We start from the raw sequence: 143,281 nt of genomic DNA on the forward strand, positions 1-143,281 counted from the left end.
AAATCTCCAGGGTTTTTTCAATAGTAACCAGGAAATTGATGCCAATCCCAGGAGACTCTGCAATCCTGGTTTTCCCCCGATTTGAAACGGTAGTATGCTGACTTTCATACTGGTTGGAATTACTTCATAGTTAGTGTGAGTAGGAATTATTTAGAACATTTTCAATATAGCTGCTTGTTACGCTCTGACATTTCATCTGCAGAGTAGCTTACACTTTAGAGGGTGTTGCACACTGCTATTTTCTGGCCTTCAATTTACTGGGACATGTGATTGAGACAATTCTAACTTATCTAGAATAGTGATAGAAATGTAGCCATGTTAGTCTGGTGTAGCTGAAACAAAAAACAGGACAATGTAGCACCTTAAAGACTAACAAGATGGTTTATTAGGTGATGAGCTTTAGTGGGCCAGACCCACTTCCTCAGATCAAACCTCAGATTTGATCTGAGGAAGTGGGTCTGGCCCACGAAAGCTCATCACCTAATAAACCATCTTGTTAGTCTTTAAAGTGCTGTTTTTTGTTCTAACTTATCTAGATTCTTCTTTGTGCAATCAGACATTTACTTGTCTTACTTTGTTGTTACTTTATTAGACATCACATTTTCAAATGAAGGGTGTCTGATTTGCCTTGTGGTATGATTCAGTTTTTATCTTTCCCAGGATTAAAGTTCACTCTAGTCTGTGAACTTGTTTTGGATCTCCTCTCTCATTCATATTTTCTTCATTGCTTCTGCTTACAGTTGCAGTAGACACATTGTTTAGTTACTGCAGTTATATTATATGAAAAATAAGAGCAACACTATGGACTAGATACCTTCTTCTAACTTCCCTGTTGCTAATGTCCCCCGCCCCCTTTGCTTCAATACTAAAAAGAAAATTATGCTCTACTAGAAGATGTACGTAGTGCTGCTCAGGGTTCTTAATGCAAGTACGTTTTTTGTTTTTCTTCATTTAGAGCATTGTTCTGGCTTGTAGCTGGGGATGAGGAGTTCAGTATGCAGGCTGCCCTGAGGAGAGCAGATAACCCCAGCCCTCCCTCATCACAGCAGCTTGGGGCCAAGTGAGAAGTTCCAGTTGCAGTGGCCACAGCTAGGGGTAGTGGTGCATGACCCCTAGCTGGGAGCCAGCCAGAGACACACAAATAGACAAACTCTCTGAAATATACAGTACATAGCTCTCCTTTCTCTACCCCTGCCCCTAGCAGGCCAATGGGGTTATAACTGTCCTGGTCCCTATCTCTGGCCTGTGGTCATTCTACAGTATAACTCCCTCCTGCCAGACCCCTCCCTTTCCATTTTATGAGACAATATCTAATTCCAGGTGCATTCAATTGCTTATCTTGCTTTAAACTATGATAAGTGGAAGCTGCATATGAAAATTGGTGGTCCTAGCTCCTATCATTTAGGAGTTCTTGAATGGATAGACAGGAACACACATTTCAAAAATATATAGTAAGATTTACATTTAAGCTGATTGGCAAGATCCTGATTGGGCCTCAAACCTGATTTAAATAACTTTTTTTACAAAATGGATAAAAACTTTCAATCCCTCCCATAATTTGTTTGTATTACATAGGGACAAGATAGATCACTCCCCAACTACTGGGCTTTACAGTTCATTGTCAAATTTCTGCTTTGAGTGTTCTAAAAACCAAATAATTTCTAATAGATCCTCTACTCTTAGCTCTGTGCTTCTGTGAATTACTGGCTTTTGAGTGCACCAAATAGCAGCTAATGTTACCCTATACAGATTGTCACGCAAGCAGAATAACAAATGTTTTGCAAGTATGTAACTTTATTTTTCAGAAAGTTTTATATCTACTTTCACATTTCCATAATATTTCCAATTTTGAACAGAAAACAATTCAGTTTTATCACGCACCTTCCCAACTCCTTAAGTGTACTATATTTCTCTTCATGCTCCTGTTTAATTATCTCTACAATTATTGGTAAAAACATGGCATGTATGTACAAGAAGCACTTTATAGGAAATGTTTATATCTACCTACCTTTTAGTAAAGTATTTGTCTAGTGCATGTGAAATAAAACTATTCTGTAGTATCTTAATTTCTTCATGTGGGCTGTTTTACTCCCCTGATGGGATTGTGTGTATATAATTAGGTCTGACATTTTGTTCCATTTTCTAACACTACTTGTTCCCCTCAAACTTGGCATAATAGTGGGTACATCATATATCAACAAATTGCATATTAGTACAAATTCAAGAGCTACAATTTCCAAAAGGCTATACAATAGAGTGGTTTCAGGGTTGTGATCTTGCTTCCAGAAGAATTGTACTGAAAAGCATGTTTGATGTAGCAATGGACCTGAGTGTTGGAAGTAGGTTATGTGGTCCAAATTCTTCAGCCTTCCATGAACCCTCTAAACATTCCCATGGAAATGCTGTGGATTCCAGTTTCCATTGGAAAGGTCTATATTGTACGTTCTTTCAAACAAACACTTATTTGAATTTTTATACACTACCTGCACTTTCTCCAATTTTTTGTGAGGGATATCTGGCACTAGTCTGGAGAAATTACCTTCAGACTAGTTGCTATGACATCTTAAAACCAGTTAAAGCTTTGCAGATATATAATTAAGCTTTGACTGGTGAAGCTTATGGGTCTAGAGACATCATTTATTCTACTAATAAAAGAATATACAGAAGCAGCTAATGTAACAAAAACAAAAAGTTTGGTCTGCAAACAAATTTATTTTACAACAGAGTATAATGAAATCCTATATTTCATCTCGAGTCATTAATGGTTGTAAGAACAATCCAGCTGTTCCTAGAATACATACCAGAATAAAAACCCACAGAAAAATGCGATCAATTACCATAGCGACATACTTCCAGTCATCTTGAATCTGAAAAATATAAACACAGACAAATAAGACTGACAGTAGGCATGATCTGATAAAGGTAAAGTATACTGATGTTTAAATTGTTAAGATCAGAACTTTACTTCCATGTACATTTTGGCTGAACACAGAAGACTTTCATGCACAGAATGTTCCCTCTTTCACATGAACACAACCACCATTCAAACCACCATCAGAATTCATTATTATCTTTGTCCCCCCCAAATGACTGAAACTTGATTTGCATAAGTTACAGGTGCTATCTTTCTAAATGAATGCCACCTTTGTAACACTATTTTAACACTTAGTTCCTTTCACTGTTTTTCTAGATGAACACAGCATGTGTACATACAGGCAGTCCCAGAGTTACGCGGATCCGACTTATGTCGGATCCGCAATTACGAATGGGGCTTTTCTCACCCCGGAGGATTGGAGCGGCGGGACGCCCAGATACGCTGCAGTCCCGCCGCCCCCGTCCTCCGGGGCGAGAAAAGCTGCTCCACGTCTCCCTGGTCTGCTGGGGGGGGGGGGGGGAGCCCCCCCCCAGCAGACCAGGGAGATGTGGAGCAAAGCCTTGGAGCACACCCGCAGCGGGACAGCCCAGGCGCGCCTGGGCTGTCCCGCTGCGGGCGTGCTCCAAGGCTTTGCTCCCCGTCTCCCTGGTTAGCAGACCAGGGAGACAGAGCAAAGCCGTGGAGGACGTGGGCGGTCCCGCCACCCGCGTCTCCCTGGTCTGCTGGGGGTGGGTGCAGCTAGTGTCCCCCTCTTCTCCCCCAGCAGACCAGGCTTTTCTTGCCTACGCCTGGGGTAGAGCAGCTGGGGCACTGCTGGGTTGGTCCCGCAGCGCCGCTCCCCGGCGTCCTGATTCAGCCGCTGCTGAAACTGACCAGGGGCTGACTACAGGAAGCCCGAGGCAGAGTTGCTCTGCCCCGGGCTTCCTGGAATCAGCCGCTGATCAGTTTCAGCAGCAGCTGACTTGGGGACGCCTGGGTTTCTTAAGTTGAATCCGTATGTAAGTCAGAACTGGCGTCCAGATTCAGCCGCTGTTGAAACTGATCAGTTTCAGCAGTGGCTGACGTCAGTTCCGACTTACATACAGATTCAACTTAAGAACAAACCTACCATCCCTATCTTGTACGTAACCCGGGGACTGCCTGTATTTCATTCTTTAATGGTATTACGAAAATGAGAACAATGAGGACTTTGATGCAGAAAATAGATTTTTTTCCCTGTAAAGAACCAGAGCTCTTCAAGCTGAGAATGATCAAAAGTGCATACTGAAAACATGTCCTGAAACAGAAAAACTATAGCACTTAACAAAAATGTCAGTTTTAGATCCCTGAACTTCATCATTTTGTATTTATCCACAGGAGTTAAGCATGAACATTATTAGCAAGGTTAGCCTTACTTCTTCTGAGAGCCAGGTTAGTAAATATTTGTTTTATGGCCATAGTGACTTGCCCAAGAGTACACAGAGAGCCACTTGCAGTGCTAAGATTTCCCAAGCTCTCATTCTGACGGTAAATCTAGAGTTTGCTCCCCCCCACACCTTATTATATCAAAGGGCTAATGTAATAAACTTCACTGTAGCAGATGGAGCTCAGTTCAACACTGTGATGGTTATAGTTCTGGGCACGAGCCCGTACCCCCCCTCCTCGGGGTCACGGCCCAGCAAGCCCTCCGTCTATCCTCTTGGTTTACAGGGTCTTGATGGGTGCGAGCTCCCGCCGGCCCCTTCCCACCCCCCTGGGGGAGGGCGAGGCGGGGCCCTCCCGGGGGACTCAATCCGACAGCCCCACCGCGCGGCTTGGGAGATCTCCCGTCTCCCTCACGCATCTTTCGCCCCCGTTGGGGTTGCACTACGGGGTGAGCTGGGGGGGCTAGGGGGACCCGGGCCCTCCCTCTCCACCGGGTCCCAGCCCAGGACCCTAAGGGTTTGGGTACTGATCCCTTACCTGGCTGACGGGGTTACAACCCGCAGTGCGTCAGCCCATGTGCGCCAAAAGGGCCCTGTCCCGGGATGCTTCCTAGACGGCCCCGAGGCCATGGCCCCCCACGTCTGAGCCGCTGGTCCTCACCTCCTCGTCCGCTGTGCCGGGGTCTCTGGTCCTCCGGAGTCCCGCTCGTCCGGTTCCACCGGGAGGGGAGGGGTCGTCACTTGGACGTCCCTCCTCTGGCCTTGGCTTGCGGCCTCATTTTAAGCCTCCCGCCAGAGGTCACGTCGTGTCTCCCGCCCCCGCCGTCACTGACGTCCCCATGTTGGGACGCAGGGGATGGAGTCGTGCCCCGGCATATTCTGCCAGGGCCGCGCACTTCCCGCCCAGCCCACCGGGCGGCCCTATTCCCCGCAGCAGCGGGACTCCGCTCCCTGCCGCGTTCGGCAGGCACATCTTCCCAGCGGCGTGCCGGCGAGATAGCCCCTCCCGGGCGTTCCGCTGGGGCCGTGGCTGCTGCCCGCCCCTTTCTAGTGGGGGCCTCCGCCGGTCTGTCACACACCTCCCCCCTCGGAGGCCTTAGGTACCTCTCCTCGTCACCGTCCCATATTCTTGAGAAAGTCAGTGTTCTGGTGTCTCTTACCCGGAGGTGACTTCTCAAAACTATACGGCTGCAAAGCCAGGTATCATTGCATTAGACGTGCGTTCGTGTTCTTCATCAAATTAAGCCATATGAGCGGGGCATGATCTGTTATCAAATAGAATTTATTTCCCCACAGGTAGAACCTTAAATACTCTACTGCCCACTTGACCACTAGCGCTTCCTTCTCGACTGTCACATAGTTCAATTCCCTGGGCAGGAGTTTTTGGCTGGCATACAGGATTGGGTGCTCCGCCCCTTGGCATTCTTGCACCAAGACCGCCCCGAGTCCTACTTGTGAGGCATCTGTGTAGAGAGAAAAAAAAAAAAAAAAAAAAGGGTTTTCAAAATTGGGCTGCACCAACTCTGGTGAACTAGACAGGCATGCCTTCAACCTTTCGAAGGCCTGCTGCGCTTGTGGGGTCCACTGCACCCGTGTGGGTTTGCAGTTTTTTGTGAGCTCCGTCAGTGGTGTGGCTATTGTGGCAAAGATTGGGATAACTAGCCAGTCCAAAGAACTGCCGCACCTGTTTCTTAGACCTCGGGGCGGTATAGTCCCGGAGGGCTTGTACCTTGCTGACCAGGGGTCTTAGTTTCCCCTCTCCCACGGTGTACCCTAAGTACGACACCTCCGTTTTGGCCAGGTGGCACTTCTTCAGGTTTGCCGTGAAGCCTGCCCTCTCCAGGGTCCTCAATATGGAGTCGATATGGCTCAGGTGGTCCTCCCAGCTGTCGCTGTAGATGATAATGTCATCGATGTAGGCTGCAGCAAATGTCTGGGAGGGGGCTAACAGGCGGTCCATCACTATTTGAAATGTGGCTGCGGCTCCGTGGAGGCCGAAGGGCATGGTCCTGAATTGGAAGAATCCAAAGGGGATAGAAAAAGCCGTCTTCGCTCACGCATCTGGTGCCAGGGGGATCTGCCAGTACCCTTTTGTTAAGTCCAATGTGGACAGATACTTGGCCCGCCCCAATTGCTCCAGGAGCTCATCAACTCAGGGCATTGGGTAGGTGTCGAATTGTGATATAGCATTGACCCGGCGAAAGTTGATGCAGAATCTTGTCGTTCCATCCGACTTCAGGACCAGGATGATGGGACTTCGCCATTCGCTTTGCAACTCCTTGATCACACCCCACTGTCGCATCAGTTGTATCTCATCCCGCACCGTCTTCCATATCTTACGGGGTAAGAGTCGGAGGGGTTCTCGCACCACTTTACCTGCCTCAGTGGCGATTCGGTGGCAGCCCAGCGAGGTGCGTCCTGGCTTGGCCGTGAGCACGGTCCCGTACCGGTTTAGTAGATTCACCAGCTGCTACCGTTGCGAGGCCACTAGGTCTGGGCCTACCTCAACGTTTGAATCCTCCTGGTCATTTAACCCCTTGGGTCCGAGATCGTCCTCCAGGGGTGCTGGGGTGATTAGCAGGGTCTCTGCTGCGTTCCACTTCTTCAGGAGGTTCACGTGGAAGATTTGCTTGCTCCTCCACCGTCTGGACAGGAGGAGCTCATAATCTACGGCCCCGACTCGGCGAAGTACCTCAAACGGGCCTTGCCATGGGGCTGTCAGCTTGGAGCTGGGGGTTGGGAGGAGGAGTAATACCCGGTCACCTGGTTGGAATTCCCTCGTCCGCGCTGTCTGGTCGTAATATCGCGCTTGTCTCTCCTGGCTCCGCATTAGGTTCGCATGAGCGAATTCGCCGGTCCGTTTCAATTTCTCTCTCAGCTGCAGTATATACTGGGCAGTACCACGGCAGTTTGTTCCTCCCAATCTTCCTTGAGAAGATCCAGGATCCCTCAGGGCTGTCGGCCGTACAGCAGCTCAAAGGGCGAGAATCCCGTGGTTGATTGTGGGACCTCACGAACGGCGAATAGTAGAGCGGGGAGGAGGTCGTCCCATCCCCTGGGGTCCTCTCTCACGAACCTCTGGAGCATCTCTTTCAGGGTCTTGTTGAAGCGCTCAACCAGGCTGTCGGTCTGGGGGTGGTACACGAATGTGCGGATCCGCTTGATCCCCAGCATCCGACATAGTTCTTTCATCAGTCGGGATGTAACGTTTGTCCTCTGGTCCATCAAGATCTCCTTCGGTAGTCCTACCCGTGAGAAAATTTTCACTAGCTCCTAGTGAGGGTGGGGGCCTTCGTGTTCCGCAGGGCCACAGCCTTTGGGTAACGGGTCGCATAATCTATTATCACCATGATGTATTGGTATCCCGCGTGCATGGCGTCCAGGGGACCAACCAAATCGAGGGCTATACGCTCAAACGGGACGTCTATAACTGGGAGCAGGATGAGGGGCGCTTGTGCCACGCCTGCTGGCGCCGCCCTCTGGCATTCCGGACAGGAGGCGCAAAAGTCACATACTTCCCTATAAATCCCTGGCCAGAAGAACCTCTGGGTTATCCTTGACAGGGTCTTCTCATGCCCCAAATGCCCGGCCCAAGGGTTAGCGTGGGCGAGGGATAGCACCCCCCGCTGGAGTCGTGAGGTGGCTACAAGCTGCTGTTTCTCCTCTTCCCCCGCCCCCCCCCCCCCCAGTCTCCCGGGTCACCCAGTACAGGCGATCGTTTTGTACCTGAAAGTACGACCCTTGTGATTGCCCATGGGGCTTTGCTCCATCTCCGTCCTCCATCGCGGCTTGGTCCCAGGCGTTCCACAATGTGAGATCCTCCCTTTGTTCCCGCACGAAGTCCACACCCCGCCCGATCTCCGTCAGGCCGCCCGCCTCCAGTCCCTCATTCTGCGGGGTTCCAGTGCCATCTCCCCCTTCTGGGAACAGGAACCCCTCGGCGGTAAGACCGCCCCACTGTTCCTTCGCCCTCGGGGCGTCCCCGCGCTGGTGGAGCAGCTGCCGGAAGCCTGGCCAATCCCACCCTATCACTGCCGGGTAGGGCAAGGTGGGGACCTTCCCCACTCTCCAGAGTTGCTCTCTTTGCCCGTCCGCCAGTAGAACTCGGGCGGAGGGGTAATCTCGGACTTCCCCGTGGACACAGCGCATCATACGGGGTCTCCTTCTCTCCGTCCGGGATGAAATCTTCTCGCACCAATGTGACGGCGGAGCCTGAGTCTACTAGGGCTTGCACCCCTTTTCCTTCAACCTCTATTGTGGCCAACACGGGGGCCCCAGGGTGCAGCTGTCCCAGGGTGCAGTCCGTCAAGGGGCAGTCCCTCTTATAGTGTCCCTCCTGGCCGCACTGAAAGCAGGCCTCTCGGGTCGGTGCCCTCCTCTCCTCGGCCCCCTCTTCCTGGGCGACCTCTGCCTCGGCCCCTTCGGCTGGCCTTGAGGGCCACACTGGGGCCAACTTGCATGTGGGGCCTGGGCTGCTCCCGGGGCCTCCAAACTGCCCTCTTCCTCCGGGGCCTCCCCCCAGGCGAGGCCCCCCTACCTTCGATTCTGGGCGGGTCACCCGTGGGCGGCTGCTCTCTCCGTCCTCTGCGGCCATGTATGCCTCCATCAGGGTTACAGCTTCATTGACGGTCGTGGGCTAGTTCTTCTTTACCCATTTCTGGTCCTCCCGGGGCAGGATATTGATGAACTGCTCCGACATGATGATCTCCATCACCTGTCCGGCCATCTTTTGGTTGGGCTCTATCCATTTTCTCGCCCATTCCCGCAGTCTCTGGGCTACCGCCCTCGGTAGTTCCTGGGGCCCGAACCGCTCCTGGCAGAATCGCTGCCAGCAGGTGTCCGGAGTGACTCCTAGCTGGTCCAGCACAGCCTCCTTCACTTAAAATAGTGCAGGGTGTCTTTAGCCGCCAGACTCCGGTAAGCGAGCTGGGCCGAGCCGGTAAGGTAGGGGGCTAGTAGGGTGGCCCACTGATCCTCCGGCCACCGGGCTGCGGTGGCCACCCTCTCAAACATGGTGAGGAAGGCCTCTGGGTCGTCCTGGGGCCCCCATCTTAGTCAGGCGGATGGGGAGGGTTCCCATCCCCGGTCCCTCGAGGCCCCCGGAGGCTACCGGCTGTCCGGCCTGCCGTGTGGTTGTGACCCATCGCTCTTGCTGGGCGCTCAGCTCCTGCACCAGCTGCCGTTGCTGGTTCTGAAGTTGAGTTGCCAGATGTTGCAGGAGCTCAGCCTGCTGCTGCTGTCTTTGGGTCTCTCCTATCCAGTCCAACAGCTGTCAGGGCTCCATCACCCCACTCGTCCTTTCGTTGTCTCCTTTCCTTCCGCCTGTGGACAGTACCCCTATTTCTGAGTTCCCGGGGTTCCTTAGTGCGCATTCAGCCTGCCACATTCTCCACCACGTGTGACGGTTCTAGTTCTGGACACGAGCCCGTGCCCCCCCTCCTCGGGGTCACGGCCCAGCGAGCCCTCCGTCTATCCTCTTGGTTTACAGTGTCTTGATGAGCACGAGCTCCTGCCGGCCCCTTCCCCCCCAGGGGAGGGCGAGGCGGGGCCCTGCGAGCCCGGTGTTCACCGCCCCCCTCCCGGGGGACTCAATCTGACCTCCCAAGCCGCACAGTGGGGCTATCTCCCGTCTCCCTCACGCGCCTCTCACCCCCGTTGGGGTTGCACTACGGGGTGAGCTGGGGGAGCTAGGGGGACCCGGGCCCTCCCTCTCCACCGGGTCCCAGCCCGGGACCCTAAGGGTTTGGGTACTGATCCCTTACCTGGCTGACGGGGTTCCAACCCGCAGTGCATCAGCCCATGGGCGCCAAAAGGGCCCTGTCCCGGGATGCTTCCTAGCTGGCCCCGAGGCCGTGGCCCCTACATCTGAGCCGCTGGTCCTCACCTCCTCGTCCGCCGTGCCGGGGTCTCTGGTCCTCTCGGGGGGGGGGGGGGGGGGGGGGGGAGGGAGGGGGCTCGTCGCTTGGACGTCCCTCCTCTGGCCTTGGCTTGCGGTCTCCTTTTAAACCTCCCGCCAGAGGTCACGTGGGGTCTCCCGCCCCCGCCGTCACTGACGTCCCCACATTGGGACGCAGGGGGCGGAGTCGCGGGGCCGCGCACGTCCCGCCCAGTCCACCGGGCGGCCCTATTCCCCGCAGCTGCGGGACTCCGCTCCCTGCCGCGTTCAGCGGGCGCATCTTCCCGGCGGCGCGCCAGTGAGATAGCCCCTCCCGGGCGTTCCGCCGGACCGTGGCCGCTGCCCGCCCCTTTCTAATGCGAGCCACCGCCGGCCCGTCACAAACACCATGTTTCCCCAATATGAATTTAAATCAATTGATCCATGACCCATAAACCTGTAATGTAAACAATGTGGGTTATTTGTATCAAGAAATTGTGGATTGCTTTCCAGTGGTTTTATGAAAGGCAGCTGGCATGTTTACATCTACAAACAAAAAACACACTCCAACACTCATGGTAAATAATTTCTGTAGCATCAGAAACTAATGCTGAAAGTTGTTCTTACCTCTTTGGCTTCATTCTGCATTTTCATATTCTCTGCAATATACTTGACACTTTCAATGGCATCTCTTATTTCTGGTGACAAAACTGAAAGTGAAAGTAGAGCATCTACTGATTCATAGCTTGAACTCCTTGTAAGATTGCCACTGAAGTCAGAAAACTTTATTCGTTGATACCGACAACAACTGCATGCTGTATCTTGACATATGAAGCCTTCTTTGCAGCATTTGGTTTCAGAGCTGCTGAAGCAATTTAAGTCTGAGAGCTCAACACTGTAAAGTGGCTTTAGCTTCTGAGTAGTCTCTTCATCACTGGCAGGTCTGGTCATAAACATGATCTTGGGAAGTAAGTTCAAGAAAATGGTCTTCACCCACTCAGGCATTGTGTGTGTTTTGGGTGTTCTATAGTGCACATTGAGTACAAACACAGTAATGACAATGGAAAGAGTTACAAATATCATAGTGAAGAGGAGATATTCTCCAATTAGTGGGATCACCAAAGAGGTAGAAGGGATGGTCTCTGTGATCACTAAGAGAAACACAGTTAAGGACAAAAGGACTGATATGCAGAGTGTAACTTTCTCACCACAGTCTGAAGGCAAGTAGAACACCAAAACTGTTAAGAAAGAAATCAGTAGACAAGGGATAATCATATTGATGGTATAAAATAAAGGCAGGCGCCTAATATAAAGCGAATAGGTGATATCTGGATATATCTCTTCACAACAGTTGTACTTGATGTCATGTTTATATCCAGGCGCTTTAATAATAGCCCATTCTCCACTCTCCCAATAGTCTTTGAGGTTCATTGTAGAGCCAATTAAAACTAAGTCAATTTTAGCTTTATCGTAAGACCAGGAACCAAACTTCATGGTGCAGTTTTGGTAGTCAAAGGGAAAGTAGGTTACATCTATTTTACATGAACTTTTAAAAATAGCTGGAGGTATCCAGGTCACTTCTCCTGTGTATTTCAATAAGGCCTTTGTCTTGTCATCAACTTGGAAATCCCCAACTGCACTGCAAAAATAAACCCAGGGGAAAATAAAAAGTCAGGCAGTTCAACTAATCTGATTACTTTCATATAAGAAGTTAAGAACATAGATATACATATATACAGTGACTCTGGATTCAAGCAGCATAAGTCAGCAAATGCACACTTCAGTGTTCCTGCAGTAATGTTAACTGCTGAATTATATGTGTGGGACTAGATCCATGGTTGGTGTCAATAAGCATAGTTCCATTGACATTTGTGGACATGAGCTGCTGAAGATCGAGATGGTAATTACTCCTATAACATGGCTGAATGGAATCCATGCCCACAAGGCCAGATTAGGAAGGGCTTTTTAGGAGCTGCATCCCAGAGCCCCAGAATAAGGGGGGGGGGCCTGTGAAAAGATCTCTGGGCTTGCAAAAATGCAGATTTTTGCACAGGCCCTCTTAGCCCAGGACTCCTGGCTGCCATTAAAATCCCTGCATTCCAGCCCTAACTGGGGGGGCAGGGAGCAGCTGCTCCATATGCTGCCATCCTGTCCCTGCTGGTCTGGAGCTGTCAGTGCCAGAAAGCTCTATCTGTGCACTTCCCTTGCCTGCAGACTCTGTCCCTGCAGCTCCCATGGGCAGGGAATTGTGGCCAATGGGAGCTGAAGGGAGTGGTGTCTGCTGATGAGTGCAGGGCAGCATGCAGAGCTCCCTATCCCCTCCCTGAGCTTATGCCATCAAAGGGGAACTGCCCCCTTGCCCCAGCCCTGAGCCTCCTCCCTCTCCCTAACTCCTGCCCAAACCTTGTATTTCTTGTCCTGAACCACCTCCAGCATATTAACTCCTGCCCAGAGCCTCCATCCCTACCTCCTGCCATGAGTCCTTTCCCACACCTAACTCTCCCACACCCTCCTGTCCTGAGCTCCCTCCTACACACTTACTCCCTCCCAGACCCTGCACTTCAACCCCCTGCCCAAGCCCTGAGCCCCTTCCCACACATTATCGCCCTGAGACCTCTCCTACACCCACCCCCTCCCTTAACCCACAGCCCTCTCCTCCACTCTGAGAACCTCATTTTTGGCCTCATCTCAGAAGCCAGGAGGCTCACAAAATCTAATATCCCGAGGCCCCCAAAAGATTTCGTATGACCCTGCCTATCTGAAGCAGCAAACAAGAACTCTTGTGTCAAAACAAAGTGATGAACAAATTGATCTTCCTCACTGTGGTCCCCTCTCTTTCCTCTCCAGCCCCACAGTAGCCTGAAGCATTACTTCTTTGTGCAAGCAGCAATTCAATGCTTCTGCTGCACCTTGTCATTGCAGATACATGGAACAGAGCAGGACCATTGCCCAACCTGGTCACAATCACATAACGTCCTTGGGGCAATTGCAGCTGTTGCTTACATGGAAAAGTAAGATGGGATTTCATTTGTAGCTATTTATGTAATTAGCAAAATGCAGAAGTGAAAGAGCCAGCACCACATGACCAGCCAGCTCTTCATGGGGTGGGGAACCTTAAGTGTGAGGGCTGGATGCAGCCCTTGACTTGCCAGGATCTGGTCCCCAAGGCTCAGCAGCTGCCTACCAGCATTGGGAAGCCTGTGCTGGTGCTTCAGCCCCCCTGCTATGTCCCTGGGGGGGTGGAACTCACAACATCTACTAAGAAGGGCTTTGTTGTGTGAGGGGAATGTGGGGAGGGGTTTTCTCTTCAATTGGGAGCATAGTGAGGTTTTTTTTTTTCTATTTCTCATTTGTGTGTGGCCCCCGACTGATTTTTCTGTGGGTCAGTGGCCCCCAACCCAAAAAAGGTTCCCATCCTGATCTACCAGCATGTGCTCTGCAAACCACAGCTTGGGACCTCCTGTATTGGAGAGTATTCCAAGCAAGTTTCACAGTTTCCTTAAATAGTGTATATCATCTCAGTAGCATTTTTGGTTTCCTATTAACTTGTTGGAAGCAAAAGTTCTAGGAAATTACCGTGCCTGGGGCTTTTAAAGAGTTATATTTAATGCTGTGTTTATGTCAAACAAGTAGCAATTTTTACTGCAAGAATATTTGGATCTAGTGGTCCTGTCAATTAAAGGTCTGAATAACTGAAGAATTTCTCATCTGTAAATGAGAGGAAAGTTATGTAGCAGAATTATGTGCTTCTTCTTACTGCCATCCTTGTACAGAGTGCAGAAAACATTTATAGAAAGAGTGGGGAGAGGAAGGAGCTTAGGGATGCAGAGTCTGATATTTCCTATTTGTCTTCTCTTATTAAAGATAATTGTTAATACTGATTAGCTCAATAGACCACAGAAGTGTTGCTCTTCAAAAGAAGCAGTGATTGGGAAGAGTTCTGCTACCAGAGAAGTAACAGTTTGCAAGACATACCTGTAATAATTGTGTGTTAGGACCTGGGTTTGCTTAAAATCTTAGGTCTTTTGTAGTAGTCATGTGAATGCTCAATCTTTTAAAAACAGAGTAAGAGTAAACAAACTTGATGTAGCATATTCTTACTTGTTATATAAGACAATGTCTGGCTTCCAGATACTGTCGGATGGAACACGAATAAACTCTGCACCTCCATATTCCTCTGGATTCCACTTAAGTTTGTAATCATTCCAGATCTAAACACAGAAGAAACCAAACTACATTAGGATTACAAAAATCAGAAATTGTGGACTATTTAACCCATCCTTTCCATTAAAACAAAGTGCTGTAATGTCACTTTTATAACATTGGTGTTTGTTTTTTCAGAAGCTCTGACTAGATGTATTACCTTTTAAGAACATGTTATTTGTCTTAGGCTAATTTGGGAACCTGTTGTGCCAGGTGCCTTACATGCACAGGAGAGAGCTCCTACCCCAAAGACCATGCATTTTAAATAGACAAGCTGCAGAAAGGGTGACATGGCAAACAGACTCAATTAGGTGAAGTGAATTGTTGCAGAGCTAAGAATACATCTCAGGTCTCCTGATGCCCAGCCCAGAGCCTTTTACACTAGACCAGGCTGCCTCCTCTTCCTCTTAGTTCCCAATTACATTAGAATGTGATCTATTTTCATGCTACGATTTACACTTATATAGGGAAGCAATCTTACAATATCTCTCAAGCAACCAGAGAAATTTCTGAGTTTTCTAATCTAGCTCCCTGCCAGATCCCTCCAGCTCAGGTAGCACAAGAGGGTAGGGCTTGGTTAATGCTTGAATAAGAGATCTCAAAAGAATGTCCAAAATAATATAAGAAACAGTGATGATAATTCAGTAGATAACACTGATCCCCCTGAGATACAATTTGGGTGAAGTATCTTTTATTGGAGCAACTACCATTGATGAGAAAAAAGCTTGAAAGATTATTTACAAAAGCCTCTTCTTCAGGTCTGGAAAACTAAGGCTATGAATACACTGAACTTTTGTCAGTAAAACATTTGTCAATCAGGGTATGTCTACACTGCAGCGTTTTTCTGAAATAACAGGCGTTATTCCATAAAAACAATACTTGCATCCACACTGCAATTGCATTCTTTTGACAAAATGTCGAAAGAATGGAGGGGTTTTTCCAATGATAGTAAACCTTTTTCTACAAGGAAGAACGCCTTTTCCGAAAAAGATTTTTCAGAAAAAGGCGTGTGTGGATGCTGAAGAGGGAATTCTGTTGAAAAAAAGAGGCCTCCAGGAAATAACACAGGTGCTGTGCTGGCCACTCCATCCAAACTCATCACAACTCTATAGTTCCTATCTCCTGCCAGCTCTTAAAGCCACAGGCACCTAGGACAAGGCTTGTGGCACGATGCCCGCCCTGGGAGCTGCACTTTACCACGCAGCTCACACTGCCAAGCTTCTTCTGAGACAAGGCTCAGCCTCAAGGCCCCCGAGAGCCCATTGGCCCTCAAAGGGCACATGCCCAGGGCTCCCAAAGACCCTGGCAGGGGCACCAAAAGGCGTGCACCGTCATGGTCTGGGATGAAGATCCTGGCCCTGGAAGTGTGAGGTGAGGAGGAGACCCTCCAGGATCTCCACTCCAGAAGGTGCAACACCGATATCTATGGCTGGATGGCCAAGGCCCTGGCTGTGAAGGGCCACAATCCCAGGCACCTCAAGCAGATGCAGAGCAAAGTAAAAGAGCTGCAGCAGGGCTACACCAGGACCAGGAAACACAGCACTCATTCTGGGGCAGAACCCCTCTCCTGCCCCTATTTCAATAAGCTTCACTGCATCCTGGGGGGTGGTTCAGCCCCTTCCTCACCCCATTTTTTCGACTCGGGGTTGGAGATGCCCATCATCACCCAGGCAGGGGTCCCAGAGGAGGAGAAGGAGGAGGCCGAGCCGGAGGAGAAGGAAGAAACTGCCAGCATCGTCACCCTAACCATGGGGCCGGTATCCTAGGGCCTGGATGTCTCCCAGGCATCATTTGAGGCTGGGGAGGGATCTTCAGGTGAGTGCTCTTAGTTTTTCCTACGCACAGGGAGGGGCAGGCAGGCGCTGAGGGGCTGGGGTGCAATCATCACTCGGCCTTCCCAGCTTGGCCCTCAAGTTGCAGTCTGTGTACGTGGATGCATGTGGAGTGCCAGTCTGCACCACACAGCCCCACAAGGCATCCCCGGAGCCCCCCGGACTCCTGCTCACAGGCTCTTGAAAGGCCATACACACATCTAACCCCCGGGGGGTTGCCCTGCCACCACCAGCCACTGTTGAGGACAAGGGTGCATGCCTGCTCACACACAGAGGAGTGCCGCACATGGCACACAGGCATGTTTGCCAACTCAAGGTACCACCTGCTCCCCGGGACAGTGCTGTGAGGCACAGATGTGTGTGCAGCCCCTCGGCCACACTAGAATCCCAGTGTGGCCAGACACTTCCCTTGCCTGCTTGTCCATGGGACAAGGGGGAGCGGGAAGTATGGTCCCCTAGGCATCTCTGGGCCCCTGTAAGGCAGGGCCCACAGTCCAGGCCACACACGGCTTTGCTCCTGGGATCTCCCCATCCTCTGGCCCGAGGACTGTAGCTCGCAGCTCAGGGATAGTATCTCCATGGATGATTGACCACCTCTCCCTCTTTATTCTCCACAGCCAGCCCAGCTGTGACTGAGGGGCAATCACCAGCAGATAAGCCAGCTGACTGACCCCGAGGAAGCCACAGGATCCAGAGGGTCCAGGTGGACCTTATGAGGGAGCATGTGGCCATCCTCTGGGACATGCAGCAAACCCTAGCTGATGATGATGCACAATGGTGGACTGAGCTGGTGCAACAGGACCTCAACATGTGTGCCACCACTTGGGAGCAGAATTTGACCTGTTGACCTACTCCTTTCCCCAACACCGTGCCATACCTGTGTGCAGCTGCTCAAAGGCCCTTCCCTCCTGGCCAGCCTCTGCCCCTCACCCTGGTAGGAGGGCCTCCCTCTTTCTCTCCACAATGTCGTGGACAACACAACAGGCTGAGATCACCTCGGGGATGTTGTGCTCCCCATCATCTAGGTGGGTCAAGAGGCACCCGAACCTTGCCTTCAAAAATCTAAAGGCATGTTTGACCTGGATGTAGGCCCTGCCCAGGTGGGCATTGAAATAATCCCTGCTCAGGTCCAGGTGGCCAGTGCAGGGCTTCATGAGGCACAACATGAGGGGGTAGGCCACATCCCCCATGACACGGTGGCATCTGAATGCCACGATGTTGTGCTGGGAGAAGAATGTGCCTCCCTCCAGATGGTGGTAGAGGCTGGAATTCCTGAAAATGTGGGCGTTGTGCGCCCTGCCCGACCACCTGACTAAAGTGTCAGTAAACTGTCTACGGTGGTCAACCAGGGCCTGCAGCACCATCGAAAAATAGCCTTTGCAGTTAATGTTCTGGGCAGCTCCATGTTCTGGTGCTCGGATGGGGATATGGGTTCCATCTATGGCTCCCCCACAGTTGGGAAAGCCCAGGGCAGAAAATCCAGCCACGACAGGGTCCAGGTCTCACAGGCAGATGACTCTGAGCAGCAAGACGGAATTCATGGCCCTCACTAACTGCAGAAGGAGACAAAGAAACACATAAAACAGAGAATCAGAGGGGGTGCCTGAGCCCTTGGGAGGTCCCTGCCCCTCCCCGCCAACCACACCAGGGCCCACCCTCTGCAGTTCTGAGTGAGGGCGGGACTGCAGAACACCCCCGGGATGGGGCTTCCGCCCATTCCCAGCCCACTCCCACCCCCAATTCCCACTTTCCCTAAGGTGCCCCTTTCCAGTACTTCCCCCCCTCACCTGCCCTCCAGGGACTTCAGCCCAAGTGCACCTTACCTCCATGAGGGGGGCCCCGACAGTGGACTTTCCCACACCAAACTGGTTGCCCACAGACTGGTAACTGTCTGGGGTAGTGAGCTGCCACATGGCAATGGCAACCCGCTTTTCCAGGTGGGTGGCAGGTCTCATCTGGGTGTCCCATCGATGGATGGCAGGGGCAAGCCAGGCAAACGGCTTTATGAAAGTAGCCTTCCTCTTGCAGAAGTTTTGCAGCCACTGCTGGTCATCCCACCGCTCCATAATCAGTAGGTCCCACAAGTTGGAACTGGTGTTCAGCCTCCAGAAGCATCTCTCCACTGTTGGGTGCAGTTGCAAGGGCCTTGCTCCTGCACACCGGCAGAGGTTCTCGCTGATGTGCTCAGTGTGGAGTTCCTGCAGGGCCAGGAAGGCAGCCTGCACAAAGTGCTGCAGAAACTGCAGCATGGCTCCATGGCAAGGAGCGTGCTGTGGCATCCAAAAGCTGGGCAACCAGAGCATACACTGCAAATGCTTTGCTGTCCTTCAGAGAGGTAGGCAAGCAAGCAGCAGAAATTGAGAAACAGGGCTGTCAGGGGGGTTCTCTTTAAGCATGAGTTTCAGGTAGCCTTAGGCAACAGCACCCAGAAGCAACTGTTGACCTGATGCCCTGCCTGAACTGGTTCTGGGTGGCCTTAAATGTGAGATAGTGTCCAATCAGTGTGGACGCTATCTTTCGAAATAGCAAATCACTATTTTGTCGTGCTTTTTGCATCTGGAGACTTCTTTGAAATAAGCTTATTCTGGAAAAGCTTATTCTGAAAGAAGCTTGCAGTGTAGACATAGCCTTAACCAGTACAGTTTCTACAGTTGCCCAAGGAGTAGCAGTACTGCATTCTTTAATTCAGAGCACTTAAAAACACAAAGGACGGGCAGAGATTATTTTTAGTAGTCTCCTATATTAGGTGGTTGTAGGTGTTAACCTTGCATAATAATATTGTGCTGGGAATTCTGTTCCTAGGACTACCTCCGATCTGCTATGTGATCTTGTGCAGGTCATGCATATGCTCAGGCAGAATCTGAATCTAACTTTCATTGAAGTAAATATCTTCAAAGCCCAGGGGACTGAAAGTGTGCCTATTCCTTCATGGGAGAGGTCTTTGGCTTTGGGTCCATATTGACCTCTAACAGGCATGTGTCCACAACCCAAAACAATAACTTGCGGCTCAGTTCAACAAAAGCTCTATTGAGAATAATTCCAAGCTAGACGTGCAGAGGCATCACAGAACTGAAAAACACTATGCAGGGGGAAACTTTCACAGTGTCTGCAGCATCACTGACTCTAGTGTCAGCCGTACACAGTTTCATAGGCCTCCTGTGTTCTAAAACCAGGTCTGGGCAAAATACAACCCATAGGCTGGATCCAGCCCACCAAACCACTAGATCCGGCACGCGGACACTGCTGGCTTCCCACTTGCCTCGCCCCACCTGCATGACGCTCAGAAATGTGGCGGTGGGGTAGTTTTTCTTTAAACTGTTATTCCGGAGGAGAGGGGGGAAAGCTTTAGGAGCTGCTCCTGCCCCCAGCACAATCCCATTGGCTAGTTTCTGGCCAGAAACTGGCCAATGGGAGCTGCCTGTTTTAATAACAGGCAGCCATGAAGCACAAGGGGCTCCAGAGCACATGTTTGCAGCCTGTGAGGGGGTGGGACAGGCAGGGATGCTGATTCAGGAACAGCTGCTGGCTGGTAAGTCTCCGGGTAGAGCCTACCTCTGGCACTCTAGTTCCACCTTTCCCCAACCCTCTCTTCCCATTCCCACCCCTTATTCCACATACCCAAATGTGTACCCATATCCTCTCCCATATCTGCACCCCAATCCCCTGCCCCAGATCATGGTCTCCTCCTGCTCCTAACTCACAACACAAATCCCTGCACCCCCTCCTTTACCCCAATTTCCTGCCCTAGGTCACAATCCAACCCCCTCCACCCCAGTCCAGTACCCCAGGTCACAGCAGCCTCCTCCACTCAAACTCCCTTTGGGTATGTCTACACTACAATGTTAGTTCGAACTAACGGACGTTAGTTCGAACTAACATTCATAGCCGCTACACTAGCGCTTCTCTAGTTCGAATTTGAATCGAACTAGCGGAGCGTTTAGTTCGAACTAGGAAAACCTCATTTTACGAGGATTAAGCCTAGTTCGAACTAGCTAGTTCGAATTAAGGGGTGTGTAGCCCCTTAATTCGAACTAGTGGGAGGCTAGCCCTCCCCAGGTTTCCCTGGTGGCCACTCTGGCCAACACCAGGGAAACTCTATGCCCCCCTCCCGGCCCCGGACCCCTTAAAGGGGCACGGGCTGGCTACGGTGCCCGTGCCAGGTGCAAGCCTGCCAGCACCCAGCCAGCAGACCCTGCACCTGGCATGGCACAGAGACACCCACCCTATGTCTCCCAGCCCACCCCCTCTTCCCGGGACCAGGCTGGCGGCTCTCAGGAGCTTGCCCTGGACCGCAAGAGGCGGGCACCTTCCTGGGCTAGTGCGGACATCGTGGACCTCGTCCACGATCTCCGCACTAGGCACAGGAAAGTGGCCGTCTAGGGCAGGAGAGCTGCCAGCCTGGCCACCCAGGAGCAGGTGTGCATGAAAATCAAGGGGGTCCACTGAGACCCCCGACCCTGAGCCCTGAGCTTACAATGGCCGTCCTGGGTCAGACCAAAGGTCCATCTAGCCCAGTAGCCTGTCTGCCGACAGCGGCCAACCCTAGGGACCCTGGAGGGGATGGACCGAAGACAGTGACCAAGCCATTTGTCTCGTGCCATCCCTCTCCAGCCTTCCACAAACTTTGGGCAGGGACACCACTCCTACCCCCTGGCTAAGACTACTCCATGGACCCAACCTCCATGACTTGATCTCACTTCCCTTTAAACTCTGTTCTAGTTGTAGCCTTCACAGCCTCCTGCAGCAAGGAGTTCCACAGGTTAACTATTTGCTTTGGGAAGAAGAACAACTTTCTCTTACTAGTTTCAAGCCTGCTACCCATTCCTTTCCTTTGGTGTCCTCTAGTCCTTCTTTATGGGAACTCAGGAAGAACTTTTCTGAATGCACCCTCTCCACCCAACCCCTGCTTTTAGAGACCTCTATCCTGTCCCCCCTCCGTCTCCTCTTTTCTAAGCTGAGAAGTCCCAGTCTCTGTAGCCTCTCTTCATCTGGGACCTGTTCCCAACCCCTGATCATGTTAGTTGCCCTCCCCTCTCCCAGCCTTTCTCTTCCCCTCTCCCACCTCCTTTTCCCAGTCTCCCCCAGTTTTGTTCAATAAAGACAGAGTCAATGTTGGAAGAAACGTTATCTTTATTTTGTACATCAATAAGAAGGGGGGCTAGGGAAGGGTAAGTGGAAGGAGGTGAGGGAGGAATGGGGTACGAGCCCCCGATGGGGAGGACTGGGCTGGCTCTGCGGGCTTCTGGGGGTGGAAGCTCTCCTGCAGCCCCCCGATTGCCCCCTCTCCCCAGATGGCAGCCTGCGGCAAGTGCAGCCGGGCTGATGGCCGAGTGCTGTGATGTGCCCAGTGTGGGCACTCCGGGCAATCCAAGCCAGGACCGCTTAGAACTGTCTGTCCGGGGTGGGGGTCGGGACCCTTTAAGCGCAGCCCTCGGCTAGCCTGAGACAGCATCTCCACGCTCTAAGTCCTCCTCTGATGCCCTGCCGGCACTGCTTCCGGCCATCCTTAAGCCCTGTTCAGGGGCCACTCAATGTGGACTTGCTAGTTCGAATTAGCAAAACGCTAATTCGAACTAGTGTTTAGTTCTAGACGCGTTAGTTCGAATTAGCTTAGTTTGAATTAGCGCTGTAGTGTAGACATACCCTTCCTTACCTCAAACTCCCTTTTGCACTCAACCTCCATCCCAGATCCTGCACCTCCTCCATTAATCTCATGGAAGAATATGGACCTCAATCACTTTACAAATTCTTAGAGTGGCCCCCCATCAAAAATCATTGCCCACTACTGTCTAAAATCCACTGGAGGCTTCTTAATTATTCAATGCAAATAAATAGCTGACCAGTAGATGTCAGCAGTGCATTAAGGTAAGTGTAGTCAAAGCACCAGAGTATCCTACCAGCAACCTCAGATGCTGTGGTCTTTCCTTTCCTTAAACACAACATAAATCAATACAAATGCTAGCCAGGAAAAGTATCCCAGTATCTTTGAGCATGATGAGGCATTTCCTGACTGGAATGTTTTATTTATGTTACATAATAGTTACCCTTCCATAGAAGAAGCAGTTTGTATTTAGTAAACTGTTTATCATTTTCCTTCCCTGTTCCTCCTAAAATATGTCCATGTCAGCTTATTTAACTGGTATTCCTTGCATTTGCCTTAAATATTCCTATTTACAAATCATTCCTGTTTGCAGTTTAGATTTTTAATCAAACATATTGAATGGCAATATGGGGATTCAGGATGGCCTAGTGGTTAGAGAATGGAACTCTAGCATGGGATGTAATGGTTGCGGGGAACAACCCAATGTGTTTGAAGGGTGGAGCAAGGGTCTTAACTCTATTTACCTTAGCACCAGTGCCAGTCCTCAATCTCTGGCAGAGGTTAGGTGGGGCTGTGTCTCTGTGCATCCTCCCCCCACCCCACGTGTCGCCCAGTGTCTCCTGCTGGCTTGTGCATTCTCTCCATCACCACACACGCCCTGGGCCCGCCTGCTTTCCCTGGGTGAGCCCTGCCACCACCAACCCCAGAGTAGCTTCCAGGTGCTAGCTCCATGCTCCATGCATGTACAGAGCCATCTCCTCCCTAGAGTAAACTGTGAAATGATACATTCATGTTGTGAAACTGACTAGCATCAGTGATGCCAACTCTCCTGAGTTGATCACAAGCCTCCTGAAAGTTGTTTTTTTTTCTTTTTTTTTTCCTGAAAAGCCCTATGCAACATCCCAGAGGAGCAAAAGCCAGGAGAGTTATTACTGGGCACTTTAGCCTGAAATAACAAATGGCTAAAGCAGGTTTCCTCCACAAAGTGCCTGGCTCATAAGCATATTGCTTTCGGTAAGAAGTGTAACTCAGGGTTGTTTCAGAAGGGAGAAAGGTCTCCCTATGGCTGGACAGAGCCACTTCATCTCAGAAATAATGACACAAAAGCAAAATGTGTGTGTGTGTGTGTGTGTGTGTGTGTGTGTGTGTGAGAGAGAGAGAGAGAGATATTTGTGTGTGTGTGTGTCAGCAGAACAGGCAGGGAAGATGAAATAATACAAAACACAACTTGAATCAGCTCATACACATTTTGCTATTTAAATAGCTCCCCTTAATTAATTATAACCCATGGTTTGGGTTTCAGCAGCTCAGAGCAAACAGTCAAGGAGTCACTGAAACCTAAGTCCTCCCCTCAATAGTTATGCCCTCACACAGGAATCCCCACTCCCTCCCACATTAACCAAAACAAAACCCCAGCAGGTGATTATGTGGAATTGAAATTCACCTGACCAAAATATACAAAAGCAGTGGAGAAGTACATCAGCTGGGGTGGTCCACTGGCCAACACGCTTTGCGTTCCAGTGGAGGCATCTTCAGGCTGGATTGGGGAGGTTCATGGGCCACAGATGGCCTGTGGGCTGGGACTTTGAGACCCCTTCCCTTCCTGAATTAGAGCATGGAGTCTGCAGATTCTGTTTATTGACTTGCTGTGGAATCTTAGCCAACTCATTTAACCTTTCTGTTAAGTTCACCCAATTATGATATTGCAATTATAATGCTTTTCCACCTGCCCATTTTGCAGTGAGATATCTGGATAAAAAGTGGCATATAAATGTAACATGCAATGTCACTTTTTTACTAATTAGTTGAAAGCTGATACTAATGAACATTACACAAAGCATGGTCAGTGAGATATATTGCTTCTCAGATTGCTTTGGAGGACTCAGCAAGAAACCTCACATATTGACATTAAAAGAAAAATTAACTGAGCTGATGTTATCAATGTTGGGATTATATTTACTTACATGTTTCAGCCACAAGTTGGTCTCCATTATCTGGTTTACTTCATCCTGAAAAACACAGCCATGTTGACAAAGGGGTGGGCCTTACTTTGGCCCAATAATGTAACACTGATGTTGTTTCTTTGGCCCAATAATATGACAATAATATTCAGAAAAAAGCCAGGACTCACCACCTTCACCAGCTGTGACATGGATACCTCAAACTGAATGATGGCAGGATCTGATACATTTTCCACTGGTCTGATAAACTGACTGTAGTTGGCAAACAAGGATGCAAATAGCCTGTGTTCTGCTTCTGAACAACTGCAATCTGAAAAGAGACCATATAGGCTTCTGATTTTGAAACAACTCACGAAGAATCACATGGCCAAATGCTATTTTCTTTGAAAAATCAAATAATCAGCCATTCAACATGCACAACTAATTTGCACAGGTTTGTTACAAACATAAGGGCCAGATGTTTGGACTAAAAGATAAAGCTGCTGGTGTTATTTGTGTTGCCAGTTGGAGAAATGCAAAAACTCGTGTAAGTGTGAAGTAAGAGACTGCTTTTGGTCTTTATGTAAGGTGAAAATAGAAGAATAAAATGAATTGATAGATGGAAATTTTATTTTTCTCCACAAAAGGAGCTTAAAAGATAATATATTAAAATAATTGACACTGGAGCGGAAATAATTGACACTGGAGTCCTTTTCTCTGGCTCACCTAGTCCCTCAGTGCTACAAAAACGGATTGGAGTTGTGTGTTGTCAGAGGGAAAAAATTCTTATAAATGTAGGCCCATAAGGAGCTAAAACTGCATTTTTTAATATCACCAGCTCCAGGTGAAACAAAAAACCAGGACTGTATAGCACTTTAAAGACTAACAAGATGGTTTAATAGGTGATGAGCTTTTGTGGGCCAGACCCACTTCCTCAGATCAAATAGTGGAAGAAAATTGTCACAACCATATACAAAAGGATACAAATTAAAAAAAGTGAACACATATGAAACACATATTTTTTTTATTTTTTTTCAAAATTTGTATCCTTTGGTATATATGGTTGTGACAATTTTCCTCCACTATTTGGTCTGAGGAAGTGGGTCTGGCCCACGAAAGCTCATCACCTATTAAACCATCTTGTTAGTCTTTAAAGTGCTACACAGTCCTGTTTTTTGTTTCAGCTGCACCAGACTAACACGGCTACATTTCTACCACCAGTTCCAGGGAAATGTTACTCCCTCAGGAGGCTGAAGCTCTTTACTGAATGATTACAATGATGCTAATAGCTTGTTCATTATAAACAAGGAAACAAGTATTTTAAATGATTCACATTTCAAAGGAAGTACACTCTATTTGTAGTTGTCCCTTTTGATGCTGGTTTTGCTGTCAGTGGTACTTTATGCTGTAAACTGAAGAGCTCAAAGCACAACTGGGAATCTTCTATCCCTTAAACTATGCTTCCATTCTTAGTTAAAAACTGTGTAAGAGACAAATCCTGCATGGAATTTAGTGGCTTTGTCCTAAGGAGATATTCTTTTGGTACTTGGATGTGATATGCCAATATCCTTTCATTTAAAAAAAATCAGATCTCATCTTCCTTTATGGATAATTTTATATTTCACCATTGCTGGTGAGACTAACTAACAAGTCAAATTCTGCTTTCAGCAACACTTGTGTAAATCTGGAATAGCTACATAGGCTCTGTCAATCTTTAAAATATGACAGCATGACTGAATATAGATTTACATTCAGTTGCTAGGATATATTTGGGTTAGTGTTTTCCAGCAAACAGAAGAGAAGCAGAAATACTCATCTGCACAATAGCTGATCTATAATGTTTTGAAACAAAATATCTACCCTTTGACCTCTTCTAGAAGTTCTGCTGACATTTAGTCTGAGAGGGGGAAAATGTCAGACCACATACAGTTAAACACCTCCACGTACTACTCATTTTGAAGGCTATTTTTTTCAGGGTTAGTAAGGTTATTTAAACCAACATGCCAGGTTAAAATAGCTTTATACTTTCCTATTTCTGGAAAATTAACTTTTTAGTCAGTAGACTTGCTCTAATCGTTTAGTGATATCTCACCTATAATTATCAGTATGCCAAGATTCCCCTGGATTAAATGTACCTGGATCTTTTTTGTAGATGTGTTTTAAGACTCATATTCAGCCTTTTGCCAGCTCCTTCCCAAATGCTGTTGACCAGCTTATGTTTCCACAGTATGTGAATTAAATGCATTTACTACACATCCAGTATCCATTGTAGACAATAACAGCATCTATATATAAAAATCAGTGTTTCAACATTCCGATTAGAGTTGCAGTCATCCCAGAACATCAGTAATAGCAAAAAGGAGATCTTTGCTCTGCATAGGTAAGGTGCACTGTTCAGAGCCACCTTTAAGGCTAGCTCAAGCAGCTATTTAGCAACACCTATTTCTGCAGATTCCTCAGCTCTTTAGAGCACATATTCATTTTGAGATAAACCTTCAAACCATATTGAGGTTTTGTCAACTTTTTGATTAATGTTTAAATGGCTTTGTGGAATCATGAGACCCATTTGGCATGCCAAATCAGGGCTTCTATTTGTTACAACTCTATAAGAAGAAATGTTAAAACTGTTTAACAAAAGAAGCTGGGATTCATACAATTCCTGCAGCATGCCAATTATTAGTGCTGAACCCAAGTCCAAACTTATTAAAAACAACTGTAAAAAACAGATCTCATCTTTCCTCTGCCCTCTCTTTTTTTTTAAAAAAAAGTCAAAGACCACTCACCTTTAAGAAAAAAGGAAACGACAGCAGCAAGAAACAGAGTGCATGTGTTCCACATGATGTTATGAATTACCTCTCATCAGAAGATTGCTAGGGTTGCACAAGCATGGGAAATACACACAGCTCCAATCATCTGATGTTTAAAATGCTTGTATAAGGCAGACTGCAGGACCCTGAAGAACAGTTCTTCGCCACAAACATCCTATTGGAAACGTGTTGCCACCATTTTCAGCATGACTTCATATTGTCATAATATGACTGGAAAGCACTGGTAACATAAAATAAATCACAGGCAAAACAGATGTAGTTACTGTAGGCAAGAAGCAATCATCAATTTGTTGGACAACAAGAGTAGGCAAGAGGCCATTAGTGGATGCATAAATGAGTTCAGTAATTAGATAATCCTAAGAATTTCTCTGTTCCGATCAGCTGCTGTACAGGATATGAATCTTTATAGAAACTTTGTGCCAAGCCATTAGAGCAGGTTTAATTAATGCAAATCTTATAACTGATCTGTGCTGTAATAGTTTTTGACATTGATTTAGTTGGGATTGGTCCTGCCTAGAGCAGGGGGCTGGACTTGATGACCTTCTGAGGTCTCTTCCAGCTCTATGGGTTCTATGATTCTATGATTAGAGACACTCAAAGTAGCAGGTAAAATGAGCCCAAAAGGTAGGTGGGGTAACATATTTCATTGAACCAACTTCTGTTGATCAGGGACAAGCTTTCAAGCTTACACAAAACTCTTCTTAGTGTGCACAGTTAATTAACTGGTACACATAATATTTGTACCTGTTCAAGGCTTTGTAATGAGGAGCGCCTCAATTCTGCAGGCATGTAAAAAAGTATTTCTCTGATTTTACATTTCATCTACTTTAGCATCACTTTTAGCTACTGACAGGAGGTGCTCTATAAAGGCAGTAATATACTTGCTCCCCATCCTTGACATCAGCCGACGGTATGAAATGTATGCACATGTGTAGTGGGGTGGCTGCTCCATTCTGGCCAAAAGGGGCTAAAGAAGACTAGTCAGAGCCCTAGCCAATCAGGGAGAGGCTGTTAAGAAGCAAATCAGAGGGCAGCTTGTTGGAACAGCTCTGTATATAAGGAGCTGCTTCACAGACAGAGAGCAGTTGGTCCTGACTAGGGAGGGTGCAGGATTAGTTTATAGGGAAACCTCTTTAGAGAAAGTAGTGCTGGGCAGGCTCAGAGGAGCAGAAGTTTGAGAGACTCTGGCCTGACACCTGCCAGGCTATAGGCCTCAGAGGAAGTTATCTAGGGAAAAGTAGGCAGTAGAGGGGGAGAAAGAGGGCAGGACAAGGCTGCCTCCAAGGCCCCTGGGCTGGGATTCAGGGTAGTGGACAGACCTGTCCCCCACCCCCTTATGCCACACCTTATCACCAGAGATAGCCTATATAGACTGTGGCTTGCCCCTGAGATGAGGGCCTAAACAAGGGCTGCAGTTGGCCACAGTGGCAGGTGAGAATGAGGACTGCTAATAATCACTGGAAGGGGGAGCAGGAAACCAGTGTGGTGGGCAATGCTTGGGGGGCAGTGCCCTGACCAGGACACAATGGTGATGGGAGTGATGTGACTGCAGAGAATGGAGAAAGCATGGAGTGATGATGGGAGAGATGCTGGCCAGAAAAGGGTGGGTGCCCTGCTGAGGACAGAGCTAATTCTCAGTGTGACCAGCAGGTGGTGCCATGATGGTGAGTCACACCAGTGTTACAATGTGCATAAGTGTTTGCAAGATTGGGGCCCAGAGATGGCTGTAAGGTACAGTGAGCACATTGGGGCAGGAGCTCAGATTTGAGGTGAAACTAGTTTGGGTTCAACAGCACTAGCATCTCTGAAAACAGCTATGGTTGCAAGAATCTTGCCATCTTGGGTCAGGGAAAAACAAATGTTGGTACCAATTCAAGAGACTGGAAGGATCCAGAGATTCCAGACTAATTCCTCTGAAACCTGACATTGAGATAGAGGGGTTGGGTTTGCAGTTTTGGCCAAGGCCCATCTCTAGCAATGATAATGGCTTAAAAGCTCACTGGTGCCTCTCCTTAGAATTTAAAAGAAGACTGTTGCAGATTCCTATAGGGTATCAAATATACAGATTCTTTTTAAGTGCCAGGATTTTACTTTGTATATAGTGTTGTTGCAGCCATGTTGGTCCCAGGCTATTAGAGAGACAAGATGAGTGAAGTAATATCTCTTATTTAATCACCTTTTGCATTGATGAGCAAAATAAGCTTACAGAGCTCTTCAGGTCTGGGATCTTGCTCCAGCACAGGATTCTCTCCAGGAAATGAGGGGAGTGCAACACCAGTTGAGTGCCTTCCTAGCGACTGTCGACTCTACTCAGTATTGGTGGAGGGTTCTAACCATCACAGCTTTTTTTCCCTGCTTGCCCTTCTCAGGATGGTCCTTTATATTTGGCTGACCCAAGCTGCCACCACCTTAATGGCAGTAGTTAATAGTTGTCTGTATTTCCTTCTCTTCCATACCTCTTCTGTTTCTTTTCTCACGTCCCCCTCGCCCAATTTCCATCAACAGTCATGCTTTTCTCTTTACTTTGTTGTTCAAAGAAGCTAATCTATAGAGCCAAAGCAATTATTCATTGCAGATTTTGCTTTGCAAAGGCAAACGTAACGTTGAGTGATACTAAGATGAATTTATGGATGATGTGCTGCCCACATAACTGACAGCAGCAGGGACAAAGAGGATAGGGAAAGAGGCAGAATTCACTCCCATACTGCCTCCTACGGCTTGTCTTAACTTCCAGGAAGATCAGCACTCTGAAAGTTGATATTCTGGCATTTGATTTAGTGACTCTGTAAAGAACCCACTAAATTGAATGCTGGGGGAAGAGTGGGACCATCAACCTTGAAACTTCTTGCAGTCATGAGGAGTAAAGGAAGTCAACAGGAGAGTTTTTCCTATTGACCTCCTGCTGTGGGGCTGCCCCAGAAAATTTATAGGGTTGGAAGAGATCTCAGGAGGTCATCAAGTCCAACCCCCTGCTAAAAGTAGGACCAACCCTAACTAAATCATCCCAGCCAGGGCTTTTTCAAGCCAGGACTTAAACATCTAGGCTGTGTCTACATCGGCAAGATTTTGCGCAAAAGCAATTGCTTTTGCGCAAAAACTTGCTGCCTGTCTACACTGGCGGGGAGTTCTTGCGCAAGAACACTGACGCTCTAATGTAAGAGATCAGTGCTTCTTGTGCAAGAACTATGATGCTCCCACTCAGGAAAAAGCCCTCTTGCACAAGTGTTCTTGCGCAAGAGCCCAGTGTAGACAGGCAACATGAATTTCTTGTGCCAGTGTAGACGCTCTCTTGCACAAACACTCTAACGCAAAAACTCTTGCGTTAAAGAGTATTTGCGCAAAATCTTGCCAATGTAGACATAGCCCTAGGGGTGGAGATTCCACCACCTCCCATTCAGTGCTTCACCATTCCTGTAATGAAATATCCTTCCTAGACTTCACCCACTGCAACAGAACAAGGAGCAATGGCCTCACTGCTGAGAACGGCACTTCTCTAGCCTCTTTAGATTCATGTTGCTGGAGCTGCATATCTTGCATTGACTTTTCTTTACCAGTGTAGACCTAGCCCTAGTCCAATGGGAAGTAAGTGAGGCCTAATCCGGCAGGTGGTAACCTCATTCCTATTTAGGGAACCCCCAAACTATATTAATAGTGAGTATCTGGAGAATGGTAGAGAAGAGCAGGATGATTTTATTGCAGTTCAGTGGAATGACACAAGATTGCTGGGTCAATTCCCACCTCTGTCAGACTCCATGTGTCCTAGCAAAAGTGGCTCAATTTTTAGGGTGACCAGATGGATTGTCCCTTTAAAGATGGGACAGTCCCATATTTAAACCCTGTTGCAGGTGGCCCTGACTTTAAAAAAATGAGCAAACTCCCATTTTCTGCTTCTCCTTTCCCCTCTGTACTGGTGGGTCCTATTGCTATCTGAATCCTTGCTCACCAGCAGTCCTCCCGCACCAGTTGTTGGGGTAGGAGTGCCAGTGTTTTTATGTCCTCCACTTCGTTTTCCTCTTCAAGATATGGGTTACATAAGCCTAATCTGCCGGGTAACCAGGAGGTTCATAGTCACATGACCCTAATCTGCCGGGTAACCAGGAGGTTCATAGTCACATGACCCTAATCTGCCGGGTAACCAGAGGGCTCATAAGGGGAGTTCACCCTCCCCTTAGGGCTTTCTGTATGCATGTCATCAGCACAACACAGTGGTGCCAGGGCAACAGCTAGCAAGCTGTTTGGCCTTGTAGGCTCTCTGGGGCAGAAGGCAGCCTGGTTGCTGACAGCCCTTTGTGGTGCAGCAATCCAGTTTCACAATTGTAATGATTGCAAGCTCAGGGTTTAATTAGGAACCCTTAGCAGGGCCAGTCATGCATACACGCATATGCACCATCTTGTTCTCCAGTCTGCATACCACACGCAGGATGGCATGTCAAGTATAGAAGAAAGAAGACCAGAAGCAAGAAGACTGTCCACTTACCTGGGCCTCTGCAACTCCGTCCCATCTCTGCTTTTTCCTTTCCCTCAGCCTGGAGACAGTCATGTACCTATTTTCTCTGGATATTGAGACATTGGTCAGACTGTTTAAATCATTCCTGTTTGGGGTTCTGGCCTCACACCAGGCTTCATTTGTGACAACCAGATCTCATGTTTGCTTCCTAAGTTTAGTATTTTGTTAGCTTTAGCTATTTTTGTTTGACTTGGTTAATGCACAGTGATACAGATATGGTGCAGATGTAGAATCTGTGTCCCAATAAGCAGGATTCGGTCTAACACAGGGGTGAGTAGTCTGATAGCTGATGATGGGGATGGGGATGGATATGCAAGGCTGGTGATCAGGCAAAGCTCTTACCACTGGTCCATCAGTGCAATCTCTGCTGCATGCCTCCTTTTGGTCAGAAGGTCCTCTTCCCACATCCTGTTTCCAGCCAACGCTGTCGTCTTGCTGGGGTGGCTGGTTATGTGTCACCTTTGCTGCCCACTCATCAGCCCATTACATGCTTCCCCTGTCACTGCTGTGCTTGTTCATCTCCCTCCAGCCCCACTTCTCCTCCAGCTCCTCCCAATGCAGTCTAAGGCTGTGTCTACACTGGCATGAATTTCCGGAAATGCTTCAAATGGAATACTATTCCGTTTTCAGTTTTTCCGGAAAAGGAGCGTCTACATTGGCAGGCTGCTTTTCCAGAAAAGCCCTTTTTCCGGAAAAGCGTCTGTGGCCAATGTAGACGCGCTTTTCCGGAAAAGAGCCCCGATCGCCATTTTTGCGATCGGGGCTTTTTTCCGGAAAAGACTACTGGGCTGTCTTCACTGGCCCTTTTCCGGAACAGTGTTCTGGAATAAGGACTTATGCCCAAGTGGGAGCAGAATAGTTTTTCCGGAATAGCGGCTGATTTTGTACAGTAGAGCGTCGTTGCTTTTCCGGAAATTCAAGGGCCAGTGTAGACAGCTCGCAGCTTATTCCGGAAAAGCGGCTGATTTTCCGGAATAAGTGGCCCAGTGTAGACACAGCCTTAGGGTTTAACCTCTTCTAACCTGCACTGTAGCCTGGGGTCAGAAGTGGCTGAGTTATGCTGGTGACCAGCAGCAACTTGCAGATGTTAGGTGCCTTTTTACTGGCAGGAAGGGACAAAGTGCTTCCAGGTTATCCCTAACCCACCCCCATTCAGCTGGAAGCAGTTCCCATCCGTTCCCTCCTGCACAGTGCAGAAAGGCCGCTGATTGCCATGGTCTGGTGTGAACCCTGACAGAAATCAGGAAACTAGGGTTGCCAGGTGTCTGGTATTTTCACCTCCTGTCCTGTAAAAAAAAGTTCAGAAAATACTGGACACCTAAAATATCCGGTATTTTCTGATTTTTTTTTTCCTGTCCAGGAGGCAAAAATACCAGACACCTGGCAACCCTACAACACACTCAGCAACTGGGCCCAGCCCCCGTTCTCTCTCTGGGTCCCTGACACCCCCACCCCCGGACCCACTGCTTACCAAATTCTTCAGGGAAGCTGCGTTCTGGCTTGATCAAGAAAACAAAATGGCCACCGGCAAAAAGCAATGCCTTCCCTGGGACTTAGTGCTCAACATCTCCCCTGTTTCCAACCCTATTCTGACTCTGCACACACCCTGAAAGGGGTAATGCTGTTTATTATTTAATTATGTTTTTATTTTTTTATTTAATTTGTTTTTGCTTAATAACGCATGGTCTCCCTTTTTTTCCCCTTCAACAGAATTTTTTCCCGCAGTGGTTTTTTTTGGGGGGTGGCCTAGGGGATAGAGTGTTCACCTGGGGAGGGCAGGGTTGCAGGTTCTAGTCCAGGGCTCCCCTTCTCCTCCCCCCCAGCAAGAGGTGAGATAAAGAGCTCCCTGAGAGTAAGGTGGTGGGCCTAGGGGATAGGGCATTTACCCGGGGATAGCGAGGTGGCGGCTTTTTTCCCCCAGTGTTTTTTTTTGGGGGGGTTCGGTATTTTTGGTTAAACCATCTGGCATCCCTACTGGAAACTGACCCTTTGTGCTTGGGGGGGAGGGGGCCCAGCCAGGCATGGAGAATGGAGAGCACTGAGTAGAGAAAATTGGGTCAGGTCTTCAAGTCACTCCCACCCCAGTGTGAGGGGATGGGAATGCGTGCATGTCAGCTGTCTCTGTGAAAGCTGTAAAGATAAGAAGGTAAAAAGAAAGAGTTGCAGTCTTTATATTTAACAGGGGCTCAGTTAACTTGATGTTAATCTGTACTGCATAGACTGCCATTGAACTCACTTGAATATGAATAATTTTACCAGATATCCAGTGTTCAGCATAGGGTGATTCTACTCAGTTTTTCCCATCTGTAAACTGGGACAATGTTTCCCTCACAAAGGTGATGGACCTTCTCTGTGTTTGAGGTGCTTGGATACAAGAGAAGGGGCCATGTTAATACCTATACAGACAAGATAGCACTGAACCACAAAGTGTAACTTCCGTTTCTGCTGAGACGGACATTAAAAGCAACAGATTTGCCAGTGGGGCCCATAGACAGTAATCATTTTTGCCAGCTCTTGTGATCTCGTTATGACAGTTTGCCTGGTGCTGAAGCCAGTTGGACCATAAAGAGAACCTCTGGCCCTCTACCAAATTTGAGCCTTGCCTGAGAGAAAACTCCTTCTGACTGGCTAGTGGCCCCATTTGCCAGTGACACAGGGATTAGTAACTAATCAGAGCTGCTTCAGGGATAGGTTTCTCTCCTCAGTAACCTAAAGTCCTTCACATAGGAGGGAAAGAGAGCAAAAGCTCAAGATAGGATTTTTTACAATCTTTTGAGTTTGGCAATTCTGAGTAGTCAGTGGCTTTATTCCTATTTATGCACATATCTGAGAACAAAATTTGGCTTAGTATTATACCAGGCATGTATTTGATATTTCCAGGATATTGATTGGAGATAATTCTTAAAATGACCCAGAAATACAAGACCAGTGTCTGAGATGCCTTATGCTCCCAAATAAGTAAAACACATGTTAGGGACTGTAGATTTGTGGGACAGTAGACTCTTCTTACCTGGGTGGCCAGTAAAATGCGCAAGCCCCTAGGGTAGTGGAAGTGGACTTAGGCGGAAGGAGCCAGGCTGGGGCTAGCCTCCCACCGCCAGCTCATTGGCACCGCCTGGGGACATCTCAGTTGGCCCTGGTCTGCATGCAGCATTTCAAAATGGCAGCGCCCATGGAGCTTGGTGTCTGGCCCCAGGCTTCAAGTATGCTGCCACTTTGAAGTACCCCTTCCTCTTCCCCCCCTTGCTGCCTCTTTCTTATACCTAACATGTCGACTATCCAATAAGCATTTACTTATCAGTCAACTAACAGACTAGTCCTTCACATTCCTATTACATTGCAATTTTTGTCCCTGCAGCCAAACCTTTTGAGCCTAAATCTCACCAGACCAACTTCAGATATGCTACAGGTCTTTTATTGCAGTGTAGACATACCTAAATTGCCATCTTACTGGTTCTGGCAAATGTCACAGAATCCTTTTTCTATGCTCTCACCATGGAGTTTATTCTACATATCTGTGTTGGAGCATCATTCAGTCCATCCCAGACATACACTCTTCTGATAATTTATATAATTTTATTAGGCTGAAGGAAATGGGCTATATGTTCCTTTGATTATTTTTTTTCAGTAAGAGCTCAGTCTTTCTAGGATTTTCTGACTGAGTGTTTCTCCCCACCCTCCTTACTCTCCATTTTCATTAATGAGCAGCTTTTGCCCTAGGAATAAATAAATTATTGAAGATAGAGATGTGTTTAAAGCTTTATAGCTCAGATCTGAATACAGATTTCTCCAAAGTTTAAGGGGTATTTGTCTAATAGCATCTGCAAACCATTCAAATAGTTAAGTATTTTGCCTTAATTTGGCTTGTTCTTGCAAATTCCCAATGATATTTGCATTCTAAGGCAAAAGCTTCTTTCTGACCCAGGTGCTGGAGTTCATGATTAAATTAGCTATATCAATAATAAGGTTATTTTCACAAATGATGATGTGATATAAGCTTGTGATTAATGACAACTGCAGGACTATGTAGATTGTAGAAGGGGTTGTGCAAGCCAGAGTAAAAGCTCATCTTACCACAGATATCTGCAGCAATAACTCTGCAATAACATAGAATTGTATGGTTTTTGCTCTTCATAACAAAGTGTTTTATAAAAATACTACTTGAAAGTAAATCCTACCAACCTCAGATTATGAGGTCAGGGACAAGGGATTCTTCTCCTGCCCCACACCATGATATTAGTGGTACCCTGCAACAAACCACTACTCAGCTCTTGTTCATTGCTCTTGCTCCTCTTTCTACCATGGTCCCAACAAACTGATTGGAAGCTGTGCCACGTGCATAGAATCATAGAACTGGAAGAGACCTCAGAAGGTCATCAAATCCAGCCCCCTGCCCTAGGCAGGACCAATCCCAACTAAATCAACCCGGCCAGGGCTTTGTCAAGCCGAGACTTAAACATCTCTAGGCATGGAGACTCCACTACTTCCCTAGGTAACCCATTCCAGTGCTGCACCACCCTCCTAGGGAAATAGTTTTTCCTAATATCCAACCTGAACTTCTCCCACCACAACTTGAGCCCATTGCTCCTTGTCCTGCCATCTGTCACTACTGAGAACAGCCTCTCTCCATCCTCTTTGGAACCTCCCTTCAGGAAGTTGAAGGCTGTTATCAAATCCCCCCTCACTCTTCTCTTCTGCAGACTAAACAGACCCAAGTCCCTCAGCCTCTCCTCATAGGTCATATGCTCCAGCCCCTCATCATTTTGGTTGCCCTCCGCTGGACCCTCTCCAATGCGTCCACATCCTTTTTGTAGTGGGGGGCCCAGAACTGGACACAACACTCCAGATGTGGCCTCACCAAAACCAAATAAAGGGGAATAATGACATCTCTGGATCTGCTGGCAATGCGCCTCTTAATGCAACCTAATATGCCATTAGCCTTCTTGGCTACAAGGGCACACTGTTGACTCATATCCAGCTTCTCGTCCAGTAAAACAGAATGGTCAGACAGGGTTGAGTCTGCTCTGCTATTACTTCTTATTTTAGCACTGCATTCTTATCCATAGCCTGAGCTTTCAGTACAACCTCTTAATTCACCATTTATCTGCTTCTTAAACACTCTCCTGATGAGCTTCGGATTCACGGTGCTGCATACCATTTCTCCTTTTCTGAACTAGAAAGGAATATTTTGGAAGTAAGGCTATTTAAAGAAGAGTTTTTCACATTATTTTATTTTTCACCAATGAATACAGTGTGTAAATATTCATTTATTTATTTGGGATCCTTTAGTGAAAGTGCCAAGGTTAGAAACTTTCTCATGGTTACCCCAGAATCATGGCACTGTTTACTATTCTGTTCTATCTAGAATAGCCTATTCAAAGCAGATAAAATATTTAATAACTCCATTCATAAAGTTTTCTATAAACCAAGCACAGAGTTTTGATGTATTTTAAGGAAATACTGTAGCAATTGCTTCTTTGAAACAGCAAAATTGTGCGATGTGAACTGCAGGATCTTCTGGAAGCACAGTGTCTTCCCCAAGATGGCATAAGTAAATAGCATTTTAATGATGATACTGGTGTACTCTGAGGAAAACTGGAAAGTTGTAGAAATAAATATCTCTGTAAAACCTTTATTAAACAAATTGGGTGATATATTGGCTCTTTTTTCAAAGTAATTTAAATTTAGAGAGAAAAGATTGTCTCCTGGAAAATTCCAAACATCATGATAACACCACAGGTCAAAGTCTGCACTCAGTTCACCAATATAAATCCAGACAAACTCAGCTGACCTCAATGGTATTACATTGGATTTACACCAGAGGAACTTGGAGCAAAATAAGGGGCAGCAGCAGCTGGGTAAGCATTTTACAGTTGAGTGTTAAGGGCTTGCAGCAGCAGAGTGGTTTTGAAAAAGTGGCTGGAGAAATAATCCAACAGTCCCAAGGACACAAACAAAGATGAATATCCAAAGAAACAGTCTGTCCACTACCATGGCAACATACTTCCAATCTTCAATGACCTGGAGGAAAAAGCCAGATGAAGATACATAGCAATTTATCATCTCAATCTCTTTTGTTGCTGTTCAGTGTTCCTAGTTTATGTATGAAAATAAGAGGAAACAAATATTAAGGTTCAGGTTACTGATCACCACATGGGTCAAGAAGGAATTTTCTTTCATATACAGTCCCGGGCAATTGGTAAAGAGCACTATAAATGGTTTTCTCAGTGCTTGGTGCTAGAATGGATAGACCTTCAACATAATCCAGTGAATTTCCTGGGTGCCAATTTTAATTTGCTAATACTATTCATCCAAATTAATAGGGATGAACAATACTTTCTGCTTTTTTACAAATAATTCTGTAGTTGATCTTGATTCTCAGCATGCAAGGGTTTTAATATGTTAGCACTGCTGGTTGTATTCAAATCCCTGTCCAGTGTGCATAAGATCCTGGTCCAATTGAAGTTGAGCAATGGACTCAAGTTGCAATGGGGTTGGATATTAGAAAAAACTATTTCACTAGGAGGGTGGTGAAGCACTGGAATGGGTTACTTAGGGAAGTCGTGGAATCTCCATCCCTTGAGGTTTTTAAGTCCCAACTTGACAAAGCCCTGGCTGGGATGATTTAGTTGGGTTTGGTCCTGCTTTTGGGGGCGTGGTGGAGGAAGGGGTGTGAACGTAATGACCTCCTGAGGTCTCTTCCAATCCTGTGATTCTAAGTTATAATGGCAGTTGTGCCATTGATTTTAATGGGGCCAGGATTTTACCCCTATGACTGCAGGGATAGTTGTAAAAAAAGAGAATTGTCAATCTTTTTTTAACCACTGTTTTTTTTTCTTTTCCTGACTCTAGTTACACATGGGAACTCTTCCTCTTAATGATTTTACAGTACATCCCAGTTATCTCTTGACTTGTACTAAACTATTATTTTCCCCCTCAATGCACCCATGTAACTTCCATTCCTGTTAATAGATGTTATATTCTTCAGAGAAAAGAATATGCTGGACTTAAAAGCTGTTATCAGACTGTGATACTAATGAAAAGGCAGAGATTAGAATTATGAATCTGGAAAACCATAGGGTTGCCAGGAGTCCGGCATTGAACTGGACTGTCTGGTATTTTCGCCTCCTGTCCAGTAAAAAAATTCAGAAAATATCAGACACCTAAAATGTCTGGTATTTTCTGATTTTTTTCTTGGCCAGGAGGTGAAAATCCCGGGTGCTTACTGGGTTCCGCAGGAAGGCTTCCTGGCCCAGCGCAGGAAGGCAAGATGACGGGCAGCTGCGGGTAGCCTGTTAAGGCCAAAAAGCCTCAAAAGCGTTTCTTAAAGGGGGGACACTGTGGGTTTTTTTAATTTAATTTTTTTTTTCCCCAACAACTCTTGGGGTCCTTTTTTCAGAAACCATCTGGCAACCCTAGAAAGTCATGGTTGGTAACTAAGCAATTTAGTTAACATCAGAGAACCTGTGTGCGGAAAGCATTAAATTAATGTCTTATGTACAATATTTTGGATAATTGCTCTTTTGTCTAGGGTGAGGGAAGGAATTTTTTAAAATCTTTTTATATCCAGTACAAGTTCTTTCAAGACTATCTGTGCTGTAATAAGCACATTTTCACCACTGTTAGGCTTGTGCTCTTATTAAATTCATTTTAGTTTGTTTAAGCTTATGCCTATTATTACAGATTTAACATCTGTTCCTCCTTTTATCTGTTGACCAGCAATTGGTTCCTTGAAAATTCAGGTAAGTCCTTCATAAGGAATTCCTGCAAGACCTAAGTAAACAAGGAACCAGACTTGCAGACTACTTAATCTGTATATTAAAAGGAGAGGGGGAGAATAGAGCAGTAATGGAGAACCTAGCACTAGACTGGGTGTTGGGGCAGAGAAGGGTCACACAGGAAATTTTCATGGCAATGGGGGAATGAGGGGTAGTGTTGGGGACATTGACAAGTATTTACCTGCGCATTCTGAGTTTTGCTGAGTATTATTCAATGGCTATGAACTTTAATGTACTAGCTAGTGAAATATGGATCTATGTACCTCTCCAGGATGACAGTGGAACTCAGATTTTTAGTTGATGGAAAATCTCATTTTGCTCATACATGCCTCAGCTTTTGTAGTATAAATATTATGGTTCTATGAACGCTCTTGCCAGAAAGTTCTGAATAACCTTGAGAGCACTGCATAGTGACCACCATTGATAGGGAGCACTTTGAATCCAAAATAATAGCATTTCTAGTGTGTGTACCAATCTAACTAAATCCATTTCTAAACCCATTTAGTTAAATTACTTTCTGTAGCCCAGCAGAAAGAGTCTATGAGCACTCTAGCAGAATTCAGCCATGCTCATGGCTGACTAACCCACTGTCCCTTTATTATGGGCCCAACTATATGGTGTTTTCTCAAACCAGGTATTGAATATTTAACCCTCTCTCTGCCACACACTAGCTGGGGTCTCTACATCCCATTACTTTGCTGATGTGAAAACACAATTTGTTTAAAGTTAATTCATCTTTATATCTACCTGTGCCCCAAAGCAATACATGTGGTATTGTAAGGGCTGAGATTCTTGTCAGCTTTATCAAATGGTCATTCATAGGAAAAGAAACTTGCTACTTATAAAATTGCCTATGAAATTACAGAAAGAATCTCTATAAAAATTAATACTAAGAAAGATGGTTGGGTTCTGATTTCCATTCTGAGGAAGGATACACTTATTTGAGACATGAAGGGAAAGGAATCTGGGATTTGGAAAGATGGGAATGATTTCTTCTGTTACTTACACTCTGATCATTGTCATCACTTTTCATGTGGTCTGCTATAAAACTGACTCCTTCAATGGCTTCTTGGACTTCTGGAGAAAACCTCATTGAAGATCTTAACTTAAAATCTTGATGGCCACTGATGTTATCTGAATTCTCAGTAACTTTCAGGTTATATTTTTTGGCAGAAGCTGTGTTCACAAAGTAGGTAGAGTTTTTGTACAGGTCAGCTGGATTAGTGCATAGATTTTCAGATTTAGTCTTTCTGCGGTTGCTTAATCTTTGCCTTGCAGAGGTAGTCTCTGGGCGTTTCATGAACAGAATAGTTGGAAGTTTCTCAAGAAAAACCACCTTTACCCATGGGGGCATAGTGTGGGTGCTGGGAGATCTGTGATGGACATTCAATACGCAGACACTGGTAACTATTGAGAATGTTACTAATACCATTGTAAACATCAGATACTTCCCAATCAGTGGAACGTCCAGTGATGTTGGAGGGACAATTTTAGAGATCAGCAATAAGAACACAGTCAAGGCAAGCAGTACAGATATGCATAAGGTCATCTTTTCCCCACAGTCTGAAGGCAAGTAGAACACCAGGATAGCCAATGATGTAATAAGCACACAGGGAATTATAAGATTGATGGTATAGAAAAGAGGTTTCCTTTTAATAATAAAGTCATATGTTACATCAACATACTTTGGGTCTAAGGGGTTTACAGTCCTTCTTCCTGGAAGTGCTACAATATCCCATTCTCCACTTGGTGTAAAATCATCCATGCTTGCCATGGAAGTTTTAAGTACCATATCAATTTCTGTGTGATCATATGTCCATGAGCGGAACTTCAGTGTGCAGTTTTGTTGATCAAATGGGAAGTGCTTCACCTCAATCTTGCAAGCACTCTTGTAGATGGCCGGAGGCAACCAGAAAATGCTTCCATTATTCTTTACAATCACATTTGTATACAGGGAAACTTCATATGTACCATCCGCACTGAGGAAACGAGGAAAAAAATGAAACTATCAAGAGACAGAATATAGGTTCAAAATACAAAAAACAACAAACTAGTGCATCCTTAGCTTCACTATCTATGCTAGACTTCAATTCCAATGCCTTTGCAGTGATAAAACCCTTCTTCAGGTATTTTTAACAAGCTCTAGACATAAAGTATTTTATAAACAAGATTATCACACCCTATGGAGTGTGAAAAGGGATGTTAAAAATGAGATCATGCATTACAAAAATGCACCTTTGTTTTGGAACACTGCCATTAATAGCACATGCTAACACTTCTAACCATTTGAGAACAGAATATGAAAAATGCTGCTATAATCAGTTGGGACTATAGGGCTGTGTCTATGCTGGCCGCTTGAATTTCCGCAAGAACACTGACGATCTCATGTAAGATTGTCAGTGTTCTTGTGACATGAGGGCAAAAGCCCTCTTGCGCAAATGGTGATCGGGGCTTTCTTGCGCAAAACCGCGTCTAAATTGGCACGGACGCTTTTCCACAAAAAGTGCTTTTGCGGAAAAGCGTCCGTGCCAATCTAGATGCTCTTTACCGCAAATGCTTTTAAAGGAAAAAATTTTCCCTCTGCCGACAGAGGGATGTAGATTAGGCACATCGCTATTGCAAATGAAGCGGGGATTTAAATATCCTGCGCTTCATTTGAATAGAAATGGCCACCGCTTTTTGCCGACGCAGCACTTTGCCAACAAAAAGCAGCAGTTTAGACAGGGATTGATCGACAAGGAAAGCCTTTTCTGACCGATCCCTTATGCCCCGTGCAACAAGGTTTACAGAATTGGATGGAAAAGGCTTTCCTTGTCAACTGATCCCCGTCTAGACTGCCGCTTTTTGCCAGCAAAGTGCTGCATTGGTAAAAAGCGGCGGCCATTTCTATTCAAATGAAGCGCAGGATATTTAAATCCCCGCTTCATTTGCAATAGTGATGTGCCTAATCTACATCCCTCTGTCGGCAGAAGGGTGTAGTTTAGACACACCCTCTGATAGAGGCAGCCAGGAGGGCGGGGAGGGGCAGGGAAGAAGTAGTTGAGTGACTACTCTACTAACCATAAGCATATGCTTATCAGGTACTCGACTAGTTGCTTACATACCTATAGTGGACCACAGAGCCCAGAAACAGGAAGGTCTGGTGGCAGGGCAGGAGCAAGGTAGGGGCACCGGTAACTTAGCCGGGAGACCTGTGGATGGGGAGAGGGTGGCACAGTAGGGAGTTCTGGCTCCAGCCTGGCAGTGGCCGTGGAACTCCAGATATGTCCAGGGAGCTTCAACCCCAGCAGTAGCCAAGGAGCTCTGGCCTCAATCCTGGCCACAGAGCTCCAGCTCTGGCTCTGTCCCCAGCTGCAGAGTTCCATCTGTGGGGCTCAGGCTCTGGCAGCAGCAGGGCTGGTGGCAGGACCAGATGGAGACATGGGCGAGCCGGGCAGCTGCCCAGGGTGCCAACCGATGAGGGGTGCCTGATAGCAGCTGTAAGGGGCGCGCGGCGTCCCTTACAGCTGCCATCAGGAGCCACGCGCCCAGCTCCTGCAGTGCCGACCCCACGGCGCCAGCCAGCAGCGCCCTTCCCCCTACGGCTGTGGGGCCCTGCATGGCCCAGCGCGCATGCCAGCAGCACTGGCCAAGCGAGGCTGGGCAGCGCATGTGCCATGTGCCCCGGAGGTGGGCCCCGGGCTGTGTGCCAGCAGCTGTGGCCAGCGCGCGCATGCGTCGAGCGCCCCAGGAGGCGGGCCCGCGCCCCATGGGTGGGCCCGCACATGTGCCCTGTGCCCTGCACACGTGTCCGGGCCCAGGGCACCAAAAGGGCTCAGGCCGGCCCTGGCTGGAGAACCACAGGGGTCTGGCCAGAAGGAGGTCCATGCTGGAGCCATACCGAGGGGCAGCAGAGCAGCATGGGCCACAAGGAGAGGAACCTCTCCTGATCTGACAAATCCCCTCATTTGAGACGGGTCAGGTCCCAAAGGTGCCGGACCATGGAGGTCCAATTTCTAATAGTGAACACTGCTTCGTGATATATCTGAATGCTCTTTGCAGGATCCTTGAACTAACAGCTTGTTATGCCACTTCGCATTGCTGCCCTAACAAATATCATAAGCTAAGTGGCACCTAATTCAATAGGTTTACAGGAGATGGCTTTTAAAATTATCTTTAGTTTATTTTGTTTAAATATGTCATACATTCAGGTAGCACTTTTCCAAAATACGTAATTATTGATAAACTTATTGAAAGACGCCATGAGACTAGGAAAGACTAACTATTCATTATCTTATTTCTCTATAAATTAACAAATACATGAATTAACTCTTAAGTAGGTTAGTCATTTTTAATAAAACCAGATTAATTAGTTTTTAAAATGAGATGACAGTAAATATAGTAAGAAAAATTGTCTGAATTGCAGTACTTTATATATATTTTTCCTTTTCATTTGAAAAGTAAAGGGAAAATATATAACTTAGAAGCAATATGTCTTTAGCAAAAACAACAGATCAAATTAATCATAGATATATATAGTTCCATTGACTTCAATTGAGTTTCAACTACTTACTGAAGTATAAATTATGTCATAATATTTAGAAACAGGCATAACATTTTCTGTTATTTTTAATGGAAAAACTTTTCCGTTAAAAGCATTTGCGGAAAATCATGCCCGTCTAGACGCAGCCTTACAGTTTAAAGATCCCAGTCTGGCAACTCCAGAGAATAAAAGTAAATAGAGACCATCAAAGCCTTTACAAGCAGGTAATTAACAGCCACCAAAGGCAAGCATGCCTTGCCTTCAGAGATAGGCAGTTTCCTGCAGTCCAGATTTAAGAACCTATCTGTGCTAGTGATGCATGAACTGAGGGGTAGACATGATTTGCTACCTAAATCAAGTGCTGGAACAATCCAGTATGTAGGTTCAGAGACAATCTAATTCCACATGAAACAGCTGAGAGGAGGGAAGAAGAGGGCTATCCTTAACTTTTAGCCCCGTGATTATGGCAGGGATGGGCAAGATGCAGCCCAGGGGCCAGATCCAGCCTGCAGATTGCATCTGGCTGCTTTCTATTTATATCCTGCTGCCTGTGCCACTGAATTTCCAGGCAGTGGTTCAGGCAGCAGGATCCTATTTAAATGGCTCATGGATCACGGTTGCAGTGCTATCCCCGTAGGTGCTGCCAGGCAACTTGGTAGCAGCAGGGTCAGGAGCCGCAAGCCCTTTATGGTATTTTTAATTCAAAGCCTCCGACTCCAGACAACTCTGGGAGGAGACTAGTCTCCAGCCCTGCCCCTTCCAGAGATGGAGCTTGCCTGTGATCACGTACCAAAATTCATTAAGTGACCCCCTGCAAAAATTATTACCCACCTCTGGGTGATGGTAATCAGTTGGAATGTGGGCAGCAACTGGTTCTCATACCCCCTCTTCCTAATACGAGATCTGAACAGAGATCTACCATCTCTCCTTAGAGAGAGGGTTTTTTTTTTATTGTGTAGTGTGCAATATCATTAACTGAAAATATTCAAAGTTTTAAGCTTATTTTCTCTGCATGGAAAAGATTTGGGGATTTTTTTTCTTGTCATTTAATAGGATTTTGGTTTCTGTTTAAAATCTTTGCATGATGTTTTGTATCAAGACTTACTTATTGTAAAGCACAATGTCTGGCAGCCAGATGTGTTTAGAAGGGATCCTTAGCTTATTTATGCCTTGATAGTCAGAGGGCTGCCAAGCCAAACGATAGTCAGTCCATTCCTAGAGAAAAATTATACAGTGGTGATTAAGTTATTTTGTGTCAATTAAATCTAACAAGAAAACAATGTATTGGTAAATTGCAATAGCATACCCATGGGATGGTTACCTGGTTTAGCCAGACATTTGTGGTCATGATCTGCTCACGTTCATTCTAAAGGAGGAAAAATCATTTATAAATCTATGCTGTGCAAAGTTAGTCCTACTAATAGGATATATTCATTAGTCTTTCTGGAATACCTCACATTTCTGGCTGACTAAAACCTTTGCATATAATGTAGAATCTGCCTTTTATAACATTAGGAATCTTTCTGTTTCTATTTGTCTATCACAAAAATGCATGATTCTGACACTATATTAAAAATATGATATCGTACAGTGTTTCATCCAATTAAGTAATTTGTTACAACTATTAACTAAAATGGCCTTGGGTTTGTACAACTTTAAGAAGGTGTTTTAAACATCTAAAACAAGTAATGAGTAAAATTATAGTCTTCTGACAATCTTTTTCTATTCATCAGGCCATTGGAATTCCAATTTTGGATTAGACCACTGGATGACTTACAGTTAGGAGTTCTGCATCTGACGAAGTGGGTCTTTGCCCACAAAAGCTTATGCTCCTACACTTCAATTAGTCTATAAGGTGCCACAGGACTCCTCGCCGCTTTTGCAGATTCAGACTAACACGGCTACCCTTCTGATAGTTAGGAGTTAAAAACTGTTGGTTTTCAACAAATCTTGGAATACTGAGAAAGTTCCAGAAGACTGGAGAAAAGCTAATGCTGTGCCAGTATTTGAAAAGGATGGATGACCTGGACAAGTGCAGGTCAGCTAATCTGAAAATTATCACAGGCAAAATCATAGAAAGGCTGATCTAGAACTCAGTAAAGAATTAATGGATGGTAGCCAAATTAATATCAATGAACATGATTTTATGGGTACTAGGTCTTGTTAAGTGAATTTGATAGATTTTTTTTATGAGATTGCATGTTTGGTTGATAAAAGTAACTGACAAAATATACCTACAATTCTTCAAGGTATTTGACTTAGTCCCATATGTCATTCTGATAAAAATAAACAGCAGTCTTAGCAGTACACAGAATCAATTAGGCCCTATAGCCCTGTGAGAAGCACTCTGGGGATGAGGGGTGTCCTCCTCAGGGTCAGTGGGTGCCCACACCACCCATTACTCTATGTCCCAGGCTGGTTCAACGGGAGCTATTCTCCTAGCAGTCTAGAACCTCCAGTCCTTCTACAGGGCAAAGGCTGCAGTCGTCAGCCAGTTAACAAAGGAGCCCAGACACAAGGCAGGCTGCCTCCATTAAACAGTCAATAGCCCACCCTTAACACAGGGCGAGGGCTGCACTCATTAAACAGTTGGAAGCCCAGCCCTAGGGCAGGGCAAGGGCTTCACCCAGGGCAAGCCAACCAGTTCACAGCCAGTAAGCACAGGTAAGTGGTCTGTCTCCTTGCTCAGGAGGGGTTCAGGCACCTTGCCTGTGGCTGCCAAGCGCAGGAGGGGAAGCTGCCACCCAATCAAGAGGTGGCAGGGGAGACGCGGGCCCTCCCTACGCCACACTCCCCAGCCCAGGGCCTAATAGCGTCTGGTATTCAGCTGCTAGGTCAGCAGAGATCCAGTTCCAAAACCCACTGACCTGTTATGCCGGAGTCAGCAGGGGTCCACACCAAGGTCGGCTATCCCTGGGCTGGCTCCAGTTCTCCCCTCCACACCCTGTACCTGGTTCCGTGGCAGGTCCTCCAGGCCGCACGGGTTGGGATCCTCCGGCCACATAAGCAGTCCCGCTTGGGAGTCCTCCAGCAGAGGGCCCGGTGGCCCAGGCCAGTTGTCCACTTCCTCCGGCTCTGGTTCCAGCTTCAGTGCTGGCTCCTCAGTGGGTGGAGTTGGGGAGGCTTCTGGCTCCCTGGCTTCCTTGGGTCTTCAGGCAGCCCTGGGCCTGCCCCCTGTCTCCTTCCCAGGTGCCTCATTTATGTCAGGTGCTGCCCACCATGGCTCAGGAAGGGCCATTTCCCCTTTGAGCTCAGTGGGTGGCCACACCAACCCACTACATCCCCACCCCCTTAACTCTAGCTCCCATTGCTTGGAACTGGATTTTTGACACTCACCTGCATGAGACAAACCGTCTGCATTAGCATTTTCCTTCCCCAGGCAGTGTTGGATCGTAAATGAATATGGTTGTAGGGTAAGGTACCACCTCATTATTCTGGTGTTTGTGTCCTTCGTCTTGTGCAACCATTGAAGTGGTTCATGATCTGTTATAACTACAAACGTATTGCCCAGGAGGTAATATCTCAAAGCGTCAATGACCCATTTGAGAGCCATGGCCTCCTTTTCGATGACCGCATAATGCCACTCCCTAGAGAAACGTTTCCTGCTAATGTATACAACCGGTGTTCCTCCCCATCTATGTTTTGGGAGAGGACAGCCCCCTAGACACTGCCTGAGGCATTGGCTTGAACTATAAATGGATGGTCAAAATCCAGGGTAAACAGCACCAGCTCTCGACACAGGCAATCTTTAAGGGTTTGGAATGCTGTCTCACACTCTGTGGACCAGCATACTCATTGTGGGCTGCCCTTAGTTAAAAGGGCGGTGCAGTGGTTGCAAAATGTGGAGGAAAGTGGCGATAATACCCTAACAGCCCCAGGAATTAGCATACCTTTTGCTTGGTCGTGGGCGTGGGATATTTGGTCTGTGAGTAGTTCCCGGGGAAGGCCTACCCTCGCAAAGACCTTCACTAACTTGGAGGCAATAGTACGGGCACTGGTGATCCATAAAGGAAATGCCTTGGGAAAGAGGGTGGCGTAGTCCACTAGAACTCAAATATACCAGACCCCTGCTTTGCTCCTTAGGAGTGGTCCGACCAGATCGAGGGCCACCCGTTCAAAGGGGGTCCCAATGACAGGCATGGGTACCAGCGGGGCCTTTGGGACTCTGGAGACGACAGCCAGATGACACTCAGGGCACGAGTGGCAGTAGTCCTTGACCTCTGGTTACACTCCCAGCCAGAAAAAGCCAGACAGGACTCGTGCTAGAGTTTTTTCTTGGCCCAGGTGGCCAGCGGCAAGCATGTTGTGTGCCAACCAGAGCACCGCCCTTCGATGGCAGCGCGGTGCCACCAACTGTGACTAGATCTCTTGAATCTGGGGGTCCCATTCCACACAATATAGGTGATCAGCCCTCAACTCAAAGTGGGGCCACTGTTCTGCCTGCTGGGGGTCCGTCATCACCCCATCAACACAGGCCACCTGGTCGAAGGCAAATTTCTGGGTTGGGTCCTCTCGCTGATCTCAAGGGAAGTCCACCAGGTGGGGGTTTCGTAGCTTCAGTTCAGTGGGTTCCCCGGTGTGAGTTGGCTTCTCGGAATTGCTCCTTCCTCCCCACTCTCCTCTCTGGTCCTTTGTGGGTTCCCCATGGAGTGTCCTCAGGGGGCCAACACTAACCAGATCCACTTCACATGTCACTTCGGCCAGCGGTGTCCCAAAACAAACCCCCCGGAGAAGGTCTGTAAACCCAGTCCAGTCCTACCCCAGAATAATTGGGAATGCCAAAGTGGTGGCCAACCCACCACCATTTCCTCAGTCATCCCATTTATGGTAAGGGGTACATTGGTACATTTTTACATTTCTGTGGAGACACTGGAGGCACAGTTCCCTCTCAGTCTCCACCGGAGGAATAATGAGGTCCCAGCCTCACTGGGGCTGTCAGCTTGGGTGATCCCGGGCAGTGAGCTTGTAATACGCCTGGCCAAAACTGCAGTCCATATAGGGACAATCTCTCTGCAGATGTTTCTCATGTGGCCACATGGGACAATTCCCCAGTTCAAGTTGGGCTGGCCTCCAATGTCCAGGTCTGTGGTCCTCCCACGCCTTCCAGCTTGGGATTGTCAGTTCTCCCCCACTCACGATTGCATGGGGGACAATAAGCCCCTGGGGATGGAGCTTTTGGGCCCGAAACCTGTGGTGAAGGGCATGACTTCTTGGTGGGACTTGGTGGTTGTCCTGAGCTCGACAGGCTACTCGTGGTGGCCCTCGGTGGAGGACCCGAAGTCACTGGTCTAGACATTACAAGTGGGGCCTGAGCATGAGAGTGATTGCCGCATAGACTCCTAATTTCATGCGCCACTGCTCGGGGCTGAGCCCTGGGTGGGAAACTCAGATTTCGAAACTGGCGCCGAAAGGTTTCTGGAGTAATGTCCAGAGCATCTAGAATTGCAGCTTTTACTTGCCCATAATCTTTAGCTTCCTTGATGGGGAGCCCCCGGTATGCCGTCTGAGCCAGTCTGGATAGGTAAGGGCTAAAAGTTCTCTGGGCCAGCCTGTCACTGTCGCCACACACTCGAAAGTTTCTAGAAACACCTCAGGGTCATCACCAGTGTCCATTTCAGAGAGGCGAAATGGGACCCCCAGCAGCTCCTGAAGTTTGCCCGCCAGGCCGGGACCAGAGGGATGCAAACTGCTGAAATCCTTGCATTTGCAGTTCCCAGTATTGAGTGGCTATTTGCTGCAGCAACTACTGCTGCTGAACGCCCATCTGCTGCACCAGCTCCTGTTGCTGCTTGTGCTGGAGACTCATCTGACAGACTCATTGTTCATGTTGTTTTTGCTGGTTCTCAGCTAGACACTGAAATTTTTTTTCCCGATCCATGGCTTCTCTCTCACTTTTCTTTGTTTTTTTTTCCCCCCACAGGGCAATCACAAGGCCACTTTCGTCAGGGGTTGGGGACTTGAGAGCCCATATTCTCCACCAAATGTAGCCTGCTGGGAAGCACCCTGGGGATGAGAGGTGTCCCCCTCAGGGCCAGGGGGTGGCCACACCAACCTACTACTCTATGTCCCAGGCTGGTTCAACAGGGAGCTATTCCCTTAGCAGTCTAGAACCCCCAGCCCTCATGCAGAGCAAAGGCTGCAGTCATCAGCCAGTTAACAAGTGAGCCCAGATGCAAGGCAGACTGCCTCCATTAAACAGTCAATAGCCCACCCTTAATATAGGGTGAGAGCTGCAATCATTAAACAGTTAGGAAGCCAGCCCAAATGCAGGGGAGTCCTCCAGCAGTGGGCCCATTGTCCAGGCCAGTTGTCCATTTCCTCCAGCTCCGGTTCCAGCTTCAGCGCTGACTCCTCAGTGGATGGGACTGGGGAGGCCTCTGTCTCCCTGGCTTCCTTGGGTCTCTCTGGCCCTTCAGGCAGCCCTTTTATATCCCTGGGCCTGCCCCCTGTCTCCTTCCCAGGTGCCTCATTTATGTCAGGTGCTGCCCACCACAGCTCAGGGAGGGCTGTTTCCCCCTTGGGCTCAGTGCTGAGGAGGAGGAGGAAGGTGTGGCTGTTGCTGTTGCTCTCCTGGCTCTTCCCCACCCTGCTCCTGCACCAGCTGAAACTCTTCCCACCCTGCTCAGCCACCTCCCACCTGCTGAGGCCCTGCTCAACCTTCTCCCCCTGGACACCACCGCTGCTGCTGCCTTCCACCAACTGCTGCCGCCTGAGGGGGGAGGGGGCTGCCGGCCCACCCCACCCCCACTCCAGAGGGAGAGGAGGAGGACCCCACCACCAGCAGCACCCACCATCTGGGCTCCCCCGCCTCGGTTGGCCGCCACCTGCCTGTTTCTGCAGCCGCAACACTTGTGCCCCATCGAGGAGGCGAAGAGGAGAAGACACTTGCACCACCTGGACTTGTGGAGGGGGCTTCCAGAGACAGCTTTTTACCCTGTGCTCCTGGGGTGGTGGCATGTAGAGTCACTGAGAGAGGGGCCAGGGGAGAGGGGCAGAGCCCTCCCCCCCCTTCCTGCTGCCACCACCACCAATGCCCCCTCCACTATCCCTTAACACCTGGACTTTTTCTTTGTCCCTCGATGGGGCTGCTGCTCCACTGCTCCACCTGAGATTGTGCTGCTGCAGCAGTGGGCGAGGCTGAGCCCCACAAATGCTCCTGGGCATGCTCCCTCCCCATCCCCTCACACTTGGCCCCCCTTCATCTGCATTTGGTTGGGAGGGCCTCCCTTACCCCTGCTTAACCTTCTTTAGCCCCCAGCACAGCAGCTTGCCTCCTTTCCTACTGCCTGCCCCACCCTACTAGTTCTGTTTGTGTTCTCCTTCCCTCTCTGGTTTTGCTTACCCTCCCTGCCCAACCCAGGGTTCGTTTGTTGCCTGCTAGGCCCCTACCTCAGCTAGCCTGTTATAGTGTGTGCCCCCCCCCCCCAGTAGCTACCTTGCCTCATCTCGCCCTTTACTCAACCAGTATTTCCCTCTTCCCCCAACCCCACTAGAATCATAGAATCATAGAATACTAGAACTGGAAGGGACCTCAAGAGTCATCGAGTCCAGTCCCCTGCCCTCATGGCAGGACCCAGTACTGGCTAGACCATTCCTGATAGACATTTATCTAACCTACTCTTAAATATCTCCAGAGATGGGGATTCCACAACCTCCCTGGGCAATTTATTCCAGTGTTTGACCACCCTGACAGTTAGGAACTTTTTCCTAATGTCCAACCTAAACCTCCCCTGCTTCAGTTTAAGCCCATTGCTTCTTGTTCTATCCCCAGGGGCCAAGATGAACAAGTTTTCTCCCTCTTCCTTAAGGCCCCCCTTTTAGATATCTGAAAACTGCTATCATGTCCCCCCTCAATCTTCTCTTTTCTAAACTAAACAAACCCAATTCTTTCAGCCCCCTTCATAGGTCATGTTCTCTAGACCATTAATTGTTCTTGTTGCTCTTCTCCAATTTCTCCACATCTTTCTTGAAATGCGGAGCCCAGAACTGGACACAAAACTCCAACTGAGGCCTAACCAGCGCTGAGTAGAGTGGAAGAATGACTTCTCATGTCTTGCTCACAACACACCAGTTAATCATGTTTGCTTTTTTCGGAACAGCATCACACTGCTGACTCATATTCAGCTTGTGGTCCACTATAACCCCTAGATCTCTTTCTGCCGTACTCCTTCCCAGACAGTCGCTTCCTATTCTGTATGTGTGAAACTGATTGTTCCTTCCTCAGTGGAGCACTTTACATTTGTCTTTATTAAACATCATCCTGTTTACCTCAGACCATTTCTCCAATTTGTCCAGATCATTTTGAATTCCAACCCTATCCTCCAGAGCAGTTGCAATCCCTCCCAGCTTGGTATCATCTGCAAACTGAATAAGTGTACTTTCTATGCCAATATCTAAATCGTTGATGAAGATATTGAACAGAGCCGGTCCCAAAACAGATCCCTGAGGAACCCCACTTGTTATGCCTTTCCAGCAGTATTGTGAACCATTAATAACTACTCTCTGAGTATGGTTATCCAGCCAGTTATGCATCCACCTTATAGTAGCCCCATCTAAGTTGCATTTGCCTTATTGATAAGAATATCATGCGAGACCGTATCAAACGCCTTACTAAAGTCTAGGTAAACCACATCCACCGCTAGCCCTTTGCTACTGCCCTGGGTGCCCTACCCCCCCCCCCCCCAAGCACTTGTGTCCCTTCCTTCCCCTTTTAGTTAGCCCCCCCGTACACTACACTCCCTTTAATGGCCCCATAGTTTCCCCCCGGTACCCGAGTGCAGCTGGAGGAAACGGCCCCTACCCTGCACCCTCTACTGCATTCCCTGCCCCATCCTGCCAGCACCCTCCTCCTCTGTTTCCAGCCCTACAGGGAGGGGCGGTTGCTGGCTCCTCGGTTCCCCCTTTGGTTCCCCATTCGTATCCTCCTCCACTAGTGCCTTCCCTCCCTGCAATCAGTCCAGCAGGAGGGAGTGGTTGTTTTTCCCATTCACCTCCCTCCCAAATGCAAATCCCCTTCCCTCGCGTCCCTACCCCTCCCTCTAGCACTCTCCTCCTCTGCCGCATATTTATAGGGAGGAGTGGCTGCTAGCTCCCACCTTCTCAGTTTCCCTACCAGCACCCTTCCTCCACTAGCACCCTCCCTCCCTTCCAACAATTTAGCGGGAGCGAGTGGTTGCTTCCCCTTTTCCCTCTAGCTCCCCATCCCACCCTAACCCCCCTCCCCTCCCCCTTGCTTTCGCACCTCTTCCTCCACCTTTAGCCAGCGGGGCGGAGTGGCTGCCACTCCCTTCACTCAGTTGCTCCCTTTTCCCCAAGTCTGGTCCTTCCTCCCTAGCCTATACCCTAGTGGGGAGGAGTGGCTGGCATCCATCCCTGGGCCCCTTCCCAGTTGAACACCCTCCTCCTCTGCCTCTGCCTCAGCGAGGAGTGGTTGGTTTGCCCTCCCTACTCCACTCCCACTAGTTCCCCCCTCCCCTGCCAGCTGATTGACGGGGAGGAGAAGCTAATCCCCTAGTCCTTTCCTCACAATCTCTACTTCCTCCAACCGCCCCCCCCCCACTATGATGGAGAAGGTCCCTGCCCCCTCTCCTGTCCCTGATGCCACCGACCCCGCAGAATGCTGCAGCTGACCTCCTGACCCCTGGTCCCAGTTCCGCTGCTGCCACCGCCGATGCTCCCCCTGACATGGGAGAGCCTTCCACCTTGGCCAGCAAGAAGGGCCAGGGGAAGAAAAAGGACAAAGGCCCGGCCCAGAAGGTCTGGTCCTGGGCGGGGACTTTAACACCACCCTCGAGGACCGGGACCACTCAGGACTTGAGAACTGCCAGGCCATGGCAGGCATCCTCTGGGAGATCATAGATCACCATTCCCTAGTAGACATCTGGCATGACCACCACCCGGATGACACCACCACCTTCACCTGCATCTGGGTAGGGGACGATCAGTAGCGCATCTACCTATCTTGATTTCATCTGGCATGGGCCCACTCCTCCAGTGTCCAGCCGGCTTCATTCACAGACCACCATTTGGTGTCCATGAGGGTACGTCTACACTACAGCGCTAATTCGAACTAACTTAGTTCGAATTAGTTAATTCGAACTAAGCTAATTCGAACTAACGCGTCTAGAACTAAAAACTAGTTCGAATTAGCGTTTTGCTAATTCGAACTAGCAAGTTCACATTGAGTGGACCCTGAACAGGGCTTAAGGATGGCCGGAAGCAGTGCCGGCAGGGCATCAGAGGAGGACTTAGAACGTGGAGATGCTGTCTCAGGCTAGCCGAGGGCTGCGCTTAAAGGGACCCGACCCCCACCCCGGACAGACAGTTCTAAGGGGTGCCCTGCTTGTAAAGCAGTCCTGGCTTGGAGTGCCCACACTGGGCACATCACAGCACTCGGCCATCAGCCCGGCTGCACTTGCCGCAGGCTGCCATCTGGGGAGAGGGGGCAATCGGGGGGCTGCAGGAGAGCTTCCACCCCCAGAAGCCCGCAGAGCCAGCCCAGTCCTCCCCATCGGGGGCTCGTACCCCATTCCTCCCTCACCTCCTTCCACTTACCCTTCCCTAGCCCCCCTTCTTATTGATGTACAAAATAAAGATAACGTTTCTTCCAACATTGACTCTGTCTTTATTGAACAAAACTGGGGGAGACTGGGAAAAGGAGGTGGGAGAGGGGAAGAGAAAGGCTGGGAGAGGGGAGGGCAACTAACATGATCAGGGGTTGGGAACAGGTCCCAGATGAAGAGAGGCTACAGAGACTGGGACTTCTCAGCTTAGAAAAGAGGAGACGGAGGGGGGACAGGATAGAGGTCTCTAAAAGCAGGGGTTGGGTGGAGAGGGTGCATTCAGAAAAGTTCTTCCTGAGTTCCCATAAAGAAGGACTAGAGGACACCAAAGGAAAGGAATGGGTAGCAGGCTTGAAACTAGTAAGAGAAAGTTGTTCTTCTTCCCAAAGCAAATAGTTAACCTGTGGAACTCCTTGCTGCAGGAGGCTGTGAAGGCTACAACTAGAACAGAGTTTAAAGGGAAGTGAGATCAAGTCATGGAGGTTGGGTCCATGGAGTAGTCTTAGCCAGGGGGTAGGAGTGGTGTCCCTGCCCAAAGTTTGTGGAAGGCTGGAGAGGGATGGCACGAGACAAATGGCTTGGTCACTGTCTTCGGTCCATCCCCTCCAGGGTCCCTAGGGTTGGCCGCTGTCGGCAGACAGGCTACTGGGCTAGATGGACCTTTGGTCTGACCCAGGACGGCCATTGTAAGCTCAGGGCTCAGGGTCGGGGGTCTCAGTGGACCCCCTTGATTTTCATGCACACCTGCTCCTGGGTGGCCAGGCTGGCAGCTCTCCTGCCCTAGACGGCCACTTTCCTGTGCCTAGTGCGGAGATCGTGGATGAGGTCCACGATGTCCGCACTAGCCCAGGAAGGTGCCCGCCTCTTGCGGTCCAGGGCAAGCTCCCGGGAGCCGCCAGCCTGGTCCCAGGAAGAGGGGGAGGGCTGGGGCACATCGGGTGGGTGGCTCTGTGCCGTGCCAGGTGCAGGGTCTGCTGGCTGGGTGCTGGCAGGCTTGCACCTGGCACGGGCACCGTAGCCAGCCCGTGCCCCTTTAAGGGGTCCGGGGCCGGGAGGGGGGCATAGAGTTTCCCTGGTGTTGGCCAGAGTGGCCACCAGGGAAACCTGGGGAGGGCTAGCCTCCCACTAATTCGAATTAAGGGGCTGCACACCCCTTAATTCGAACTAGTAAGTTCGAACTAGGCTTAATCCTCGTAAAATGAGGTTTTCCTAGTTCGAACTAAGCGCTCCGCTAGTTCGATTCAAATTCGAACTAGCGGAGCGCTAGTGTAGCGGCTATGAATGTTAGTTCGAACTAACGTCCGTTAGTTCGAACTAACATTGTAGTGTAGACATACCCTGAGAGCCTACCTTAGTCAGGAGAGGCTGGGGCCGGCCTATTGGCACTTCAATAATAGCCTGCCGGAGGATGTGGGCTTCATGGCATACTTCCGGGAGTTGTGGTTGACCTGGTGGGGGCAGCGACCCACCTTTCCCTCAGCGCGGCGATGGTGGGACATAGGGAAGGTGCATGCCCGGCTTTTCTGCCATGACTACTCCCAGGGCGCCAGCCGGCAGAGGGATGTGGTGATAGAGTGGTTGGAACAGGAGGTCTTGAAACTTGAGAGGCGCCTGGTATCTGACCCCGAGAATCTGCTCCTCCATGAGGTGTACCAGGAGAAGTGGGAGGAACTCTGGGCCCTCGAGGACTGCTGGGCCCGGGATGCCTTTGTTCAATCCTGCAGCCGTCTCCTTCAGGAGATGGATTTCGGCTCCTGCTTCTTCTACACCCTGGAGAAAAAGAGGGGGGCTAAAAAGCACGTCACTTGCCTTTTGGCAGAGGATGGCACCCCCTCACGGATCTGGAGTAGATGCATGGAAGGGCCAGGGCCTTCTACGCCAGTTTGTTCTCTCACTCTGGCCAGGTTCTCGGAAGCCCTCCATCTCATGCCCACCAATAAAACCCTAGGCATGGACAGGCTGACCATGGAGTACTACCGCATGTTCTGGGACGTCATCCGCCCAGACCTCGTCACTGTCTGGGCCGAGTCCTTGGAGAATGGGGTCCTCCTTCTGTCACTCAGGGGGGACCTCTGTGATCTTCAGAACTAGCATCCTGTCTTGCTCCTCAGCACGGATTATAAGGTCATAGCAAAGGTACCAGGCCATAGGCATCTTAGATAATCTGTACTTGGTCCGGGATCTCTTGGATCTTGGGTGCAGCGACGGTCTGTCGTTCACCCTCCTGTCCCTCAACCAGGAGGGGGCGTTCAACAAGGTGGACCACAGATATCGCCTGGGCACTCTGCAGGCGTTTGACTTTGGGCCCCATTTTGTGGGTCTTTTCCAGGTGCTGTACGCCCTCGCCGAGTGTTTGGTCAGGCTCAACTGGACCCTGACCGAGCTGGTCAGCTTCAGGTGGGGGGTACATCAAGGGTGTCCACTGTTGGGCCAGCTGTACATTCTGGCGATCGAGCCCTTCCTCTGTCTCCTCCACTGGAGGTTGATGAGGTTGGTGCTCCGAGAGCCGGAGCTGCGGCTGGTTCTGTTGGTGTACACCGATGATGTGCTCCTTGTGGTCCAGGATCTAGGTGACCTGGCGTGGGTGGAGGCCTGCCAAGCTGTCTACTCAGCAGCCTCTTCCACCCGGGTCAACTGGGTCAAGAGCTCTGGCCTGGTGGTCAGGGATGGGTGGCAGGCAGGTTCCTTACCACCTGTACTTCAGGTCATCAGGTCCGCTGCTCTGTCTGGACGTTTTTCTACCTACCACGCATCCCTCCCCACCGGAGATGAGCAGCTGCAGAGATGGACAGGACTGCTCCAGTGTCTTTCCCTTTGGGGGAGGGTGCCGGTGCTGAATCAGCTGGTCCTGTCCATGCTCCAGAGGTCCTGGCCAGGCTCCAGAGGACAGCCCTGGAGTTCTTTTGGCCAGAATTGCACTGGGTCTCTGCATGGGTTCTGTCTCTTCCCCTAGGGGAGGGGGCCAGGGCCTGATCTGTGCACAGTCAGGTCCGAGCCTTCTGCCTTTATAGTGCAGGTAGTCCGGCGTGGAGCATTTTGGTGCATGCCTTCCTCCGCTGTCTCTGGGGGCTCTGATATGACTGGCAGCTCTTTTTTATCCACCCAAGGAGTCTTCCACGAAACCTCTCAGCTGCCGGTATTCTACCAGGAACTCCTCCAGACCTTGAAGCTGTTCTTAGCGACCAGGTCCGTTGTGGCCACCGAGGGAGCAGACCTCCTCACGGAGACCCTGGTCCACAATCCAGGCTTGTGCGTACAGGTGGTGGAGTCTCCCTCGGTGCCGGAGGCTGATCCTGGCAGAAACCACCAAGGTTGGAGACCTCCTGGACTATGACGGGGGGACTGGGTGAATCCCTGAGTGCTCGCTCAGCGCATGGGGCTCTCCACCCCCCCGAACCCTTCTGCGCCTACTCCAAGAGGGGAAGGCAGCTTTGCCGCAGCCCGTTCTCGATTTCCTGCGGTAAGCCCTGCGAGAGGGTATGCCCTACCCCCCATCCCTTATTATCGGGCCCCTTTTCCATGGGCCCTTCTGGCCTCCCCATCCCTGGACCCTGGTCTGCTTTTGAACCACACCTAGGGAATATCTGTACATGCTCATGCTCCATACAATTCACTTCCTCACCCTTGTGTCCTGCCCTGATACCAAGTGGCAGGACTATCTAAGACCTGAGGAGGGTGGGGAACCCCGACAGGCCAGCATATATTACACCCTAATTCCACAGCCCAACGGGGACATTAGTTGGTGTCTCCTTCACAGAGCCGTGAGCACGGGTGTGTACCTGGCGTAGTTCACCCCCATCCTGGATGCCTGCCTTTTGTGGCATGAGGAAAAACCTGGTGCTCGCCTATCTAGAATGTGCCAGGTTGCAGCCCCTATTCCGGCTCCTCCAGAACCTTTTATTGAGGTTCTGGCTGCACTTCTCCCCATACCTCTTTATTTATGCACATCCTATCTGTGGCCCCACAAAGTTGTGAGACTTCCTTGTCAACCTCCTCCTGGCCCAAGCAAAAGCTGCTATATATAACAACAGGAGGAAGATGCTGGACAAGGGAGTTCTCTGCGTCTGTGGGGCCTACTTCCATTCCTGCCTAGCGTCATGTATCCAGGCAGAGTTCCTCTGGGCAGCGTCCACTGGCTCCATCGACAGCTTTGAGGAGCAGTGGGCGCTGTCCGGGGTTCTCTGCTCGGTGTCTCTGTCTGGTTCCCTCGTTTTGAACCTGTGACCCGCACCCCCTGCCCCTTTAGTCATTATTTGTCCCCCGTGACCAGTTGAGCCTGGATCAAGTCATCCCTCTCACGAGGCTGGGGGAGGGCCTTTGAGAAGTGGGAGGGCTGTACCCACCCACCTCTCCTATGGTCTCAAATAGTAACCCACTACAGGCCCATATTAAAGAGATCAAAAACTGGTTAACTGATTGCCATAATTAACTGTAAACAGTGAATTATGGTTCTGTGGGGATGTTTCTAGTGGGATTCATGGGGATCTGTTCTTGGTCCTATATTCAATATTTTTGTTGATGAAAACTTAAAGTCATTACAGATAAATTTTACAGATGACATACAAATTAGAAGAGTGGGGAATAAATAAATTATAAAGAGATATCTCTATAAAGTGAGATTCTTGACACCATATCAGCTTTGGAATTACTGCCAGACTGAGAAAGAGCCCAGCAAAAGAACCAAAGCTTAGTCTCATTGAAGTATTGTGTTGGTTCACCAATGTAAATAATTTCTCCATTGAGCTAAGAGCAACAGCAGCCTTAATGAAATGGACAATGAAAAACAATAAGAAGGCTGAGAGAAAAACAAGAGAGGAAAAAGAGTTATCAGAAAGGCGAAAGCGCAATTGGAATTGCAGGTAGCAAGGGATGTGAAAGGTAACAAAAAAGGTTTCTACAGGCATGTTAGCAATAAAAGGGTGATCAGAGAGGGTGTGGGGCCCTTACTGGATGAGGGAGGTAACCTAGTGACAGATGATGTGGGAAAAGCTGAAGTACTCAATGCTTCCTTTGCCTCTGTCTTCATGGACAAGGACAGCTCCCAGAAGAATGCACTAGGCAACGCAGTATGGGAAGGAGTGGACAGCCCTTAGGGGGGAAAGAACTAGTTAGGAACTATTTAGAAAAGCTAAACATATAAAAATCCATGGGCCCTGATTTAATGCATCCGAGGGTACTGAGGGAGTTGGAAAATGTCATTGCGGAGCCTTTGGCCATTGTCTTTGAAAACTCGTGGAGATCAGGAGAGATCCTAGATGATTAGAAAAAGGCAAATGTAGTGCCCATCTTTTAAAAAGAGAAGGACAATCTAGGGAACTACAGACCGGTCAGCCTTACCTCAGTCCCCGGAAAAAATCATGGAGGGGATCCTCAAGGAATCCATTTTGTAGCACTTGGGAGAGGGGAAAGTGATCAGAGAACACCATCTACTGGAAGGCATAGGATGCATAGTCCTAGGGATGGAGGTTCCACAACCACCACCCCCAAAATAGGACAACGGGTAGTGGTAGTCGGGGACTCCCTCCTAAAAGGGACTGAGCCATCCATCTGCTGTCCAGACCTGGAATCTCGAGAGGTGTGCTGCTTACTGGGAGCTCGAATTCAGGATGTGACAGAGAGGCTTACCAAACTGATCAAACCTTCGGATCACTACCCCTTCCTGCTTCTCCACGTGGGAACTAACGATACGGCCAAGAATGACCTTGAGCAGGTTACTGCAGATTATGTGGCACTGAGAAGAAGGATCAAAGAATTCGGAGCACAAGTGGTGTTCTCGTCCATCCTCCCTGTTGAAGGGAAAGGACTGAGCAGGGATCGTCGAACTGAGGAAGTAAATGCGTGGTTGTGCAGGTGGTATCGGAAAGAGGGCTTTGGTTTTTTTGACCATGGGACTCTGTCAGGGCACAAGGATTCTTAGGAAGAGATGGGATCCACCTAATGAAGAGAGGAAGGAGCATCTTCAGGGCAGGCTTGCAAACGTAATGAGGAGGGCTTTTAAACTAGGTTTGTTGGGGGACGGTGACCAAAACTCTGAGGGGAGTGGGAAAGTCGGATACCGGGAAGAAGTGCAGAGGAACGAGTAACAAAGGAGGCCCCCTGATTCAAATGGAGAAGGTAGGGCGATCAACTGGTTATCTGAGGTGTTTGTACACTAATGCGAGAAGCCTGGGCAACAAACAGGAAGAATTGGAGGCCCTGGCCCAGTCCAAGAATATGATTTAATTGGGATAACAGAGACTTGGTGGGATGACTCACATGACTGGAGCACTGTCATGGAAGGGTATAAACTGTGCAGGAAGAACAGGCAGGGGAAAAAAGGAGGAGTTGCACTATATGTATGAAAGCACTATGATTGCTCAGAACTCCAGTATATAGAGGGAGACAAGCCTGTTGAGAGTCTAAGGGTTAAGTTTAGAGGTGCAAAAAACAGAAGTGATGTTCTGGGTGATGTCTACTACAGGCCACCGAATCAGGTGGATGAGGTAGATGAGGCTTTCTTCGGACAACTGAGATTTAAATTTAAATGGCTGCCCCACTCTGCCCATCAGCTGTTTGTCAGCAGATTGGGGTAGTCTGGACGCTCCCTTGTCGACATGAAAGCCCTTTATCGACCTCCCCAGTAAACCTCATCCTACGAGGCATAACGGGGAGGTCGATAAAGGGCTTTCAGGTCGGCATGGGAGCATCCAGACTAGCACGCTGAGCCAACAAACAGCTGATCAGCTGTTCGTCAGCTCAGAGCGGCAGCCATTTAAATTTAAATGAAGCCGCAATTATTTAAATTGTGGCTTCATTTCTGTCTGCCGATCAGCCTAATCTACATGGATCCATCGATGGAGCCATGTAGTTTAGACACACCCTCAGAGTTATATAATTAGCAATACGCTATGTATAAGCTTTATGGATCTGGAGCTCTCCTGCCTTCACGTGAGCAAATGTGGACATGTATCTGGTACAGTTTGTATTACAGGGAGGGAGCAGTGGCTTTATACATCTGCCTTCAGTTGGAACCTGTGGAATACTCTCAAGCTTGGCTGGGCCTCTAAAGATGGAAGGGCAAAGATCCTGGAGGATTTCTTCTAGGAAATTCCTAAAATGGAGATAATGTGCCTAAAAAGCAGCATTAACTCTCTTAGGTGACATCTCTTACTGCAGAAGAAGTGGTTGGAGTTAAGCAAATGGCAATGGTGTTCCTAACAAGTTCTTGCTGCCATGTGGGAGGGAAGGAAGGAGGAAGGAAGGCCTTGCGGGGGAGGAGCTAGCTGGGATCTATGTACTTACTATTCACCCTATTGCTCCCAAGTTGGGTGGGGTTTATAGACCACACTTCACCTTACTCTTTATTCCTTATAGGAAGACTTAACACAGATGATGATTTGGGACAATTGCAGGGAGAAAATGGGAAGTGGCAAAGGGAGAATAACCTTTAGCAGCCTCAGTTGTCAAGTAATTGATAGCCCTCAAAGGGGCTTGGGTTGGAGCCTAGTGGAGTGAAAGGACCCAAGTTCTCATATCAACACCCACTAGATGATACTACCTGACCAACCAACCCCTGGTGAAGACTATCATACATACATTTAACTTTAGAATGTGCTTGAACTCTATTGAAGCTCTTACAAAAAAGTTAAGAATATATCTGACAACTGTCCTAAATAGGGTTTTGTTAAGTAAGTGCTTTAAGTGATTTGGCCTAGATCTCACAGAGATTCAGAGATCTTGGACAAGAGTTCAAGTTCCTCACTTCTGTGCTCAAATCACACCTCTATTTTTCACTATGTACAGCAAGATATTTATCATTATACACACTTTGGAGACGATCCTCATCTTATATAAATTAACGTAGCTCTATTGAAGTTGATGGAACTATGCAAGACTGTATTAGCTAAGGATCTGGCTCTGTATTTTTCAGTATGTTATAGTTTAGCAATATACAGATTTCCTTTTACTTGAATAAAAGTTATACTTACACATTCTGAATCATGCCTGTTTGACAAATAGATATGTAAGCAGGGCACATGCATATGTTTTATTATGATTGTATAAGCCATGAACTAACAATGCTGTCTATCACCTAACGAGTGCTTTATCTCTTCAAAGTTCTGTACAAATAGTAATGAATGAAAGGCACATCCTATTCAAACTTACCACACTGATCAGCTGTGCCAGGGAAACCTGCAATTCTATAGATACCAACTGTGAGGAGTTGACAGCAGGGCGAATTAACTTATTATATCTGGTAGGACTCAGTAGGTGGTTCATTAGCTTCTCCTCAGCATCTGCTGCATTGCTCCCTGTAAAACAGCGGAAAACAGGGCCCAGTAATGAAGCAAGGAGCAACACAGCAAATGAAATAAGAAAGACCCAAACTTATCATAAAAACCCTTTAGGGCAAATTTTGCTCTACTGAAGTCAGCTTTGTTGGATAAGACATATATCAAGGCAGAATTTACTCCTTTGCTTTTACAGTTCAAACTGGAAACTATTCAGTAGTGCAGCACCATAGTAATAGACACTCAACAGCGTGGAGTGAAATATAAAGTGGAAGCCCCTTTTCGTGTTTTGGAAAAGATTTTTTGAAGCCACAAAAGACAGGTGTTAAAGGGGAGACTTGGAAATCTCCCCTTTAACTGTCATAGCAATGAAGGTGTAATCAGGCAAATTAATGGCAGGAAAAGTGTGATAGTATAGGGAAGAGCCTACACATAAAAGCTACGTCTACACTGGCATGAATTTCCGGAAATGCTTAAAACTGAATACTATTCCGTTTTCAGCTTTTCCGGAAAAGGAGTGTCTACATTGGCCGCGGAGTTTCCGTGATAACGATGTGCTTTTCCGGAAAAGCGTGTCTACATTGGCGGCGCGCTTTTCCGGAAAAGCAAAAGCCCGGAACCATTTTGAAAAGGGCAAAGGCCACCAGACCTTTCCGGGGGCGGGGCCGGAGCTCCGTCCAGACTCGTGGTTAAAGGGGTCTCGCCGGGCAGCCGTTGGTCTCGTGCCTTGTGACCTCTACCAGGGACTGGCACCCTTCACAGGGTCGGTGGTTGCCCTGTGAGTTTTGGGGACACCACCCTTTGGCCCCCAACTGCTTTTCCCAGCGTCTTCTTTTTTCTGCCCTGCTCTGTCTGCCATGGAGCCGTGGGTGGCCATGTACCTCCTCGGGCCCCTGTTGGACCTGTACAGGTGCCTGGAGCTCATGCTGCAGGCTGGTGCCCTGGCGTTCATATACCAGGAGGCAGAGATCGCCTTGGACTCCCTCACCAGGGAGGTCCTGGCAATCGCGTGGCATCAGCACCCTACCATAGACCGGCCCATCTGGACTTTGGAGACGAGCACTGACTGGTGGGACCGTGTGGTCCTCGGACAATGGGACGACCACCAGTGGATCTGGAATTTTCGGATGAGAAAGCGGACCTTCTTGACGCTGTGCACCTGGCTCACCCTCGCGCTGCAGAGAACCGCCACCCGGCTGCGGGCACCCATCCCCGTCAACAAGAGGGTTGCCATCGTGCTGTGGAAGCTGGCCACACCGGACAGCTACCGCTCGGTGGCACACCAGTTCGGGGTGGGAAGATCCACCGTTGGAGTGATCGTCATCCAGGTAAGTCCCAGGGGGAGTGGGATGGGGGGAGGGTGCTCCACTCCAGGCCCAGGGACACCAAGACTCCAGGCTGGGTCACCCAGGGGTTTCGGCCGTCCCTCCCTTGCACAGGCCCGCTGGTGGGGGGGGCGTGGGGCGAGGGGGGCCGTGGTGTGTGTGTGTGTGTGTGTGTGTGAGGACAGAGGGAATCAAGGGGGTGGACCCAAGGGAGCGCACACTCACCCCTGTCTGTATGTAATGTGTTCCCTTGTGTTTCTCTGCACCCTTCTGCAGGTTGTCCACGCCATCAATGACATCCTGCTCCCGAGAATCATCCGCCTGCGCGACGTCGATGAGACCACGGCCGGCTTCGCTGCCCTCAGGTTCCCCAACTGCGGGGGAGCCCTGGACGCCACCCACATCGCCATCCGGGCCCCGGAGCATCGAGCAGCCCACTTTATGAACAGAAAGGGGTACTGCTCCATCGTCCTGCAGGCCCTCGTGGATCACCGGGGCCACTTCCTGGACATCTACGGCGGCTGGTCCGGCCGGGCACACGATGCCCGCATCCTCCGGAACTCAGGACTGTTTCAGAGGTTGGAGGCGGGCACCTACTTCCCCCGGCGGGACTTGACTGTTGGGGATGTGCCAATGCCCATCTGCATCGTCGGGGACGCGGCCTACACCCTGATGCCCTGGCTCATGCGGCCCTACACAGGGCAGCCGGACTAGAACCGGGCCCGGTTCAACAACCGCCTCAACTGGGCCCGAAACCCAGTGGAGCTGGCGTTTGGACGCTTAAAATCCCGCTTCCGTTGTTTGCTCACCCGTCTCGACATGGGTGAGCAGAATGCAACGGAGGTGCTGGCCGCGTGCTGCGTGCTCCACAATATTGTGGAGTGCAGTGGGGAGGCCTTCCTCCCTGCATGGGTGGCAGCTGAGGCACAGACCTTGGACCAGCCCGCCACAGCTGCCATCCGCCAGGCACGCCAGGAGGCGGTGCGCATTAGAGAGGTCCTGGTGGACATGTTTGCCCAAGCCCCGTAGCAGGGTCGCTTGGGTCACCCCAGAGTACTCCATCCCAGCTCCTACCCTTCCCCACCTCCTCCCCTTACCTCACCCCCCCCCCCCATAGTATAGTAAAGCGTCGGGTCACAGCACATTGGCCGTCATCGAGTCTGTTCGTCGGGTGCGTCGGGCGTAGTTAGGGTTTTTCTTTTAAGTTAGGCTAGGGTTTAGGCCACCATCGCCGTCCTGAAGAACAGCCAACAGGATTTGGGACTTGTGCGGAAGGCTCACATCAGTGCCATCTTCGATGGATCTCCTGGCTCTTCCTCTCCTGAGGCCCAGAAGGCCCAAAGGATTGACGTGGCCAGCAACACCACAGTCATCCGTCGAGGGATCTCCTGGCTCTTCCTCTCCTGAGGCCCAGAAGGCCCAAAGGATTGACGTGGCCAGCTTCGCTGTCATCGTCCATCGAGGGATCTCCTGGCTCTTCCTCTCCTGAGGCCCGGAAGGACCAAAGGATTGAGGTGGCCAGCAACACCACAATCGTCCTCCCTGCGCCTAGACTATGTTTTAGAATCTGTACTGTACTGCATCTTTTAACCATTTCTGCTTGTTTGTTGCTATGTAAATATAGTTTGTGGTTTACATCTTTACTGAAAAGTCTCAGTATTTCTTTATGCGCTGCAAACCAATGACCACTGAAAAAGGGTCGTTCCCCCCCCGGTGATAGAGTCATGAATTTGTTATCCACAGTTTGTAACCCTGTTAAATTGAAGTGGCTAATTGGCATCTCACATAATTTCTGTACAGTTACTAGAGGAACACAATAACCACACAAGATTCAAATGAAAACAGAACTTTTTATTTACAAAGGGGGGGGGGGACCTTTAACTGGGAGAAGGAGGGGAGGCAGTTACTGGGACGGGTGGCCCCTGCGAGCGCCCCTCTGGGGCAGACCTGCCCACGCTGGGCAGACCGCGTCGGGGCAGCCTGCACGCTGAGGTGCCCACGAGTAGGGGCACGAGAAGGAGCACGAGCAGGAGCACGGTCAGGGTCAGGGTCAGGGTCAGGAGCAGGAGCACGGTCAGGGTCAGGGTCAGGGTCAGGGTCAGGGTCAGGAGCAGGAGCAGGAGCACGGTCAGGGTCAGGGTCAGGGTCAGGAGCAGGAGCAGGGGCAGGGGCAGGGGCAGGGGCAGGAGCAGGGGCAGGAGCAGGAGCAGGGAGAGGAGCAGGAGCAGGGAGAGGAGCAGGGATAGGAGGGGGCATGGGCTGTGCTCCGGGAGGGATGGCGGGGGCATGCAGTCCGGCCATGCCGTAGTGGATGGCATGTATTAAATGTGCCGTCAGGGTGCCCATTGTGGCGTGCATCTCGCCGCATTCCTCCAGGAACGCAGCCCATCCCTCCTGCCGCCACTCCTGGTCCCCCTGCACACGCTCCGCAATGGAGGTCTGGATCCCCTCCACCGCGGTGACATGACGCCGAAGCAGCTGGTCCCGGTGTCGGAGCCTGGGCGTCTGGGCTTGGGCAGCTGGGGGTGTCGCTGCTGCTGGAGTCGCGGGTCTGGTGCTGGGTCCCGCTGCAGGGAAGAGAAGAAAGGACGGGTCAGTCAGGCAGGCCGTCCACTGTCCCCACACCTCCATGCCCTCCACCCCGGAGCCCAGGTGACCGCACAGTTGTGGCTTGGGCCCACTCGGTTCCCCTCCTGCTCCCGTGTTGTATGTTGGCAAAGAAGGACCGCCCCTGGGAGTAGGGTCCTCCCTCCAGTATTGTATTCTGGCCCCGTGCAGGGCGGGAGGGTGCTTGTGCTGCGTTCACCTGTGGAACTCCCTGCCGGTGGACACTGTGAAAAGCTTAGGGCTAATCAGTGGTGTTTGACAGGGAGCGAGATGCATCCCCACGGCAGTGCCTGGGAGCACACCTGTCAGTGGCGGTCTGGGCTCTCAGATCCCCTCGCGTGGGTTATCTCCTGGACAGAACCAGAAGGGTGACTGGGTGGGGGGATGTCCCATCCTTGCAGCAAAACTCAGGGGCCCTTCTCCCTCCCACTATCCCTCCCGCAAGCCTGGTAGCCCAGGGACAGGTGTGGCCACAGTGGGGACTTCCCTCGGGGAACCTGCCAAGGCACTGGGAGCAGGTGAGGGGCTCGGTGGGGGTCCACGGTCACAGGACTGTGATGCTGCACTTATCCCAGGAGCAGCTGGCTGTGCCTCACAACCAGGCATGGGACAGTGTGCTGTTCCCTGGGCTGCACCCCTTGGTGGAGCTGCGGGCTCTGGGCTGAGTCCCTGGGGCCCTGGCCAGTTCCAGCCGGCATCCACCCTTCCCCCTGGTCCCGCCGAACGTGTGCGAGGAGCACGGTCCCATGCGTGCCCTACAGCTGCCTGCCACAGCTACCTGCCGCTCGGTCACCAGGCTGCACGTGGTTGCACGTACTGCTAACTGCCTCATGCTACGCAGCGTGCAGCTCACGTGGCCTGAGTGACATGCTCTCCCCATCCCCCGCTGGGCACCTGGCTCTCCCTCCCCCCCGTCCTCCCCCCACCCTTTGGGAGTGTAACCTGCAAAGACTCACCAGTGGGTTCCTCCCCGGCCACAGAGGAGCTGCTGGAGGGGGCCTGCTGGGTGGCAACGCGCCTCCTCTCCCGACGCGCCGCCACTGTCGTCTCCCTCCTCCGGCTCGGTGGGACGGTTGATGGGGGGTGCTGGCAGGTGTCCACAGGGACAGCTGGGGCTTGCGGGGCTGGCTCGCCCAGAAAAGAGTGCATCCTCTCAAAATAGGGGCAGGCATCGGGTCCTGCTCCCCTCCGTGGCCCGCACGTACCCCAGCCGCAGCTCCTTCACCTTGGAGCGCACCTGCTCGCAGTTGCGGCTAGGGTGGCCTTGCTGGGCCAGGTTCCGTGCCAGACGGGTGTACAAGTCGGCGTTCCGGCGGCGGGACTGCAGGTCATGGAGACCCTCCTCCTCCTCCCACAAGTCCAGGAGGGTCTCCAGCTCCCTGGGGGTCCAGGATGGGGCCCTATGTTTCCGGCCCCTGGGGGCTTCCTCCCCTGCCCCGGGTGACGGTGGCTGACGACCACCTGCAGCTGCCATGCCTGCACTGAGGTGGCTGGGCAGCACAGTTGCCACGTGGCAGAGCTGGGAAGGGTGGTCTCCGGGGGGCTCCTGCCACGTGCGGCCAGTAGCGTGCAGGCTCTTTAAGCCCTCGGGTAACGCGGAAGTCCACGGCTTCTACGGGGTCTCCCACCGTCCAAACCGCTTTTTTCCGTTTCTTCTGCTTTTCCGGAAAAGCTGTGTACACTGGCCCTTTTCCGGAAAAGCTTTTCCGGAAAAAGGACTTATGCCCAAGCAGGAGCAGCGTACGGTTTCCGGAATAGCGGCTGATTTTGTACAGTACAGCGTCGATGCTTTTCCGGAAATTCAAGCGGCCAGTGTAGACAGCTCGCAGCTTATTCCGGAAAAGCGGCTGATTTTCCGGAATAAGTGGCCCAGTGTAGACACACCTAAACTGTTTAATTGTTTTCAAATGATTAAAGAGCAATATATATTGCAGATTCTACACTGTTTTGCTGAAGTTTTGCTAACAGAAGCAGCTAACAGGGAGTTTTGAGAGGGAGTTATCCAGGTGAAGGAGGAGCAAATATGCGGCCCTTGAGGTAAGTGGCTGTCTGTAGTGTGTGTTTGTTTGGGGGTTACTTATGGTGACCATATTTTCTGAACCAAAATTAGGGACACATTAGCCACACCCCCTGACCTCTGTTAACCACGCCCCTGACCCCCGGTTAGCCATGTACCTGGAGGTAAGACTTTTGGGCTCAAGATGGACACATGACCAGAAATAAAAGATGTCATGTGACCTGCCCCCCAAAGAACTTTTCCCATCATCCTCCTACCAATAGGGATGCGTTTGGCCCCCACCGAACCCCCCTCATGCAACTATCCTGCAATTGCATTAACCCAATTTGTGTCACATTAGCTTGAGGGGTGGGGGAGAAGGCTGGGGGAAGTGTTCCCTCTATGAGTTTCCTCCCATGACCGGAATGAATTTTGTGTTGTGTACCGAGTACCGAGTTCATATGGCTTGTTTGGATATGCCACTGTGGCACCTAAGGGTATGTCTACACTACCCCGCTAGTTCGAACTAGGAGGGTAATGTAGGTATACCGCACTTGCAAATGAAGCCCGGGATTTGAATTTCCCGGGCTTCATTTGCATAAGCGGGGAGCCGCCATTTTTAAAACCCCGCTGGTTCGAACCCTGTGCCGCGCGGCTACACGGGGCACGAACTAGATAGTTCGAACTAGGCTTCCTAGTTCGAACTAGGAAGCCTAGTTCGAACTATCTAGTTCGTGCCCCGTGTAGCCGCGCGGCACAGGGTTTGAACCAGCGGGGTTTTAAAAATGGCGGCTCCCCGCTTATGCAAATGAAGCCCGGGAAATTCAAATCCCGGGCTTCATTTGCAAGTGCGGTATGCCTACATTACCCTCCTAGTTCGAACTAGCGGGGTAGTGTAGACATACCCTGAGTTATTAATAACTATCTTATAACCCTCGATTTTTCCCTTCTGCTGCCCTGTCTCCTCCCCTTGCTCCATCAGCTCCCCTGGTGCCTGCTTCCCCCCAACCCCTCACCCTCCTCTGCTGTCCTGACTCCTGCCCTTCTCACTGCCCTCAGCCCTCGAAGGACCTGCCCCCCTCCACCAGCCCTTCTCTCCCCCCTGTGCCCACTCCTCCAGTAGCCCCACTCTGATCATGAGCTACCCCTCCTCATCCCCTCACCTAACACTTTCCTCTACAACCTCCCTCTCCACACCTGCCCTGCCTGTTTCTGATCCCTCTCCTCTGTGTCTGCCCTTCTGCTCCACCCCCCAAGTCCCCTGGTACCTGCCCCTTCTCTTACCCCTGCACCCTTTTGGTGCCTCCCCCTTTCCTCACTGCCCCTGCTCCCCTTGCTCTCTTTTTTCCCTGATGTCCATCTCTTCACCACCTTCTGCCCCAGTTCTCCTCATGCTCTTCTGTGCCCTCACACATGCCTTGCTCCATCCCCACCTTTCTTATGCCCACCCCTCCTTTCAACCCTTCTCCCAGCAACTCCCCTTCCCTCCTCTTGCCCCCAGTGCCCTTGCCCTCTCCTCTCCCAGCATCACCTTGTCCCCTCCACTCTCCCACCCCCACTGACACCTCCCCTCCCTCCTCTTGCCCTTTTCCTCATTGTCTCCAACTTGGCCCCCTGGCAATTGTCTCTTCTCCACTGTATCCCTTGGTGCCTTCCCCTTTCTTCTCCTGCCCTGCTCCCCTCCCCTCAGCACAAGCCCCTTCCTTTCCCACCTCCTTCTCCCCTAGTTTTCCCTCTGCCCCTCCTCCACCTTCTGCCTTCCAATTTGTGGGACTGGAGTCTGTAGTCAGGCCCCAGAAGTCCCCGCAGTCCCGGCCCCAGCTGCTTCTGGGGCAGGACCACTTGCTGGGCCTGGAGCTGGGCCACCCGTGGTGCTAATTTTACTGCAGTCCCTGCACCAGCTTTGGCTCACACAGCAGGAGCACGGGGGTGGGGGAAGTCCCCACCCCCTCAGACCCAGTGGGGTGAGAAGGGGTGAGAGGAGAAAAGGCCGTGCAAAGAGCACACCGCCAGAGCCTGAACATACCCTGCTCTGCAGCGCTCCAGCCGGGCTCTGAGTCGTCTCTGCCGGGACTCTGGCAGCAGCTCCCAGGAGCAGCTTGTCAGCTCCAACCAGCACTCCTGCTCCAACAGCAGCGGCTGCCGCCTGTGGATGGAGGAGGCTGGGCTGGAGGCTGTGCACAGCGGAGGCAGTCCCACAGCAGAAAGGAAGGGCCACAGGGTGTGGGAGAGTGTGTGCCGGACAGTGGTGCAGAGGAGCGTGGTGCTCTAGACACTGCGAGCCATCGGCAGCGGCCCTGGGTGCCCGCATAAAGCACTAAGGGAGCTGCTTACGTGCTGGGTGGAGGCAGGGTGTTGCTGCTGTGCTGTGCTAGTGCTGGGTGTCTGCAAAGGTGTCCTGGAGTGGGGGGGAGGGGAGAAATGGTGATGCTGTTTGTAGCTGGATCCCAACAGGTTTTCCAGGACATTTGCTGCCTTTATCGGGACACCGGGATACAACCCTTAAATCTGGGACTGTCCCAGAAAAAAAGGGACGTATGGTCACCATAGGGTTACTTGCTGTGTGCTGAACTTATGTTTGTCTGTCTGTCTGTTTGTTTGTTTGAAGGACCGTGTGCTGAGGACGGCAGTCAGAAGCTGTGAGCTTCTAAACAAGGTTTCAAAACTAGAAGCCTGTAGTTGAGCCTTAGTCAGGGCTGTCAGGAAGGCCAGGGCTTTATAAAGCAGAGAGACAGTGACCAGGGAGCTTCGCGAACAGGAGCAGCTAACAAGGAGTTTTAAGAGGGAGTTTGGAAGGAGAGTGGGAAGGGGGTGAGGGAGTGAGGTACACTTGCCATTCTTTAAAACTTAAACTTTTAAACTAAACTATAATCAAAATGTCCTGATCTAAATAAAAACCCTATCAATAACCTAGGTAGCTGTAGGAGAGAATGCAGGCAGAAGCCCAGCAGCAGAGTGGGGGCTATCCTGTTTATTGCACTCAGTGTAGCATGTGTGGTTACCTGCACTGTGGGCGGGTGGTGTGTGTGTGCATTCCGTGCAAGGAGCTTCTGGCCCTCAGAGACCATGTAAGGGCTTTGGAGGCCAGGGTGGCTGAACTGGAGGAGCTAAGGGTTCAAACTAGGGAGGCTAATGTAGGCATTCAAAATTGCAAGTGAAGCCCAGGATTTAAGTAGCCCAGGCTTTATTTGCATGTTTCCGTCCAGTCGCCATTTTGAAATTACACTAGCCCAAAGTAACCGCTACACGCGGCAGTGAAACAGTAATTCGAACTAAGTCCTTAGTTTGAATTAACTGTTACTCCTCATGGATTGATAACTGGTTAAAAGACTGGAATAAATGGTAAGTTTCTGAGTGGAGAGAGGTAACTAGTGGGGTCCCCCAAGGGTCTGTCCTGGGACCAATCCTATTCAATGTATTTATAAATGATCTGGAGAAAGCAGTAAACAGTGAGGTGACAAAATTTGCAGATTATACTAAACTCAAGATAGTTAAGACAAAAGCAGACTGAAGAGCTTCAAAAATATGTCACCAAACTAAGTGACTGGGCAACAAAATGGTAAATGAAATTTAATGTTGATAAATGTAAAGTAATGCACATTGGAAAACATAATCCCAACTGTACATACAATATGATGGGGACTAATTTAACTAAAACTACTTGAGAGAGAGCTTGGAGTCATTGTGGATAATTCTCTGAAAACATCCACTCAGTGTGCAGCGGCAATAAAAAAAAACCAAATAGAATGTTAGGAATCATTAAAGGGATAGAGAATAAAACAGAAAATATCTTATTGCCTCTATATAAAACCATAGTACACCCACATCTTGAATACTATGTTCAGATGTGCTCGCCTCATCTCAAAAAAGATATATTGGCATTAGAAAAGGTTCTGAAAAGGGCAACAAAAATGATTAGGGGTTTGGAACGGGTCCCATATGAAGAGAGATTACAAAGGCTTGGACTGCTCAGTTTAGAAAAGAGGAGACTAAGGGGGGATATGATAAAGGTCTATAAAATCATGACTGGTATGGAAAAAGTGAATAAGGAAAAGTTATTTACTTGTTCCTATAATATAAGAATCAGGGGTCACCAAATGAAATTAGTAGATAGCAGATTTAAAACAAACAAAAGGAAGTTTTTCTTCACTCAGCACACAGTCAACCTGTGGAACTCCTTGCCAGAGGATGTGGTAAAGGTTATGACTTTAACAGGGTTCAAAAAAGAGCTAGATAGATTCATGGAGGTTAGGTCTATCAATGGCTATTAGCTACAAGAGGTAGGAATGGTGTTCTTAGCCTCTGTTTCTCTGGAGGTGGGTGGTTGACAGGGGATGGATCACGTCAGGATTCCGGTGTGTTCTCTCCCTCTGAGGCATGTGGTATTAGCCACTGTTGGCAGACAGGATACTGGGCTGGATGAACCGTTGGCCTGACCCAGTATGGCAGTGCTTATGTTCTTATATGAAATTTAAATATATCAGTGGGATTTAGGCACCTATTTAAATTAAACATGCATTTTGAATCCTTTGCTGAATCAGCATCTTGTTCCTGAGCTGTTGTCTCTGTCCAATGCCTCTTTTGAGTAAAGGCTGTCAACTGGATGGTGGATACATAAGTGAAGACTGCCACATTTATTTTCAACCGTCTTAGCTTGAACCCAGGGTTCTATTTCTGAAATACACCAACTTACCAGTGCTCAGTGTATATAGGCATCAGCCATGAGGACTGTGGCTTTTTGATCCATCAGAAACAGAAGGGCAGCATTAATAGATTAAAATAAATTAATAAATTAGGCTGTTTTATTTCCTATGGATTTAAGCAATTCTAATACGTTACAGTAGAGGCTCTCTCTTTGTATCAGATGACTTCCTCCCATTGACTTCAATGGTGCCTGTTTGTAACAGTGTTGTACAAAGTGAACGTTTCATGTTGCTTGTGTGTTATTTCCTCATATGCCCCAGAAAAAGAATAATGTCCACATTTGAAATTGGTATTCAGAGAACACCCCCGATTACACCCTTCTCACAAACCTTTCTGTGAGCAATGATTTTAGAAAATCTTCAGTTAGAAAACAGGTTTCAAGATATTCTCTCTCCCATGTGGGGGATTTACTTAATAATAGTTATGTGATTAAACCACTAGAAAAAATAAAATAACTGTAGCTCTGCACATCAGATCGAAGTCCACAAAAATGTTCCAAACCATTTGAAAAGTTTTTTAGATCACTGCTTCTGAGTGGCTGTTCTTGGTTTGTGTTTTCAGTTAAAAATGACAGTACTATAAGAGATCTTAATATTATATTCACACTAGCTATGGCATCTCTAAATCCAGACTGTCTCATCAAAGGCCTATCAAGACAGAATTGCACGGATCCATGTTGAACTCTGGGCTTGCTTTCTATTTTAGCTAGAGTAAAAATATCTATATAACAAAGAAAGTGAGAAATTTAATTTAAAAGAGATTTAATTTTAATTGTTTATTAGAGGTGGTGTCTTGAGGTGTTTGGAAAGAGAATCTCTGTTAAACACAAAGATAGGCCACAGACGATGTGGAATATCAATGCTCCAGAACTTGATCTTCTGGGGTTCCACTTAGCGAGTGTAATATAGACCCATAAATTGAATGCTGAGAGCAGCTCCAGCAGTACTCCTCTTTCTGCAGGAAGTAGGGGTATGTCTACACTAGTCCCCTAGTTCAATCTAGGAAGGCTAATGAGGATGATTGAAATTGCAAATGAAGTGCAGGATTTAAATATCCCGCGCTTCATTAGCATGTTCCCGTCCGGTCGCCATTTTAGAAATTGACTAGCCCAAAGTAACTGCCTGTGTCTACACACAGCAATGAAACAGGATTCCGAATTAAAGCCCTAAATCGAATTCGCTGGTAAACCTCATTGCAGGAGGAATAACAGCTAATTCAATTTAGGGCTTTAATTCGGATTCCCGTTTCACTGCCGCGTGTAGATGCGGGCAGTTACTTCGGGCTAGTCAATTTCTAAAATGGCGACCGGCCGGGAACATGCTAATGAAGAGTGGGATATTTAAATCCCGTGCTTCATTTGCAATTTCAGTTGCCCTCATTAGCCTCCGTAGATCGAACTAGGGGGCTAGTGTAGACATACCCTGAGGGAAGACAATGGAAGCATTTGCTCCTGTTGGTTCCCACTGTGTGGATGGCACAGAAACACAATTTAAGATACATTGACTCTAGCTACTTTAATTACGTATGTGAATCTTAAATTCAACCTTCCACTGTAGTGGAGACCAGGCCATAATTTTATAAAAGGTAAGTCTGATGTGTAAATAGCCGTAACAATAGACCGAGTGCTTTAGTTTCTTTGCATAAGAAAGCCAGATAGAAATAGACTGTAGTTTGGTACATGTTAAATGGAGCTAAATGACTCCTGCTAACAAATTTTAGTGCATATATCCTTGTTAATTCATTATATTAGTGTTAACCTCCTCTCCCCGGTCTGAAATTATTCTAACAAATGAGTTTACTTCCTGCAGTATGTGCTCAAATTGCAAATGGTAAATGAATCCTGCAGAATATTTACAGAAGGTGAATTCTGAATTTGTGATCATTTATATTCTCCAGTAGCAATCTGTTTCCAAACCTTATCTGCATCCATTTAGGAAACCAAAACATCTAATGGGACTTAAGCTGTTCTGATTGGGCTAATATTTGAAATATCAAACATCTGCAAGAATGGGCAGTGTGTATGTGTGTGTGTGTTACCGAGAAAAGGTTTAACGTTTGTGTCTTTACCACTAGGACCGGGGTTCCGTTGCGGAGGGCAGCCAACAGGCTGACAGACGCCCCGAGTTTAATGTCCGTGTCTTTTCCACTAGGACCGGGGTCCCGTCGCCAAGGGCAGCCAACAGGCTGACAGACGCCCCAGAGTTTATAGGGAGAGCTTATTACATCTCAGATTTCAACTGCTAGGATACAGGATCCCTGCGCAGCGGGCAGTCTAGGGAAGACTGAGAGATGCCCCAATGGATCTGTCCCCTGGGAGGGACACAATTCAAAACGCCCAAGCTCTTCCTATACCTGTCCCTGTATACCTGAAGTTCTTTTAAATTGTGCTTGGTTCTGTTACAGCAACTGAATGAGTCAGGTTAAAACTCAGTTTACAGGTTTATTAAAGAAACTTATAAATCATATGGTTACAATGGCTATTGCTCTATTTCTTAACTGCAAGCAAATATAGATCTTAAAAATGGTTACAAAGAAAATAAAGATAGAAAATAGAAGTAATGGTACCAAGTGACAGCTTAATCTTTGAAGAGCTCTAAGTCTATGTGTACACTTAAGACAAAGGACCACATCCAGGTACAATTTTTACCCCCTTCTGTGCCTCTCGACTCCAGCGGGTCAAGCCAGGGCCGGTCCCTCAATTCCTAGGAAAGACGAATACGAGGTGGGAGTCCCCATCGAACCTCAGGAGGCCAATCACCTAACCCAACCAGCAGATAGATGGTAGATTGACACTCAAAGTAAATGTGCTGCTGGACCCATAGGGGCCCATATCCTCTTTCTTATCGAAGATGCCAAATTGTACTGGTCTGTCTTTGTGATGCCAGTTCTTACAAGCAAGTTTCAACTTAATTTACACTTGTAAGAGAGATAACTAAATTGTAAGTACTGGACTTTTTTTTACTGGGCGAGAGATTCCTCCCCCGTGGACAGCTGTGTGTTCGTATCAATATGGGTTTCAGTCAAGGGCACTCCTCGGCAGCCTCTTGGTCAGTAATTGGCATATCTCTGTTTACAGCCATTCAGGGTCACAGCAGCCTGCATACCCAGGCCTTCTGTTCAAGGCTTACTGCTCTGGGTGCCCTTTATGCTCCAGGCAAGCAAAAATGGATGTTACAGGGAGGTTCCTGTCTGGCTACATTCCACCCCCTGATACGACACACCACATCCCAGGATACAAGATGGCGGTGATACCAGCACCTTTTGCCCACCTTGGGGGAATCTAAAAGTGCCCGATGGCCGGAATAGAGGGTTCAGGATCTGGCTACACAGGCTAAGTTTACTTTGAGAAATTCTTGTGTAAATATTTTCAAATAATGAGTACATTTTTAAGAAACTAACATCTGCTCCTGGGCAAATCCCATCAAAGTAACAAGAAAGAATGTTTTGAATAAATGATTCTCACTGTCATTTCGCTTTAAATGACAATTCATCAGTCAGATGAACAGATAGAATGCCACTAGATGTCACCAAGTGCATTAATTATGTCTGCAAGTAGTGTCTAAATTATTTTTGTATACAAGCCACATTTATAATCTACTTTCTGTATGCCAAATTACATATTAATTGGATAGCACCTAACAAAAACAAAGTAGCCAAGTGGGCAAAGTCCTATATATTTCACAAAGTCAGTAGTAATGTATTTCTAACCTTTTTATAGTGCTTTTTTCCCTTTACAAAATGTTTCCCAAATGGCAATAACCAACACAAATATTTCATTTGAGCAGACCAATAATTTTGGACTTATGGCTGTAACAAGAATTATTAAATAGCTCTAAGAGGGGGACATATTTTTTCCCACACACTGAAAAGAGAAATAGAGAGAAATAGCTAGGGCCAGATCCTTGGGTAATGCAGACTGTCATAACAGCAGTGGATATGTTGTACAAAGAAAACCCACAGTATTTGTGACTTACAATATACCTTTCCAATTGCATTTTTCCCCCACAATTTCCTTCTGCAATATTTTGCATTTTATACTAAAAGAAACACAATTGTATGTTTTATTAAAGCATCAGTGCAAAGTTTCTCTTGTATATAGTCTTCTAATTAATAATGTAAAATGAGATTGAAATGGGCACTCACTACCTTCAACAGCTGGTCATTCTGAAAACATGACAACAAACAGATTGACTCAATTTCCACAGAATGAAGTAAGGAGTAAAGTTGGCAGCTACAGTTGAGTGCCCTGTAAATACCTTCCAAACTAAATATAAATCATAAGGTATGTCTACACTACCCCGCTTTCCTTTGTTTGCCTGGCTTGTAAGACATTTTAGCAAATGTTGAGTCATGTTTAGAAATATGCTGTACTATAGTGTAGTATTAATGCTGGTTGTTCCAATACAAATTGCATCTAATGGAGCCACATTTTAATATTTTATTGGAAATTAAAACAAACTTTAACGTAAAGCAATAGCAAGTATTTAAAAGGATCAATGTTTGTCTTCATTTTATTTTTTGTTAAATCTAAACTAGACCTCACTCTTCAAATATTATGTTACAAAACAGTTTTTTAAAAATACATTTAATGAATAAACTAAAAAATGCTGGGTGAAGAAATAATGAGGAAGATTAGTGATTTGGGAAGCAGACTTTTCATATCTACCACCCTCCACTTTGGTAATACTCTTGCCTAATTTTTATGTATGTTTGTGCGTTGGTAGGCTACAGTAAGTGTTCTTTATATATGATCAAATTCTTTAACTTATAGTTACATTCTTAATAATTTTTAAATAGTTTAATTTAAGTACTTAAGTAGCAAGAACTTTGGGAAATTAAATCAGAAAACATAAGGCAGCATTTGCATTTAATGGTAGAATCAGGGGGTGGGATTTTTGTCATGCATTATTTGAAGCCATGCATCTCTTAGTATTCAGTCAGTCTAAATGCATCCCAATTGCTATTACATAAGAATCAGACAGCATCTATAGGAATATTCTTCTGTCATCAGAGTTTCCCACTAACTTAGTCTTTTACTGAGTTATATTAAATCCAGGTTCATTACTACAGGGTCATTTTCATTAATACTGCACAAGATAAAAACCTCACTAAAATAACATATTGTTCATCTTTTTAAAAAACTGCAAGCCATGCCTCTGGAAGATAGAGACATTTTGAAATCAATAACCCCATTGCTCCCTTCTTCTCCCTAAATAATACCATTGTTCTACAAACTCGATCCAAAAACACTACTCACCATTAAAAGCAAAAGAAATCACTACAAAGAGAAAGAACCTGTGTGTATTCCTCATGGTAATCACAAGAAGATGTGAATTACTGGTCTTCAATGAAGACTGCTGGGGATAGGCGCAGCTGCCAGGGTTCCAAAGGCAAATCTGAGCCTTATAGATATTAACTCTCTGAAAAGAGAGACACAGTAGGACCCAGCAGATCTGATCTGCAAAATGAAGCTTTCATGAGTATTAGGCTACCTCCCCCTTTGTAGCTGTTTAAAGAACCAGAGCAAAAGCATGTGAGGAGAAGAAGAAACAATGTGCTAATATGAAATAAGCAAGAGGGGAGTACAATGACCTATACATAAACAAGGTCTGTAATATGTAATAGCAAAAATTATACATTTGTCTAACATTTAAACAGATTTCTCATTGGTGGATGCATTGGAGGTGGCAGTGGATAGCTATCTGGGAAAGAGCTAGAGATAACTGTGTTCAAGAAGGCCCAGTTAATAAACTCTCTAATATTTGTGCTATCATTCATTCGAGTCACTTTTTGCATGAATGAAAAAGATGGTCTTCCCCCACCAACCTATTTCTTCTCCAAAACCCAAACTGTGTATAGTTTCATTCAGCTAGATCTCTGAAATCTCAAGGAAACTGCAATGGTAGCATGGTGAATTAATTGTGATGAACACTGATAGGAATTTTAAAAGGGAAGTTAAATCAGCCCAGTGAGAGATACAGGTTGCACATCTAAAATCCAGGATTATTTGGTCCGGCATGACCATGGATGTTCCAGGATCAGAGAATCCCCATGCTGCAGAGGGGTGGGGCACCAGGAGCTGGAACGTGGCTCAGCTAAGCTGTGAGATAGGGAGCCAGGAGCCAGCACACAGATCATCTGAGCTGTGAGGTGGGCAGGGAGCCAGTGAGCAACTTAGCTGGGTTGCGGGAGATGGCATGTGGCTAAACTGGTCTGTGGGAGGAGGGAAGGCACCAGAAGCTGACGCATGGTTCAGCTGGGCTGGGGGGGAGGGGGAGAGGGAGACAAGTGGGAGGGTCTGAAATGACCTCTCCTGGTTTGGGAAAAACCCCTCATTCAGGTCTCAAGAATGCCAGATCAGGGAGGTCCAATCTGTAGTATAAATAAAGATACTCTTGAGAAGTAGTAGCAAGGGAAGTCATAAGAACTCGTTGCCTGGCATTCTTACTGTTTCGAGCGTTCGGATCTGGTCACAGTATATGAAGGATAGAAAATGTTATGTATTGTGGGAGATGCAGTGAAGGGTCATGAATCGGAAGTGGGGGAAGGACAGCTTTAAGGACAGAGAAAATGAATAATAGATTATTGTTCTCTAATTATTGTCTAGAAGGCCAAAAGTATTACCCAATTGTTGTGTCTCTTAATATATGACTACATCTACATTGGCAAGATTTTGCGCAAATACTTTTTAACACAAGAGTTTTTGCGTTAAAGTATTTGTGCAAGAAAGTGTCTACACTGGCATGTGCTTTTGCACAAGAGATGTGCTTTTGCGCAAAAGCATCCGTGCCAGTATAGATGCTGTCTTGCACAAGAAAGCTCCGATGGCCATTTTAGCTATCGGGCTTTCTTGCACAAAAAATTCATGTTGCCTGTCTACACTGGCCTCTTGCGCAAGAACACTTGCACAAGAGGGCTTATCCCTGAGCAGGAGCATCATAGTTCTTGTGCAAGAAGCACTGATTTCTTACATTAGAACGTCAGTGTTCTTGCGCAAGATCTCGCGGCCAGTGTAGACAGGCGGCAAGTTTTCTTGCCAATGTAGACACAGCCTATGTGTTTTAATTGCTAAACTTCTTACATGTATATAAAGTAACTTTGTACATGGTATGATTTTAGTAAAACAAAAAAAGCAGTCATGTAGCACTTTAAAGACTAACCAGATAGTTTATTAGGTGATGAGCTTTTGTGGGGCAGAGCCACTTCTTCAGCTCATCACCTAAAACTATTTTGTTAGTCTTTAAAGTGCTACATGACTGCTTTTTTTTTTTTTTGATTTACCAAGATCAGACTAACATGGCTACCTCTCTGTTACTTTTCATCATGCAAGGGGTGATTTTAGTCTGCAGAAGAGAAGAAGGGGGATTTGATAGCATCATTTAACTACCTGAAGGGAGGTTCCAAAGAAGATTGGGAGAGGCTGTTCTCAGTGGTGACAGATGGCAGAAGGAAGTCTCAAGTTGCAGTGGGAAGGGCCCGAATAGGTTGGATATTAAGAAAAACTATTTCACTAGGGCTATGTCTAGACTACAGGGGTTTTCTGTGATACCAGAGGTCTCCCAGAAAAACTCCACCATGTCCAGGGAACGCATCTGTTGTTCTGCTTTTTTTGTGGAAGAGCAGATGCTCTCTTTTGGAAGCCCTGTCTTCCTCCTCCCATGAGGAAGAAGAGCTCTTCCAAAACAGGTTTTTTTCCCAAAATTTGGCCTATTAGATGGGCCAAATTTCAGAAAAGCCTCTTCCAAAAAAACCCATCGGAAAAAGGTATGCAAATTGCGGAGAGCAATTTACATACTTTTTTCCAATAAAGCCCCGTAGTGTAGACATAGCCTAGGAGTGTGGTGAAGCATTGAAATGGGTTACCTAGGGGAGAGATGTAAGTGACTAGTCGATTATCTGATAAGTATATGCTTATCAGGTAGTTGAGTAGTCACTCGACTAGTTGCTTCCTTTTCCCTTCTTTGCTGTCTATATTGGAGAGAGGCAGTAAGGGGGGAAGGGAAGCAGGAGCTTAAAAGCCGGTTCCCCCCAACACTGTCTATGTGGAGGCCAGAGGAGGTAGAGGTGTCCCTACTGCTGCACCTCTCTATTTGAAAGGTACAAGAGCAACTGGAGGCTCTTGTACATTTCAAAGGAAGAGGTGCAGTGGGATAGCGAGTGCCTCCCTTATTGATTAATCGAGGAGTCAATGGTAAACCTCATTGCAGGAGGAATAAAAGCTAATTCAAGTTAGGGCTTTAATTCGGAATCCTGTTTCACTGCCAACCGTCAATTAAGCTCTGCTTTATAGTTCCAAATGTTGTTTCCACCAGAAGACCAATCTCTTGTGTAAGGAACACCTATACCATGTGTCCAAAATGGATTATTCATGCTTTACCCTCTACTTCACACTACTTATCAAAACTTGTGTTCACACTGATAAATTTGTATCGTTCTCTATGTTAGAGACTTGTGAATCATATGTCGCAGAGGTTCCTATGTCTCTGAACTTATCTGGAAATCGTGGCTTTAATAATATTTAGGGAACTGTGCTCAGGGCAGCTGTTAGCCTTGCCATTCCCTTCTACTTTTGAGGGTGTAGTAGAGCCAAGTATCACTGTGCTGGGAAAAAAATGCAAATGTTTTATTTTAATCCTCACTGTTTCTTGCTATCTTATCCCTAAAGGAAAGCTCTCCCTCTGACAACTGAATATCTCTGCACCTATATACTTCCTGGAAAATATTAAATTACTTAGATAGCACTATCATATATATATATATATAGTAGCCCAATGTCTGTAACTCTGTAATGCTGAAATGCTGGCTGTTCCCTCGGGGGGCGCTGTTGACTCCCAACGTGGTGCTCAGCTGACATCTGCACCACTCAGTCGGGCCGCTGTGTGGAGCAAGTGGCGGGGGAGCAAGTGGCGCAAGTGGCCGTTTGTGGTCCGCACTCCCCATGCAGCATCCCCGTGCTGCATGGGGAGCGTGGGGCCCAAATGGCTGCTTGCGCCACTTGTTCCCATGTGGCGGCCCGGCTGAGCGGCACAGAAGTCAGCTGAGTGCCACCGCAGGAGGCGAAGGGGGGCGGGGCGGTGACCTGTGGCATGACAACGACCCCAGAGCTGAGTCAGAGAGAGGGGGAGACAGAGAGAGAGACCGGAGGCTCAGGAGAGAAGACCGAGATAGAAAGGGAATAGGATGTGGGGGAGAGACCTGAAAATCACATTTTATGACGGGCTAACTGGCTAGCCCAATGTCTGTGACTCTAACGCTGAAACGCTGGCTGTTCCCTCTGGGTGGCACTGTTGCCTCCCACCATGGCACTTGGGGCTGCGGGACAAGCAGCCGTTTGGGGTTCGCACTCCCGATGCATCACGGCAGGAGGCAACAGCGCCACCCAGAGGGAACAGCCGGGGGCGAGGCCTGGACAAGCGTGCATCTCTGACATCGGGAAAGGGCACCGGATTCAAAAGGAGGAAAGCGAAGCAGACAGAGGACACGGAGAACACAGAGAGGAGAACAGAGGAGGTGGAGGACAGCAAGAGAGAGAGAGTGAGCAAGACGCAGCAGGAGAAGGAGGAGAGAAACACAGAGTGAGAGGCAGGAGAGGGAAAAGAGAGAGAGAAACGGAGAGAGAGGCAGGAGGTGGATGAGAGCTGAGAGAGAGAGAGGGCGAGGCAATAGAAGGAGGAGAGAGAGAGAGGCTGTTTGCGCCGCTTGCTCCCACGCGGTGGCCCAGCTGAGCGGCATAGAAGTCAGCCGAGTGACATGGCAGCAGGCGAAGGAGAGTGGGGCGGTGACGTACACGCCCAGGGGGCGGGGCCTGGATGAGCATGCATCCCTGAGGGAGATAGAGGACAGCGAAGAGAGAGTGAGAGGCAGGAGGAGGAGGAGAAGAGAAAGGGAGAGTGAGAGGCAGGAGGGGGAGAAGAGAAAGAGAGAAACGGAGAGAGAGGAGGAGGAGGAGGAGAAGAAGAGAGAGAGAGAGAGCTGGGGAGTCCAAACCAAGGCTATGTCTACACTCACGTCTTCTTGCACGAGTAATATGCAAATGAGGCTAAGCATGGAATATCACCGAGCCTCATTTGCATACCTAATGAACCACCATTTTTGCAGAAGAGGCTCTTGCGCAAGAAGGAACCTCTACACTGCCCCTTCTTGCGCAAGAAAAACCCTCTTGCGCAATGCCGTTCTTTCTGAAAAGTAATAGGTGTAACAGCATTGTGCAAGAGGGTTTTTCTTGCATAAGGGGCAGTGTAGATGCTCCTTCTTGCACAAGAGCCTCTTCTGAAAAAAATGGTGGCTCATTAGGGATGCAAATGAGGCTCGGTGATATTCCACGCTTAGTCTCATTTGCATATTACTTGCACAAGAAGCCGCGAGTGTAGACATAGCCAAGTGTCTTGTTTTTCTTTTTCTACCTTTCAGTCCGAGTGGATAGCTAGACTAGAATAGGGAAGGGAAACTGCCCAGTGCATGCTTTTGAGATCGGGCAGAGTAGCCCAAGAGCAGCCAACCCTCCCTAAGCAATACCCAAAGGTGAAAACAGCCTCAGATCAGGACAAGATGTCCACCTCTGGGGAAGACTCACACCCCAAGGAGGGGGGACAGGAGAATGTCCCTGTGAGGCCAGGGGGAATTAACCTTGTGGGGGCAGGAGCAGCAGATGGCAACCCTTCTCCTCCCTCACCATCTTCTCTTTGAGAGAGAGTGCCCTTAAGGCAGGCAAATATAATGGAGAGAGATGGAGTTCATAACCAGTTTTTTACTGAGAAGAAGAAGAAAACAAGTTTGCCTGCTTCGTCAGCTCTCGGTTTTGCAACGGTGAATGAACAAATCATTGAATTAAACTAGCTGAATAAACCAAAGTGATAAAAACATTCTCTCTTCACCAGCAGAGGAAGCTACTGCTGATGTAAATACTGTTTCTGGGTTCTAGACAGCAACTTACACTAGTGAACTGGTAGAATTTCTTGAAAAGTTGACAGAAGACATGTTCTATTTAAATTTAAATTTAATTCATAAATTATTTAAATAGGTTATGATAAATTTAGACCATAACAATTTTTAATGTAATATTAAAGGTATATTATTTAAAACAACGCCTATTTAAATGGCATCACAATTCCAATTTTAATAAAGCTCTCCAGCCCCAGACAGGGAGGGACTTGGGGACACGAGCACTGGGAACACCAGAGTTCCCCTTCCGCAGACAAAGGGGGAGGGAGAATCACCTGGGTCCCAGGCAGGGGTGAGGTTGTGAGGACACAGCACAAGGGAGCTGGGTTCCTGAGCAGGTATGGGGGGAGGAACCCTGAGGGTTCAAGGCCCTGAGAGTAGGGGGAGGGCAATTGTGTAGAGCCAGACAGGAGATGGGGATCCAGGAAGGAGGCGGGAGTGGAGGAGAACAGGAGATGGGGTCCCCACAGGCTTGCAATGAGTCAGGAGGTGAGGTGCGAAGTTGCTGTGCCGGGGCAGGGGAAGAGAGGTTGGGGGGCCGGGCAAGGGGAGTTCACAGGCAGGGGAGTTGTAGGGGAGAGAAGACAGGTGGGGGGAGGGCCACGGGCGTGAGGCGGGGGAGGGGACGCACAGAAGGGGACACACTGATGCGGGGGGCGAAGAAAAGGCCAGGAAGCTGCCGGCGGGACGCGCACAGGGCAGGGCAGCGACAGCCGCAGGCAGAGCGAGCCGGGCCGGGCAGGTCCGCATGCTGCCCCGCGGCTCTCCGCCAGTCCCGTCGGGGACTTCCAGGCCGGAGGCGGGCGCCCCTCGCTAGCCCCAATCCCCGCGCCGCAGGCCCCGGCCGGCACAAGCCCTCCCAGCGCTGCCCTAGCTCGGGGGATGCCGGGAGAGCCCGTCGGCCGAGCCGCGAGCGAGGCAGCAGGTGGGATCTGCCCGGAGCAGCTGCGGAGAGCGGCGCGCACAGGCGGGGTCGGGTTGCAAGGAGTTCCCTGGGCGCCAGCACCGTGCTCGGCCCAGCTCCCCGCCTTGCCCCGACTCCTTTGCTCAGGGCCGGTCCCGTCTCTCCCCTTCTCCTTCCCATGGCTCTCGGCGGAAAGCAGCTCCCCGGCCGGCTGGGACCTCGCTCCTCAAGCCCCATGGCGGGCGGGCCGGGCATTGCCAGAGGCGGCTGTTTACCTGGTAATGCTGCCCCTGGAAAGTGTCACCCCAAGCACCTGCTTGATTTGCTGGCGCCTAGAGCCGCCTTGTTCCGGGAAGCAGGAAGCAGCTCAGGAGCAACAACGGCTCTTGGGTGAGTGAGCGCTGTCAAGGAGTCAGTTTTGCGGTTTGGATTTCCCTGCTGCCTCAGTGGCGAGCAGGGCCGGGCTAAGGGGTGGGCTAGCCAGGCAGCTGCCCAGCTGCCCACCTCCGGGGGCGCCTGGCTCCTGGTGGGCTGCAGCAGCCGCCCAGGGTGGGGGCTGTGTTAACCCCCGCAGCACCGGCCAGCAGTACCCTTCCCCCCATGGCCGCAGGGCCCTGCACAACCTGTGTCCGCTCACGCATCCCGGGGGTGGGCCCGTGCATGTGTTGTACACCTGGAGGCAGGGCTGTATGTCCCCGGGGCAGGCCTGCGCATGCGCCGTGCGCCTGGAGGTAGGGCCGTGTGCCCCAGGGGTGGTGCCGTGCGCCTGGGGCCCGGGGCGCCAAAATGGCTCGGGCCGGCCCTGGTGGCGAGAGCAGGCCATTAACAGGGTCCTGGGCTGGGGTCCAGTGGAGTGGGAGGGCCTGGGCCCCTCCGCCCCTTCCTCCCTCCCCACCGCTGGAGGGTGTAAACCTTTCCCCTATCTACTGACTCTTCCAATTGACTTCAAAGTAAGAATAAGAGCCTCCGGAAAAGGGCACTTTTTCCGGAGGATCGGGGCCAGTCTAGACACTCTTTTCCAGCTTTTTTAAAAGCCGGAAAAAAGCGGCGGACATTTTTATTTAAATGCCGCGGGGGATATTTAAATCCCCCGCGGATTTCCCTACGACGACTCGTGAAATTTACATGCCCCTTCCGGAAAAGGGGCCATTGTAGACGTAGCCACAGATGCGAGAGTAGAGACACTGGCTGGGGACAAAAAAGGGGGAGGGATAAGTATGATAGGGGTGATATGGGCAATCCCACTCCACTTAGAGAAGGTTGTCCCTATAGCCACTTGACAGAGGCCTTCTTAGAAAGTTTCGAAAGAGCCTGTCTTGGGTACCGCATCCCTGAAGACCAGTACATAGTGGAGCTGAGATTACAACTCAGTGGACCCCATCATAAGTGGCAGTTGAAATGCCCAGGGGAAACATGAATGATTATGAACTTTTTAAACAAAGGGTCAGACTTTGAAAGGTGTTCACCACTGAATATGTCCATCGCCACTTTAGAGCCTTAAGGTGGAAACTGGGTAAGAGAGTGCCCCAAATTGCTCCTGATACTCATGCATCTCAGTTCCTTTTCATCTCTTTGGCAAAGGCACCTATGGTGGGAATGACTATGAAAGAGCTAGCTCTCCTGATGCAAATGGAACAGCTCCTAGAGGACCTTTCCATAGAGTTCTAGAAATACATCTGAGATGGGACCCCTAAGGATATAAGGGGGGAGAGAGAGATAGGAGCCAGATGGATAGAGGTGACAGAGGAAAATAAAACTAACAGCCGGTCCAGGGAGTATCAGAAGGGGTGCCCAGAGTTGGATGGCTCCCTGTTGTGGGATGCCAAGAATCCACCTCACAGGGCAGGGGCCTCTCCACCTCAAGGGAGACCACAGACATCCCCTCATCTCCCCCCCATCTTCCGGCAACCCACCTTGCTCCAGAGATACACTAGTCATGTAATGTTTTAAATGTAATGAACCAGGGCATGTAAAGGCCAACTGTCCCAAGAGCACCAAAAGACTGCAGCTCATCACACCAGGGTCACACCAAGAAATCTCAGGCCCAGATGTCTCATAGATTCCACCAGAGCAAAGGGAGACTGTGAGTGTGGGCAGAAGGGAGGTTGTGGCATGGAGGGACACAGGAGCACAGGTGTCAGTGATCCACCAATCCCTACTGGACCCCAAACTCATTAACCCAGAGGCCCAAGTCACCATTCAACTCGTCAGCGTAGACCCTTTTGACCTGCCTGCTGCCAAGTTACCAGTTAAGTACAAGGACTGGTCAGGAGCTTGGACTTTTGCTATCTCTGATGATTATTCCATTTCTATGCTGGTGGGAGAAGACCTATCCAACCATGTAAAACAGGCCCAAAGAGTGGGAGTGGTCATGCACAGCAAGGCTAAGCAGGCCTCCACACCTAAAACTGTTCCCAAGCCTCCTACCAGGGACCAGTTTCTGCACCCACACACCTCCCCCCCCCACCACCACCACAGCACCAGAGGAGGTGACAGAGCCAGACCCCAAACCAGTGACTACAACAGCAGCAGTGGATCCAGTTCCTGATCTCCAGATGGAACCAGCCCAAGAACCGGATCTGGTGGAGCAGCCAGTACCAGGATCGGAACCAGCCACAGAGGGTGCCATGGAGCCTGCAGCAGCAGCTAAAACTGCACAAGAAGCCCTGCCTGAGCCTGCAGTGCTACCCAGTGCACCAGCAGAAAGTGGTTCTCAACCCGCTGAAATACCTACTATCTCACCTGCATCGCTTCCAGGGGGACCAAGTCCACACCCTGCAAGGAACTGACATTTCCAGCATCAAGAGAGCAGTTCTGGGCAGAACAGGAAACAGATGAAAGCCTCAAGGGAACTTGGACAACAGCCAGAAGCAACCCATCACCTCTCAGCTCTTCTAACAGGTCCAGGTTTGTGATAGAACAAGGACTTCTATGCCAAGAGTCCCTTTCTGGTGGGCACAAGGAAGACTGGCGTCCTCTGAAACAGTTGGTAGTTCCAACTAAGTACCGGGAAAAGCTCTTGAGCTTAGCTCATTATCACCCTAGTGACCATGCTTGGATGAACAGAACCAAAGACCAGTTGGGAAGGTCATTCTGCCGGGAGGGAATGGACAAAGGGGTGGCTAACTATGTCTGGACTTGTGAGGTGTGCCATTGGGTGGGGAAGCCCCAAGACCAGGTCAAGGCACCTCTCCAGCCCCTCCCCATAATAGAGGTCCCATTTCAGCATGTAGCTGTGGATATTGTGGGTCCTTTCCCTAAAAAGACCTCCAGTGGGAAAAAGTTCATACTGACTGTCAGGGGTCTACCTGTAAAGACACTCTGCCAGGAAGTCATCTGAAACGATCCTCCCTCTTTTGAAGTCCCAGAGCGCTCTGCTCTCTGGGTCAGCCCCTGTGTTTCTCTAGCCCTTTCTGGGCCCCCATCTTCCCCCCACACATCCACAGCCTTGACGGACTGGGCAGTGAGGGGGTGGAGGTTCCCTTGGGGTGTTGGCTGGTGTAGCGACTAACGCAGTAAACACCCTAATCTGCCTATATAGTATTGCTTGGGTCAGCGGGAGCGATGGGGCGGGGAAGGGAGACTCGGACCCTCCTACTCTCTGAGTCTCAGTCCTCGTCCCTGTCTCAGTTAACGGGGCTACTGCCCACAATTCATCAGCCCATGGGCTATGGGTCCTTTGCTCGCCCTGGGCTTCTTCCTCCCCCCCCCCCCTTCCTTAGATACCTCTCCATAGCCAGATCCCCTCCAGCCTCTCCAGCTGGGGTCCACTCTGGCACCCTACCTTCTCCTCCTTGTCTGTTGGCTTTCCGGGTGTTTTCTCGGCATCCTCTTGATCACCCAGGGGTGCTTCCAGTGCTCCCACAGTGTCTCTACACTCCTCCTCTTCCTGGCAGGCTGTGGACCTTTTAAAGGTCCTGTGCTTACACTGCCCCTCCCCTCAGGCTGTCCCCTTGCTCCCGGCATGCCCCACACTCTTTGACCCCAGCATCACCGGGCATCTGGTCGGCAGGCGAGCTCAGCATCCCTGGCCGGAACACCGCTGTTTGCGGCCGCGGTGCCAACCCCGCACCACTCGTGGCAAGAGTGCAGGCCTGCACTGCCCCATCACACCCACCTGCTTCGGCCCCCGCGGTCTCGGCTGTCAGGTCAGCAGGCGTGCTCAGCATCCCCGGCTGGAGCACAGCTGCTCACAGCTGCAGCACTGGCTCCACACCGCCTGCGGCAGGCGTACGGGGCTGTGCTGCCTGTCACACTGGGTATGTCTACACTACAGCGCTAATTCGAACTAACTTAGTTCGAATTAGTTAATTCGAACTAAGCTAATTCGAACTAACGCGTCTAGAACTAAAAACTAGTTCGAATTAGCGTTTTGCTAATTCGAACTAGCATGTCCACATTAAGTGGACCCTGAACCGGGCTTAAGGATGGCCGGAAGCAGTGCCGGCAGGGCATCAGAGGAGGACTTAGAGCGTGGAGATGCTGTCCCAGGCTAGCCGAGGGCTGCGCTTAAAGAGTCCCGACCCCCACCCCGGACAGACAGTTCTCAGGGGTGCCCCGCTTGCAAAGCAGTCCTGGCTTGGAGTGCCCGGAGTACCCACACTGGGCACATCACAGCACTCGGCCATCAGCCCGGCTGCACTTGCCATAGGCTGCCATCTGGGGAAAGGGGGCAATTGGGGGGCTGCAGGAGAGCTTCCACCCCCAGAAGCCCGCAGAGCCAGCCCAGTCCTCCCCATCGGGGGCTCGTACCCCATTCCTCCCTCACCTCCTTCCACTTACCCTTCCCTAGCCCCCTTCTTATTGATGTACAAAATAAAGGACAATTGTGTTCAAAAATGGAATCTGTCTTTATTGAACAAAACTGGGGGAGACTGGGAAAAGGAGGTGTGAGAGGGGAAGAGAGAGGCTGGGAGAGGGGCGACTAAAATGATCAGGGGTTGGGAACAGGTCCCAGATGAAGAGAGGCTAAAGAAACTGGGACTTTTCAGCTTAGAAAAGAGGAGACGGAGGGGGGACAGGATAGAGGTCTCTAAAAGCAGGAGTTGGGTGGAGAAGGTGCATACAGAAAAGTTCTTCATTAGTTCCCATAAAGAAGGACTAGAGGACACCAAAGGAAAGGAATGGGTAGCAGGCTTCAAACTAGTAACAGAAAGTTGTTCTTCACAAAGCAAAGAGTCAACCTGTGGAACTCCTTGCTGCAGGAGGCTGTGAAGGCTACAACTAGAACAGAGTTTAAAGGGAAGTGAGATCAAGTCATGGAGGCTGGGTCCATGGAGTGGTATTAGCCAGGAGGTAGGAGTGGTGTCCCTGGCCAAGGTTTGTGGAAGGCTGGAGAGGGATGGCACGAGACAAATGGCTTGGTCACTGTCTTCGGTCCATCCCCTCCAGGGTCCCTAGGGTTGGCCGCTGTTGGCAGACAGGCTACTAGGCTAGATGGACCTTTGGTCTGACCTAGGACGGCCATTGTAAGCTCAGGGCTCAGGGTCGGGGGTCTCAGTGGACCCCCTTGATTTTCATGCACACCTGCTCCTGGGTGGCCAGGCTGGCAGCTCTCCTGCCCTAGCTGGCCACTTTCCTGTGCCTAGTGCGGAGATCGTGGATGAGGTCCACGATGTCTGCACTAGCCCAGGCAGGTGCCCGCCTCTTGCGGTCCAGGGCAAGCTCCCGGGAGCCGCCAGCCTGGTCCCGGGAAGAGGGGGAGGGCTGGAGGGCATCGGGTGGGTGGCTCGATCCGTGCCAGGTGCAGGGTCTGCTGACTGGGTGCTGGCAGGCTTGCACCTGGCACGGGCACCGTAGCCAGCCCGTGCCCCTTTAAGGGCTCCGGGGCTGGGAGGGGGGCATACGAGTTTCCCTGGTGTTGGCCAGAGTGGCCACCAGGGAAACCTGGGGTGGGCTAGCCTCCCACTAGTTCGAATTAAGGGTCTACACAGCCCTTAATTTGAACTAGTAAGTTCGAACTAGGCTTAATCCTCGTGGAATGAGGATTAGCTAGTTCGAACTAAGCGCTCCGTTAGTTCGAATTAAATTCGAACTAATGGAGCGCTAGTGTAGCGCCTATGAAAGTTAGTTCGAACTAACGGACGTTAGTTCGAACTAACTTTGTAATGTAGACATACCCACTGACTCTTATGGATTTAGCCATCCAATAGCCTGAAGCAGTAGCTCTAGGGGACACTACCTTCAGGAACATGTGCCAGGTCCTAACAGGGTAGTGAGACCACAGGGATCTTCACAGATTCAAGGACTGTTCCACGAGGCGTACAGATAGTTCGGAATAGCTTGCTAGTCCAAACTATCTAGCCTGTGCTGCGTGTAGCCGCGCGGCACGGGGTTCGCACTAGCTGGCTTTTAAAAATGGCGGCACCGGCTTTATGCTAATGAAGCCCGGGAAATTCAAATCCCGGGCTTCATTAGCAAGTTCGGTATGCATACATTACCCCCCTAGTTCGAACTAGGGGGGTAGTGTAGACATACCCATAGTTCCCCTAGAGCTCTTAAAACTGCAGACATAGGGGGTAAGGGCTTGTGGCAGGAAGCCGGCCCCCACAGCCTCCAGCCACAGCGCAGCTGCTAGTGCCTCACATCTGGCCAACATATCCCAGCCCCAAGCCTCCCCAAACCCCCTGCCCATCCCAGGGAGTACTCACATGGCTCCCAGGAGTCTGCCAGGGGTTGAAAGAGGTGTGCACCGTCCTGTTCTGGACAGAGATCCTGGCCCTCCTCAAGGTGTGAGGTGACAAGGAGAACTTGCATGATACATCTATGGCCGGCTGGCTGATAGCCTGGCCACAAAGTGCCATACCTGCACATAGGCTTGCTGGAGCAGGTCCGGAATAAGGTTAGGGAGCTCCAGAAGGCCTACGTGAGGGCAAGGGAATGCAGCTCACACTACAGGACAGAACCCCACTGCTCCCCTATTTTGATGACTTGCACTGCATCCTGAGGGATGGTGCAGCCCCTTCCCCATCCCTGATGGTGGACTCAGGGCTGGAAACACCTGTTGTCACCCACCTGGGGGTTCCAGTCTACGAGGAGGAGAAGGAGGACATGACCAGCACAGTGACCACCAGCACGGTGGAGCTGGTACCCCATGGCCTGGATATGTACCAGGCATCCTCCAAGGCCAGGAAGGGATCATCAGGTGAGTGGGCTTAGTTTTCTCACACGCACACAGGGTGGGGGTGGGAGGTGTTATGGGGCTGTGGTGTGATTGTCACTTGGCCTGGCCATTGTTCTGCAGTCTGTGCACTTGGATGCATGTACAACGCCAGTCTGCACCATGCAGCCCTAGTAGGCAGCACTGGAGCACCACTGACCTCTTGCTCACAGGCTCTGGGGAGGCCGCCCACACATCTGACCCCCAGAGAGTGACTCCCCCCACCATGAGCCACTACTGGAAGGAAGGAAGCTGGGGACAAGGATACGCACGCATGTAGAATCTGGAGTGCCGCACACGGCATATGGGCATTCCTGCACACTCGAGGCAGCACCTGCTTCCGGGGATGGTGCTGCCAGGCACAGGTGTGTGTGCAGCACCAATGGAAGCCCAGGCGGCTTATGGCTCCCCCTCCTGCCTTTTGGATCCCAGAGTGGCCGGCCATTTTCCTTGCCTGCTTGTCTAAGGGATGTGGGCGGTGGGGTGGGAAGCATGGTCCCCTGGGGATCTCTGGGCCTGCTGTCCAAGCCACACATAGCCTTGCTCCCAGGACATCACCTTCTTCTGAACCAGGAACTGTTCTCAGTTCACAGATGAGGACAAGGTTTCAGGGACGGTGTCTCCAGGGATGGCCGACCATCTCTCTTTATTGTTCCCAGCTGTTACTCTGGGGCAATCTACACCACCCAAGCCTGCCACCTGACCCCAGGGGAGCCACAGGCGCTGGAGGGTCCAAGAGGACCTCTATGAAGGAGCAAGTCTCCATCGTCTGGAGCATGCAGCAGACACTGGCCCAGAAGGTCCGGGACGATGCGCAGTGGTAGACACAGATGTGGAAAGAATTCCTGTGTGTGCGATCATCTGAGATCTCTTGACCCACCTGGATCCAGGTCCTGCATCTGCCCCAGTCCCTGACCACACCTGACCCCACGCCCATGCCTATCTCCTATCCTCCCCAGACACACACACTCACCGCTGAGGTCCCTGCACATGAAGTGGAGGAAGCACTTGAGTCACATGCCACTTTCAGCCCCAGCCTTGAGCCTCTCCTCCGCACTCAAAGTTTCTCAGTCCCCCACCTCTCCCCAACAAGGTTCTCAGCCCCCTCCTCCCTCCCTATTTACATGTTCTCAACCTCCCTCTTCCCCAGTTACTTCTACCCCAAATAAATCACAAATCAGTATCTTAGATGCCTATATACAAATGCAAGAAGTATGGGTAATAAGCAGGAAGAACTGGAATTGCTAACCAATAAATACAACTATGATATCATTGGTATTACAGAAACCTGGTGGGTTGGGACGCATGATTGGAATGTTGGTATGGAAGGGTACGGCTTGCTCAGGAAGGACAGACAGGGAAAAAAGGGAGGAGGGGTTGCCTTGTATATTAAAAATGTACACACTTGGACTGAAGTGGAGATGAACGTAGGAGATAGCTGTGTAGAGAGTCTCTGGGTAAAGCTAAAAGGGGTAAAAAACGAGGGTGATATCATGCTAGGAGTCTACTACAGGACACCTAGCCAGGTGGAAGAGGTGGATGAGGCCTTTTTTAAACAATTAACAAAACTATCCAAAGCCCAAGATTTGGTGGTGATGGGGGACTTCAACTATCCAGACATACGTTGGGAAACTAACACAGCGGGGCACAGGCTATCCAATAAGTTTCTGGACTGCATTGGAGACAACTTTCTGTTTCAGAAGGTTGAAAAAGCTACCAGAGGAGAAGCTGTTCTGGATTTGGTTTTAACAAATAGGGAGGAACTAGTTGAGAACTTGAAAGTGGAAGACAGTATAGGGGACAGTGATCATGAAATAATAGAGTTCATGATCTTAAGGAAAGGTAGAAGGGAGACCAGCACAATTGAGGTAATGGATTTCAGGAAGGCAGATTTTGATAAGCTCAGAGAACTTGTAGGTAAGGTCCCATGGGAAGCAAGACTGAAGGGAAAAACAACTGAGGAGAGCTGGAAGTATTTCAAAGGGACGTTGTTAAGGGCCCAAAAGCAAACAATTCCGCTGTGTAGGAAAGATAGAAAATATGGCAAAAGACCAGCTTGGCTTAACAAGGAGATCTTGCATGATCTCAAAATAAAAAAGGAGTCATATAAAAAATGGAAACTAGGACAAATAACAAAGGATGAATATAGGTAAACAACACGGGAATGCAGGGGCAAGATTAGAAAGGCAAAGGCACAAAATGAGATCAAACTAACTACAGGCATAAAGGGAAACAAGAAGACCTTTTATAAATACATTAAAAGCAAGAGGAAGACCAAGGACAGGGTAGGCCCACTGCTTAGTGAGGAGGGAGAAGCAGTAACAGGAAACTTGGAAATGGCAGAGATGCTCAATGACTTCTTTGTTTCGGTCTTCGCCAAGAAGTCTGGAGGTGTGCCTAACATAGTGAATACAAGCAGAGAGAGGGTACGTTTAGAAGATAGGATACACAAAGAACAAGTTAAAAATCACTTAGGAAAGTTATATGTCAGCAAGTCACCAGGTCCTGATGAAATGCATCCCAGGATACTCAAGGAGCTGATAGAGGAGGTATCTGAGCCTTTAGCTATGATTTTTGAAAAATCATGGCAGACAGGGGAGATTCCAGAAGACTGGAAAAGGGCAAATGTTGTGCCCATCTATAAAAAGGGGAATAAGAACAACCCAGGAAACTACAGACCGGTCAGTTTAACGTCTGTCCCAGGGAAGATAATGGAGCAGGTAATTAAGGAAATCATATGCAAACACTTGGAAGGTAACAAAGTGATAGGGAATAGCCAGCATGGGTTTGTGAAGAACAAGTCATGCCAAACTAATCTGATAGCTTTCTTTGATAGGATAACGAGCCTTGTGGATAAGGGAGAAGCGGTGGATGTCATATACCTAGACTTTAGTAAGGCATTTGATACGGGTCTCGCATGATAGTCTTATTGATAAACTAGGCAAATATAACTTAGATAGGGCCACGATAAGGTGGATGCATAATTGGATGGATAACCGTAGTCAGAGAGTTGTTGTTAACGGTTCTAAATCCTGCTGGAAAGAGATAACAAGTGGAGTTCCTCAAGGGTCTGTTTTGGGACCCGTACTGTTCAATATCTTCATCAATGATGTAGATATTGGGATAGAGAGTACTCTTATTAAGTTTGCAGATGATACCAAACTGGGTGGGGTTGCAACTTCTTTGGAGGATAGGGACATAATTCAAAATGACCTTAGCAAGTTCGAGAAATGGTCAGAGGTAAACAGGATGAGGTTTAATAAAGAGAAATGCAAAGTGCTCCACTTAGGAAGGAACAATCAGTTCCATACATACAAGATGGGAAGTGACTGTTTAGGAAGGAGCATGGCGGAAAGGGATCTCGGGGTCATAGTGGACCACAAGTTGAATATGAGTCAACAGTGTGATGCTGTTGCAAAAAAAGGTTGTATCAACAGGTGTATTGTAAGCAAAACTCGTGAAGTCATTCTGCCGCTCTACTCTGCACTAGTTAGGCCTCAGCTGGAGTATTGTGTCCAGTTCTGGGCGCCACATTTCAAGAAAGATGTGGAGAAATTGGAAAGGGTACAGAGAAGAGCGACAAGAATGATTAAAGGTTTAGAGAACATGACCTATAAAGCCAGGCTTCATGAACTGGGCTTGTTTAGTTTGGAAAAAAGAAGATTAAGGGGGGACATGATAGCGGTTTTCAAATATCTAAAAGGGTGTCACAAGGAGGAAGGAGAAAATTTGTTCCTCTTGGTTTCTGAGGACAGTACAAGGAGTAATGGGCTTAAAGTGCAGCAGGGGAGGTTTAGATTGGACATTAGGAAAAAATTCCTAACTGTCAGGGTGGTCAAATATTGGAATAAATTGCCAAGGGAGGTGGTGGAATCTCCCTCTCTGGAGATATTTAAGAACAGGTTAGATAGACATCTGTCAGGGATGGTGTAGACGGAGCTTGGTCCTGCCTTGAGGGCGGGGGGCTGGACTCGATGACCTCTTGAGGTCCCTTCCAGTCCTATTATTCTATGATTCTATGAAAGTTCTGTTTTAACAACCAAACAGGTTTTTATAATTGCCTGAAGGATGCAAGGGAGGGGTTGTTGGAGGAAAGGCAGAGTGTCAAGGCACAGGCCCCTAGTGGGGAGGCTCTGGTGAGAGTTACTGGGGTTCTTGTGAGAAACTCTCCCTCAGGGCTTCCTGAATGCACACCCCCACCTGATGGGCCTGCTGAATGGCAAGTAGGAATAAGAGATCCTCCCGAAAAGGGCTTTATTCTGGAGGATCGTGCCAGTCTAGACGCTCTTTTCCGGCTTTTCCCCAAGCCGGAAAAAAAGCGGCAGCCATGTTTATTTAAATCCCCCGTGCATTTCCCTATTCTGACTTGCCTGCTTTGCATGCCTCTTCTGGAGAAGGGGCCAGTCTAGACGTAGCCATTGTGTTGTTCTTGAGAGAGTCATTTTCCTGAGTCTACCTTGTAAGGGTTCAGTGTATGTTAATGCATGCCTTCATGGTTACCTCCCTCTGTCTTTTCAGAGCTGCTGGCTGTTAAAAATTTGCCATTATGTTTGAGAAAATGCACAAGAGTAATTAGGAGCAAGTCTGTTAGTTTTATTATTGACAATTACGTTCTATTTTATATAAGTTCTTATAGTGTAATATCTAAGCCGCTTCCAATAATGCATTAAGTAATGTGATTACATATCTGTTGTGTTTGCTCTTTCCCCTTCTCCCCAGGGTGAGAAGCATGTACAGTGAGTGTCTTGTTTTGATAGGAATTTTGTTTTTGCTGCTCTTAACTTTTTGGTACACACAGTTGCATTCTGGTACCAATCCTATTCACTGGTCCCCAATGTTGGTAGCTAGAGGCCAGGAAGAAGCATTAGTGCAATTCCAACATATCCTCCTTTGGTAAAGATGGGATTTTAAATTGTGTGGGTCAAAAATTGATGTTTTCTTTTTTGTAAAGCTACCTTAGAATTCAGTTATTTAAGGATGTTGGGGGCTTTTGAAAGGTATGAGTGATATTCCGTCCCCAATTCTTTATGAAAATATGCTTATGGATAGAAATATGACAACTGAAAGATGCTTTATGCAAAATATTACATGCAATATATAATTTAATAAGTTGGAATATACACAATTAGCAGATTATATGTATGTGTATGTACCATTTCTGTATTTGAAGTTAGAAATACGAAGTATAAACCTGTTTACTAATCTAGACATGCTAAGTAAGGGTCATTCATAGTACTCAAGGAGTTTAATGGCCCGGTACTTAGGACAATGATCTGCAATAGTCTTATTTTTCCTGAAAGCCTAGAATATGGTTTGTCCTGCCAAGACATGTGATCAGGTCACCTGATGCTGGAACCTATTTTGAATGCTGTACTTTTCCACTGAATATGAGAAAAGCTTGAACTGAAAATCTCTGTCGAGGAAACCAAACAACTCGGGGCTGTCAGATGCCAGGACGTCCTATTTACCATCTAAGATGGCTGCTGCAAACACCAGGAACTGACTATTTAGAAGGATCAGGCCCAAGCTGGAAGGCTTCCCAGTTTGTGAGAAAAGACTGAATGGTCACTTACATTCTGGTACTTTGGAAAATGAGAACTAGCAGACTGAACTCAGCTTATATTCTTGACTACATCCCTCCTGCTACCCAACTCTCTTTCCCCAGTTTCATTCATCATGATACATATGACATCCATATTGTTCCTCAGGCATCCGCTAGAACAAACCAAAAGTGTGATGAAGTGCACAAAGACATATTACCTCCCAGATATTCAGCACTGGCTTCTGAGAGCTGTAGTATGGGCACAACAGTCAGCAAGAAATGTCATTTATGGTGCACTGCATACACCTGAGAAGGACAGCAGTCTGCAATGGTGCAATGTTTTGGTGAAGACAAAAGCATTTAAGCCTTGTCAGACACATGCCGATAATTTATGTGTAACACTGATGGACTTGGCTGGCCACTCCAGATTGCTACTGTTTAGTTGCAAATCAGTTTGGAGTGGGCAAGTCTACTGTCGGGGAAGTACTTCTGCAAGGGTCCAAGGCAATAAATTGCATTTTGCTGGACAGAACAGTGACTCTGGGAAATGTTGAAGACCTAGTGGCTGAAAAGGGCTTTCCTTACTCTGGTGGGGCAATTGATTATAGCACCATCTCACCTTGCCGCAGGGGGTATTTCTCCATGGTACTTCAGGTGCTTGTGGATCACCATGGCGTTTCACTGACATAAATGTGGGGTGATTTGGAAAGGTATATGATGAACAGTAGCCTGTACTGGAGACTGCATGCTGGCACTTTCTTTCCAGACCAGAAATTTGCAGAAAAGGATGTAGAGATGTCCATAGTCATCCTAGGCAGCCAGCTCCTTGCAGTTCATGAAGCCTTACACAGGGCACCTGGACAAGCGGTAAGGAGCAGTTCAACAACAGGCTAAGCCGCTGCCAAATGGTCATTGTATGTGCCTTTAGCAGATTGAAAGAGAGATTCAGGTGTCCCTACGGCAAGGCTGGACCTTTTGGAAGATCATATCCCAAAGGTGGTGGTCATATACTGTTGCTTACATCATTTCTGTGAGAGTAAAGGTGAAGTGTTTCCCCATTGGTAGGGCGTCTGGCTTCACACTGAATAGTCAGACACTCAAGCTATCAGAGGAACACATAGGTTGGCCATCCATAGGATCATAGAATCCTAGGGCTGGAAGAGATCTCAGAAGGTCATCGAGTCCAGCCCTCTGCAGGACCAACCCTAACTAAATAATCCCAGCCAGGACTTTGTCAAGCCAGGACTTAAAAACCTCTAGGGATGGAGATTCCACCACCTCCCTAGGTAACCCATTCCAGTGCTTCACCACCCTCCTAGTGAAAGTTTTTCCTAATATCCAACCTGGACCTCTCCCACCGCAACTTGAGACAATTGCTCCTTGTTCTGCCCTCTGTCACCACTGAGAACAGCATCTCTCCTCCTTCTTTGGAACCTCCCTTCAGGAAGTTGAAGGCTGCTATCAAATCCCCCCTCACTCTTTTCTTCTGCAGAATAAATAAGCCCAAATCCCTCAGCCTCTTCTCATAGGTCATGTGCTACAGCCCCCTAATCATTTGGTTACCCTCCGCTGGACCCTCTCCAATGCGTCCACATCCTTTCTATAAATGGGGGCCAAGAACTGGATGCAATACTCCAGATGTGGTCTCACCAGTGCCAAATAAAGGGGAATGATCACTTCTCTAGATCTGCTGGAAATGCTCTTCCTAATGCACCCTAATATGCCATTAGCCTTCTTGGTTACAAGGACACATTGTTGACTCATATCCAGCTTCTTATCCACTGTAATCCCGAGGCCCTTTTCTGCTGAACTGCTACCTAGCCAGTCGGTCCACAGCCTGTAACAAAGTTTGGGATTCTTCCATCCCAAGTGCAGGACTCTACACTTGTCCTTGTTGAACCTCATCAGATTTCTTTTAGCCCAATCCCCCAACTTGTCTAAGTCATTATGGACCCTGTCCGTTCCCTCCAACATCATAGAAGCTAATCAGATTGGTCAGGCATGACTTGCCCTTGGTGAATCCATGTTGACTATTCCTGATCACTTTCCCCTCTTCCAAGTGCTTCAAAATAGATTCCTTGAGGATCCCTTCCATGATTTTTCTGGGGACTGAGGTAAGGCTGACTGGTCTGTAGTTCTCTGGATTGTCCTTCTTCTCTTTTTTAAAGATGGGCACTCCATTTGCCTTTCTCCAATCATCCGGGACTTCTCCCAATCTCCGCGAGTTTTCAAATATAATGGCCAAAGGCTCTGCAATGACGTTTGCCAGCTCCCTCAGTACCCTCAGATACATGAAATCTGGACCCATGGATTTATGTATGTCTAGCTTTTTTAAATAGTTTTTAACCTGTTCTTTGTCCACCAATGGCTGCCCACCTCCTTCCTATATGGCATTGTCTAGTGCATTAGTCTGGGAACTGACCTTGTCTGTGAAGACAGAGGCAAAAAAAGCATTGAGTACTTCAGCTTTTCCCATATCATCTATCAATAGGTTATCTCCCTCATCCATTAAGGGCCCCACACCCTCTCTAATCACCCTCTTATTGCTAACATGCCTGCAGAAACCTTTCTTGTTACCCTTCACATCCCTTGCTAGCTGCAATTCCAGTTGTGTTTTGTCTTTCTGATTGCTCCCTTGTATTCTCCCTTATACTCATCCCTAGGCATGTGTCCATGTTTCCACTTATAAGATTCCTTTTTGTATTTAAATTTTCCAAGGATTTCCCTGGTAAGCCAGTCTGGTCACCAAACATATCAGGGAGACTCAGAGGCTCTTAGTCAAAGAGGGAGCCTGAGATTTCTGTGTGCTGGGGTATGGCTATAATAGTGTATTTGATAAAGCAATAAGCAAATTTTTTAGCAGGCTGTCCAGCTCAGTTCCAACTCATGCCAGGTCTGGAAGCTCAAGTCCCCCACCCCTTCCAGCGGGGGCTGCTGCCATCCTGGAAGCATGGCAACAAGAGGAAGCCGGTCCGCAAAGGGCACTCCTCGCTGACCAGCTCCCACCTGCCACTCCATGTTGCTGCCTCTAATACGAGGTATCAGCATGGAGTAGCAGGGGGCTCCTCGGTAGTAGGGCTAGAGCACACTAGCTGCTGGCATCATCCCCGGGGACTATGGAATTGTTGAGTAACCGATGAGAACTCACGAGGTTAATCAACTATTCAATTAACTGATATTTAACAGCCCTATGTTGGGGTTGTGAGCAAGGCATTCAGGCCAGAGCATTTGGCATGCATTGTTCAACACAAAATTAAAACCTGATAGAAACATACATGATATTTGTCTATATTTGTATTTTAAAACCTCACAGCTGTGCTAGTGTCCAGTTGTCATTGTTGGTTTCATAGGGAGTGGAGTGTAAGGGAAAGAAACAATTACTGGATTGTGATGAGCATGTTGAGGAAGGGTTATTGGATACACATTTGCACCTTTGCAGCGATGCATGATGACGTGGGGAATAGAGACATGGCTACAGGGAAAAGGAGGTGGGCCTTAGGTTATGGTGTCTATTATTGTTCGTGAATATTATACTCCTTGGGATGTCATTTCGGTCCTGCATGAGCTGTAGAATGCATTCAGTAGTTTCCTGTCTCTGTTCATTGACCCTATCTTATTTCTTGTCTTGTCTGTGCTCTCTCTGCTCCCTCTCCCTAACTCTTTGCTCCCTCTCCCAATCTCTTTCTCCCTCTCTATATCTCATCTCTGTTCTCTTTTCTTTGACTGAGCAGGGAAGTGACCCAACAAAATTCTTCAGATCATCACATTCTTGGCTTTTTTTCCCTTAGTTGGAGTACAGTCGCTGTATTGTTAATGGTTACTTTTTCAGATAAAGATTGTTAGGGTTCTGTAGTATGCATGGTCCTGGGGGGAAAAGTTCCACTTTGGATCATCCTGGGCTACGTCTACACTGGCCCCTTTTCCGGAAGGGGCATGTAAATTTCAGCAGTCGTCGTAGGGAAATCCGCGGGGGATTTAAATATCCCCCGCGGCATTTAAATAAAAATGTCCGCCGCTTTTTTCCGGCTTTTAAAAAAGCCGGAAAAGAGCGTCTAGACTGGCCCCGATCCTCCGGAAAAAGTGCCCTTTTCCGGAGGCTCTTATTCTTACTTCAAAGTGAGAATAAGAGCCTCCGGAAAAGGGCACTTTTTCCGGAGGATCGGGGCCAGTCTAGACGCTCTTTTCCGGCTTTTTTAAAAGCCGGAAAAAAGCGGCGGACATTTTTATTTAAATGCCGCGGGGGATATTTAAATCCCCCGCGGATTTCCCTACGACGACTGCTGAAATTTACATGCCCCTTCCGGAAGAGGGGCCAGTGTAGACGTAGCCCTGGAGAACAAGCAGATCTCTGCAGATACTTCTATCATGATGAGTTTTTTAAAATTGGGGGTGAAGTGTGTGTGTGTGTGCAGGGAGAGTTGATTATGACTCCCCAGGAAAGTACAGATTGTGGTTGTGCAGCACTTGTACAAGGAAACAATTTTCGATTATCCAACACTTGTCCACAGGCTGCAATTGCTGACATATACCAGCTGAAGGTTTAGAAGCAAACCCAGGCTAAGTTTTTGGAGGCAAGTAGGGGCGGGGCGCCATGGTCCTTATGCAGCCTTGGTTCCGGCAGCACACATTGAGGACTGGTTTGGGAAAAAGTCATATTAGGAGGGTGGGTCAGAGGGAGCCCTGCCATGGAATCTCCCTGACACAATTAATGAGTACATCAGGTGAATCTTCAATCTTTCTGGCTTCTTGTGCCAGAAATATGCAAATGAGGCTAAGCGTGGAATATCGCCGAGCCTCTTTTGCATGCCTAATGAGCTGCCATTTTTGCAGAAGAGGCTCTTGCACCAGAAGGAGCTGCCTAGACTGCCCCTTCTCGCGCAACAAAAACCTTCTTGCGCAATGCCAGTCTTCCTGAAAAGTAATTGGCATAATGTCATTGCGCAAGAGGGTTTTTGTTGCGCAAGAAGGGGCAGTGCAGACAGCCCCTTCTGGCGCAAGAGCCTCTTCTGCAAAAATGGTGGCTCATTAGGTATGCAAATGAGGCTCAGCGATATTCCACGCTTAGCCTCATTTTCATATTTCTGGAGCAAGAAGCCGCGAGTGTAGACATAGCCTTGCACAGTAACTGCTCGCTGGGGCAATACTTCCATCCCACTGTCCTGCCACACTCAGGAGGAGCCTTACTGAAGTCACTGGAGCTCCACAAGTGGTCTGGGTATGCAGATGATTGTAGAATGAAAGCTTTGGTAAAGTTGTCGGGTTTGGCCCACTGGCTGAAGTTATTTCATGGCTCTTCTTCAGTTTTTCATGGTTTATTGTAAGCATTTTATTCTGAATGTCTTTTTCCCTAGTATGTGACTCAGAAAATGGAAATGGCATAACCCAGAAAATAATGTGATTCAGTGACTCAAGTGGTATCCGCTTATGCTTTTAGATTCGTAGTTTGCATTCAGCTGGGACATTCTAGTTAGAGAGCTAACTAGGGACTTGAGAAACCCAGCATCAATTCTCTGCTCTCTGTGGATGCGTCTACACTGCAGACAGGGCTTAACTAAAAATAAGCTACTCAAATTGAGCTACGTCATTTGCATAGCTTATTTTGAAATAGGTTATTTCAAAACAGGGAGCATCTACACAGCACTTATTTTGAAATAGAGCACTCTTCCTCTGACTTCCCTTACTCCTCATACAATGAGGGTTACAGGAGTCAGAGTAAGAAGTCCTCCAGCTATGCAGTATTTTGACACTATTTCTAAATAACTGCCTGCTGTGTAGAGGTGGACTAAGTTATTGTGAAACAGTGTTACAGTGTAGATGTACCCTGTATGACCTTGGGTAATTTGCATAGTCTCCCTTAGTAATAGTCTCTTTGGCTATGTCTACACTGCGAGTTTTTGCGGCAGAAAATATGCTACTGAGGGCCTCATTAGCATAAGTAGTGTTCTCATTAGCATATTTTCTGCTGTTTCTTTTTACGCAAAAAGTTATCCCAAGAGACATAATGATCTTCTGCAAAACAGGGTTTTTGTGCAAAATGGAAGCAGCTACACTACTTCTTTTTGTGCAAAAACCCCTTGTGCAAAAAGAAATAGCAGAAAATATGCTAATGAGATTGCAAGTTATGTTAATGAGTCCCTCATTAGCATATTTTCTGCCGCAAAAACTCGTAGTGTAGACAAAGCCTCAGTGCCCCAACTGTACAATGGATACTAGCACTGCCTTGCCTCATAGGGGTGTTGAGGATAAATGTGTTTAAAAACTCTGGGACAGTTGGATACTATTGTATTGGGAGCATATAAGTTCCATCAGTACACATAAGCAACTTTTCTATGCTGTCTTCTAATTTTCCAGCATCTTTTTTTTTATTTTGCTGACCATGTCTAGCTGTCATGGTTGTTCGAGTCTCCTCAGCTCACATTTTTAAGGCTAGCTAATTCAGATTTATGTGTATTCGCAGAACCTGAAACAATCGTTCCACAATAAGTGAACTGCCGCATTCATTTCAACAGGGAGTATCTCTTGATATCTGGCAACTATTACTATTACTATTACTTATCTATTACTGTAACATCCTTCTTGCACAAACACTGGCACACAGGGTGGAAACTAGTTTTTTCTTCTTCAAGTGCTTGCTCATTGCTGAGTTTTATGAATGCTGTGGATGTGGCTGTCCTAAGGTACCCAAGAAAGGCTGCCACTTTGTATCTCTAGATCACTACAAATGACAATGCTGATATTTTGATGGCGACTCTTGTAATTTATGGTCCATGCTGATGGATCCATCATCTCAAGTTATCTCTTCATGAAAGGCTGATATGAAATATATGATTCAAATTTGGAAGCCAGTGCAGTGATTTTTGTGCAAGGTAAAGAAGGGAGTAGTAGCATTTTTGTGCTCTTATGAGGAACATGCAGCTGGGGCTGTTATCTGGATCTCTCTTTGGGAAGAGTAGCATTGTTAGAGGAGCCTTCATTGTAAGTAGCCTTCATTGTAGGTTGCTACTCCTCAGCAGGTACTTGGTACAAATGTGCTGGGACTCAAACAAAACAGAACTGGTTCCACTATTTTCTCCTTTCCTTCTTTGGTTCCATTGATCTGGAACGGGTTGAAGGGGGAGAAGTCTAAGTACCAAGGAGTGATCTTCTTAGGCATGAGCTTGGACAGAGATCCCTGTTAAAGACAGAAATATTCTGCTGACCCTCCAACTAGCCCTACCAGTTCTCTCTCTCAGGAGATCAGAAAGGAGAGAGTATGTCCACTCCAGTTACCTGTGGACACACTGTCTGACACCAATCTGAGCAGGGTGTTCAATGTATGTGTCCCAGGACTGATGTTGCCACAGAATTTCCATTTCATTATTTGGCTAGAATAAAAAAGGACTGAGGTTGGGACTTTGTACTGTACCAGCTAAGCATCCTCTTACTTGTCCAGAGGCAAGTCAGGACAGATCTTTGGGCTTTAAATTCACTGGATAATTACAGAGCATAGTCAGTAACATGTTGTCTTGTCCTTATTCATGCCCTCCTTTCATGTTTCCTGAAATACCCTTCTCTATAATCTTTGTTCTTCAGACACCAGCAGAATGCATCTGACTGTTTTCCCGTGGCTGCAAAGAAGCATGGCCACATCATCCTTCGTCTTCTTCAAAATACAGGACTATGTAGCACTTTAAAGATTAACAAAATGGTTTATTAGATGATGAGCTTTCGTGGGTCAGACCCACTTCCTCAGATCAAATAGTGGAAGAAAATAGTCACAACCATATATACCAAAGGATACAATTTAAAAAATGAGCACATATGAAAAGGACAAATCACATTGCAGAACAGAAGGGGGATGCGGGGGGTGGGGGGGAAGGTAAATGTCTGTGAGCTAATGGTATTAGAGGTGGGGAAAGGTAAATGTCTGTGAGCTAATGGTATTAGAGGTGATAATTGGGGAAGCTATCTTTGTAATGGGTAAGATAGTTATGTTTGATGGAAATCCATCAACCATATGAAGAAACTTGCACAGATACAGACAGACATCATCTTTCTATCCAAGTGCAAGAAGATGGACATTGTACCCAAAGGACTGAAAGTGAACAATCCATTAAGATCAACATACTATACTGACTACAGTGAAAGACTCTGCCTCACACTATCCAAGAAATTAAGTGTAACCCTTCTGCCAGGCCAAGTAAATAGCAGCAGCAAGGGCCGGGTTCAGTATCTAGGGGTCTCCTCCCAGTTCAGTATCTAGGGGTCTCCTCCCAACGAGGTAATACAACACCGGCTCGAGCCCCCACCCAGTGACCTGGGAAATCTTACATACACCTTTGGGTGCCTCAAAAGAGGCAATTCTTCCCCTCTCGCAAGCACAGAGCCTCAGTGTAGTAGCAAACCTTTAATAACATGAGGTAACCGACATCTGCATTAAATTGGGGAAACACCACACCACAACTCGGATTTACCACACCACACCACAACTCGGATTTACACCACAACTCGGAGCAAAGGCCCTCCCCCCAGCCACAAATCTCCCCAACGTCCCAAAAGTCCAACACCCCAAGAGTCTCAGCCCTGGGTCAGTGCCGTCCCAGGGTTCAAAAGTCCACCCGGCAGGGTTCCACCATCCCAACCTGGAGGAGTGGGGGATCGATGCACCTTACGTGGCCCGGCGGTGGCTCCGCCTCTCCATGCCGCCGCCGTCAACACGAGTCACTCCGCCACACTCCACTTGTCGTCAGGTGAGCCGCCTCCACTGTCCGGCTCCGCAAATCCGCCAACCGTCTCGGTCCACGCTCCGGGCTGCCAGCTGGTTGCTCCTGCCGCTGCTCCGCCAGCTGCCGCTCTTACCAGCCACAGGCCGCCGTCAGCCACCCCGCCAGCTGCATCTACTGTCCATCTGCACTTGCTGGTTGCCCCTTGCAAACTGCTCTGCTAGCAGCACAGCACCAGGCTCCCCTCAGCAACAGTGATTTCAGCTCTCTTAGCGCTGGCCCACAGCAAAGTTAGCTCCACAGCTCACAACTAGACTCCCAATGGAATCTAAATTAACTTTGATATTCCACAGTGGAGAGAGGAGGGAGTGCAATCAGTGTTGTTTAGGCCCTCAGCCAGGGCCCCACCACCAGGTACCAAGACCTGTCCCCAACCTCCCTCAATTTGACTGGGTTTGGAACCCATGCCCCTTGTCTAGCGAGTGCTACTTAGTTTATGGCGAATCCCTCTGTCATAAACAGTTCCACCATTCCATTGTCCTTGATTCGCATAATCAGGGTAACAACACTTTTATCCCCTCTGCCTCAATAACAGAGAGACTGGGGCTCCCACAGTGGCCAAAATGACGATTTGGGCTGCTGTGGCACATTCTAGACAGGGTGGGTGTGTCTATGCAAATTGGGCTCAGCCCCTGAAGTCTCTGTGCACCACTTGCCACAGTTCGCCACTAGATGTCAGGATAGAGTTTACCCTGACCCTGCTTACATAAGGAATCACCTGATAAGTATTTTATACAAGAAACAGAAAAACATCAAGAATGATATTTCTAACTTTTGACCAACAAATTATGTTCTTCTACATGCTTCACAATTTTATTCTTTACTATTGTTTCGACTAATTTGCCCGGTACTGAAGTTAGGCTTACCGGTCTGTAATTGTCAGGATCGCCTCTAGAGCCCTTTTTAAATATTGGTGTCACGTTGGCTACCTTCAAGTCATTAGGTACGGAAGCCGATTTAAAGGATAGGTTACAAACCACAGATAATAGCTCAGCAATTTCCCATTTAAGTTCTTTTAGAACCCTTGGATGAATGCCATCCGGTCCCGGAGATTTGTTAACATTAAGTTTTTCTATTTGTTCCAAAACCTCCTCTAATGACACTTCAATCCGGGACAGTTCCTCAGATTCATCACCCACAAAGGTCGGTGCAGATTCAGGAATCTCCCCAACGTCCTCAGCCGTGAAGACTGAAGCAAAGAAATCATTTAGTTTCTCCGCAATGGCTTTATCGTCCTTGATTGCTCCTTTTATAGCTCGATCATCTAGGGGACATACAGGCTTTTTAGCAGGCTTCCTGCTTCTATTGTACTTAAAAAACATTTTGTTATTTCTTTTTGAGTTTTTGGCTAGCTGTTCCTCAAAATCTTTTTTTGCTTTTCTTATTACATGTTTACACTTGATTTGACAGTGTTTATGTTCCTTTCTATTTATCTCACTAGGATTGGACTTCCACTTCTTAAAAGATACCTTTTTGTCCCTCACTGCTTCTTTTACATGGTGGTTAAGCCACGGTGACTCTTTTTTAGGTCTCTTGCTATGTTTTTTAATTTGGGGTATACATTTAAGTTGGGCCTCTATTATGGTGTCTTTAAAAAGTTTCCATGCAGCTTTCAGGGATTTGGCTCTAGTCACTGTGCCTTTTAATTTCTGTTTAACTAACCTCCTCATTTTTGCGTAATTCCCCTTTTGGAAATTAAATGCCAGCGTGCTGGACTGCTGAGGTGTTCTTCCCACCACAGGAATGTTGAATGTTATTATATTATGGTCACTATTCCCAAGCGGTCCTGTAACGGTTATATCCTGGACCTAATCCTGCACTCCACTCAGGACTAAATCGAGAATTGCCTTTCCCCTTTTTGCGCAAAAGCATCCGTGCCAGTGTAGACACTCTCTTGCACAAGAAAGCTCTGATGGCTATTTTAGCCATTGGGCTTTCTTGCGCAAAAAATTAACATTGCTGTCTACACTGGCCCTCTTGCGCAAGAATACTTGTACAAAAGGGCTTATCCCTGAACGGGAGTGTCAGAGTATTTGCACAAGAACCACTGATTTTGTACATTACAAAGTCAGTGTTCTTGCGCAAATACTCACGGCCAGTGTAGACAGGCGGCAAGATTTTGCGCAAAAGTGGCCGCTTTTGGGCAAAATCATGCTGGTCTAAAGGCAGCCTCATAGTTTAATGTTTTCTAGACCTTTAATAATTTTTAATAGTAATAGAGATCTGGCCGTGTTAGTCTAGTCTAGCTGAAACAAAAAACAGGACTATGTATCACTTTAAAGACTAACAAGATGGTTTATTAGGTGATGAGCTTTTGTGGGCCAGACCCACTTCCTCAGATCAAATTGTGGAAGAAAATAGGCATGACCATATATACCAAAGGGATGGAAGGAGAGGGAGGCAATGATGATCACCCCATTCCCCCCAGAAGAAGAGTTGGGGCCGCAAGTGGGAGCCTCAACAGAGCGCCCCCAGGTTGATATCGGGCAGGACCTGGAGAAGGGACAACAGCAACAACTTCAAGAACTCATGGCACAATTCCTGCATGTGTTGTCCGATAAACCTGGAAGAACCCCATTAATCAGTCATCACATTGCCACAATACCGGGGCAGAAAGTACAGGATAATCATCGAGTCCTGCCTCGGAAAATGTGGGACACCGTGTGCCAGGAACTAAAAGAAATGCTGGCCCTAGGGGTGGTGGAAGAATCCAGAAGTGGATGGAGGAGCCCCATTGTGCTGGTCCCTAACCCAATGGCTCAGTGAGGTTTTGCGTCAACTTCTGCAAAGTGAACGCCATCTCCAGTTCGATGCATACCCCATGCCCTGGGTAGACGTGCTACTGGAACGCCTAGGAAGGACCAGGTACATCTCAACACTGGATCTCACAAAGGGCTATTGGCAGAGCCCGTTGACACCGACAGCCAAAGCCAAAACAGCATTTCCGACCCCTTTTGGGCTCTGTCAATTCACAATGACGCCTTTCGGACTACATGGAGCCGCCACCACATTTCAGCGGCTGATGAATCAAGTCTTGGCACCTCATGATGAGTATGCAGCTGCATACATTGATGATATTATTGGTTACAGCGAAGGATGGGAGGAACATCTAACCCACTTAGAAAAGGTACTAAGGGCACTAGGGGAGGCCAGGTTGACAGCAAACCTGGCCAAGTGTCATCTAGGGAAGGAGGAGGTAACCTACTTGGGGTATACGGTGGGGAAGGGATGGGTGAAACCCGTAATAGACAAAATTCAGGCCCTCCAAAAATACCCCACTCCCACCACGAAACGACAGGTGAGACAGTTCCTTGGGTTGGTGGGATATTACCGGTGCTTTGTCCCTAACTTTTCCACCATAGCTGCTCCCTTGACAGACCTGACCAAAAACCAACACCCACAGCAGGTGGAGTGGTCAGCAGCGTGTGAGAGGGCGTTTCAGAGCTTGCGAGACCAACTTACTCGGGGACCAGTGTTAGCCCAGACAGATTTTTCCAAGCCCTTCGTCCTACAGACGGACGCCTCCGAGATAGGGCTTGGAGCCGTGCTATCCCAAGAGGTGGAGGGAGTAGAACACCCTCTATTGTATCTGAGCCGCAAGCTGTACCCTCGAGAAGCCAAATATTCCACCATAGAGAGGGAGGCACTGGCAGTGAAGTGGGCCGTGGATGCGCTGAAGTATTATTTTCTGGGCGGTACCTTTTTGATAGTGACCGATTATGCTCCCCTAAGGTGGTTGCAAACAATGAAAGACACCAATGCTTGTATCATGCGCTGGTATCTAGCATCGGAGCTGTATTCGTTTCAAGTGGCACACAGGCCAGGGAGAGCCCACAGAAATGCAGACTTCTTTTCTCGCATAGATTCTAAGGAGGGGGAGGAGAGACTACCGGGGAGAACACTTTTAAGGGGGGAGGTGTATGGTGGAGCTGGCCTGCCCCACACTGAAAAGGGGGTCGGAGAGCCCTGCTTGGAATACTCGCAGTGCAGCCCCAGTATAAAAGGCTGCCGGGCTGCTCAGTTGGGGCTGGCCTCCAGGGTGGAAGGAGCTCCTGCCCAACCTCCACAGCCACAGCTGGACCTGCCACTGGAGCAAGAGCCATCGGGACTGCCGCCGATGCTGCCACCATCCCTGGGTCGAGCGCGCCTGCAACGCCGCCTCTGGGGGGCTGCCCAACCCGCCGCAGTGGACAACCCCTTCACTGCTGCCCCAGACACCGGACCTGCCAACGTCGCAGCCGCCGCCAGCCCAGCTTCTACAGGTGGGGTCTCCGTCGGCCACAGGGCCGGGGTAGGAAGCAACTCAGGGCAAGGGGCAGGGAACCCCCCGGTGGGCTCGGTGCGTTTCAGGGAGCACTCCCCGCTGAGCTGGTGGTGGGAACCACCCACTACTAATAGGGCCTGGGCTGGGGTCTGGTGGAGAGGGAGGGCCCGGACCCCTCTACCCCATCCCCTCAGAGCATGGACTGGGCCTCAGGGCCTGCTTTGACCATGAACTAGGCTTCAGGGCCTGCTTTGACAGGGGACTAGGCCTCGGCCTGCGTTTGTGCTGGACTAGGCCTCAGGGCCTGCTTTAACCTTGGGGAGAAGAGGGCGGGGCTGGGGAGCCCGCCACAACGATACTGTCTGATATCCGTTTTGTGGGCATTGATTCTTTGGCGAAGCATCTGAGACGTTTGTCCAATGTACAAAGCAGACGGACACTGTCGGCACATGATAGCATAAATTATATTTCTGGATGAGCAGGAATATGTGTTCTTGATCTTATAACTGAATTGGTTAGGTCCAATAATGGTGTCAGCAGAGTAAATATGTGGACAAAGCTGGCAACGGGGTTTCTTGCAAGGGAAAGTTCCAGGGTTGGTATTAGTGTGGTATGTCCTGTGGTTGATGGTAAGATTCATCCTGAGGTTAGGTGGCTGTCTGTGGGGGTATGTCTACACTACAAAGTTAATTCAAACTAACAGACGTTAGTTCGAATTAACTTTGATAGGCGCTACACATACAAACCGCTAGTTCGAACTTAATTCAAACTAGCGGAGCGCTTAATTCAAACTAGGTAAACCTCATTCTACGAGGATTAACGCCTAGTTCGAATTAAGTAGTTTGAATTAAGGGCTGTGTAGCCACTTAATTCGAACTAGTGAGAGGATAGCCCTCCCCAGCTTTCCCTGGTGGCCACTCTGGGCACCACCAGGGAAACTCTTCTGCCCCCGTCCTGGCCCCGGAGCCCTTAAAGGGGCACGGTCTGGCTACGGTGCCCATGCCAGATGCAAGCCTGCCAGCACCCAGCCAGCAGACCCTGCACCTGGCACGGCATGAACCAGCCACCTGCTGCCACCCAGCCCTCCGCCTCTTCCTGGGACCAGGCTGGCTGCTCCCAGGAGCCTGCCCAGGGCCGCAAGAGGCGGGCGCCCGCCTGGTCTAGTGCGGACATCGTGGACCTCATCCATGACCTCCGCACTAGGCACAGGAAAGTGGCCGTCTAGGGCAGGATAGCTGCCAGCCTGGCCATCCAGGAGCAGGTGTGCATGAAAATCAAGGTGGTCCACTGAGACCCCCCGACCCTGAGCCCTGAGCTTAGAACGGCCGTACTGGGTCAGACCGAAGGTCCATCTAGCCCAGTAGCCTGTCTGCCGACAGCAGCCGACACCAGCTACCCCGGAGGGGATGGACCAAAGACAATGACCAAGCCATTTGTCTCGTGCCATCCATCTCCAGCCTTCCAAAACAGAGGCCAGGGACACCATTTCTATCCCCTGGCTAATACCACTCCATGGACCCAGTCTCCATGAATTTATCTCACTTCTCTTTAAACTCTGTTCTAGTTCTAGCCTTCACAGCCTCCTGCAGCAAGGAGTTCCACAGGTTGACTTCTTGCTTTGTGAAGAAGAACTTTCTGTTATTAGTTTGAAGCCTGCTATCCATTCATTTCATTTGGTGTCCTCTAGTCCTTCTATTATGGGAACTAATGAAGAACTTTTCTTTATGCACCCTCTCCACACCACTCGTGATTTTATAGACCTCTATCATATCCCCCCTCAGTCTCCTCTTTTCTAAGCTGAGAAGTTCCAGTCTCTTTAGCCTCTCTTCATATGGGACCTGTTCCAAACCCCTGATCATTTTAGTCGCCCTCCCCTCTCCCACCCTCTCTCTTTCCTTCTCCCACGTCCTTTTCCCAGTCTCCCCGAGTTTTGTTCAATAAAGAGAGTTTCTATTTTTGAACACATGTCCTTTATTTTGTACATCAGGAAGGGGGGCTAGGAAGAGGTAAGTAGAAGAAGGTGAGGGAGGAATGGGGTACGAGCCCCCGATGGGGAGGACTGGGGTGGCTCTGCGGGCTCCTCGGGGTGGAAGCTCTCCTACAGCCCCCCCGATTGACCCTCCCCGGATGGCAGCGTGTGGCAAGTGCAGCCAGGCTGATGGCCGAGTGCTGTGATGTGCCGAGTGCGGGCATTCAGGGCACTCCAAGCCAGGACTGCTTGCTGTCCCTCATCGAATTAGACAAGCGAGCGGGGAATCCTGAGAACTGTCTGTCCAGCGTGGGGGTTGGGTCCCTTTAAGCACAGCCCTCGGCTAGCCTGAGGCAGCAGCTCCACGCTCTAAGTCCTAACCTGATGCCCTGCCAGCACTGCTTCCGGCCATCCTTAACCGCGGTTCAGGGTCCACTCAGTGTGGACAATCTAGTTCGAATTAGCAAAACGCTAATTCAAACTAGTTTTTAGGTCTAGATGCACTAGTTCGAAATAGCTTAGTTCAAATTAACTAATTCAAATTAAGTTAGTTCGAATTAGTGCTGTAGTGTAGACATTCCCTAGGAGATTATGGGTCTGTCTCCCAGAGCCTCTCGGAGTGTAGTATCCTGTTCCAGTGTAGGTTATAGTTTATTGATAATGTGTGGGACGGGTTTAAGTTGGGGGCTATAGGTGATGACAAGTGGTGTTCTATTGTTGGTTTTCTTGGGTCTGTCTTGAAGTAGATGGTTTCTGGGTATTCGTCTGGCTCTTTCAATTTGTTTTTTTATTTCTACAGGTGGTTAATTGAGGTTTATAAATGCTTGGTAGAGATCCTGAAGTTTCTGGTCTGCAAGTGGGATTAGAGCAGATGGAGTTGTATCGAAGGGCTTGGCTATAGATGATGGATCGTATGGTGTGTTCTGGATGGGAGCTGGAGGCATGAAGGTAGCTGTATGAATCAGTGGGTTTTCTGTAGAGAGTTGTGTCTAATTTACCATTGGTGATTTGTACTGTGATATCCAGGAAATGGATCTCTCGTGTAGAATGGTCCAGGCTGAGATTGATGGTGGGGTGTCGTTTGTTAAATCTCTGTGGAATGTCTCCAGATGCACACAAATGCACACAAAACGGATATCAGACAGTATCAAAAAGAAAAAACAGTTTCTTCCCATTTCAACCAGAAAGGGCATTGTCTCAATTACTTGATTACCTGCATACTGCTTCAAAGGCATTTTCACACCAGACTTGGAATGGAAACCTCTGAACTGTCATTCATGCTTAAATTTGACACTTTATGCCGGGGATCTTAACAAAGACGCTAATTACCTTACCCATTACAAAAATAGTTTCCCCGATTATCACCTCTAATATCATTAGCTCACAGACATTTACCTCCCCCGTCCATCCCCCCTCTGTTCTGAAATTTGATTTGTCCTTTTAATATGTGTTCACTTTTTTGATTGTATCCCTTTGGTATATATGGTCATGCCTATTTTCTTCCACAATTTGATCTGAGGAAGTAGGTCTGGCCCACGAAAGCTCATCACCTATTAAACCATCTTGTTAGTCTTTAAAGTGCTACACAGTCCTGTTAATCATTTTTGTTGTTCTTCTGTGGACTACCTCCAGTTTTTCCACATCTTTGTTGAAAAGTAGAGCCCAGAACTGGACACAATACTCCAACTGAGGTCTAATCAATGCAGAGTAGAGTGGAAGACTGACTTATCATGTCTTGTTCACAACACTCCTGTTAATGAAGCTCAGAATCATGTTTGTTTGGTTTTGGGGGGGGGGGTTTTTTGCACAACAGTGGCACATGTTTAGCTTGTGGACCACTATGACCCCTAGATCCATTTCTGCACTATGACTTCCTAGACACTCACTTCCCATTTTCTATGTGTGAAACTGATTGTTCCTTCCTAACTGAAGTACTTTGTATTTGTACTTATTAAAAACTTCATCCTATTTACCTCATTGAACATTTCTCCATTTGTCCGGACAATTTTGAATTATGACCCTGTCCTCCAAAGCACTTGCAATCCCTCCCAGCTTCGTATCATCTGGAAACTTAATAAGCATACTCTCCATGCCAATATCTAAATTGTTGATGAACTGGTACCCAAACTGACCCCTCTGGAATCTCACTTGTTATGCCCTTTTAGCATGACTGTGAACCATTAATAACTACTCTCTGAGGGAATGGTTATCCAGTCATTTATGTACCCACCTTATATTAGCCCCATCTAGGTTGAATTTCCCTAGTTTATTGATAAGAAGGTCATGCAAGACCATATCAAATGCTTTACTAAAGTCTAGGTATACCAGGTCCACTGCTTTCCCCTTATCCACAAGACTTGCTATCTGATCAAAGAAAGCTATCACATTGGTAGGACATAATTAAGGAATTCATCTGCAAACATCTGAAAAATAATAAGGTGATAGATGTAAGCAGGGGCTGAACTGCTGCTTGCTATCAGACAGCTAAAAGGAGGGGTAGGTGTGCCCACTACAGTTGTTGAGCTCTGCAAGGTAATTAACTGTTAACTGTTGATATGTAAATACAGCTCAGGAGAGAATCCAAGGTGTGGCTATGTAAATCCCATTCAGCCAGGGCTGATGGAAGGTCAGTGTTGGAATGGAATGTGGAGAATTGTAAATAATTTGGGCCTGTTGTGGGGGTCATTAATCATGCTACCCCTAAAAGTGGGAACTGTAAAACATGCCACCAGTGCTTGCAGGAGAGACACCACCATCATGGTAAGAGGTCTCAGAGGAACAAGCCTCCCCCCTTCCAGAGTTGAGTGAACTGAGCTGGGGGGAAGAGTTAAAGGGCTTGAGTCAGCCTGCTTCACACCTACCAGGTGTGAGCTGTAAGACTGGCCCAGCCTGCCCCTTTCTCTCTTTGTTTTAAGGACAGACCTAAAGCAGACTCCTTGAGGAGTCTTTTCTTTTGCTAGTCCAGTGGAAGCTGGATTCCTTTGCCAGTCCAGCTGGTGTCTAAAGAGTTGAAATCACTGAGAGCTGAAATCACTGGTTTGGCTGAGAGCCAGACCAATTGCAGCCAGTGAAGTGGCAGTGACCAGCGGAGGGGCTGGTAGGAATCACTGGCTGATGGCGTAACGTGGCTGGTAGGAGCAGCAGCAGGCGAGGAGTGGCGACCAGCGGTGGCGGCTGACCAGCAGAGCGTCTGGTGGCATGGGACGAGACAGCTGGTAGAGCGTGGTGGAGTGTCCGAAGGTGCCCTCTATCTATCCCCCCACTCCCATTTCTACCCAGATTGGGAAGTGAAACCCTGCAGGTGAACTCTGGGACTCTGGGTGACACAGACCAGGGACAGAGACTTTTGGGGTGTCGGACTCTTTGGACTTGAGGTGATTCTTGGCTGGGGGGGAGGGGCTCAGCTCATGTTTGGGTTATGAACTCTGTTTGTGATGTTTTCCCCAAGTTAATGCCGTATGACTTCTCTGGCTGTGTACATTGGCAAGATTTTGCGCAAAAGCATTTGCTTTTGCGAAAAAATTGCCACCTGTCTACACTGGCAGGGAGTTCTTGCACAAGAACACTGACATTCTAATGTAAGAAATCAGTGCTTCTTGCGCAAGAACTATGACGCACCCGCTCAGGAATAAGCCCTCTTACACAACTGTTCTTGCACAAGAGGCCAGTGCAGACAGGCAACATGAATTTCTTGCGCAAGAAAGCCCGATGGCTAAAATGGCCATCAGAGCTTTCTTTCACAAGACAGCGTCTACACTGGCACAGATACTTTTGTGCAAAAGCACATCTCTTGCACAAAAGCACATGCCAGTGTAGACGCTCTTTTGCGCAAATACTTTTAATGCAAAAACTGTTGCGTTAAAAGTATTTGCGCAAAATTTTGCCAATGTAGATGTAGCCTCACTGTTTCATTAAATGTTTATTTCCTACACTCAGACTCAGTGCTTGTGAGTGGGGAAGCATTGCCTCTCAGAGACACCCAGGGGTGTGTGAATTTCCCAAATTACTGGGTGGGGGCTCAAGCCGGTTCTGTGTGAGATGGACCCCAAGATATTGAACCCAGCCCTGGTTACTGCCAGGTCTACCTGGCAGAAGGGTTACATAAGTAATAGCCAACATGGATTTGTTAAGAACAAATTATTTGCTCCGTTATCTTTCCTGGCACAGAACTTAAGCCGACTGGTCTGTAGTTTCCTGAGTTGCTCTTATTTCCCTTTTTATAGATGGGCATTATATTTGCCCTTTTTCCAGTCTTCTGGAATCTCTCCAAACCTCCATGACTTTTCAAAGATAATGGCTCTTCTCTATCAGCTCCTTGAGTGAATACTCGAGAATGCATTTCATCAGGCCCCAGTGACCTGAAGACAACTAACTTTTCCAAGTAATTTTTAACATGTTTTTTTCTTATTTTAAATTCTAAACTTACTCCATTTCCACTAGCATTCACTATGTTAGGCATCCAGTCACCACCCACCTTCTTGGTGAAAACCAAAACAAAGAAATTGTTAAGCATCTCTGCCACTTTCAAGTTATGTTAGGGTATGTCTACACTAGCCCCCTAGTTCAAACTAGGGAGGCTAATGTAGGCATTTGAAGTTGCAAATGAAGGCCAAGATTTAAATATCCCGGGCTTCATTTGCATCTTCCCGTCCGGACGCCATTTTTAAATCCCCTTAGTCTGAACTAACTGCCTGCAGCTACACGCGGTAGTCAAACGTTAACTTGAACTAAGTCCTTAGTTCGAGTTAACGTTTGACTACCGCATGTAACCGCGGGCAGTTAGTTCAGACTAAGGGGATTTAAAAATGGCATCCAGACAGGAAGATGCAAATAAAGCCCGGGATATTTAAATCCTGGGATCATTTGGAACTTCGAATGCCTACATTAGCCTCCCTAGTTCGAACTTGGGGGCTAGTGTAGACATACCCTTACTATTTCTCCCTCTTCATTAAGCAACGGGTCTACCCTGTCCTTGGTTTTTTGCTGGGATTTTTGTGGTACCCAATGATAACCATATGAGTCAGGTGTCTAGCAGAATCAAGAGTCTGATGCACCATTCAATTTTAAAGCTCTATTCGATATGCACAAAGGGAGAGAACCCCGGTACAGGCTTTCTCAAAGGGGCAAGTCCCCTCCTCAGTATTTTATAGCTTCAAGTGGTTGCTCCACATGAACCTTTGTCCAATCTTATCACATTCTTTACACTCAGCATAACCAATCATGTTTAACATTCCCATAGATAAACCTGTTTACCACATCCCTGTGGCCCTATAGATAAACCTGTTACCACATACTTGTACCTTGCCCCTCAATCTGCTGAGCTAGCCATCCCCTCGGATGCTCTTCGAGAACAAAGAGAAGATGGTCCAGAAACTGATTAACTACTGTCATAACCAGGAGGGTTGGCCAGCAACCTGGGGACTAAAGGGTTAACTATGTCCCTATACCTAGCCAGGTATCTGCTCAGCCAATAGAAATGCAGCTAAGGATTTCAAACTGAGACAAAGGAATTTTGAAGGTTTCCCTCCTTTGTCTCTGGGCCAGTTTGCTCTCTAGATACTGAGGGAGACAGAAGATATGTCTCTCTCCAAGGGTATGTCTAGACTAAATGGCTCCGTCGACGGAGCTATGTAGATTAGGTTTCTAGACATAGGGAAATGAAGCGGTGATTTAAATAATCGCAGCTTCATTTACATCAAAATGGCTGCCGCGCTGAGCCGATCAGCTATTTGGTGGCACAGTGTGGTAATCTGGACGCTACGCAGTTGACAAGGAAAGCCCTTGTCAACCGCCCCGTTATGCCTTTTGGAATGAGGTTTCCCTTGTTGACTGCGGAGCATCCAGACTACCACACTGTGCTGCCAAACAGCTGATTGGCATAGCGAAGCTGCCATTTTGATGTAAATGAAGCGGCAATTATTTAAATCGTCGCTTCGTTTCCCTTTTTCGAGTACACTAATCTACATGGCTCTGTCGACGGAGCCATGTAGTCTAGACATACCCCAAGAAAGAGACTCTTAATGTGTAAGCAGGGTAAAGTCTAGATAAATCCATCTGGTTTTATTGTTTTCTGGTTTGGGAATTTGGATCTGATGTCTGTGCTATTAGAAATGGGTTTTCCTCTCTTTTGCAACTAAGTCCTGAGGCCATGGGAGTCCTCCATGAGTATATTAATTGGTGGCTCTTACCATATAGCCATTCCAACTATGCTTGTAACTGGGGTATTGATTTAATAATAAAAGGTCTTTTTTTAATTAACCTGGTATTGGTTCATTTCTGTGTCCTGGAAAATCTGTCTGTGGAATCTGCATACCTCTGACGAGGGGACAGTAATCATACACTGCAACTTGTATTTTTTCTTTTCTTTTCAAGCTCTTTGGAGAAAAGAGCTTGGGGTTCCCTGGGGTTGGTTTCAAGTGTCCACCCCCGTTTGTGGGTTCAAAAGTACTTGATGGTGGCAACGGATTCCCCAAAATCTGGGAATTAGGATTTTGGGGGGAGTTTTTGTACCAAAGCCTGTAGCGATCAGGTTTTGGGTTGCTTTTGAAGGCCCCTCCCCCCACACTTCTGTATTCATCGTGCCAGAGGGGAACAGCCTTGACAGCTACTCAAGGGGAAGAGGGAGTGAGCTCAACAGATTTCTTTGCACGTACGTACCTACTAAATTATCCTTTGCATAAAACACATACATTCCTAAGCATAGGCACAATGTATGATACCCTTCATTTTCCTCATGCTTATAATATATTTGTAGACTGTTTCCTTGTTACCCTTGTTAACCTCTAGCTAGATTGAGCTCGTTTTGTGCCTTCACCTTTCTACTCTTGCCCCTACATACTTTGCTTATATTCATTCTTCGTTATCTAACCTAGTTTCCACTTTTTATATTACTCTTTTTTTTTAAGATCATTTAAGATCTCCTGGTTAAGCCAAAGTGGTCTCTTGCCCTACTCCCCATCTTTCCTACGCAGTGGAATAGTTTGCTCTAGGGCCCTTAATAATGTCCCTTTGAAAAACTGCCAACTGCATTCAGTAGTTTTTCCTCTCCATCTTGCTTCCCAGGGGACCTTATTTACCCGCCGTCAGAGTTTGCTAATGTCTGCTTTCCTGAAATCCATTATCTATTATGCTGTTCTCCCTTCTACCATTCCTTAGAACCATGAACTCTATTTATGAACTCAGAGATATAAATCACAGAAGTCAATGGGATTGTACCTATATTGACATAAAGCTGGTGTGAGTGGAGAATGAGCCCCAGATTTTGCAAGAGTCCGTTTCCTTCACATCTGGAGTTTCAAATATGTCAAAATTAAGACATGCTCAGACTGGAGTGTAGGTTCAGCCTATTTAGATGGCCTAAATGCAAAATTAGGATCTGGATACTGGTTTGGATTCTGAGCTGTACAGGATCATTTCTAATTACAATTACAATATTAAAATCATTGACCCTTTCACCACCCTTATTCACCAGGTAACTCACCTTACATTAGAAATTAGTGGGGTAAATAGTGTTGCAAACATTATTTTTCTTTTGCTCATTCTAAATCCAGTCACAACAAGAAGCTAATCAATGGTAATTATTATATTTCTAGGTTTCCCATGCTGAGGACCTGTTTTATTTAGCTAGATATTTACGTTTTGAGAACTTCTTGTAAAGAAAGAGGCATCTAAATACACTTCACTCTGTGAAAGGTGAGTTGCCGTCTATCTGGCCGGGAGCAAGGTAGTCTTTCATAGTTTACATTGTTGATGAGAAGTGACAAGAAAAACAAAATAGATCACAAATATATGGCAATTTATTAACTACATTTTGACTGAGACCTTTCATCTCAGTCTCATTTTGGGATACCTGTCCCAAAATATCTAGCTTTATATTTGTCAAAAAGTTCATGTAAAATGATGGATGTAGTAAGGGGTCTGTGCTTTGTATCCAAAGGCCTTTTCAGCTGATATAACTCCTTTTCAGTGGAACCAAATCTGTGTGTACCAGCAGAAGATCTAGACTACAGTTTTGAACAGGGGTAACCTATGGTCTTCCAAATGGTGCTATGCACTAGCTACAGCAGAAATTACTCTTTGCCCAGCATAAGCAGAAGCGCTGGTGAAAGGTTCCAATTAATGCCATGCTTTAGGACCACTATCAGCTAAATTAGGCACAATGTTACAGATTCTGAATTTGCTTCATTTCTCAACTGCATCTTACATGAGCAGGCAGTGATGAAACATAATATGGTGGAACAGCTACTCTGTATGAAGAGTTGGGCCAAAGACTACAGAGGGACCGAGGTTGCCAGGCCTAACGAGATTGGTAGGCATGGGAGATAACATGCCTCAGAGCCCTTAATATACAAATAAAAAGGGGGAAAAGCTTGGCATTAGGCAGATAATGGTGGGTATAACGTTGCGGCTAGAATCAGTTCTTTAGTGTGGAGGGCATGAAGCTGTTTCTAATTTGGTGCAGCAGTAAAAAATGATTGTTTAAATATATATGCCTTTTCCATTTGGCTGTTCCTGAAAGGTGTGCTATTATAGATTCAGCTATCCCTGCGGCTTCCAAAGAAAGTGGATGCGCTCAGTATTTATTTATTTTGTTGACTTTCTTTCACCCTTTTCTATACCTGCTTTCTTGTAAAACTGACAAAAAATATCCTTGTGAAAATCCTGGTTTGGAAGAGATGGATATTAATAAAGAAAAACATTGGGCTGCTATTTCTTAGCTTTTGTTCTGTTCATAAAGGCTGCTTTCTCTTTGTGGTAGAAACACCTCCCCTACTCCCATTCAACTCCTTCCCTTATGATTTTTAATGGATGATCAAAGGTGATTTGAACATTATTTCATTATATTAGCTCTTGACTTGCTTTAATGATTAAATTATTATAGATCTGTGGAATAAAAGTCAGTTCCTGTTAATAGGCCCCTTCAGGCTCCAGGAACTCTGAATAATAAATTAAAGATGAACTGGTAGTAATGCTCTAAAACTCTTCCACTTTGCAGATAGTTGTAACAAATGGAGATGCTTCTCTTTTTACACAATATATGCACATAATTGTGTCTGTATTATCCCTAACACAATCTGTGCATTACAAGAACATAAATATATAACGTTAATTTTACATTTTTAATAAATATCCATTTAGAATCATAGAATCCTAAGGCTGGAAGAGCCCTCAGGAGGTCATCGAATCCAGCCCCCTGCCCAAAGCATTAGAATTACTAATTATTCAAACTCCATACATGACTCAGTGTGTACTACATACAGCACTTTATAGATCTGCTTTACTGCATAATGCCTTACACATTCCGTACAATACCTCAGTGAAAGTAAGCCATCTATAGCTCCTCCTCAGTTTGCAGATGTGAAAACTGATGAAGAAAAGCCAAGTGACTTGCCAAAGGCTATGAGCGCTCTGTGTACATACAGCATAACCTCAACTTTACAAAAACAGTCTTGGAATCAGTTATATGAACAATTTTTTTTCTAGAAAAACTTAAAAAACAATAATTTAGCATCACCTTAAAAATGAACAAAACATGTAGATGGAATCATGAGTTTTCATGGGCACAACCCACTTCTTCAGATGAATAGAGTAGTAAAAGTCCAGTTCCAAAATAAATAGGAGATGGCAGGAGGGAAGTAGGGAGGAAAGGAAGAGAAAAAATAGTGAATTAGAGTATTCGTGTTACAAGAAGCTGATAGAGAAGGTGCAACTTGTTCTTAAATACCCATTGTTTAGTTGGTTAAGCCAGTATTTCTCAACCAGTGGTACGAGTACCCTTAGGGGTACTCCAGAGAAGTCTGGGGGGAATACGTCAACACAACTGAAATTTGGAGAAAACTGAACTTTTGTTTTAAGTTTTACAACACTTCACTATTTTTGAACTTTTTACACCCAAAAATGTCATCGCCCTCCTGGCTATAATTATATATAAAGTACCCCAGTACCTACAGTTTTCAGACACACAATGTTTTTTTCTACCATTGTCACACATTTGTTTAAACAACTTAATCATAGCTGGGTGGGCGGTGAAATTTTTGGGTGTAAAAAGTTCAAAAATAATAAAGTGCTGTAAAACTTAAAACAAAAGTTCTGTTTTCTCCAAATTTCAGTGTTGACGTACCCCCTCAGACTTCTCACAAGTACCCCTAAGGGTACACCTACCACTGGTTGAGAAACACTGCTCTATATAGATCCTGCAGGTGTTTGTCTCTGTCTGTGGGACTGGAGCAAATCCAGTTGTATCTTAGGGCTTGGCTGTAAACAATAGTTTGAGAAATGTGTCTTGGATGGAAGCTAGAGGCATGAAGGTAAGTGTAGCTTTTGCTAGGTTTCCCGTATAAGGTGGTGGAAATGTGTCCATCATGTAATTGTATTGTAGTGTCAAGGATGTGGATCTCTGGTGTGGACTGATCCAGGCTGAGGTTGATGGTGGGGTGGAAGTTGTTGAAATCCCTGTGAAATTCTTCAAGGGTCTCTTTCCTATTGGTTTATATAATGAAGATGTCATTAATGTAGCGTAAGTAGAATAAAGGTGTTAGAGGGTGAGAGCTGAGGAAATGTTGTTCAAGGTCACCCATGAAGACATTGGCATATTGTGCAGAGATGCAGCTGCCCATGGCAGTGCTGCTGACTTAAAGATACAAATTGTCTCCGAATTGTAAGTAGTTGTGCGTGAGGTCACAGTAGCACAGCTCTGTAACCAGGTGTGCAGTGGTGTCATCAGGAATGGTGTTCCTGATAGCTGTGGCAGCCTGAGAGCAGGGGACTGCTGAAGCCTAGTGGAAGGCAGATACAGGGGGACTATTTGGTGTCCAGGAGGTCTGAAGGACCTCCACCCAGCCTATGGGGAGGGTCCACAGAGCCCAGAAAACCAACTGATTATGTGGGACAAATAATGAGAAAACAGGGACGGGTGTGAGGGTCAAAGGGCTAAAACGAGGGAACCGGATAGGGATACCGAGCAGAGAACCCCGAACAGCACCCACTGCCCCTCGAAGGTCTCAAGAGAGCCAGCGGATACCACCCATTGGAACTCTGCCCGGATGTGAGCGGATACAGGAACGGAAATAGGCCCCACAGTTGCAGGCCCCACCCCCGGCCAACCTCTTCTCCCTGGTTTTATAAATTGCCAATTTGGGTGATAGCCAGGAGGAGGTTGACCAGGAAGTCCCGCAACTATGTGGGGCCATGGATGGGGTGTATGTAAATTAACAAGTGGGGGGAAAAGTGCAGCCAAAATCTCAACAGGAGGTTCTGGAGGACCCAAAAGAGGGGCTGCAACCTTGAGGTAGATGTGCGCCAAGGTCTCCTTCATGCCATAGAAGAGGCAGGTGTTAGGAATGGGAGTGAAGCGTGCCAAGTACACGCCTGTGCTCACCGCACCATGCACGGTTCTCCAGCTGATGTCCCCGGTGCACCGTGGAACTAAGGTCGAATAGAGGTTGGCCCACCGGGGCTCCCCACCCTCTATTGATGGTAGAAAGTCCCGCCACTTGGTGTCTGGGTGGGACACGAGGGTGGGGAAGTGGAGCGTGTGAAGCACGAGCATGTACAGGTAGCTCTTTGGCATAGTTTGGAAGGGGACCAACTGCATTACGTGCAGTTGGCTTGGGTGACAAGGGGGGAGGCGGTCGGGAAGGTATGCGGGGCTGGGGGCTGATGGAGAGATTGGGAGGGCCGGGGGTAAGGGGTGGGGTGGGGTGCACTCTCTCACAGGACTTTGTTTAAGTACACCCAAGCAGTGGGCGGTAAAGCGTCCTTCACCTCCTGAAGCACGCGCTGGGGAGTACGTAGAGTGGAGAGCCCCGTGCGCTGCCCCATGCCAGTCTTCCCGGTCATAGTCCAGGAGGTCTCTGACTCTGGTGACTTCTGCCAAGACCAACCTCTGGTGCACTAAGGGGAACTCCACCACCTGCACACGTAGATGGGGGTTGTGTAGCAGGGGCTCCGCGAGGAGGTCTGCCCCCATGGTGGCTCCCAAGGACCTGGTCGCTGCAAGCAACTTCCAGGTCTGGAGGAGGTCCTGGTAGAAGGCCAGCAGCCTTCTCCTGATCCAAGGACAGGAGGGCGAACGACAGACCGTCCCTACACCCAAGCTCTAAGAGATCCCGGACCAGAAAAAGGTTGTTGAAGATGGTTCGGCCTGGGACGGTGTAGGTCTGGTCTGGATGGATCATGTCTGCCACGGACTTCAGCCTTAGGGAGATGGCTTTGGCGACAATTTTATAGTCCGTGCTGAGGAGCGAGACAGGATGCCAATTCCTCAGATTGTGGAGGTCCCCCTTCTTGGGTAGCAAGGCAAGCATGGCTCGCCTGCATGATAGAGGGAGAACCCCGCTTTCCAGGGACTCGGCCCAGATGCTAGCAAGGTCTGGGCTGAGGACGTCCTAGAACATGTGGTAGAACTCCATGGTCAGCCCATCCATGCCCGGGGATTTATTGGTGGGCATGAGACGGAGGGCTTCTGAGAACTCGGCCAGAGAGAGAGGCTGCTCTAGCCAGTCCCGGTTGCCCGCACTGACAGTCGGGAGTTCATTCCAGAGGAGCCAGTGGGCATCAGCGTCGATCGGATCCAGGGAGAAGAGAGACGCGTAGAAGGCACAAGCCCTCTCATGCATCTCCACTGGATCCATGAGGAGGGTGCCATCCTCTGCCAGAAGGCAGATGATGTGCTTTTTAGCCCCCTTCTTTTTTTCCAGGGCATAGAAGAAGCAGGAGCCTCAATCCATCTCCCAAAGGAGATGGATGCAAGAACAAACAAAGGCACCCTGGGCCCAAAGGTCCTTGGGGGTCCGGAGTTCCTCCTGCTTCTCCCAGTACTCTCCGCAGAGGGGCGGATCCTCGGGGCCGGTGGCCAGCTGCCTCTCTAGCTCTAAAACCTCCCGTTCCAACTGTTCTATCGCTGCATCCCTCCGCCGGCTGACCCCTCTCCCCCGGGTGTAGTCACGGCAGAAGAGCCATATGTTCATCTTCCCTACATCCCACCACTGCTGCGCCAAGGGAAAGGCACACTGCCGCCCGCACCAGGCCAGCCAGAACTCCCGGAAGGATGCTGCAAAGCCCACATCCTCCAGCAGGCTGTTATTGAAATGCGAGTAGGCCGGCCCCGGCCTCTCTGAGGAAAGAGAGGCCATCATGGCCACCAAGTGATGGTCCGTGAAAGGGGCTGGCCGAATGCTGGAGGAGAGGGCCCGGAAGAAATGATGGGAAGATAAATGCGGTACCACCGGGAGTGGAAAGACCAATGACCCACCATCTGGACGTAGGTAAACACCATTTCCTCGCCCAGGTAAAGGTCTTGCCAGACATTCACCAGGGAGTTATGGTCTATTATCTCCCTGAGGACGTCCATGGCGGCCAGGCACTGCTTGAGCCCCGTATGGTCCCGCTCCTTGAGGGTGCAGTTGAAGTCCCTGCCCAGGACCAGGCACTCGCGAGGATCCAAGGAGCCGAGGAAGGCAGACGCCCGCTGATAGAAGCATAGCCTCTCCGGGCTGGACGTCGGGGCATAGATGTTAATGAGATTTAAAGTCAGCCCCTCCATCCAAACCCGGATATGCCACAGGCGACCCTGCACAGTCTCGGCAATCTCAAGTACCTCGGGCTGCAGGTTCGGGGAGAACAGGGTGCCATCCCATCTTGATGGGCCAACAGGTGGCTAAAATAAACCCTGTCCCCCCACTCCAGCTGCCAGCTAGCTCCGGGGCCAGAGTCATATGGGTTTCCTGTAGGAACATGACAGAGTACCCCCCCCAAATGAAGGAGAGTACCCGACACCTACGGAGACCTGACCCGCAGCCCTGGGTGTTTAGAGTGGTAAGGATGAATGGCGGCATCGAGAGGGCGGGGGAAGATCTTCGCCGGCAGGAGTGTTAGTAGCCTCCATTGGGCCTCGCAGCAAAACTTTGACTGTACCCAAAAGTGAGCAGGTTTTCATGGAAGCTGCGGACCCGCTGGTAAGCTGTAGCCTCACACCACCTGGTCCCTTTACCCTCCCCCAAGAGGGCCCTTACTGTTCGTAAAACAAGATGGAAATCTCCCCAGCACTGAAGGGCGAGAGCGACTTTGTTCTTGGAGCCACGGATGTCTTCCAAGAAAGCATGCGTCTCGCCCTTCAGCGCATCTGGCATCGGGGCCTTGGGCCCTCGAACGCCTTGGGGCCAGACCCCTCCATGAGTCCCGCGACCCATCAACACGGGGATGCAGGGCGTCTGAGGTCCCTGCTGGGAGGACAGTGGTGGAGGGAGAACAGCCCCAGATGTGCTGGGAGCAGGAGAAACAAAAACCGCTTCCCAGAGGCCAACGTCTGGGCTCAACGTGGCAACCCCAGTGGCGGCAGTAACAGAGTAAGGCGAGGAAAAGAGTTCAGGGAGGGGATCAGGAAAAGGAGGGAGACGAGGAAGGGGAGTAGGGGGAGGAAGAGGTGAGGGATTAGGGAAAAGACAAGGACGGGGGGAGCAGGAGGAGGGGTGGGAAGCTCAATTGGGAGGGGTTTTGAACAGGTAGCAGGAGTGGAGCAGAGGCTGAGAGGGAGCAGGGCAAGAAGCCTCAGCAGAGGAGGTGCTGGGAAGCGGTGCCTCCTCACAGGGCAGTGAATCGGTGGCAGCGGTAGGGGTGGTCATGGTCTCCCCAGAGCTGGGCTCCAGTGCCACAGAGAGTGCAGCACCAGAGGCCTCAGCGCCAGGGATGATGGACAGTAATGGTAACTCCTGCCCGCTGAGAGCCTCCAGGGTTTCAGCAGCCGTGGCCAAAGTGCTGCCGATGGCCGGGCAGAAGGTCGCACCCTGGGACAACTCAGAGGCAGAGAGAAGGGATAGCAGCAGGTTGGAAGGGGAAGGAGAGGTCTGTTGTTGTCCCTCCAGGACATGATGATCTCCCTCTGAGGCAGCCGGGGTCAGCCCCAAAGCCTCCACCTCCTGAGAGAGGAAGGCGAGCCCGCTGCCCGCCACCAGGTGGTGATCTTTGTCAGTAGCAAGGTCAGCAGCTGCCCCCTCAGTGGAGGTGGGAACGGTGGGAGCATCCTCCATGGACGCCCCCTCTTCCAGGGACCCCAGGAGGGAGGTGTTCACCTCTCCCGCAACCACCGCGGTCACCTCAACCACTTCATGGTGCTGTGAAGTGTTTGGGGGCTCAGAGGGTAGAACGGCTCCAGCGTCCACCCCCATAAGTATGGGGAGGTTGTCCTCCTCTTCGGTGGGTGGGGTGGAACTCCGGGCACGCTTTCAGCGCCTCCCCATAGCAAGCTCCCATCCCTCAGAGGAAGAGGGCTGGGCCTGAATGGAAGAAAAGCCAGGGGACAAGGGCAGCGTTGGGAGGGCAAGGGAAGATGGAGGCTGGGCAACAGAGGAAAGGGACACCTCCCCCTGAGGCAGGTCCTGCCCGAGTCCCATCGCTGACCCCGCCGCCCTCTCCTCCGCAGGCCCGGCCTTGCCGATTTGGCAGTGACAGCAGCAGCACCTGCACTCTCATCTGGGCCCTGCGGAGCCCGAGCAGGATTGACGACGGTCACGGTTGGAGGAGGGGCGACCCCAGGGTCCGGATTGTCAGGGCCACTGGCGATGGTACAGCCGGTGCCCTCCCAGGCATCGGGGGTCCTGGGTGCGGTGCCTCTCCAAACCAGGCCAGAGGGGCAGTCCCTTCAGACATGCCCCATCGCGCTACAAAGAAAACACCAGGCTTCCCCCATGGTGTAGTACACCCGGTACCGGGCCCCTTGATGGGGCACCAGAAATGACCCTTCGAGGGCTTCTCCGCCATATCCCGCCAGCAGTAGTTGGATTTGTACCTGCTGGCGAAAGGAAAGGACGTGGCGGAGGATAGGGTTTTACAGCCCAGAGGAAGGGGACTCAGGACTGACAGAGGCCTCTCCAGGGTGGAGAGGAAAGGCAATAGGACGACATTGGGGAGGAAGGGAGGAACGGAGGACAAAACCACCTGTACGCCCAGATCCTCCAAAGGCTCGAGGGGAACCTGGACTCCCCCCACCGCCAAACCCCTTTCCACCACCTCCTAGGTGGCGGCCTCAGACACCAGGAAGAATACCACCTTCCTGAACATCTTAGAGGCCACCACCATGGCCATGGGCCCCACCACGCATGCCAATGCCTGCATGTAGGTCTCCATGTGGGGCGAGGCCGCCACCAAGAGACAACGGACCCCATGCCTCCTGGTCAGAGTGGGAAAGGGGCCACAGACGCTGGAGATGTAATTCCAGGAGGTGGCTTGGGGGTGGCAGCTACCTGAACATATGCCCTGGGGCCTGGGACACCATCACCCCCAGAGCTGGTGGAAGGAACAGGGGACCGGGAAGGAGGGGGGGCCATGGCCAGCATATGGGCTGCGGCCAGGGAGTGAGCCCTCTCCTCAGAAGGTTTTGCCTTCCGGGTGGGGCTCTTGCCCTTCTTGGTCTCCAGGCCCTTCCTACCCTTCAAGGAATGCTCTTTAATGGTGATTGGAACATAAGAACATAAGAATGGCCGTACTGGGTCAGACCAAAGGTCCATCTAGCCCAGTATCCTGTCTGCCGACAGTGGCCAGAACCAGGTGCCCCAGAGAGGGTGGACTGAAGACAATGATCAAGCGATTTGTCTCCTGCCATCCTTCTCCAGCCTCTGACAAACAGAGGCCGGGGACACCATTTCTATCCCCTGGCTAATAGCCTTTTATGGACCTAACCTCCATGAAATTATCTAGCTTCTCTTTAAACTCTGTTATAGTCCTAGCCTTCACAGCCTCCTCTGGCAAGGAGTTCCACAGGTTGACTACACATTATGTGAAGAAGAACTTTCTTTTATTAGTTTTAAACCTGCTATCCATTAATTTCATTTGGTGTCCTCTAGTTCATGTCCTCCCCCCTTACCGTAGTGATGGGGGCCCCGGCAGCCTCAGAGGAGTTGTTTTTAGGGAGGGGTGGGGACGGTTTGGCAGGGGTGTCACCGGACAACCCCTCCATTGTGGTCATGGGTGGGGAGGGAAAGACAAAACAAACAGTTAAGGGAGAACCAAAAACACCAGAGGAGGGAACAATGAGTGAAAGGGAGGGGAGGAAGGAGGTTTACCGCTCTCCCACACTCCCACTAGGCTGGAAGTGGGGTGGGAGGGCAATAATTCAGAAAGGGGAAAAGGAAAAGGGAGTAAGGAATACAGCTTCCAGTACAGGATTGAGAGAGCGGCTGCACTGGGGAGATAAGGGGTAAATAATTATTTAAAGAACATGGGGACAAGTGAAGCTGTGTGTGTGGGGAGAGTAACTAAAAAAGAAGGGGGAAGCTCAAGTGCCTAAGAATCAGGGGGGAGGCATTGGCATCCAAAATGGTGGATGGGACAAGCAGTGGATTGGGAAGGCAGGCAGTGAAAAGATGCCAGTTCAAGGGCGGGAGGAGGAGGAAGGAAGGAGACATGACTCGGGGGGGGGGGGGGACAGTGTGCCCACAGGCGCCTGAGCAGCAGGCCCACAGTATCTGCTGCACGGCCCAGAAGAGCAGAGAATGGGAAGGAGACAAGCAGTGGGGCCGAGTGTGGAAAGGGCTCTACAGCAACTGGGCCTTGGAGAGGGAGGAGCAGCAGCAGAAGTGTGAGGGCTGATGAACCAGGGGGAGGTAAACCACCCCCTGCCCTCAGCACCCCAGAAGAGCTGCACCAGCACCCATCCAGGAACCCTGACAGAAAGGGCTCCTAATCTTCCCCCAGCACAAAGCAGGCGGTGGGGAGAAAGAAACCCCAAGGGCTCCTTTAAAGCAGCCCCCTTACTGTCTCTGTTTCAGGGAGAGCAGCAGCAGCAGGAAAGGTGAAGGTCAGGCCTCCCAAGGTGGAGAAAAAAGGGGGTAAAATAGACACCCCCCAAGAAAATGGGAGGGGGCTCCCCCACCCCAACCCAAGGCAGGGCCCCTCTGCACTCAGCACCCTCAGCAAATAGCTGAGGTGAAGGGGGGGAAAGCTGCCTACAAAAAGGCAGGTGGAAAAAGGCAGGCTTGAAAAAAAGAATGTAGGGGTAGCCAGGGTCCAGCTGCCACAAAAGCAGCAGCCCCCTCCACAGACACCCCCTGGTGGGTATGTAGTTTTATTTTCCCATTAGAGGCTGCCAGAGGGTATGTCTACACATCAGCACTAATTTGAACTAACTTAATTCGAATTAGTTAATTCGAACTAAGCTAATTCAAACTAGTGCATCTGGACCTCAAAACTCATTGGAATTAGCGTTTTGCTAATTCGAAATAGCATGTCCACACTGAGTGGACCCTGAACCAAAGTTAAGGCTGGCCGGAAGCAGTGCCGGCAGGCCCTCAGGTTAGGACTTAGAGCGTGGAGCTGCTGTCTCAGGCTAGCAGAGGGCTGTGCTTAAAGGGACCCAACCCCCACCCCGGACAGACAGTTCTCAGGGTTCCCCGCTTGCTTGTCTACCTCAATGAGGGACAGCAAGCAGTCCTGGCTTGGAGTAGTAGTTGGACTACTACTGAGTGCCCGCGCTCGGCACATCACAGCACTCGGCCATCAGCCTGGCTGCACTTGCCACAGGCTGCCATCCGGGGGGATCAATTGGGGGGGTGTCAGGATCCAGGAGACCCTGCAGGAGAGCTTCCACCCCAAGGAGCCCGCAGAGCCACCCCAGTCTTCCCCATCAGGGGCTTGTGCCCCATTCCTCCCTCACCTCCTTCCACTTACGCCTCTTTAGCCCCCCTTCCTGATGTACAAAATAAAGGACACGTATGTTGTTAAATAAAGAGATTTTCTATTTTTGAAAACTGGGGGTGGGGAGGGGATTAACCTCTGGGGAGACTGGGAAAAGGAGGTGGGAGGGGGGAAGAGAGAGGTGGGAGAGGAGAGGGGGAAACCTGGGAGGAGGGAGCTGGAAGGGGGAAGAAGGAGGAGGGGAAGTATAAAACTATGGTACGCCCACATCTTCAGTACTGTGTACAGATGTGATCTCCTCATCCCCGAAAAGATATTTTGGCCTTGGAAAGGGTTCCGAAAATGGCAACTAAAATGATCAGGGTTTTGGAACAGGTCCCATATGAGGAGAGGCTAAAGTGACTGGGACTTTTCAGTTTGGAAAAGAGGAGACTGAGGGGGGATATGATAGAGGTCTGTAAAATCATGAGTGGTGTGGAAAGGGTGCATAAAGAAAAGTTCTTCCTTAGTTCCCATAACAGAAGGACTAGAGGACACCAAATGAAATGAATAGGTAGCAGGCTTCAAACTAATAAGCGAAAGTTCTACTTCACAAAGCAAATAGTCAACCTGTGGAATTCCTTGCCACAGGAGGCTGTGAAGAACTATAACAGAGTTTAAAGAGAAGTTAGATAAAGTCATGGAGGTTGGGTCCATGGAGTGCTATTAGCCAGGGGGTAGGAACGGTGTCCCTGGCCTCTGTTTGTGGAAGACTGGAGATGGATGGCACGAGACAAATGGCTTGGTCATTGTCTTCAGTCCATCCCCTCTGGGGTAGCTGGTGTTGGCCGCTGTCGGCAGACAGGCTACTGGGCTAGATGGACCTTTGGTCTGACCCAGTACGGCCGTTCTTATGTTCTAAGCTCAGGGCTCAGGGGTGGGGGTCTCACTGGACCACCTTGATTTTCATGCAAACCTGCTCCTGGGTTTGCATATGGCCTTTGGTGGCCAGGCTGGCAGCTATCCTGCCCTAGATGGCCACTTTCCTGTGCCTAGTGCGGAGGTCGTGGATGTTGGAGGCCTCCCCCCAAACCTGAATGAGGTCCACAATTTCTGCACTAGAGCAGACGGGTGCCCGCCTCTTGCAGCCCCATGCAGGCTCCTGGGAGCCGCCAGCCTGGTCCTGGGAAGAGGCGGAGGGCTGGGTGGCAACAGGTATCTGGCTCGTGCAGTTGTTTTAGGGATTGGGGGGGGGGTTGGTATTCTTTAATGGGATCAGAGGCAAGAAGCTTGTAGAATCTGGTATTGGTGAGTTGTCTGGTCACCACCTGTTCATGATGACTACAGCGACCCCTTTGTCAGCCTCTTTGATTATGATGTTAGAATTGTTTGTGAGGCTGTTTCTTTTTTTGTTTTGTTTTTAATTTCTATTGTGTGAATCATACAACAAAAGTTATGCTGATGAAGAACAAGTTGACATCCCTTCACATTCTGATGCCTTCAGTGCATAGACGACCAAAAAGCATGTCTTAAAAAAACATACAGATAGTTAATGGATAGAGTAATTCCCTTTGTTCCCCATGGAAATATCTCTTTATGCAGAGAGGACAGTACACTGTTTATCTGCCAACTCATTTCTGTTCTCAAAGTAGGATGTCAGTAGTGCCTATGCCAAGTGTTATTCTCTGTACGGGAGTGAATTTTGCCCATGGAGAATAAAAACAGAGACTGAAAGTGAATTTGTTTTCAGATGTTTAGGGCCAAGTACAAAAGCGTGAACACAATTTTTGCACCTGTAATTATATCCTGGTAAAACAATTTCATTTACAAGTCTACAGTATATTTGACAATGCCAACATTATCAGGCAGTGACAGAAATTGAGTTCCCAAATAATTGTGAGTCCAAAGTTTTCATCCACAATTATTTTCGAACTGTGGGTTCGAAAAGGCAGTGTTTGAAGATCAACCAGTAGTGAGCCTCCCAGTGAGGACTCAGTTTCTGAAACTGTTTTTAAACAAAGCTCAAGTAAATCATAAAATTAAAAAGGTGTCTCCAACAACTATGCAGGCAAAACAGAAGAGTAATAAAATCTTCTGATAGAGGGTCAGCCAGGAATGAGTAAATGAGTTGTGTGAAATTCCATGTATGAGTTATAGCAGTGGTCTCTGTGAAATATGAGTGAAACAAAGCCAACCTACATGGAGGATAAATTTCCATAGAGAGTTCTTCATACTCAGAGCACTGTTCAGTTAAAAGTAAAGAATAGGGACATAAGCAGTCCCTGGTCCGATGTGCTTCAGGGAAGCTTCAGATATTTACCATGAGCTTTATCCCCCTGTTGCTGGTTAGGCCTACCGGAGGGGTTCCTCCACCTCTGATTCAGTGAGCAGCCACGCCGACCCACTACACAGACACAAAAAATAACCCCCAAGTCAATAGTTCACTAACCCAGCCTTGTTCAGGTCAAGGCAAGAGGCACACTGTTCAGTGCCCTAGCCCTGGTGCAGGGTGGGCAGCGAGCACAGTCAGTATATGGGCCGAGCCCTGGTTCAGGGTTGGGCATCAAACATACACACAATTAGTATGCCAATAATTAGCAGTTCAGAGGCCCTGACTTTGGTTCAGGCAGGAAAGAAAACACCAGTTAGTTCAGAGAGCCCTGGCGCTAGGTCAGGGTGGGGCAACAAAACAACAGTTAGTTCAATACTGACACAGGCCAGGCCCTGGTTCAGGGCATGACAGTAAGCAAACACAGCAGGTTTGGGGTCTCCTTGTTCAGGAGGGATGTAGGCACTTCACCTACGGTGGCGGTGAGGGGGAGGCCTTTCACAGCCCTCGCAATTCCTTGGGCCACTTCCATTCTCCCCCTCAGCAGGTGCCTGGATTTTCAGCAGGTCACTCCCTGTCCAGGGGCATGGCTTCCAGATTCCAGCTGGGGTCAAGCCAGTCCTCCACAGCTTGCAGGTCCAGTGGGCTCAGCCAGTTCTCAAGTGTAGGCCGGTGCAGGTGTTCAGGATGGTCCTCTGGGTCTGATGCAGTCAAGGATTTGGGCTGCTCCTCTAAGATAGGCCAGACTGGAGGTCCCAGCCAAGACCTGACCTTCCAGGCAGGGAGCACTGAGCAGGCCTCTGGCTTCTCCAGTGGCTCGGCCCAGACTGAGCCAGCAGGATAGGCTTTTATAGTCCTGGCCATGCCCCCTGGCTTCTGGTCAGGTGACAGGAAGGGGTCAGTCTCAGTTCAAAATGGCTACTGGAGGGTTCCTCTGCCTCCGGATGAGAGGACAGCCACTAGAACCCACTAACCCCCCCCCCCCCCCCCGAAAACCCATGATTTTGCAGTGTAGTGCAGGTGATTCAGTAAGTGGTACTCCTCATATTACATCAATATCCTAGTGTGATAATAGTTGGTTCTGATCTGATGGAAGTGGTCTCTTGAGTTACAAGACTTGGACAATATTAAAACTCTATCTGTACATTTCACAAGACTAAAACACTTGAATGTCATCTTCCCTGGCCAGCATCCAATTTGGGTAGCTATATTCTGCCTACATCCTGTGATTTTTATATGATGTGATTTTCTTCAGGGCCATGAAAAATAGATATTTCTGTGCATTCTTAAACATCTACTCTGTTCCTTCCAGATGTGCCTGTATTTCAGTGATGGGTGAAGCAGTTCCTGTTATCTCATTTGTTTCTTTAAGAATATAAGAATGGCCATATTGGGTCAGACCAAAGGTCCATCTAGCCCATTATCCTGTCTTCTGACAATGGCCATAGGGAATGGACAGAACAGGTAATCATCAAGGGATCCATCCCCTTATCCTGAGATTGGTCTATTTAATTTATGCTCAATCTGAGTTCTGATACTTTGTCTATCTCTGTGGTGTCTGAGCAGGATTTATATATATACTAGCCAATTAGCCCATCATAAGATGGTATTTTCAGGTCTCTCCTCCACATCGGTCTTCTCTCCTGAGCCTCCGGTCTCTTGCTCTGTTTCTCTCTCTGGGTGTGTCTAGACTACTGAGTTTTGTCGACAAAAGTGGACTTTTATCGACAAAACTATACCTGTGGCTACACTACCGCTGAGTTCTGTTGACATAACGTCGACAGAACTCAGCAGTTTTGTCAACGCTGGTAAACCTCATTTTACGAGGCATAACACCTTCTGTCGACAGAGTTCTGTCGACAGAAGGTGTTATTGCCTGTAGGGTTGCGTCTAGACTACAGGGTTTTGTCGACAAAGCAGCTTGCTTTGTCAACAGAACTGAATGTGTCTAGACGCTCTATGTCGACAGAAGTTTTGTCGACAGTATCTGTCAACAAAACTTCCGTTGACAAAACCCTGTAGTCTAGACGTACCCTCTCTCTCTCTCTCTCCTCCTACTGCCTCCCCCTCTCTCTCTCAGTCTCCTCCACCTTCTGCCTCTCTCTCCATCTTTCTCTTTCTCTTCTCCCCCTCCTGCTTCTCACTCTCTTTCCGCTCTCCTCTGTCTCCGTCGAGGAAGCACACTCATCCATGCGTCTACATTACTACCCCACCCCTGGGTGTCTACATTACTACCCCACCCCTTTTTCACCTCCCACTGTGGAACTCGGTTGACTTCTGCAGACCCCATCAGCCACTTGTGCCGCTTGCTCCCACGTGGCGGCCCGGCTGAGTGGCGCAGAATCAGCCGAGTGCCATGGCGGGAGGCAACAGTGCCGCTCAGAGGGAACAGCCAGCATTTCAGCGTTACAGAGTCACAGACATTGGGCTACTATATATATGATTTCTTACTGGCCTACTTGGGGGTACGTCTACACTACAGCGCTAGTTCGAACTAACTTAGTTCGAATTAGTTAATTCGAACTAAGCTAGTTCGAACTAACGCATCTAGAACTAAAAACTAGTTCGAACTAGCGTTTTGCTAGTTCGAACTAGTAAGTCCACATTGAGTGGACTCTGAACAGGGCTTAATGATGGCCGGAAGCAGTGCCGGCAGGGCATAAAAGGAGGACTTAGAGCATGGAGATACTGTCTCAGGCTAGCCGAGGGCTGTGCTTAAAGGGTCCCGACCCCCACCCCGGACACACAGTTCTAAGGGGTGCCCCGCTTGCAAAGAAGTTCTGGCTTGGAGTGCCCTGAGTGCCCACACTGGGCACATCACACCACTCGGCCATCAGCCCGGCTGCACTTGCCGCAGGCTGCCATCTGGGGAGAGGGAGTAATTGGGGGGCTGCAGGAGAGCTTCCACCCCCAGAAGCCCGCAGAGCCAGCCCAGTCCTCCCCATCGGGGGCTCGTACCCCATTCCTCCCTCACCTCCTTCCACTTGCCCTTCCCTAGCCCCCCTTCTTATTGATGTACAAAATAAAGATAACGTTTCTTCCAACATTGACTCTGTCTTTATTGAAAAAAACTGGGGAGACTGGGAAAAGGAGGTGGGAGAGGGGAAGAGAAAGGCTGGGAGAGGGGAGGGCAACTAACATGATCAGGGGTTGGGAACAGGTCCCAGATGAAGAGAGGCTACAGAGACTGGGACTGTTCAGCTTAGAAAAGAGGAGACGGAGGGGGGACAGGATAGAGGTCTCTAAAAGCAGGGGTTGGGTGGAGAGGGTGCATTCAGAAAAGTTCTTCCTGAGTTCCCATAAAGAAGGACTAGAGGACACCAAAGGAAAGGAATGGGTAGCAGGCTTCAAACTAGTAAGAGAAAGTTGTTCTTGACAAGGCAAATAGTTAACCTGTGGAACTCCTTGCTGCAGGAGGTTGTGAAGGCTAGAACTAGAACAGAGTTTAAAGGGAAGTGAGATCAAGTGATGGAGGTTGGGTCCATGGAGTCCTATTAGCCAGAGGGTAGGAGTGGTGTCCCTGCCCAAAGTTTGTGGAAGGCTGGAGAGGGATGGCACGAGACAAATGGCTTGGTCATTGTCTTCGGTCCATCCCCTCCAGGGTCCCTAGGGTTGGCCGCTGTCGGCAGACAGGCTACTGGGCTAGATGGACCTTTGGTCTGACCCAGGACGGCCATTGTAAGCTCAGGGCTCAGGGTCGGGGGTCTCAGTGGACCCCCTTGATTTTCATGCACACCTGGTCCTGGGTGGCCAGGCTGGCAGCTCTCCTGCCCTAGCCGGCCACTTTCCTGTGCCTAGTGCGGAGATCGTGGACGAGGTCCACGATGTCCGCACTAGCCCAGGAAGGTGCCCGCCTCTTGCGGTCCAGGGCAAGCTCCCGGGAGCCGCCAGCCTGGTCCCGGCAAGAGGGGGTGGGCTGGGGGGCATCGGGTGGGTGGCTCTGTGCCGTGCCAGGTGCAGGGTCTGCTAGCTGGGTGCTGGCAGGCTTGCACCTGGCACGGGCACCGTAGCCAGCCCGTGCCCCTTTAAGGGGTCCGGGGCCGGGAGGGGGGCATAGAGTTTCCCTGGTGTTGGCCAGAGTGGCCACCAGGGAAACCTGGGGAGGGCTAGCCTCCCACTAGTTCGAACTAAAGGGCTACACAGCCCTTAGTTCGAACTAGCTAGTTCGAACTAGGCGTTAGTCCTCGTAAAATGAGGTTTTCCTAGTTCGAACTAAGCGCTCCGCTAGTTCGATTCAAATTCGAACTAGCGGAGCGCTAGTGTAGCGCATAGGAAAGTTAGTTCGAACTAACGTCCGTTAGTTCGAACTAACTTTCTAGTGTAGACATACCCTAGTTTCAGTATACAAGTCCCTTAAAGCTATAACTTGATGTCCTGAGATTTATTTTTGTATTTAAGGGATACATTTTTGTAATTGTGTATACACAATTAACTAATTAGGTTTTTGTCAGATTACTTGCATGTGCACTTTGTATGATCACATGTGTAGCTGCAATAATTGTCAAAAACTTGCATATGCATTTATGAGCATGGCTTTCTACAAATCCAACCCCAAATTCTTCCAACACGTTTGGACAATTTTCTAGGGCTTGGTTGGTTGGTTGGTTGGTTTTTGAGATAGGCTTTTCTCCCCTTTAAATTCATCCTTGCCCCTCTCCTACTTCTCACTCCTGCTGCTTTTACTTGGAATTCAGGAAAATCCATGGCTAATAGCAATGGCCATTTAATTCTATCCAGCTCTGCCAGAATGCCTCAATATAAAAGCCATATAGTTTCTGTCCTGAGGTGCTCCTGAGCAAAAAATGCTGTAATGTTGATTGACATTGCAGAATGGAAAAATGAGTAAGAAAGAAGATTGACTGAGACCATCAAGCTCTTCTTCACTTAACTCATATCTATGTCTCATAGGACACAAGGTTAGTGCATTAACCTACTGTCCCACCTCAATTCTCTCCCCCAAGAGAAACTACTTTCTGTTTTAAAGTGAATACAGTTAGTGAACTTTTAGTAGAGGTCATGAATTTCTCCTTCCCAGAAAACCTCTCTACTACAAAATGGAAAAAAATTAAGAGGAAATTGTTGGAAAGGAAACTCGACAGCATTAGCTTACCATTATCCCCATTGTCTTTGTGGGTTTTGATAGTACACATAGGCAAAATGAATTAATTCCCTGTTTCCAGAAGGCTTCCTTCTGTCATGCAACACCATCTGTACAGCACTCCTGAAAGTAGTTGGAAAGTAGAAGGGGAAAGAAGATAATATGCTTTTAAAAAGATACTTTATGAATATGTGAAATTGTGGTTTTACTTGCAAGCTCTGGCATAAACCCCATTGATAATGAAAGTTGTTCCTATCCAATGGTTGTATGCAAATATGTTGGTTGAATGTGTTAGTCTCAGGCAGCTTTGTGGGCAATATCTTCAGCAACAAGGACAAGGCATGATCTGTATGGACTCTCAGAGTGCAGCAGACTAGTGTGGGGTAGATTTATACCCAACTAGTTGCAAACTAAGGATTTTTGTGGATTCAGCCACTGCACTCTAAAAATATCTTAGTGTGCTTTGAGCTGCTTTGCTTTGAAATAGGAGTAAGTAAACTAGGGAATTTATAATGCACAGTAACTGGATTCACACAGACACTTTTTGCCATGTCTACACTTCGAGATAAGATTGAATGTAATATGCTCAATTTCTTACCAACCAATTTTGTGAATTTGAAGGGCCGTGTTGTCACTGTGAGGAACAATCAAATATAGTCCAAAGTAGCATATCCCCATTAGGGAGCTTTCCATCAACTCAGAAAGCAATGCACCGTGGGTCTCTTTGCATTCTGGGCTATGCTCACGGTGCCCACTAGGACCAAAACTATCCAGCAGGTAGTTAAGGGCTTATGTCACCAGTATCCCACAATGCACTCGTCTAGTTTCTCCCCCCCCCCCCCCCCCCGAGTGAGATAAAGGGAAGTCAGTGTGCTTGCACCTTTTTGTGCCTTGGTTGCCCATGCAGATGCTAGAGCACCGTGAGCACAGAGCCTGGTGTGCTGCAAACCATGGTCATGCTCAGGTGTGTCTTGCTGTGCCTAATAGCACAGTACTTGGAGAGCGTATGCATGTTGCTTTTCCAGAAAGAGGGCGAGGTTGAAGCTCAGCATAGCGTGGAGGCATTGCTCATGCAAGGCCATGTGCTGATGCTAGCGTTGCCACCAGTCAATCTTCTGGACGTAGTGCAATACCAGTTCTACCATCATGAGACATGCTCAGACTGGTGGGACCACATTGTGATGCAGGGATGAGACAATCAGCAGTACCTGCACAACTTCTGAATTTGCAAGGCTGTGTTCTTAGAACTTTGTAAATGGCATACCCCTTTGCTCAGGCACCAGAATACCAGTATGAGACCTGCTCTGACCATGGAGAAGAACATGGAAATTGCCCTATGGAAGTATGTAATGCCAGACAGCTACGGGACAGTGTTTACACTGGGGAGTTATTTCAAAAATCAATGGGGCTGGGCTATTTTATATGTAAAGCTACTGAGAAATGTATATGTCAATACCATGATAGCCATACCTATATTATGTAAATAATACCTAATAATAATTGCCAAACGAGACCACTTCTCAACCTGCTTACAAAGCACCTATTCCAATTTAATTTTAAGCTAGGATTGGGCCCAAAGCAATCTGTTGCTATTATCCAAGAAGATCCAGGTAATATTTAGTCATCCTTCAAAAATATAAAGGACCAATCAGTCAAAGCCCCACTGCCTAGTAGAGGCGATCTTTGAAGAAATTTGGAGAAACTTTTAATTTACTTCTGACAGCAGCGCTTTCTCTCACTGGACGTGGGGGCTTTAGCACAGGTTTCACTTTGTGTCAGAATAACTCAGAAATGTGTTGTCCCTGCTAACTCTATTCAAGTCTAGGCAACGTGCAGCCCAAAGACAGAACAAATACCTTTGAAGCTAGAAGTCAAAACACTCACCTCTTCACAGAGTTCACAAAGGGCTTGTTCACCATGATGACACAACCCTCTCTGGAGAGAGACGATACATCCTGCCTCTCTATGGATGCACTAAGTGTTTTCACGTGGCATCTTAACACATTGTTTAAATCATCCACTGCTTGGATGAGGAAAACTCACAAAAAGTCTGTGCATCATCCACACCTGAGTGAGTGATTTCATCACTGTGGTAACAGACTGAATCTCTCTGTGGGCTCTTCTGGAGCAACAGGAAGCCTAGGGAGGTCTCTCCGGGGGAGAGGCCAGAGATACCTCTATTTCAGCTATTCTCAACCTTGTTGAGCCAGAGGGTTCTCAGGCTAATGCAAACTTTTCCATGGACCACCATTTGCTAATGGAAACTCAACAATAATTACATCATTACACCTGAGCCATTTTTCTAGTGCTGCAGATAGGGGGAATGATTTAATTTAAATTATTAAACAGATGTGCATTTTAAATCTCTCATGTTAATCAAACTTCATTTTAAATAAAATATTAATTTATGTCCAACAAAAAAGGTATCAATGTTTTCTTTATTTATCAGCTTCAGAGGGATAGCTGAGTTAGTCTATACAGGATAAACTTTAAAAACAAATAGTCTGGAAGCACGTTAAAGACTAACAAAACATGTAGATGGTATCATGCGCTTTCGTGGACACAGCCCACAGCTCCAGTCATCTGAAGAAGTGGGCTGTGCCCACGAAAGCTCATGATACCATCTACATGTTTTGTTAGTCTTTAAAGTGCTACCAGAGTATTTGTTGCTTTTTAAGTTGAGATTCTTTATTTATGTCAAGTATGGGGAACGTTTTTGGGTCGAGGCCATCCACAGAAAAGTCAGTTGAGGACCACAGAAGTGAGAAGCAAAGGAACTCCCAAAACCCCCAACCCTCACCAAGGTGGCCCCCAACTGAGATACCTCATTCCTCTGGTGTTCCAGCCTCAACTTTCCTGGTAGATTTTATGGAACCCCTTCGGTTCTGGGGTGGGGACAAAAATGAGGGGTTTAGTATGTGTGACAGGGCTGCCAGAGAATAGGATAGGGATGGGGTGCAGGAACTGGGAAGGAGGTGGTGGGGGCGGAAGAGGCAAAGATTGCAAGGTGTGGGTGGCAGGTAGGGTGCAGAAACAGGCTGGGAATAAGGATGTCTGGCTAGGGCAGCGGTCACCAACCAGTAGATCTGGATCTACCAGTAGATCTTGGAGACTCTGACAAGTGAACCTGACTGTTTTGGCCAGGAAGCTCTCAAGTGCTATCGCTTCAGTTGCCCCTCCACCCACTGTCATGCTGTTCCTGTCCTCTTGCCTTGGCAGCCTCCTGCTTGCTGTGCAGGGTGTGGGAGGGAGAATGGGGAAGTGCTGATGTCAGGGTGTTGCTCCTCCCCCCAGTCCTGTACCCCATCTCCACATAGAGAGAAGAAAAGGAAATGGAGGGAGCTCAACAATGCAAATCCGTCATTCTCACAAACACACACTGTCCTTCCTACTCATCTCCTTCCCCAACATGTAGATGGGGGGGGGGGGGAAATGTTACTACTTTTACTGCTTGCAAAGTGGGTCATTTTTAGTTTTTGACTGGTCTGTGGTCTGTGCATTTCATAACTTTCATTTCTCTCATGCCTAACTTTAATTCTTTGAGTACTAAGATGCCTAAACTGTCATGTCTGGAGTAATTATCCCTATGGTTAATTGTTCTCCTGGAGGTGGCTGGCATGTCCCTGTAGCCCCCTGAGAAGGTCAGAGCAGGGGGTCTCCACATGTGTCCTTGCCAGCAGGCACCACTCCTACAGCTCCCGTTGATCAATAATGGAGAACTGTGGCCAGTGGAGACTGTGGGGTCAGTGCCTGTGGAAGAGGGGCAGCACATGGAGCCATTGCCGTACATGTCAGCTGCTTTTGGGGGTGGGGTGGGGCCAGGGCGGGGGTGAGGGAGCAGCAGAACCAAAGCAGCATCCCTGCAGCAGCTCCTAGGCTGGGTGGGACTTGAACCCACTAGTCTGTGCTCTCCAGGTAACTGCCCTATCCCCTAGTCCACTTCACAGCTCACTCCAACTCCCTATCTTCAGAGGATCCCTTATCCTGTGTCTGGTCACTCCCAGTGGGCTGGGCTCAGCTCTGGAGTGGCCACGGGGATAGCACATTCACCTGGAGAGCACAGGATGGTGTGAGTTCAGGTCCTGGGAGCAGCTGGACAGCCAACCCAGGTGCCCCAAGGATAGACCAAGCTCCTTGTGACAGGGTGGCCGGGGCCGTGGACGCTAACCCCGCGCCCCGCACAGATGCGCCAGGCGGCATAGCCGCCGGAGAGACGGAGCGGCTCTGACGCGCCTGTTCGGCAGCGGCTGCCGGCGCAGGTGCAGTTGGCCCCCGAGCAAGCCGCCTGGGGGTGGGGGAGCCGATGGCTCAGCGCGCAGGCGCTGGCGTCCCCAGGAGGGGGAGCTGATGACCCAGCACGCCGGTGTCCCCGGGAAGGGGCGCCAGCTTTAAAAGAGGGCTCCCGCTGGAGGCAGGGGTGCGGAGGACTGAGTGCGGCCAGAGACGACCGAGCCAGCCAAGACCGGGACCAGGACCAGGACAGACGGAGCAGCGGAGGCACCGACAGGGGAGTGGAGCAGCCCGGCAAGGAGAGGTGAGCTCCCCGTTCTCCCTTCTTCGCCCCGGGGGAAGATGGACAAAGACTGACTGCGACAGAGGAAGCAGCCCAGGACAGGGTTAGGGAGGCGAGTTGCAGCCATGGCCCCCCCCCCCCCCCCC

At 48.8% G+C, this 143,281-nt stretch overlaps 2 protein-coding genes across 3 annotated transcripts; both read right to left on the minus strand.

The window, feature by feature from the left end:
- Positions 1-1,544: 1,544 nt before the first annotated feature.
- On the minus strand, positions 1,545-26,961 carry CHRNA3 (cholinergic receptor nicotinic alpha 3 subunit). Its single transcript, XM_006120919.4, has 6 exons — positions 26,733-26,961; positions 24,141-24,280; positions 23,974-24,018; positions 14,255-14,364; positions 10,781-11,792; positions 1,545-2,867 (listed from the first exon to the last, which is right to left on the minus strand). The coding sequence occupies exons 1-6, from the start codon at positions 26,785-26,787 to the stop codon at positions 2,739-2,741; spliced, it is 1,491 nt and encodes a 496-aa protein (XP_006120981.2). The 5' UTR covers positions 26,788-26,961; the 3' UTR covers positions 1,545-2,738.
- A 9,539-nt stretch (positions 26,962-36,500) lies between these two features.
- CHRNB4 (cholinergic receptor nicotinic beta 4 subunit) lies at positions 36,501-79,362 on the minus strand. 2 transcript variants are annotated; one of them, XM_075897348.1, is made up of 6 exons: positions 78,306-79,362; positions 62,292-62,437; positions 44,906-44,950; positions 44,690-44,799; positions 40,069-41,041; positions 36,501-37,305 (listed from the first exon to the last, which is right to left on the minus strand). In XM_075897348.1, the coding sequence occupies exons 1-6, from the start codon at positions 78,358-78,360 to the stop codon at positions 37,165-37,167; spliced, it is 1,470 nt and encodes a 489-aa protein (XP_075753463.1). In that variant the 5' UTR covers positions 78,361-79,362; the 3' UTR covers positions 36,501-37,164. The 2 variants fall into 2 exon arrangements, with proteins under 2 accessions (XP_075753463.1, XP_075753464.1); XM_075897349.1 differs by lacking the exons at positions 62,292-62,437; positions 78,306-79,362 and adding an exon at positions 45,362-50,828.
- Positions 79,363-143,281: the final 63,919 nt, after the last annotated feature.

Source organism: Pelodiscus sinensis, chromosome 14 (assembly GCF_049634645.1).
Source record: "Pelodiscus sinensis isolate JC-2024 chromosome 14, ASM4963464v1, whole genome shotgun sequence".
Classification (NCBI taxonomy): Eukaryota; Metazoa; Chordata; order Testudines; family Trionychidae; genus Pelodiscus; species Pelodiscus sinensis.

Coding starts and splice junctions, on each gene's coding strand:
- CHRNA3 (XM_006120919.4), bottom strand. CDS start 26,787: ATGTGGAACACATGCACTCTGTTTCTTGCTGCTGTCGTTTCCTTTTTT. Junction 24,019..24,140: donor TGTCACAGCTGGTGAAGGTG/GTGAGTCCTGGC, acceptor TGTGTTTTTCAG/GATGAAGTAAACCAGATAAT. Junction 2,868..10,780: donor TGCAGAATGAAGCCAAAGAG/GTAAGAACAACT, acceptor TATATTTTTCAG/ATTCAAGATGACTGGAAGTA.
- CHRNB4 (XM_075897348.1), bottom strand. CDS start 78,360: ATGAGGAATACACACAGGTTCTTTCTCTTTGTAGTGATTTCTTTTGCT. Junction 44,951..62,291: donor TGGCACAGCTGATCAGTGTG/GTAAGTTTGAAT, acceptor TTCCTCCTTTAG/AATGAACGTGAGCAGATCAT. Junction 37,306..40,068: donor GTGATGACAATGATCAGAGT/GTAAGTAACAGA, acceptor TTTTTCCTCCAG/GTCATTGAAGATTGGAAGTA.